Source organism: Pseudophryne corroboree, chromosome 8 (genome assembly GCF_028390025.1).
Source record: "Pseudophryne corroboree isolate aPseCor3 chromosome 8, aPseCor3.hap2, whole genome shotgun sequence".
Taxonomy (NCBI): domain Eukaryota; kingdom Metazoa; phylum Chordata; class Amphibia; order Anura; family Myobatrachidae; genus Pseudophryne; species Pseudophryne corroboree.
The window spans coordinates 226,841,736-226,985,914 of NC_086451.1; the positions used below are offsets into that span (position 1 = coordinate 226,841,736).

The 144,179-nt window shown below is 45.0% G+C and overlaps 1 protein-coding gene across 1 annotated transcript; it reads right to left on the reverse strand.

Annotated features, from left to right (window-relative positions):
- Positions 1–12,268: 12,268 nt before the first annotated feature.
- Positions 12,269–115,381, reverse strand: EFNB1 (ephrin B1). The gene is made up of 5 exons (XM_063937088.1): positions 114,868–115,381; positions 37,081–37,358; positions 21,458–21,550; positions 19,865–19,993; positions 12,269–18,470 (listed from the first exon to the last, which is right to left on the reverse strand). Exons 1-5 carry the CDS (start codon positions 114,972–114,974, stop codon positions 18,079–18,081), a joined length of 999 nt encoding a protein of 332 aa, XP_063793158.1. The 5' UTR covers positions 114,975–115,381; the 3' UTR covers positions 12,269–18,078.
- Between the last annotated feature and the right edge of the window lie 28,798 nt (positions 115,382–144,179).

Below are 144,179 nucleotides of genomic sequence, written 5' to 3' on the forward strand. Positions count from 1 at the left end.
GCTGTATGCTGCAGCTTTTTCCCTCTACTTCTGCCTCTGGCAGAAAGGACGCGCCTTTAACCCGCTTGCCCCTATTGGGCCGAAAGGTCTGTACCTGATAATACGGTGCTTTCTTTGGTTGTGAGGGAACATGGGGTAAAAATGTAGACTTCCCAGCTGTTGCTGTGGAAACGAGGTCCGAGAGACCATCCCCGAACAACTCCTCACCCTTATAAGGCAGAACTTCCATGTGTCGTTTGGAATCTGCATCTCCTGTCCACTGCCGAGTCCATAACCCTCTCCTGGCAGAAATGGACATTGCACTAATATTGGATGCCAGCCGGCAAATATCCCTCTGTGCATCCCTCATGTATAAAAAGTGCGTCTTTTATATGCTCTACGTTTAGCAATATAGTGTCCCTGTCTAGGGTATCTATATTTTCTGACAGGGAATCTGACCACGCAGCAGCAGCAGCACTGCACATCCAGGCTGAAGCAATAGCTGGTCTCAGTATAACACCTGTGTGTGTGTGTATATATAGATTTCAGGATAGCCTCCTGCTTTCTATCAGCAGATTCCTTCAGGGCGGCCGTATCCGGAGACGGTAGTGCCACCTTCTTTGACAAGCGTGTGAGCGCTTTATCCACCCTAGGGGATGTTTCCCAGCGTGACCTATCCTCTGGCGGGAAAGGGTACGCCATTAGTAACCTCTTAGAAATTACCAGCTTCTTATCAGGGGAAGCCCACGCTTCTTCACACACTTCATTTAACTCTTCAGATGGAGGAAAAGCTACTGGTAGTTTTTTCTCTCCAAACATAATACCCTTTTTTGTGGTACCGGGGTTAACATCAGAAATGTGCAACACATTTTTCATTGCCTCTATCATATAACGTGTGGCCCTACTGGAAGTTACATTAGTCTCATCGTCGTCGACACTGGAGTCAGTATCCGTGTCGACATCTGTGTCTGCCATCTGAGGTAGCGGGCGTTTTAGAGCCCCTGATGGCTTTTGAGACGCCTGGGCAGGCACAGGCTGAGAAGCCGGCTGTCCCACAATAGGTATGTCGTCAAACCTTTTATGCAAGGAGTCGACACTGTCGCGTAAGTCCTTCCACAGCACCATCCACTCCGGTGTCGACCCCGCAGGGGGTGACATCACATTTACAGGCATTTGCTCCGCCTCCACATAAGCCTCCTCATCAAACATGTCGACACAGCCGTACCGACACACCGCAAAAACACAGGGAATGCTCTGACAGAGGACAGGACCCCACAAAGCCCTTTGGGGAGACAGAGAGAGAGAGTATGCCAGCACACACCAGAGCGCCATATAACACAGGGATCCCACTATAAATGAGTGTTTTCCCTTATAGCTGCTTTTTTATATATATCATATATATATTATCTATACTGCGCCTAAATTTAGTGCCCCCCCTCTCTTTTTTACCCTTCTGTAGACTGCAGGGGAGAGCCAGGGAGCTTCCTTCCAGCGGAACTGTGAGGGAAAAATGGCGCCAGTGTGCTGAGGGAGATGGCCCCGCCCCTTTTTCGGCTGACTTTCTCCCGCTTTTTCTGGAATACTGGCAGGGGTAATTTTACATCTATATAGCCTCTAGGACTATATATGATGTAGATTTGCCAGCCAAGGTGTCATATATTGCCCTCAGGGCGCCCCCCCCTAGTGCCCTGCACCCATCAGTGACCGGAGTGTGAGGTGTACATGAGGAGCAATGGCGCACAGCTGCAGTGCTGTGCGCTACCTTGGTGAAGACCGAAGTCTTCTGCCGCCGATTTTCCGGACCTCTTCGTTGCTTCTGGCTCTGTAAGGGGGACGGCGGCGCGGCTCCGGGAACGAACACCAAGGTCGGGTCCTGCGGTCGATCCCTCTGGAGCTAATGGTGTCCAGTAGCCTAAGAAGCCCAAACTACCACCTGTTAGGTAGGTTCGCTTCTTCTCCCCTTAGTCCCTCGCTGCAGTGAGTCTGTTGCCAGCAGATCTCACTGTAAAATAAAAAACCTAAATATACTTTCTTTCTAGGTGCTCAGGAGAGCCCCTAGTGTGCATCCAGCTCAGCCGGGCACAAGAATCTAACTGAAGTCTGGAGGAGGGTCTTAGTGGGAGGAGCCAGTGCACACCAGTAGTCTAAAAGCTTTCTTTATAGTTGTGCCCAGTCTCCTGCAGAGCCGCTAATCCCCATGGTCCTTACGGAGTCCCAGCATCCACTTAGGACGTTAGAGAAATAAAGTATGTGGATATATATATATATATATAATATACATATACAGCAATTTTTTTTCTAAAACTGATGTTACTAAAGCTTCATTATTACATCTTCAATACACTGCACATGCCCAATCTCTTCAGTTCCTGGCAGCTAAGCAGTGTTGGGTATGGTTAGTTTGGATGGGAGACCATCTGGGAATTACAAGGTGTTGTAGGTTTAGTGCATTGAGACGAACTATGATGAACAGTCTTGGAAGAGAACATGTCAAGACTCTATATACAGATATATAATAGCTGTATGTTTTCTCATAGAATGTGTTGGAATTACAGCTCTGTGGTGCATTTATGGGCAGATCTACATAGAAGGAGTAGTCTGCTTTCTTTGCTTATGAAAGTTCCCTGCTGTTTGGTAGCAGGCTGAAAGTTACCTCAGGATAGAAGTAGGTATCCTATCTATGCCATCTTCTATGAATCAATTTTTTTTTCCCCAGCCAGACGTTTTGTGCCAGCATGGTACTACGGTGGTAGATATTCTACAGGAATAGTGAGGCAAGTCCTTTTACCAAACCTTCAGAAGAGGCAGTCGATGATAACTACTATGGGTCCCCTGCATCTGTGCCAATAGGGGGCAGTCTTCTGAAATTTGTCAGGCATTGGCAGGAATCTGTGCAGAAAAGAGGAGTTCAGGATGTAGTATCTCAAAGGTATTGGATGGAATTGCTGGGGTTCTAAGAAGGAATCATTTTTCTGAAAACTGAGGTTACAGTTGTGAATTTGAAAGTCACTGTGCTATGACAGTATACAGAATTTAGCTCAAAAGCTGTGGAGATTTTGTCAGGTCATCCAAAATAAATAAACATTTTTACACTCATATTTCTTTTTAGAAAAGTATACAGGGGGTTCAGAACTAATCTGTATCTCAAGACAGCTTGGTGAAGAGAAGGTTTCCTATGCAAACACTGAAATCTATTTGGACTGTTAAGAAGTTTACTGAGGATGTCAAATCTAAAATTAAAGTACCAATTCCCTTTACTATTGTTTGTTATAAATGTGGTACAAGTCACTTTGTTCACAATAAAATGATATATATTTGGGATCATTTATGATGGGGTGGATATTACCCATCAAGTAATTTACCAAAAGGAGCATTCTATAGTATCAATACATCTAAGAGATGCCTATTCTCATGTTCTGGTATGCAGGGAATATCAAAAATCTCAGATTCTGCATCCAAGGCAAAACATCTTCAGTCCACAGGTCTTCCCTTTGGATTGACAACATCCCCAAGAACATTTACAAAGCTCCTTTGTGTCACTTAATGCTTAGAAGAACAAAAGGATTAGAGGTTTAACAGTATTTGAACAACTTACTATGTTGCTGAAAATCAAAATAAAGAATGAATGATGCTGTGTACAGAACTTTACAGATCCCTCAGTATTACAGTAGGATGATAAACTGGGAGAGAATTCAGCTAAAGCCACTTCGACAAATACAGTTCTTGAGGGTACAAGTGGATACTACAGTATGTAGTCCCTCTGTAACAAGAGAGATGTGGAAAGAACTGGCCACATTGGTACAAGCATGTGACATTACATACTGGACTATGTTTGCTGGGAATAATATCCTCATAGACATATCCTTTGAGCAAGATGGAGGACGAGAAAGTTACAATAGAACTTGCTGAAGAACAGCCAAGAAGGAACCTTCCTGAATTACTAGTTAAAGCTATGTCAAGCTACAAGAGACTTTGGCCCTCATTCCGAGTCGTTCGCTCGGTATTTTTCATCGCATCGCAGTGAAATTCCGCTTAGTGCGCATGCACAATATTCGCACTGCGACTGCGCCAAGTATCTTTGCTATGAAGATAGTATTTTTACTCACGGCTTTTTCATCGCTCCGGCGATCGTAATGTGATTGACAGGAAATGGGTGTTACTGGGCGGAAACACTGCGTTTTATGGGCGTGTGGCTGAAAACGCTACCGTTTCCGGAAAAAACGCAGGAGTGGTTGGGCGAACGCTGGGTGTGTTTGTGACGTCAAACCAGGAACGACAAGCACTGAACTGATCGCACAGGCAGAGTAAGTGTGGAGCTACTCTAAAACTGCTAAGTAGTTTGTGATCGCAATATTGCGAATACATCGGTCGCAATTTTAAGATGCTAAGATACACTCCCAGTAGGCGGCGGCTTAGCGTGTGTAACTCTGCTAAATTCGCCTTGCGACCGATCAACTCGGAATGAGGGCCTTTGTCTTGATAAACAGGTCCGGATCTAATTATAGAACTTCCTTGACAGAAAACCACTGCTTGGTATTTACAATCGATGTAAGTGCAACAGGTTTGGTAGTGCGTCTATTGCAATAAGGTTGTCAGGGTTTCTGGACTTGTCAGGAGAAGATGAGTACTTCAAACCAGCGAGAAATAAGGGCAATTTGGAACGCTAAAGCTGTCTACAAGTATTCTCGGACAACGTGGCAGTGGTACCATGTTTAAATCGACAAGGTGGCACCAAGAGTCGAATGCTGTTAGAAGTGATAAGAATTTTTAGACTTGGCAGAGTGTCATCTCAGTTCTCTGTAAGCTCTGTATGTACCAAGAAAAGACAACTTTGTTGAAGACTTTCTCAGCAGACACGAGGTGTTGCCAGGATAATAGGAGGCGGACGCAAAGATATTTCAAGAGATTGGTCGCAGGTATATCTAATGGACGCTCATCCAAAAAAAAAAACCCTCTTCTTTTCTAGGTACCACCTGCTGTTAACAGGCGGATCAGACATGTTCTCCCTAACAGGGAATGTCACAATGGAATATATGTTCCCTCCTTTATTCCTACTATTGCTTGTGTCATTAAAAAAAAAAAAAAAAACCCTGAAAAGAGCAAGTAGAAGTGATAATTCTTCCTTACCAGCCAAGGAGAGTGTGGCTCCCAACAGTGGAGAGTATGGCAGCAGAGAGTCCATGAATGTTACCACTCACACCAGGTCTATTATACCCGGGTCCAGTCTATCTAAACTTGAAAAAATTTCATTTGATGATATGGAAATTGAATGTGAATTATTAAGAAAAAGAATTGTCTGAACAAGTTATTCAGTTTCAAGCAAGAAAGAAGTTATCCTCTAATTTATTATAGGATCTGGAATATCTTTATCTCATGGGCCGAATCTGAATTTGACGTCAGAAGAGTTGAAACACCCCAAATATTGCAGTTTCTCTATGATGGGTTAAGAAGGGTCTGACTGTATCAACCATTAAGGTACAGATAGCAGCCTTCAGCATGTTGCTGGATAGGAAACTGTCTGAAGTCAATTCTGTCAAAGGTTTCTGTCAAGCTACAGTATGAATGGTCCTAGCCCCTAGGATCTGAATCTGATACTGAACTGCAGTCAGAAGGGTCAGTGAATTACAAGTGTTATAGGCCTTTCTGTCCATATCTTATTATTTGCCAGATAAAGATGTGCAAAGAACAAATACAGATTCTTTACTAAAGATGGTGTCAGCGCTTCATTAAACCAGGAGGTTTTTTTTTGTCGTCCTCTTTCCCACAACCTAAAAGTGAGAAGGAAGAAAGGTTGCATATGCTGAACTTATGACAAGCACTTTTTGTCTATTTGGATAGGAGTGAAAAACTTTTGGAAAACATAGTATTTGTTTTACATGTAGGCATAAAGAAAGGTGGAGCACCCATGAAGCAACCTTTCGCCAGGTGGATCAGGGAGCTAATTATTCTGGTGTATGAAGAAAGTAGTCATAAAATTTCATAAAATCTGAAGGCACACTCAACCAGTGTTGTTGCAATTTCCTGGGTTAAGGATGCTTTGGTATCAATGAAAGACATGTACAGTAGCCAACTGGCCGTCTGTTCAGACTTTCTCTAGTCACTATGCTCTGGATTTGGCTGGCGCCCACTTTGACAGTGATGTCCTTGAAGGGGCATTGCGATGAATGAATAAAATGGGGTAATTAAGCATGAATTTCTGTTTGCTGGACTATTTGTTACCCTCCCTATATTATGCTTTGGTATATCCCAGAGTAATGGCTGCCATGAAGTAGTGCAGAAGAAAATAGCAAATTATATTTACCGATAATTTCATTTCTTCAAGATACTTCATGGCAGCCTATAATATACCCTCCCTTTTTTAGTGTGTTTTTCCACAGGAACCGAATGTGAGGAGACACTCAAAAGACTGAGGAGGAGTAGCTCTATATACCCTAAGTGGGCGGTCCCTGAAGTGTGAAACAACTCCCTGTCTAGAACTAAGTGAATGGGATGCAATCCCAGAGTAATGGCTGCCATGAAGTATCTTGAAGAAATGAAATTATCGGTAAATATAATTTGCTATTATCTCTGGTGTTCTTGTGTGTGATGCCTAACTTGTTTTGTTCTAACCTGTAGTTGATTTAATACTGTACTGCTGAATGGATTATTCTGCTTCATGAATGTGTCAAGCCCTTGTACACCTTGTCCTACTGCACATCTTTAGTTCTGTTTACCCCTCCCTCTTTACTGCTTACAATTCTAAGATTTAAAAAAAAAAAGAAATATATAATCTAGTAATAAATAATTTGCAGAATCATGAGCATGTGTTTACTGAAGATGGATAAAGTATCCATCACGAGCAAAGGATTGAACACCTATCCATGTGTGGCCCCACAGGGTTTGTTAAACAAAGCATGCCTAGTAAATTTGCTGAAGAAAGACACTGCGGTTTGGAGATGCTCACTTACAGAGTAGTCATCCTTGCAGAAGATTTTTTTAGTAAATAATTGGTCATCTTGCTTTAGCATACATACTCTGCTCATCAGGATTGTCAATTTCTTAACAATCAGGAAACAGTCTGTGAAAGCAGGGGATATCACTTCGAGTGTGTGTATGTATGACTAGTACGGGTGCTCCTCAGGGGTGCATACTATCCCCTATGCTTTTCTCACTGTATACTAACAACTGTGTCGCTGGTGAGTCATCTACGAAATTTGCGGATTACATAATTGTCATTGGCCTTATCAAGGATGGGGACGAGTCAGAATATCGGAGAGAGGTGGACAAGTTGGCCCTGTGGTGTTGTAAAAACAAATCTAGAGCTTAATCCACTAAAAACAGTAGAGATGGTTGTGGATTTCAGGAGGGGTTCAGTCACTGTGCCCCCCACTTACAACAGCTGGAAATATGGTGGGCTTCTTTAAGTTATTGGGGTCAATAATCTCACAGGACCTTAAGTGGGGGGTTAATATTGATGCAATTGTCAAAAAAGCACAGCAAAGACTGTTCTTTTTACAGCAGCGGAAAAAATGTAGCCTCCCATGTGAGTTGCCGATTCTGTTCTATTCGGCCATAATCGAGTTTGTGCTATGCTCGTTGGTTGTGGTATGGTTTGGTACAGCAACTGAACGTGATAGGCTTAGGCTCCAAAGAATTGTGAGAACTGCAGAAAGGGTAATTGGAGTGGGTCTGCCTTCTGTTCAGGAATTTGTATTTATCAAGGGTAGAGAAACGAGCTAGCTATATTGTAATGGATGAGACACATCTGGGCTGGTCTCTTTCAGTTGCTTCCATCAGGTAGGTGCTATAGAGTGCATACCATAAAAACGGTCAGACACAAAAACAGCTTTTTCCCTCAGGCAATCTGTTTGTTAAATAATTGTTCAATTATGTAAATCTTTTTCTAAAACATTGCTGGTTTAGCTCTGTTGGTTTTAATGATTGTATGTTGACCGTTTTTTATTTTATGTTTGTATGTTGAATATTTGTGGTGTGCAGTTGACTGGAAACAAATTCCAGGTGTACTGTTTTGCTGGTCAATAAATTTGATTCCGAGTTGATAAAACGGTGACTTGTTGGGAAAGGTAAAAAAGTTGTCCATGACTAAATAGCAAACATTGTAAATATATGTCAACAGTGCATAACGTTTGACCATAGCTTTTAAAGAGAATAAATGTAAAGGGCAGGTTGGGGTCTTTTGGTGCCAGTACATTTCTATGGACAAGTACCCAATTACCCTTTGAGGATCTTGTAAAGACTTCAGTCAGTCAATGTTGCTTGACAACCAATCTAGTGCATTACACAGGGCTTTGCTAGGTTCATGACATTGTAGTAGTATAATTACTGCTCCAACATTTTAATTAAGTTTATGAGGTGGCATTTCTCCAAGAGTAAGCCTTAAATTGGGTCCTTTTTTCACTCAGAATTTGCACTGTCCTCTAGGACGCAATCTTTCTGGGTTGTAGTGAAAGTACCTTCTTATTTAGGACCTGTCTTTTTATTTTTACTCTATTTCCTTTACAGTCTCTTTCTACTGAGTTTTTTACCGCTCCTTAAATCCACCATGTTATTTGTTTTTGTCTCTGTTTAACTTTGTGAAAGCGCTTTCTGCTTTAGTATGCTTTTAGTGTTATACTATCATTTCAGTCTGGTTTTCTTTTAGTTTTTCTTCAGTTTAGTTTGTGCTATACCCACCCATCCTGCTTCAAACAGGTTGGGGGTTCTTCCTTTATGGCTCCTTTACAGTTTAACTTTCTATTCTTTACAGTGCTTTTTTCCTTTAGTATTGGTCTTTCTGTTTCTTTTCAATCTTTTAGTTGTGCTGAAGTTGTATTTTTTTTTTTTTTTTTATGTCCATCTGAGAGCAGCTACACCAGGGGTGGTTTAAGAGAGGCGAGAGCCCATATGCAGAATCCATGAGGGACCCCTCCTCTCTGACAGCACCATAGATTCTGAATTTGTGCCAGAGTCCACTATGCATTTGCAGGGAAAAAGGCACCTTATTTCTGAGTAACTGTGTAAATCACCAGGAAAATGGCAACGGCACCATTTTCCCTGTGATTTCTGCAGCTCTGGGCCACCAGCCAACGCAGAACTCTGGAGATGAGGGGGGATACGTATACAAGTAAGTATATACGAGTGCAGGGTCCGGCGTGGACCACACTCCTTGCACCAATTATAGATACACCATTTGGCTATGCACATACCTTGTCATTGTAGACGTTGCTGGCACTTGCTTCAAGAATAAAGCGTCAAAATAGTTGTTTGCGGCAAACTATTGAGTAAGGTGGATAAGTAGCTGTCCCAGAGTGGTGATACATATATTTTCATTGCATGAAAGTTAATGGATGATCAGAGCAATCACTTTTGGGTTAGTCACTATGTTAACAATTAAGTGGCCATAGGGTTTCATGAAACATTTTGGAAAAAGGCTGCCGTCATCTTGACAATGTCTGTAGATTGGTGCTAATTAAGAGGTCGAATGAAAATCTAAAAGGAGCTATTAAGAATAGAGCATTTTTTTCAACAGTCACCTTAAAGTTACTGACTTTCAGCCTGCCCTCTGACCCCTTCCACAAGAAAGTCAGTGACTTCATTACCTGAGAGTTCAAACACCTGCTGAGCCAGTCAGAAAGATATTTAGTAGGATTACATATAATTTCTTTTAGCCAACATCCCACAAACAAAGGTCTATGACGCAGTAATTATGCAGTGACTGGTCTATTACACAGAAGCTTCAAATCTGGATCTCTTTGTAAGTTGAATACAAGTAATGGCAAATCTGACAGGTCTGGTCATCCGGTGCTTAGGTACAGGGCTGGATCCGACAGCAGACCTGTAGCCCAGCTGGATGAAGATTACATGTCACCTGTGATACTTATTCTAAACAGATTCGACATTCGGATGAGCCTTTACACTGTAATCCTTATTTTGGCTAATTAGGTCTAAAATGGCCTAGTCGGTTACCAAAGTCTGAGTGTGTATAGGTTCCCAAGTTAAACTTATTTAACTTTGAATGGTCTTAAAATGGAAACAGATCTACATCATATGCCCATAAGTGCTCTTCCAGTTTCTAAATCTGGCCTATTGTATTCAGGATCACAATCGATGCTGCTGTGTGGTTTGTTATACCAATCAGGCTTTGTAGTGTATGTGTACAGAGTGTTATTAATTTAATAATGTTTATAGTGAAGAACCCCCCCCCCCCCCCATACACACACACACAAAACAGGTAATTTATGTGCATGAGATACATTGCAGAGAATCAACATACTGGCCATAAAAGGCCATTGTAGTCTCTGTATAGTTAATATGGGGGGAGATGTACCAAAGCTTGGAGAGAGAATGTACCAGCCAATCAGCATCTGTCATTTTACAGACTCTTTAAAAAAAATGGCAGTTAGGAGTAGATTTTGATGCTCTTCTCTCCAAGCTCTGATACAGTCTCATATGAGCAGTGAGCTGTACTACAGCTTCCATTCACGTGACCAGCCAGTAAGTTCTGTTGGTACAGTAACATTCTCACGTGTTACTGGAAAGGAGATTAAACAGACATAGGGTTTATTTACTTTATTTGCCCTGCTCTGATTTTTACTGTAATCATTCTACAGTATACCTCATCTCATCCCTGCTAAATGGACCTAATCTGAGGCACACCAGTGCGTCACGTCAGTAGCACTCAGACATGGGCAAGAGATTAATTCAGTTGCTGCGTTATACAGTACAGCAGTACAATCTGGACTTAATACTTCCCGTTTAACTCTGCAAACCTATAAAGATGAAGTCAGAGTTTAATTTCCATTGTTGAACACAGTATAGAGAAGACACATCTATAATTACACAAAAACGTTCCTACACATGCTGTGCCCATGTAAAAAGCATTGACCCGAGTGCACTTTAGTAAGAATGTGAAAACAAATGCTGTCAGGTTTTTCTGAAGTGCTCACATACATACAATATATACATACACATGTACATACACATACACATACACACACACACACAACAAATAATTATTCGGATGTTAAAAACAAAAATAGTCGAAGTGGATCTGTGATTAGGACATAACCTCTTTAAATCTAGCCTTATCTACAAACCAGTTATTGCTGGCATTAATAACCTTTTTCTCACCAACCTTTTTTGCATCTGTCATTTTATGCAAATTGCATTTTTCTAAGCAGCAACTGTATGAGGATGCTAAAGGTTTCTTAAATATGTTTGACCAGTCTTTAGCATATTTGGCTAAAGATTAATAACCATGTCTATCAAACTGCTCTCAAAAACACCTCAATTTACACAGAAGTTTTTTGGCCATGCTGCAGACCCCCATTTTAAACTCTTTAGTATCCACTACAGACTGTGTACTCCTACATTATTGCCACAGTCGTGCCAAACAGCTTTTCTCAAGACGCCAAGTCCTGTGCGACTGCTTGCGCCAAGCATCTTTTTAGCCTGAATGTGTGTCTTAATTGCACAAATTACATCTGAAAAAAAAAAAACTGCTCAAAGACTGCACAGATTCATTTGATATGTGACACTTGTACATCTGTGTGGAGTCTGAATCTGTATAAGAAGTGCTACGATGCAGAGGCCACTGGGATAATTTTTTAATTACAAGTTCTGCTATACTTCAGCTGTAACTTGGTACAGATAAATAATCTCTGTGCAGTACACATTGAGTGGTGTTTTGCTGGGTCTGCCCTGCAAATTTAAAGAAAAAGTTGCTACACGCACCGGGTGTCTCGTGACGTATGGTGTATTGAGGCTCCGTGTATGAGGACACCTGTAATATGGAGAATCTACCTCAAATAATAAAGGGAAAACTTCCTAGCCTTCAATTTAGGAAATTGTATTGATCTGTTACTTCTTTGCACTTCCATCTCCCCATAGTTTTGGGCAGGTATACATCTGTGTGTTTAAATCACAGCCATTACTAAAATCAAGACGTTATACGTACTGTAAATGGCTAGAGTGCACTTAAATAGCCAAATTGGCATGGGGTTCCATAATACAGTACTCTATAAAAAGGTGATTGAAATTATCCAGCATATACACATAAATGCAAGTGGAAGATGACCACTACTGAACTGTGGTTTGGACGTGTGTACAAGATTAGTTCAGGTTTGGCAAAATTCAACTGTTAAATATAAAGCTGTCTGACTGTACACACAAACTCATACTGCCAGCAGACTGTAGCCCAAAACATGAAAATATAACCTGTAAGTAGTCAGGTTTGGAAACGCTTTCTAGAATATTCTTAGAAACTGGATTAACACTTTTCACTTTATTCAATTTAAAAAACACAAGATCATTTCCATAGGAAAAAAACTTTATTTAACAATATATCAGGATTCCAACATAGCTCCAGGTAACTGGAGTTCCAGGCATTAAACATGGACATGGGGTGAAGTTTAAACTGCAGAGCTGTAGGTAAAATGTATTCAAACAGGAAACAAAGAAAATAAGTAATAAGTCTCAAGTGAAGCATGAAGAAAAATAAAATAGAAATAAAATACAGAGTGCCTGAGGAATGATGAGAGAACAGTAGTGTTATCTGAGTATGCAGTTTACACTGAAAACTGAATATGTGCACGGAAATCTCTTCCCTAAAAGTGATGGAGTCAAACCCCGCCTCCCGCACCAGGCGATATGAGTCAAGCGTCCTGGCTGAGGGGCCTCGGACATGAAATGGCGTGCATAGCAGGTTGGAGCCAGAAGCTCCGTCCGAGAATTCAGGGTCTAAAAGGCACAGTTCAAAAAGTAAACGTAAAAACAAAAAATAAAATCTATCATATATATATATATAAAAGTGTTTTTCCTACCATTTTTTAAACTGCGTCCTAATCTGTAACTGGTGACATTGCAAAGCTGAAAGGGGTACAGGAGGTGACAGCAAAGATATTTCAGGATGTGGGATGTTGCCCGCTCTCCATGGTCAGAGATGCAGCAAATATGGTGGCTATATTGAAAATCTTATCCTAATGATAACCCTTTATCGCAACACGCATATAAAAAGGAAACGTGGGGGACAGAATGGATTGTGCCGCAGCCTGTATTACTCAGGAGAAACAAGATTACATATCAGCCCCTTAGTACAAAGCATTGCAGACTTCAGAAGGACAAGTTGTGGTTTAAGATAATGATTAGAAGATTTATGCATTTGGGATTTCAGATTTTGTTACATAAAACGGTCAAATTGATAGCTACTACATAGAATACATTTGTTATTAACCACTTTAGTTGCCAGACCAACAATATATTGCAGTCCAGCAAACGTAAAACTTATCTATTTTACCACAATCTTCTCACAGTTGTGTTTTATCAAATATCTTCTAGCCTGCAGCGTGCCCAGGCTGCAACTGAGCACAGGGCAAGATTAATGCTCAGAAGAAACAAACTATTTGCGTTACCGCTGAGAATGACCCACTGAATTATCCATTGGCTCTTTGTCACACAGTAGACAGGCAATGGGGTCCTTTAGAACTTCACAGAAGACTTTCCATTTTTAGTAATGTTGTGCTGCCTTTGCTTGCTGTAACTGCCTTGGTTTGTGAGCAAAGCTGGGACCTTTTGTGAAGCACAGGATCATGGGTGGATCTAGACTTTCTGTATGTACAGTGACAGATGCAACCATACGTCGAGTGCAACACACAAACAAAATGTTACATTTGAGATACTTAAAAGAGCTACATTATAATGGATGAAAACAGCTTAGAAATGTTCCTTATTTTCACACGAACAAAGGGCCTTTCTTTACCACCACTACTTTCTGCTGGCAATAACTAACATTTTTAATGGTGTTTGCGCTTCCTAGGTACACAAAAGCACTGGATGACCAATGGTTTGAGAATTTAATTGCTGCCCTTGTTGTGCGTCTAATATACCCTTAAGTTCATAGCTAGGGCTACACACATTTGCCCAGTGATTACCTACCCTACCTTAATCTCATTAGTGATATTGTACAGCCAAAATATTTTGGAACCGCTCTTCTATTATAACTAATGCGACTCTTACTGAAGCCTGCTTCATATCCTGTGAATACATTTTAAAGGTGATTGATGATTTCGGGGTGTATTCAATACCTGTCAAAGGACCAGACAGGTCAGTATTCAATGGGGCGGCCAAATCCAACTGTCTGATTTGGCCGCTCCCGACAACTGTTAGTACGTGGTGAGGCAGAGACGCCGCTGCTGTGTCCCCCAGCGGCCGGGTCTGCTGAGCCGGCGGTGTCCGTCCCTGCTGCTGCCACTGCCGTGCTGCTGGGAGGCTGCCACTACTCACCTGTCCCCACACCCCCATCTCATCTCCCCAGTTCCGACAAAGTCGAATTGACATTGTCGGAACAGGGGCCAAAACTTGTCGGATTTGGCCGCGAACACGTGGATCCGCGGCTAATCCGACAATACACGCGTTCTCTGACAAGTTGGGAATTCCCGACTTGTCGGAAAAAAAAAAAATCAGCCGGCACTGAATAGGTCGGAACCCCTTCCGACCGAAACTTGTCGGAAACTGCCATCTTTCCGACAAGACGGCAGCTTCCGACAGCTATTGAATACACCCCTTCATCTATGAATAAGTAAGGGGTGCTTAAACAAAAAAAAAAAAAAAAAAAAAAAAACTACCTTGATAAAGGAAACAAAATTAAAATAAATTTGGAGTTTATACAAAAACAGCTTTACAGTATTCTTTAAAAAAAACACATTTACAAAATATATCAAAGTTAATCTCTTAAAGGTACAGAAAAAAAATTAAATTTGAAATATGAAAAAGGTGCTAATAAGTTTAAATTTCACCTTTTATTTTCACATATGTACATGGCGCTTGGTGCCTGACAAAGATCCTTGGGGCTCAATTAAAATATTTAAAAACCTAAAATAAAAAAGAAACCATTGCTGTAGTGAGTTTTGTGCAGCTAAAACAAAGCCCAGCCACCAAAGCATGAGAACATCCGAAAATGGAGAGACTGGCAAGACCATATTGTACGTAATGTATATTATAAATATATATTATATGATCCTGACTGCTCTTAACCTACACAACGTATTGAAACACTATTAAAAATGAATGAAACGGGTTTGCGGTCTATAATTTAATGAATGCAACTAGAGACTTTAAAACAAGGTAAGAGAGTGCTGAACCTTTATAGGTATAATGGTTTCTGTCATGTGCTTAAAAACATTTTGCCCGTCCGGCCTGCTCCGAATAACTCAGCCGCTACCATTCTGAAAAATTCCAAAAATCAACTTTAGCATAGACCAGTGCTGAATGAGAACATGAGGTGGAGGGTGGAGTGTGGTGCTTTTTAAATTCTATATTAAGGCCTTTTTCCTTCTCACAAGAGACTAAAAGTCTCATAGCCCCTCTACAGCAGACAGACAGCTGCTGCCTTAGAGCACACAAGCCCTTAATCTGCCTCAGTACAAAAATGACACCAGATCCAACTCTGCATAGAAAGTAAAACAGGGCACAGGAGCTGCCAAGGGGGAAAGTAAAGGGAGGTGCGCTGAAGGTGCCTCTAGCAAGGCAGGTAGTATCGGTGAGAATTACACAGCAACCCCGCACATGTGTATTGTCAGTCATGGCCTTAGTAGGTGTGAAAGATTAGTACCAAAAAGCAAAGAACAAATCCAGTGATGCACAGGTGACACGAGACCGTGACACAACCTTCAAAAAGCCCAGGTAGCTGAGCTGTACCTATTCAGAGTGAATGAATGAATGTACTGATGAAGCACATGAGTAAAACGCCATCTGTGTGTGAGTTCTAAGGTGGTCACATCCATAATGTCACAGTGGAGCAGAGTGAAGACAGACTAGCAGCACATGTCCCAGCTCGGCTGTTGTGCTCAGACAAGCATATAGGAACACTTCAACAGGATTTACAACAGGGTGGGTTAAGTGTAGAGGAGGGAACTAACACACGTGTCTGTATAGAACACTCCAGTCATAAGTGTACAAACAGCCTGTAAATAGAAGAACCAACAAGGCAGGCATGGAGTTTGCAGTAGCATTCTTCTCTTAACGTTGCCCAAATGAACTCCCAGGACTGGACATATGTCCTTGTTTATGGAGCCAAAGGTGGAGAAACATACAAGGAAAGGGGAGGGGGAGGGGGGGGGGGGTTAGTTGGTGATGGTAGTTATGTTCAGGGACAGTGTTGGTGGTGTGAGCCGAGGAAAGGAATTATGCATTCTGTGGATAGTGATGTGGGGGATGTTGAACAGCCGAAAGGTATAGAAACGTTGTGCTGGAAAAGATGCAGCCACACTGACTGGGTCTAAGTGATGTATTGGTCTCTACTATGGACAGATAGTGTATGCATCATTCAGGCAAAGAATTAAGAGTGTGTGTGGAGGATGTATGCAGGTGTTTGGTGGTCCCCGAGCTAAGTAGTCTGAAAGGGTTCACTCACTTCTATACTGCAGGACAGGGCATTTTTTAAAAGCAACCTTGCAGAGTGCAAACTATAGGACTTCCCTGGATGCTCATTGCACATGCTGAAGGAAATAGTGGGTCAATGTAACAAACTTTCTATTGTTGATCAAACACAATGCAGTGGGCACAATGAAAGTGCACTACAAAAGGTCAGTTTATGAATGGTTTGTAACTATGCATCTTAAATCTTTACCCAGCACTGTGCCAATTGTTTCCACTAAGTTGGCACAGTCACTGAGCAAATTGCTGCACACGGTTATGTGATTAACTAAATTTACTGAGGCAGCTTTTAACCTGTAAATTATTTTCACATGAAGTATAAATCTGGCTCCATGTAGGCTTGCTCTGTAAGTGGTAAGAGACGTTGTCTCTGAGACAGCAATGTAGCGTTAGTTAGATTAGATTGCCGTCAACACACAAGGTCCCCATCTTATCAGTAACAAGATGCTCTGAATACTGAGTCACTGCACGGGGCACGTTCCTAAGAGAACAGAAGGACGATGCTCTATTTCTGCAGATTGCCAATAAGTTGCCTTTCAAAAACTATGCTGGATAAACTATGAAAAGTCACCAGTGATAAAATCGCAAATGATAACGTGGAAATATTACTGTAATGATTCAGAACAAAATCCCACATCATTAGTCATTGTTGCCCACCTCAATATAGAACTTTGCAAGGGTCACATTTAAACTCTTACTTCTCACCAAAATAACCCTTCCCAAAGAAGAGTACCAGCACAGGCTATGCTCAGTACAGCCCACGCGGGGCATGGCTCCGGTGTATAGGTCACAGCGATTATGAAGAATCCTGAATACCTGTTGGGCAGTGTACGCTGATTGCCTCCAACAGGATTCAGGACATATACAATTCTGACACAACTGTGTGATACTTTCAACACTCATGATGTCCATCAACTCCACTAACTTCATCATAATGGAACCAATGGGCAGGATTTGGGAGATGCAGCCTACTGGAAGGAGTGTGCAATTAAGTGCATATGCGTACACAGGTAGCATGTGTGCTATGTACCAGTGCACAGGTAGTGTGCATGAGTGGATGAACGCATATAGCGCACTGGCTCTTTGTCTACAGCTGTTCAGAAACGCATTAAGATACCACAAGACCTTCATGGAGCCAAGGTGGGTTTTCATTGGTCAAACATGGCGCCACCCAGAAGCCAAACACAGAAGGTAGGATCTGTGTTCTCTACGTGCCCTATAACCCATCAGCACAAGCTCATGACAGGGTCACTGATATTCTGGCACAACGCATACAAAATCAGGGCATCCATCCCAACATAGGCTGCTGAACCTATGCCTGCCACTCTGCCAACATAGTACTGGACATCGCTTTGCTGAAGAATTATATCACAGCCATCGACACTGCTTGCATCATTGCGCCTCCACAAGATGAATCGTGGAAGACCGTTCAGACTGCCCTCACATATCTTGTAAGGGATGACTACTGCATGTGTGCAAAGTGCATACAGGAGCAGATCCAAACCACCCTCCCCTGGACAGGAAAGAGCAGAATAATGGGGCAAACTATATAAAAATACCTAACATAGGGAAAGTTAGTCTTATTGCTCCGTCTCCCAGAGTCCCTTAATGCAGAGTGACCTTTGGCCTGTGCTCCTGGTGCTTGATAAGCCATCCCACTGATAGGGAGCAAGGTAAGTTGTGATGGTTTCAGACCTTGTAGTAAATGTTGGCAGGGCTCTGAGGTGGCATCTCTTGCACAATGTACACAGGGTGTCCATAGTCACCGCTCACCTTCTCGTAGTGAGGGCAGTAATTGTTCTCTGTAGTCCGCAGCGGGATGATGATGTCACTTGGCTCAGTGCCAGCATTTCCACTGCACTTGGGACTGGCCAAGGTGCTGAGGGACAGCGCCGTTGCCCGTTGCTGTGTGTGCTTGCGGTGGCGTTTTCGGATCTTGATAAGCAAGACAATCAGGAAGATTATGATGAGAATAAAGATGACACATCCAGCACCAATTGCTGCAAAAACAGCAACCTTCGAGCTGAAGAAACTGTCAACCCCCCCTCCAGGGGAGGGTTTATCCGCCTGGTTCACAGTATCTGAAACATAAAGAGGATATCAGATACAGTACAGCAGTCCTTCATGAGAGCAAAATAAACTAAGCAAACATTATGCAATAATAATTAAACTGAGCTACAATACTGGGCATTCAGTTATCACTATTATCCTTGTAGGAATGGTCATTACATGGGTGATTAGCAGGCTATTGCCAGCACACAGATGCCCAAGGGGTGTTTAGGTCACATACATAAACATATTTCTACTGGAGATGCAGCTTGTTACATGGTGCTCTCCGGAAGACCACCACAAGGTCACTGACACGGTATAGGTGGCACGCTTTTGCGTTAAGACTGAACTGGAAGTTCTGACAGAATCACAATATTATGGAACAATTGTGAGGTGCATTATGCTCAGTCATTTACAGACATTTCAAATACACTACATTCCACCAATAGAGGCAGCATAGAATAAACAAATTAACTAAATGTAGGAGCAACCAATTTGCAGATATTTTACTACTTAACAAATACAAATAAATCTGGACAACCACAACATGCATCATAGATTAAAATAAATAACCCAAAAGAAAATAGGGTAAGATGCAGCATGACCACACTGTACAACGTATTCTTTTTTGACCTGAACCAACACAAATAAGGGACATTTTAGAGGTCCAGGAGATGATACTTAGCGAAAGGGAACATTGTTTTAATGATGTTCACATAACTTAATGTGATATACTGTAGGGAGGTGAAGCGAAAGTAAAATTGCACTTTACTCCTAGTAATGTGCACTTTTACTATTACCTGTTAAAGTTATGGGTACTTGTGTACTTTACGGACTCACTGCAGAGACATGAGTTTTTCACATTTGATTTAAATTTTTTTTTAACTTTTTCATACTTTATGATCCACGTGGACTATGATTGGGAATAGTAACCTGTGCCATGCGCAGCGGTAGTGGAGCGAGGCTCCTTGCCCGAAGCCATGCGAGGGGATACTGTGCACTAATTGGGGTTCCCGGTCACTTTACGAAGATAACGACACCAAAAAAATTCATGTGGAGGACTAGCCTAAATAACAGTGATCCTTGCGAACTGATTTGAGAAGATATTTCCAGTTTTTGGCTACCGAAAGTTCTATATAATAAGGTAATGAGTCGGTAAAGTGCACATGTGCCAAGTTATGAATCATTTCCAATTATTTTCTACAAGCATACATTATCAAGGCAGGTGAAGGCAGAAGCTGCTCTGGCAGCCTGGGACAGGGGCAACGGGAAACTGTTCAGAAACAGTTATCAGACATGTATAAAACTTTAGAACATATGTAGTAACGCTGTACATTTGTGATGCTTCATAGGAGTTGGGACAAAGGCCCTGTCATTCCAATTCTTTCACTACTACATAACGAACAGAGGTAGTTCTAGAGCTCACCTGGCTTTCCATGGTCTTCTCCTTCCCCAAAATTGTGCCATGTTCCAACTGTTGCTAGTTTTCCAGTATTATCAGCATCTTTACTCGGCCGACTAGTAGTAACATGTTCTGGTACTACTGCATTAGGGTCTGTTAAGAAGAAGGGAGATGGTTACAGTTCATGAATACAAAGAGTTACCAATTATATTCATAAATTCTCATTCCGGTCCACGAACACTACAGTCCAACCAGTATAGTGAAATGCCAACTGAACACATTCCCAGTAATGAATGTATGATTGTAACCATACTAGTGAAAGGATGAAGGGAGGTTTAGCCCAAGGGCAGATCAGGAGACATTTTGCCTGAACTGAAACTTCTGAAGAGCCAAAAACAAAGATTTCACTGGCCCCAGAAAACTCCACACTGATAAGTATTTGATAACTTGATGAATAAGAATTGGTTGAAAATCAATGATAAGGTTTTATTTTTAGCTGTCATCTTTACTCATGTATGCAACTGATCTTATATGCAGAAGTCTGATACCAGGTTAATTTAGCATGTGAATAACTTGTGTTGCAGTGGGAGTAAAGGCCAGTACTCACTGGCCGATGGCAGAGAGATGTGTGCTGAGCGAACCGCTCAGCACACATCTCTCCCGGCGCTCAGCACAGCGCGATCTGTGCTGAGCGGGCGGGGGGAGACGGGGAGGCCGCTCACTTCACCCAGCGGGTGAAGTGAGCGACCCGCTAGATTGGCCTGCATGCAGGCCAATCTAGCAGCAGCGATAGCGATGCGCGGGGCTGCGCATCGCTATCGCTAAGGGGGCTACACACGGAGCGATCGTGCTTAAAATCTAAGCAATCTAGTCAGATTGCTTAGATTTTAAGCAGCGATCGCTCCGTGAGTACCCCCCTTTACTCACTATTGTGTTAGTTAAATTTACAAACAGCTCAAAGTAACCGCATTGTAAATGCAACAAGAGATTGGGAAGTGTTCAGATAGGAATACTACATGCACTTTGTGTGGACAACACGAACACTGACGCACGATTAAATACATATTAAACATGTGCAGTGACATTTTTAAGTACTTACTTGTATTTTAAAATGCAGTTGAAACAAAAAATAAAGCAGTGCCATCAATAATATGAATAGAAGCTTAACGGGATTTGTACCTTGTAATAATTCCTGCCCAGGTTGGAAATACATATTACACAACACTGAACTGTGAGCCTGATTCAGAGATGGACGGAAATGCATAGCCACGTGCAAGCAGCTTTATATTTCCATCTGATTATAAGGAGGGACATGCAGGAGATGTCTCAGTAAAAGACGCCTCCTGTATGTAGCGGTGATCCCAGCACTGCAATAGATATTCCACACAGAGGGACCCTGTTTCTGGGAATGCAGCGTCCCCCTCCCTCCCCTCAATGTGCTGATTGTTAATCAGACAGCGGAAGAGGGGAACTGCGGGTGACAACGCAAAGCCCGTTTCGCGCATGCGCAAAATGGAACTTACACTGCCGCAGATTGCAGATAAATCGGGAATCTGCGTGGGGCACAGTACCAGCATACTCTGAACTAGGCCCTGTAACTAGTGCTCACTTACGCACCTTGTTCGACCTTCATGATTATCTTCATAGATCGTGTCTGACATACTCCTCCTTCTCTGTTCTCAAGACCCTGTAGGGTCCCATTGGATGTAGCTAGAAAAAATAAAAAAAGAAATTAAGTTGCATAAGAAAACCCTCAGACTTTACAAGCAAACCTAAATAGAGTGGTCTAAACATTTAATCCAACAGTTATTTATATAGCGTACACATACCTCAGCATTTTACAGAGAATATTTGGCCATTCAGAGCAATCTATGTTCCCCATCACTTGTATACACACCAACTAGGGACAATATTTTGTCAGAATCCAGTGGCCCTACACTTATATTTTTGAATTATGGAAGGAAACCCACACAAACATGGAGAGACCAACTGAACACAAATTGGGCTATGGAGGGAATTGAACCCAAGGCCTCAGTGCTGTGAGGTCACAAGATGCCAACCTGTCTGACAAAATTGTTTATGGGAGATCTATACATAAGAATATATGAGACCACATATCCATATTGTGAATTACATAACCTTTTACCAAGTGGTAACCCACATCCAAACTGTATTACTGCTAACACAGATATAACTGCCTGTAAGAGTACATACATTACAGAATGTAGCCACCAGTGCAACAGATACATAACTACATTAATTATGACATTGTGGACAGTGTTTGAACTTGTTATTGGATTAGAACTAGGAAGAAGTCATCTACCCAGAATGAGAGCCGCCCTTTCAGTGCCTGCAGGCCTGGGAAGAGCAGAGATTTTTCAAATAATGAGAGGAGCCTGCTCATTCAGATCAAAAGGGATATTAAAGCCAGCATCTAAACTGCTCCTACAATAAATACGGCTATGTACCCTGTGTTTGTTTTCATTTCTTGTGCATTTTTATAGAGCGATAAAACACATTGTAATATTCAACTGCATTTTCCTCCCATTAAGGTTTCTTTTAAGCCATGTGTTCTATAAAAAAAAAAGCAGACTCCTAGAAGAAAGACCAAGCATATGCTCTTACGATAAGGACAGTGCAAGCACCACGTACAGGACATGCCTCACAGCAGCTGTGGCGAGCCATGGCTAACCGTAGCAGCAAGTCTCCTGGCACCAGCACACCACAAATCTATGCACTTTTACTGCACCAACTCACACAGGCATATGTAGCTGGATCTGTAGAGCATGCATGACAGGGTTATGGATTCCCATTTGTGTGAATCGTCTGCTAATATGGGCTTCAGCAAAGGGAGCCCCTCAAAAATTCTGCATGTAAACAGTTCTTTACCATAATCCAGTGTGAAAGAATTCAACATTCTGCCTAGCTACTAGGGAGGCCAATCGCGGGATCCCGGGATTTGGGCCCAAAAATGCCGGGATTTGAATCCTGGGATTAGAGCATCCAATCCCGGGATTCACAGGATTATACTGCGCATGCGCGGCGGCGGGAGGGTGGGTGTGTAAGTAATATTACTTACTCATTTAGGCGGGCAGCAGCCATGAACAAGTTGAACGCGCGCGGCACTTCAAATGTAGCGCCGGCCGCCAGCCAATCAGAGCTGGCGGACCGGCAGCCAATCAGGGAAGCTGCAGCGGCAGCCAATCAGGAGCGACTGCTTCCCTGATTGGCTGCCGGTCCGCCAGCTCTGGTTGGCTGGCGGCCGGCGCTTCATTTGAAATGTCGCCGCGTTCAGTGTTTTAATGGTTGCCTTGCCGCCCGTCTAATAGCAAGTACTATTAATTACACACATGATCCTCTCTCCCTCCGTGCAGCCTTCCTCCCTCCCTGCCGCGACCTACACCCTCTGTCCCGAGTCCCGCACCGCTACCTACACCCTCCCTACCTCCCGCACCGCTACCTACACCCTCCCTACCTCCCGCACCGCTACCTACACACTCCCTACCTCCCGCACCGCTACCTACACACTCCCTACCTCCCGCACCGCTACCTACACACTCCCTACCTCCCGCACCGCTACCTACACACTCCCTACCTCCCGCACCGCTACCTACACACTCCCTACCTCCCGCACCGCTACCTACACACTCCCTACCTCCCGCACCGCTACCTACACACTCCCTACCTCCCGCACCGCTACCTACACACTCCCTACCTCCCGCACCGCTATCTACACCCTCCCTCCAGCGCTGCTCCCTACAATTTTCTCTAATCCCTACTGCAATCCCGGGATTGACCGTTTTTCAATCCCGAATCCCGGGATTGAAAAAACGGCCCGGGATTGGCCTCCCTACTAGCTACTCCCATTGTTCCAAATGCTCAATACGTGAAATTCAGATCTGATAAATTTAGTACATCAGCCCCCCCCCCCTCCCCACACACAAAAAAACCCTAAACAAAACACAATTTGTGCTTTGACCAAATGACCAGGAGCAATGGTAGAAGCATTGGTTTTATTCAGCAGTGGTGATCTTAAAGCATTTGTTTGCCAGCAATTGAGGTAGCTCAAAACGGCTGACACATTTGTTTCTACTTTATACACTTCAGTAGTCTGTCCTTACTGAGAGACATGGAGCAGGCATACCGCAGAAAAATTAGTCAATAGGTGGTTTAACGCTTCAGTAGATGCCCAGCTGGAAAACCCCTTTTCCCTACAGCTTAAGGGGATGACAGTAACAGAGGGGCAGATTTATTAAGCCTGGTGAAATGATAAAGTGGAAGGTGATAACGCAGCAGCCAGTCAGCTCCTAACTGTCATTTTTCAAACCCAGCCTATAACATGGAAGTTAGGAGCTGATTAAATGGTGCTTTATCACTTTCTACTTTATCACTTCTCCAGGCTTAATAAATCTGCCCTATAGTACGTTCTCTTGCATTGTTTCATACTATATTAAATACAGTCAACTCCTTCATTCATACATAGTTGGACAGTAACCAGTGTTTAAGCACACCTGGAAAGCAGAATAAATGTCAAGGAAATGGGAAGAAAAAGCTCAGGTGTGATGGTTTGGCTTCATGCGTATGTGTGCGCACACTGTAATAAGTGGAAAAGGTCATAGAGCAGGGGCGAGTTATGCACCTTGTGGTGGCAGCGTACAATGGCCACTAATGGGATGGTGAAGAACAACCCTCTTCCCAGCACACCTGAAGTTTAGTCTAGTACAGGCCTGAACATGGCTAAAGGAATAGAACTTGCACTTACAGTACCTTAACATAGGCAAGTTAGGCTGCTAAATGAGCAACGACTAATAGAACGGGAAACTGACAAATCCAGATGCGTAATGCACGATGCACAACAAAACCTGGCTACAAAAAGCATTATGGTAATCAGTGAGGCTAGTATATTACTGACATTTTCAATAGTAATAGAATAGTAATTGCAAGTTAACTTGATCCTCATGTCTCATTATTCGGCTTACACATGACATGCATTTTCAGTGAGAGGAGATTGTACCCTAAAGTAGAGACTGCTGAGTGTAGTGTTAAACTGGCATTATACATGGCCACTCTGCAGATCTGAAAGTGCTTTTTAATCGCCACAAAGAGCATTAGAGACATCCAAGCCAAGGGAGGGTTAAATTATAATGTCTCCTCCCAATCTCTGCAGGATTCCTCCACACAGGAAATTAAACCTCTGTCCCAGTCTGGGAAGGAGGATCATGGGGTTTGAAGGAAAAGAAATAAAGCAATGGAAGGCTCCAGGCAAAACCAGCAAGGCTGTGGAAGGAGGATTATTAGCGGCAGGAGTGGAATAAGAAGGGAACCGCACTAAAACCAAACGCTTCTGTTTTCATTCTATAGGCTTGTTCTTCCATGTGCGACTAGAAAACATTACCATGTGTGAGGACCAAGAGCAAACAAATGTGAGAGTCTATAGAAAACGTTCACAATTATTCCTACTTTATCCCTTAGGTGCAGGAACCATGCCATGTCCCTCACACAGAGCACATAAACTAAGGAAACAAGACTGAGGAAATTACAGCTTTATCCATGGACACCAATACATAAAGCAAAGCATTCTGGGACAGCCTTAGCTCCAGTAGCTGTACAAGTACAAATGGCATCAATAATATTGGTTTGTACTCACAACTCACTGGAATACAGTTTATAAAGACTGCCTTTGGCACAAGTATTCTATTTAGTATTCAATTATTTTTACTTTGTTTACCTTGTGTTATGTATTAATCTCTGATACAATAGCTGAAACTTGTTCTCTCAAGCATGCAAACCACATATGTAACATGTACACCATATGCAGTGTCACTCCGCATTCTCAGGGGTAGATAGAAGTGGTCTTTTAATAGCAGCCTCCTACTGCCATGCCCACAAGGGGTACTTTATCACGGTTCCGGTATGAATGGTCGACCATGTTATGGTCGACAGTCATTAGGTCGACCACTATTGGTCGACATTGGCATGGTCGACATCGACACATGAAAATGGTCGACACATGAAAGGTCGACATGAAAAGGTCGACATGAGTTTAAAAAAAAATGTGTCGTTTTTTGCGTAAAGTGACTGGGAACCCCAATTAGTGCACCGCGTTCGCTCGCCATGCTTCGGGCATGGTGCCTTCGCTCCGCTACCGCTTCGCTCGGCACAGATTACCGTTCCAATCGTAGTCCACGTGGATCGTAAAGTATGGATAATGTTCTCCAAAAGAAAAAGAAAAAAGTTAAAAAACTCATGTCGACCTTTTCATGTGTCGACCATGTGTCCGTGTCGACCATGTCAATGTCGACCAATAGTGGTCGACCTAATGACTGTCGACAATAACATGGTCGACCATGTGAACGGATACCCTTTATCACACAGCAATACTCATATGTCACATGTCTCTATACCTTAAATATGTTTTACCATTGTCATTTAATAAATATTCTTTAAATGCCTTTTAAAGAGGATGTTTACTTGTGATTTATTATGACCCCTAAAATGCTTATACAGGTACACCACCGAAAATCCGTCACCGTTGGTTCCAGCACTGTTCCGGATTAGGAATTTTTCCGGATTATCGGTGGTACATACAGCAGCATCCCAACGGTTTACCCTCCCGTCCCTTAACGCCTAATCTCAAGCCTCCTGCAGTCCGAGTCCCTCCCACACCCTAACAGAGCCCTCCCACAAATATAAACTCCACTGATACTCGCTCCTATTATTTGTGAAAACATGGTTTGTGTAGTTTCCTGTAGTAATCAGTTTCACTTAGAAAAAACAGAACACAGAAAACATCTGCGTTACAGAAACGTGACATAGATTAGATTCAAACTCTGTACCTGGACTAGCTAATGCAGATTGCTCAACAAGACAGGTCTATAAAGTTTAACCAAGGAATAGAAGTTCCTCCCAAAATGACTCAACACAATATTTATGGGCAGTACGGATGGTGTAATGGTTATCATTACTGCCTCACAGCACTGAGGCCAGGTGTTTGATTCCCACCATAGCCCTGACTGTGTGGAGTTTGTATATTCTCCCCGTACTTGCGTGGGTTTCCTCCCACAATCCAAAAATATACTGGCACTGTAGGTCAATTGGATCTCAACAAAATTAACCCTAGAGTGAATGTGTGTGCGTGTACAGGTGATCGGGACCATAGATTGTATGCTCCACTGGGGTAGGGACTGGTGTGAAGGGCCAAATATTCTCTGTAAAGCGCTGCGGAATATGTGTGCGCTATATAAATAACTGGTAATCAATAATAAATAAATATAATAATAGAGCTGCCAAAGTCCTTTATGCCATTTATTTCTTGTACAGAGAAACCCAATTGCCTGCTCAGACTTCAGTCTATTGGGCCCATTCAGTGGGATGTGACACTGGACATCACTGCTATTCAGCTGAGCACATATCTGCCACATGTGGTACCCTCATCACTATTTTCCTGCACTCCTTTATATGGTACAAGGAAAATCTCCTTTTCTGCAGCGGGGTACACTGGTATTCCACAGGGAATTACATTGGGGATGTCCTAAAGCAGTACCTCATGGAAGGGGACACTGTAGCGGGCACAAGAACCCGGCGTCCAAAGGAAGCATCCTGGGAGGCGGAAGTATCAAAGGCATAGTACCTGATGAACGTGTTCACCGAGGACCATGTAGCTGCCTTGCACAATTGTTCAAGGTCCGTGCCACGACAGGCCGCCCAAGAAGATTCAACAGACCGAGTAGAATGGGGCTTGATCGTAGCAGGATCTGGAAGTCCAGCCTGTACATAAGTTTGTGCAATCACCATTCTAATCCATCTGGCCAAGGTCTGCTTATTAGCAGGCCAGCCACATTTGTGAAAACCAAAAAGAACAAAGAATCAGATCTCCTAAGTGAAGCTGTTCTCTTCACATAAATACGGAGAGCCCGTACCACATCCAAAGACCGCTCTTTGGAGGATAAACCTGGAGAGGTAAAGGCCGGAACCACAATCTCTTGGTTAAGGTGGAAAGACGGACACCACCTTAGGCAGATAACCAGGGCGAGTTCTAAGAACCGCCCGGTCACAGTGAAAAATCAGAAAAAGTTGACCGACAGGACAAGGCACCCAAGTCTGAAACCTGTTTAGCAGAGGCGATAGCCAGCAAAAACAAGACCTTAAGAGTAAGCCATTTAAGGTCCACAGACTCAAGAGGTTCAAATATAGACTCTTGTAAGGCGTCCAGAACAGACAAATCCCAAGAAGCCACAGGAGGAACATAGGGAGGTTGAATCCATAAAACACCCTGAGTGAATGTATGAACATCAGGCAGAATCGCAATTTTTCTCTGAAACCATATCGACAAGGCAGAAATATGAACCTTGAGGGAGGCCAGACGAAGTCCTAAGTCCAGGCCCTGTTGTAGGAAAGCCAAAAGATTGGCAGTACTGAACTTGTATGCATCATAATTCTTAGCAGCACACCATGTGAAGTAAGAATTCCAGACCGTATAATAAATCCGAGCAGAAGCCGGTTTACGGGCCTTCAACATAGTTTGAATGACAGCCTCAGAAAACCCTTTGGCCCTCAGTACTGAAGCTTCAAGAGCCACGCCGTCAAAGTCAGCCGGGACAAATCCTGGTAGACACAAGGGCCCTGAACGAGGAGGTCTGGGCGCTGTGGAAGTAGAAGAGGACGCTCTATCGAGAGACCCTGCAGGTCTGAGAACCAACGCCATCTGGGCCACGCCGGAGCGATTAGAAGTAGTATTCCTCCTTCTTGCTTGAACTTCCGTATTACCCTGGGCAGAAGTGACACCGGAGGAAACATGTACCGAAGCCGAAAGTTCCATGGAATTGCCAGTGCATCCACGAACGCTGCTTGAGGATCCCTTGTCCTTGCTCCGAAGACCGGAACCTTATGATTGTGTCGAGACGCTATCAGGTCTACGTCTGGTAGGCCCCACTTGTCCACTAGGAGTTGAAAGACTTCCGGATGAAGGCTCCACTCTCCGGCATGTACGTCCTGACGACTGAGGAAGTCTGCTTCCCAGTTGAGGACTCCCGGAATGAACACTGCCGATATGGCTGGCAGATGACGTTCCGCCCATTGAAGGATCCTTGACACTTCCATCATTGCCATGCGGCTTCGAGTGCTGCCTTGATGATTTATGTATGCCACCGTGGTGGCGTCGTCTGACTGTACTTGAACGGGCCTGTTCTATACCAGATGCAGGGCTAGTGTCAACGCATTGAACACTGCCCACAATTCCAGAATGTTTATCGGGAGGAGAGATTCCTCCCTGGTCCACCGACCCTGAAGAGAGAGAGAGAGTTGCTCCAACACTGCACCTCAACCCCGCAGACTGGCATCCGTCGTCCAAAGGACCCAGTTGGAGATCCAGAAGGAACGACCCCTGCTCAATTGCTGGTCCTGTAGCCACCAGGTCAGTGACAGGCGAACCTCCGGAGTTAAGGAGATCATGCGAGTCCTGATCCGGTGAGGCAGGCTGTCCCATTTGTAAAGAATTAACCTCTGGAGAGAGCGGGAGTGAAATTGAGCGTACTCCTCCATGTCAAAAGCAGACACCATGAGGCCCAGTACTTGCATCGCTGAGTTAGACACACGTGGGCGGGATAGGAAGCATCTTATCTTGTCCTGAAGTTTGAGGACCTTCTCTGGAGACAAATGCCCCCAGGTGCACCATGCTCTGAGCAGGGACCAGGGAGAATTTCTTCCAGTTGATTAGCCACCCCAGTGGGCCTGTAGGAATTGGACCGTCAGTTCCAGATGACGAAGGAGAACCTCTGGTGAGTTCGCCAGGATTAACAAGTCGTCCAGATAGGGCAGGATCCTGATGCCCTGATGGCGGAGCAGAGCCATCATGATCTCCATGACCTTGGTGAAAATTCGTGGAGCTGTGGTCAGACCAAAAGGTAAGGCCTGGAATTGAAAATGTAGGTTGCCAATAGCAATCCACAGGTATTGCTGATGCGACACGGCAATAGATATATGCAGGTAAGCATCCAGGGATACCATATAGTCCTTGGGCTTCAAAGCCAGAAAAATAGAGCAAAGAGTTTCCATACGGAATTTGGAAACTCTCACACATCTGTTCAAAGACTTGAGGTTGAGAATGGGCCGATTGAACCCATTCGGTTTTGAAACTAGGAACAGCGTTGAATAGTACCCCCAGCCTCTCTGAGCCAGAGGCACCGGCACTATCACTCCTGTATCCAGGAGAGACTGTACCACCAAATGCAGAGTTTTTGCTTTTACCTGATCCGAAGGGATGTTTGTTAAGCAAAACTGGCGAGGGGGACGCATCTTAAAAGAGATGGCGTATACGCGAGTGACTACTTCCCTTACCCAGGCATCCGAAGTGGTCTGTAACCATACCTGGGCAAACCATAGAAGTCGGCCTCCCACCCTGGGATCCCCCAGGGGGAGGCCCACCCAGTCATGCAGCAGGCTTGTCTGTTTTGGAAGCAGGCTGACGGACATCCCAGGCACGTTTAGGTTTGGGCTTAGTGGATTTGGAAGTGTGAGCCTGTTTCGGGTACGCCTGAACCTTCGCTTTACCTTGAGGTCGAAAGGAACGAAAGGAAGTACTCTTAGCCTTCGGAGCCAAAGGAGTAGTACTAGGCAGACATGCAGTCTTAGCGGATGCTAAGTCAGCAACAATCTTGTTGAGATCTTCCCCATAAAGTATGTTTCCCTTAAAAGGAATCACCTCTAAAGGTCTTTTTAGAGTCCAGATCTACAGACCAGGACTGCAACCAGAGAATCCGGCGAGCCAGAATGGACGTAGTAAACGCTTTGTCCGCCAGGACACCTGCATCAGATGCCGCCTCCTGAATATAATGAGATGCTGTAATAATATATGAAAGACACTGTCTGGCATTATCAGGAAAATCAGACGGTAGCTCAGCTTCAACTTCCTGAACCCAGACTTCAATAGCTTTTGCAGCCCAAGAAGCCGCAATAGTGGGCCTATGCACAGCTCCTGCAAGAGTGTAGATGGACTTCAAGCAACCCTCCACATGCTTATCCGTCGGTTCCTTCAGAGAGGCGACAGTAGTGACAGGCAGAGAAGATGTCACCACCGCGACTTGTGAGTCCACCGGCAGCGGTGTTCCCCAATTTTTACTTAACTCTGCAGCGAGGGGATAACGAGCTAGCATCTTCTTAAGACAGGGAGAATTTCTTTCCTGGATATTCCCAGGATTCCTGACGTATGTCAACTAAGTGGTCAGAATGGGGTAAAACTAATTTAGTAACCTTCTGACACTTGAATTTATTATTATTTTCTTAGAGGTACTGTAGCTGGAGGTTCTTTGTCATCATCAATTTGAAAAATCAGCCTGATAGCCTCCAAGAGGTCAGGAACATCCACTTGTGTCAGATTCCCTATCAGAAGCATCTGCATCAGTGTCTGAAGGGTCAGTATATGCGCCATCTTCATCGGATGAAGTATCCGAAACATGTGTGGATTGTGAGGAAGTAATGGCCCGCTTAGATGACTCCTTGGTCCTAGGCGGGCGAGGGTTAGGATTTTGCTTAGCCAAAGATTGATTTAATTGCTGTAACTAAAAGGACAGAGTAACCGCCCACGGCAGATTAACTGCAGGGACAATATGTGGCTGTAATGGCACAGGAGGTCCCATAGGGGGCGCAAGTCTAGTTACTAACGTAGTCAGTAAATTAGAGAAAGCAGCCCACGGTGGGTCTTGATGTGCCCCCGTTGCTGCAGACTGACTGGGGGTTATAGAACACCCAGTGCCTGAACCCTCAGCTGCTATGTTTTCCTGCGAGCAATCCGTGGCATCAGCACAGCGTGGTGCAGGATCAGCCATGGATCTATCGCCCTGTTTAGCAGACATTATATGAAAGCGTAACCTTAGGGCGTAATAGTACAATATAAGCAGACAAATTACCTGACCAAAAAAAAAAAAAACCCTGTATAGTGCGACTGCAAGCAGAGCACAAAGAGGGTTTAAGAGGTATATGGTGACTGTAACGCACAGAGAAAAATACCAAAGCAGTATATCCTGTGAAACACTATACAGGTTGAGTATCCCATATCCAAATATCCGAAATACGGACTTTTTTGAGGGAGAGTGAGATAGTGAAACTTGTTTTTTGATGGCTCAATGTACACAAACCTTGTTTAATGCACAAAGTTATAAAAAATATTGGCTAAAATGACATTCAGGCTGTGTGTATAAGGTGTATATAAAACAAATGCATTCTGTGCTTAGACTTGGGTCCCATCACCATGATCTCATTATAGTATGCAATTATTCCAAAATACGGAAAAATCCCATATCCAAAATACCTCTGGTCCCAAGCATTTTGGATAAGGGATACTCAACCTGTATTATATGAGAACCCTGAAGCACTTAGCCCCCCTCAGGGTACAGAATATAGGGATAGCAATATGTGTGAGATACACGGAGATACGGGTGTGGATCATTAGATCGACAGTGTCTAGGTCGACAATGTTTAGGTCGACAGGGTTTCTAGGTCGACATGTGCTAGGTTGACATGTCAAAAGGTCGACACGAGTTGTTTTTTTTTGTGTCGTTTTCTTCGTAGAGTGACCGGGAACCCCAATTAGTGCACTGTGTCCCCTCACATGGCTCGCTTCGTTCGCCATGCTTCGGGCAAGGCTCCAATTACCGTTTCATCCGTAGTCCACGTGGATCGTTAAGTATGAAAAAGTTCAAAAAAAAAAGTGAAAAACTCATGTCGACCTTTTGACCTGTCGACCTTGCACATGTCGACCTAGAAACCCTGTCGACTTAAACATTGTCGATCTTCAGACCGGATCCCCAGAGATACACAGCAGCTATAAGCACAGTCACATGTACAATGCAGAAATTATTACAAACAATAAAACTGCACTGGACTAGCAATACTAAGTAACTGGACTACCAAGTAAAGCTAGGTAGGTATATAGATATAACAATGCACAGTAAATGACTGGATGCATATCACAGGATACTTGTACTAAATATCCCTGTAGTAATGCACTTGTTCTTAACCAACACTGTCTCAATGACATGTAGAATACTTAAGTGTCCTGTATATGCACAGCGCTTATGATGCAGGTGGCTTTACAGAGGAGACATTACCCAGCAGTCTCAGAATCAGCTCAGCATGTGTGTAATGGCGCCCAAACGCTGACAGGGAGTGAGGGAGACAGATGTATCTCCAGGGCGGAAACATTTGCAGTAAATGGCGCCTGGGGCTGGGGGAGGGGTTACAGGTCAGAGCCTTATCCCCTTGCTGGACTTCACCACTGGGTACTGCGGGGCCTATTGAAACGGGATTTTTATGTAATCCGACCTGTGTCCCTTGCCCTGGTGGTCTAGTGGGGTCCCTGTACGGCCTCCGTGTCCACGTCAGCGCACGCGGTCCGTCTCCTGGAGTCCGCGCCGGATCGCGATTTTCAGCGGGTCACGCCTGGGGGACCCTCTTACCTCCTCCCTATGATGTGGCCATGCGATCCTGGAGAGCAGCGGCGAGTGTGTGCCTTGGAGACCGGAGCCCTCCGCTGTAAGTACCCGGCAACCAGGGCGTGGGAGTATACAGCGCCGCTGGGGTAGGTGACGGAGCCACAGCACGATATGTCAGCATGGCATATAGCACTTCTAAGTGCCTGTGCTGCGGCCCTTGAAATCTTCTCTCCTCTTGAAAGCTCTTTTCAGGGCTGCCTAGCACAGCCCTCCGTGTTAGCTGCCTGCACTGCAGGCACCAACTTACAAACTGAGCTCCAGTGCCTGGAGGCGGGGATATAGAGGAGGCAGCAATATGAATCCTGGGAACAGTCAAAGTTTTTAGCCTGTTGGTGCCTCGGATCAAGATCCAACTCTACACCCCGATGTAATTCCCTGTGGAATCAGTGTACCCCACTGCAGAAACTAGCAATGCTGCTGGGCACAGGTGCTGTTTCGGAAGGACACAACAAACTGGATTGCCCCCTATAACTGTTCCCCACACAGCACTATGGACACACATGGCAATTCTCTCCTGCCACCAAATATGGCAATGGTATTAAAGTTACTGTCCCTTCTTCCACAGAAACCCACAATGTGAGCTCAGGCCAGAAAGATGTTTAGAAGAGCTATGAATATATCAGGCTCCACAGATACTAGAAAGTGACAAGGAAGCAGGCCAGTGATCAGGAACAGATGGAGAGGTATAAGCAGAACACCAATATCTTCAACTGGTCTACTGACCTGTTCTGCTTAAAGCATCACTGTACCAAGTGTCTGGCCCTGGGAGCGTTATGCAGCATTTTGCTTTATAGATCTGCAATCAGAAGTGTATGGAGAGTTTGTATTGATGAGCGATTCCACAGCTAGTAAGAGTAACAGATGCTATGGCCATGCAGCGTCTTCGCCACTTCCTGTGCGCACACAGCAAATGCCACTCTGCAGGTCATTGCTTCATTTCACAGGGGCTTAAACATCGTACCAAAGGCTTCAGCTGCTGAGCACAGCTGTGCTCTCTTGTGGAAGGAATCAAGAGAGAAGTTTGTGGCTTCAGTTAAAGGTGATCAGCAGCAATGCACATGAAAATTCTACAGGGAGCACAAAGTTTGGGTATACAAGAACATTGATTCAAAGGGGAAAAAAAAAAAAAAAAAAAAAATCATAAATGTTCACACGTACTGACCATTCTGAAGCTGCACATATATTCTGTGACTGCATCTGTGCAAACGTTCCACCAGATGCAGGCCGACCATCGTGAGAGCTTGTTTGGCTATAGCTGAATATCTGGAGGCTCCCCATCTGTGACTTATACCATGTGAACATATGATGCCACACTGTAGTGGCATAGTGTCTTGTGTATACAGGAAGCTTAGTTTTAGAGTGTTCCCCAACTTTAACCCTTAACCCAATAACAGGGATGACCAACCTGTGGCTCTCCAGCTGTTGAGCAACTACACATCCCAGCATGCCCTGCCACAGTGTGTTATAAGCAATACCTTAAAATAATACTATGGCAGGGCATATTGGGATTTGTACTGGAGAGTCACAGGTTGGTCAGGCCTGCCCTATAGGAGGAGCCCGGCACACTGTAAAGCTGTACTAAACAAACATTTATGATACAACTGGTTATATGGACCACTGAGGGAAGTGAAGTGTTAACAGAAATGTGACCCAAACACATCCAAGTTTGTGTGCTAGAAAGGCTGTCTGGCCCCAAATAACAAAAGAGAACATAGTGGTGTTCTATTATGGAACACGTGTGGTCCAGACCTGCACCACTCACACCCTCCTGGCCCAGATCAGCGAGTTCCAGCAGTATGACCAAAACAAAGGATAAAAGCCAAAGATTTATTTATTATTTATTTGGCTATATTAAGGATCGGCTTTAATATAGCCAAATGCAAGACTCAAAAGGAAAAAATGGAAGGAGAGAGAGAAATCGCTAACGGTTGAGGGAAACTAGAGAAAGGCCAGAAAAAGACTTCTAAGAGCTAGTGTGGAGGAGAAGGCAAGAAAGAGTGAGAAACTGGCAAGCATAAGAGTGCTAAGGAGGGAGAGATACCCACAGGATCTGCTGGACACCCCGCCTGCCAGCTGAAGACAGAACACTTCCAGATGTGTACTGCTGTGAAAGATCTCTCCCATACACTCACAGCCAACCAGTGCCAGGGGCTAGGGCTGGAGAGAGAATAACCGACAAAGAAATACAAGGAGAGAAAAAAGGGAAGGGGGGGGGGGGGGGGTGGAGAGGAGGGAGGCCATGTCTGGAAAGAGCAATTATATAGAGGAAAGCTGGATGTGTCTAGAAAGTAGGATGACTACATTTGATGAAGCCAATAGCCGAGGAGCTTTTGCCTCCACCCATTCGACACAGCACTGCAAATGCTGAGGGGAGAAAAATAAAATAATATCTTCAGCAATACTGCTCATCCTTTACTTCTACTGAAGCCAGAACCAGAGCTCTCTCTATGCATGGCTCTGCTCTGTCATTTCACTCTGAGATCTCTGAATCCCAGCAATAAGACCAGCATACTTCCAGTCACGAGCAGAGCTGCTTTACTCACTTCATCTTCCCAAATACAGACAATTTATGGGTCACTTGATTGTTCAGCAGGCAAACCCACTGGTGTCTAGAAGTGCTCTTTCCTGTTTTTCCTGCAGATAGGCCAGAGAACAGGAATCACTGGCAGGAGAACTGGAATAGTAGACAGCATGGTATAATATTATATATGAGGAGACATATGCACAAACAGGGAAAAAGTAAGGGGGTCCGGGACACAAAGTATGTATGTATGTATGTATGTATGTATGTATGTATGTATGTATGTATGTATGTATGTATGTATGTATGTATGTATGTATGTATGTATGCACAGTGATAAGGACAAGAGTTTCATTAAGAACAGTTTAATGCATTAACTGAATAATGCAAACATGAACATGTGACAATGCCCATACAAGAACCTACTAGACCCAGGCAATGCCACAGTAGCTTCTTCGGAGCAGTCTTGGGAAGACCAGGTGAGACGTTAACTATTACACAGACCAAAGAAAACAGTATTATGAAAGTGCATCACTACCAAGAAACAGCCATACTGGTGATCACAGTGTTAATATGGAGAACATTTCATATGAGATCCAACACCATCTCTTGTGTAAAAGACAAAGTGATACCACAAATAGTCCAAGATGGCTGAGAGGAATTTATCTCATGAATAAATTCACTTTTCATACAGTTCCCACAGTCCAAGGAATACAATCATCACTACTGCAGGAGGAGGGGGAGCGTACATTTATTGCACTGCCCTGGGCTGCAATAAACCTTAGTATGACCCTAAACTGCAGAAACCCTTCTACTTAACAAGCCACAAGTTCCACTAAAGGGAATGCTTGAGATATGCTCTGCGCTGCTGTGTGCGCACATTTCACATAAAAGCTGGTGAAAAATGGGGACACTTTAATTATATGGAAGGACTTAATAGAGAGGAGAATGCTTGCCTGCTTCGGACCTCTATTTAGAGACCATTATCCTTAATACATGAAGGGCAATAGAGAATTCCATGGTGATCTGCTCAAAATAGCTTACCAAGTGTTCATTTAAATCTACGTAGCTAGGCACCATTAGTAACCCAAAACAGCCGATAACTTAAATAACAAAATAAATAGCTAGAGCTCTGCGGTCTGCTTAGCTGTTCTCAAATGAGCAGAGCCACATGATCGTGTTGGTGGCTCTGCTATGCTGCCATTTCACGACCGCCCAGAAGTCACACTTACATGTAATGTAATAGTCCTGTTTCTTTTTGAACTCAAGGCCCATATAGTTTGGGCTGAACTCCTGGAACTTTATGGTGAAGCGAAATTCTTTGTCTGGCTGGTTGCAGGTCACCAAGACGTTGGGGTCCATAACTGTACTGCAGAACTCTGCCTGATCCCTGCGCACCATGTACAGCTTGTAATACTCATAAGGCCGCGATGGCTCCCCCCTGGGGCAGATAATGTCCAAACGATCTCCTATTTCCGGGTATATAACCAAGCCCTTTCCAGATAGAAATCTGCAAATAAGACAAAAAGAACATTAAAATATGTCTTGGTTTAATGTGATGGCTAAACCGTTAAATACCCACACTACTATCCCAGCTTCAGCAATCACCTTGTGGGCTCCATTTGTAACCATATGCTCGCACCTTTTGACATTTCCCACATTCCACCACACTTCATGCAATTCCAATACACACATTTCACCACACGATCTTCACATCCTCTAACACAATGTGCTCTTATTCACACAGATATAAAATAAGTGGAAGGGAAGGGACAGAAAGGCGAAAGAGCTGAGAAATGAAATGAGTAAATCGGATCATCAAGTGCCTGCAGCCAGGAAGTAGGAACAGACAGCCCAGAAACCTAGCTACTGCTGTAGGCATTCTCAATGGGGCTTGGCATTTGGATAGCAACCAACATGAACAAAACCTGTAGGCAGATGGGGTGTGTCTGCCGCAGCCTCTACGGGCAGCTGGCATACAATACAAAGTGGGAGTGAGACATTACATTGCTCCAAGTAGGTCAGGTAAGAGGGGCAGGAAGATAAAACATAATGGGTATGCAAGCTGTTCATCTCTCCATACCGCAAAGGGAAAAAAAAAAAAAAAAAAACACAAGGACTTGAAAATGTTCTAGTGAGACAAAGCTGCCCCTACGGTGGATGTATGCTGAATCCATCAGTATATGGCATAGTAGCATTTTGGCAAAGAAAAGAGAAGTGATGTCAAGTCTGTCAGCCCAGAATATAGGTGTGTGCAGACATGCAGAGGTGTGAATCACTAGTACCTGTCTGAACCCCCGGGCTGCATTCATGCTAGAGATAACAGCCCAATCCAGCAATTTGCTTCCGTTGGGAAAGCTCAAGTTTGCAGCATTATGGGTGGGGGAAGGGGGACTGTCACCTACTGTGAACAAAAAAAGTATGAAGATGACTGAGAAGTTTTCATTTAGATAGGACAAGACAGAAGGGCACACTACATGTATGAAAAAATAAAATTAACAATACACCAAACGGCAAATAAAACCAAAACAATACTTAAAGGATTTGTTGCAAGACTCAAAACACTTGAATAAACTCCATTTTACCAGAATGATAAAAGCCAAAACTACAAATAAAAAAACAGAAGAAGCCACATTATGCAGCGCTAAAGCAATGTAATACTCTAGTTAATGGATTTTTAAAACAGAGTTCATTGATGCTGTCTCCACCTCCCGAGCAAGCATGAGTCAGTCTCTGCAGCCAGCAATCGGCATCTGCTTATATAGTGTACACTCAAATTTCCTGGGTAGCAATAGCTGTAGCAGACTTTTCTGTTTAGGACATACAATGTGTACAAGACACTTTTAAAGAGACAAATCGATAGGACGATATAAAAAAAATACAATCATTTTATAATGTATCTCCAAAGGATTTTATAGAAAGTGAACACTTTATTTCAAGCGTCAACGCCAATGAAAACAAACAGCAAAGATAACTATAAAAATACACTTTCAGGTTCATTTAGAGGAGCAGATTCTTATGTCCGGTATACTGTGCTGCTATGATTATGAACAATGTGAGCAGAATGCTATAAATGGCAAGAGATCTCCAAATGGCCCTATTTCTGTCTTGTTGTGTTGCATATTGAAAGCAATGAAAAATCTCTTGCCTGGATGAGCTGGAAGCGAGGTAACAAAGCTTTAAATGTCCACATCACCAGACTTGGGACACGTCTAAGTACAAGGCTTCCCAAAACCGCCCTCTCCTAAAATAAACATCTTTGCAAATTTCATGCTCACTAGCAGTCATAGGTGGGCATCACACTAGGGCCAATATTTACTAAAAATCCGAGTTTGTCCGATTTGTGTTGTTTTTTTTTCTAAGTCCCAACATGGGAATTCACTAAGCACAAATCTCGGCAGTGTTTGGGCTATTCGTAATGGTTTGATTGGCAAAGTTCAGAAATCCGAATGAATAAACCATCGGTCAAACGTGGCTGTAATTTGATACAACACGGGTATTCACTATTCATTCGTATTTGGGTGTTGACCGCGAGTAACCTCAACCGCTGACCGCAAAGTTCCCACCATTGGATACAATGGAGCGCCTATGCGCTACATTGTATCTTCAGTGTGCAGCCTCAATCACACTACAGGAGCGCACAGCCAATCAGGAGAGTGCCACGACGTGGCGCTCCCTGATTGGCTGAAGGGACCCTCTTTGACAGGAGTCAGGGGGGGTCCCAGCAGTCGGGGAAAGGGGTTCCATGTGTAAACATGGGACCCCTTTCAGTGCGTGGTTCGGCTTTTTCAGTTTGTTTTTTTGCCAAGTACGTGGATTGCAAAGAGGACAGAAGCTACCCTGGATTATGCGAGTATCATTTTTTTCTCAGGTACCCCGTGGAGTCTACATGGAGAAGTGGACCGAGCCTCGTGTGAACATAGGTATGTATGTATGTAGGTAGGTAGGTATGTATGTATGTAATAAAGTTTTACTGTCACGGTGTGTGTGTGTGTGTCCTGTTTTTTGTTGGGTATTTTTTTTGTATTAGTACTACAGGTACCAGCGAACCCGTTTCCCCCCCGCACGCTGGTACTTGTGGTTCTCCAAGTACCAGCTTGCGGGGGAGGCTTGCTGGGACTTTTAGTACTGCTACAAAAAACAATATTCAATTTTTTTCACAAGGCTATCAGCCCCCCATCCGCCGCCCTAGGATTGGGGAGGGGAGGGGGGGGGGGGGGGGGGGGGGGGGACAGGGGACAGCCTCGGGATTTACCCCTGGTCCTTGGATAGCTGGAGGGGGGGGACCCCTTGATTTAAGGGGTTCCCACTCCAGGGTACCCCGGCCAGGGATGACTAGTTAGTGATTTAATGCCAGGGCCGCAGGGACCAAGATAAAAGTGTCCCCTGGCTGTGGCATTATCTCTGACTAGTGGAGCCCGGTGCTGGTTCCAAAAATATGGGGGACCCCTACGCTTTTTGTCCCCCGTATTTTTGGCACCAGGACCAGGCGCAGAGCCCGGTGCTGATTGATCAAATATGGGGGGAACCCCTGTCATTTTTCCCCCCATATTTCAAAGAGCCTGAGGCTGGTTGTGCTTAGGAGGGGGGACCCCACGCAATTTTTTTTCAGATTTTAAAACAATTTAAACACCTTTTTAAAGGTACACAATGAAGCCCTGCACGGATCTCACAGATCCGGCCGGGATTCCTTGTGTTTGGTCAGGCAGTGTTTTACTCATCACTCCCGTAAAACACTGCCTGACATTACGAATCGCATAGACATCGGAAAATACGAATTTGGAAAAGTCTGCAGCTTAGTGAATGACCGTATCAGGATTCAAAAAGTTGCAGTAAAATGCACCCGATACCATTCGAGATCAAACACCCTTAAAAACGGCAAAAACACAAATCTTTGTAAATATACCCCTAGGTCTTGCAGTTCGGACAGTGCCAAAATTGGCCACGTCTTATTAAACTGGTATAGTTGGGGGTAGATAATCTCCTTTATTTATAGGGTGCCAAAGTTTGTGCAGCACCTTATAGAGTGCAAACAAATAGGATATAAGGCGCATAACATTAGGATACAAAGTTAGATGAGTAATGACTGTGCATATGCAGACATATTAATAATAAAGTTAGAAAGCCATTAATAAGAATTTGTAACCAGGTACACATTAACTACAATTATAAAACATATAACCCATATGCTTTATGTACACACTAGCATCAAATGTGCATTTAAGATACTTACAGCGTGCACAGATTTGCATGAACACAAGTCACTGTTGATGTGACTGTACATTTCCATTTTTAATGCATTTAACTAGAACAGTGTGATGCGTGGTTTGGAACAGTATGCAGTTAGCATACAGCTCATCGGGATCCCGGCTGTCACAATACCGATGGTGGCATCATACCACCGCTATACCGGCAAGGTAGGAGAGTCCCCCTCGGTGGGTGCCCATAAAGGGAGACTAGAACCTGTGGAGATTGTAGCTTGCCAGCGAGCCTTCCAGGTGCTTCGTTGCGCTCGGCACCTGTCGGCATTCTACCGCTCGGGATGCCAATATTGGTAATACAGACATTCCGCATTCTGTGCCGTGGTATAACATACCAAACCAGTTTGGAACGAGTCTTGTACCATATCAGTACGTTTCACACACAGTTGAAAGCATTAAATGAATGGTAGAGCATTATTAACAGATTGAGATGGCGCTTTAAGTGTTCACAGGCTTGAGTAATTTTCACTTCTCATATGAAGATTAAAAAAAAAAAAAAAAAAAAAAAAAAAAAAAAGTTACACCAGTAAAAATCTCAGTTTAAACCAGTGGTTCTCAAACTGTGTGCCGTGGCACCCTAGGGTGCCTCGGGACACCTGCAGTGGTTACCTGGGTTGGTGGTCCAGTACCAATTCAAATTATTTACACTCAATCTAATATACAAAACCAGTGATGGTGGCTTCCAATCATAAAATTTGTGGACAAACAGAACTTAATCTGGTCTCTTACCACGTAAGAGAACCAAAGGATGACTTCTAAACAATTTACGTAATTTAATATTTTTTATCTAAATTTCCAAGTAAGAAATTTTTGGCCTAGAGGTGTTATGAAAAAAATTCTGATACTCTATGGCGCCGTGACTCAAAAAAGTTTAGGAACTGCTGGTTTAAACAGCAAAATCCATACTCTGCAGTAGTTTTACTGGCTATTAGGAGAATGTTGCCAGGGCAGGATGCGGTTATGTGACCGGCGGCACAATACCGGCACCGGCATCCTGAACTCTGACTAGCCCGCCGGTCAGCATACCGACCAACAGGGACAATTCCCACTCATGGGTGTCCACGACACCAACAGAGTGGTAACATAACCTGTGGCGAGCGCTGTGAGCTCGCTGCGTGGCAATCTGACAGACGGTATCCAGCGTTCTCCCGACCGCCGGTCACCAGATACCCACCCACCAGGGCAGTGTTTGCCACCCTATTTCCTCAAGGCAAAATAGTCCAGGTTTTGAGTAGTGTTCACCAGGGGTGTATTTAGGGGTCCGAGCGCCCCTGGCAAAGTAAAGGACTGGTGCCCGCCCCATATTTGAAATAGGGAAGGCATGTGTGCCAAAAAGGGGCGTGGCCACTCAATAGTACCCCAATTCAAATTACACCACAATAGTGTACCTTACTCATATTACACAGCACAGTAATGTACAGTACATTATTCACGTTATGCTACACAGTAGTACCAGGGGCATCTCTGGAGAGGAGGGGACCCTCGTGCAGACTCCATGTTTGGGCCCCCTCCTCTCTCGTAGCTGTCACCGCTGCTGCTAGCAGTCTGAGTGTCAGAGTCTATAGCGCATGCGCAGGACTCAGAAAAATGGCCACCACGCCATTTTTTCGAACTCCTACGCATGTGCTGTAGACTCTGGCACTGTGCCAGAGTCTCTAGTGTTCAGTTCGCTAGCAGCGGCGGTGACGGCTACAGAAGAGGAGGGGGCCCACACACAGTCAGCGATGTACTCTGGGTAGGCAAGTATTGGAGAAATGGGTGCTGTGTGTGCGCTGTGGCCCCCCATGGACTCAGGAGCCTGTGCGCACCGCACACACTGCACCCATTATAGATATGCCACTGAGTACTACCCCTTATACACATTATGCCACACAGTAGTGCCCATACTGTATATATGGGAAGGCGTGCACGCGCCTGGGAAAGTGGGCATGGCCTCACAATTTTATATTAGGATATCAAACTATAAATATCTAATCACATCCCCTACACATGCACACACACAATTAGCAGCCTTACACACAATACCCATAGTAGTTCTCCTTAGATATAATGCCTCAGAGGATAGTGCCAAATACACATATGCCCCCACAGTGCCAGATACACATACAGTATCCTCCCACAGTGCCAGACACACGTATGCCCCCACAGTGCCAAGCACACGTACTGTATTCCCCCATGTTGATTTTACTATTAAAGGCAGCACTTTTAGGTACTGTAGATTCACTTTTAGAGGCGGCAGCTATCCCCCCACCCCCATGTAGTTCCTCAACAGCAGGGATGCCCATCAATGATCAAAGAATGCAGCAACAGCCACTGCAATTGGCGTCGGGGTCCAGCACCACACCACAATACAGACAGGAAACTATGTACTGTAAACTACACCTCAAAGCAGAATTTGCTGCATGCTGTGATCGTTACTGAGCATCCATGCTGGTGAGGAACTACACGGGTGTTGCGGGGATAGCTGCTGCCTCTAAAAGTGAATCTACAGTACCTACTGCCTGCGGGTGGCACCTCTGGATGGCGCTCCTCGACTGGCGCCCCTGGCGAGTGCCATCCTGGCCAATAGGAAGATACACCCCTGGTGTTCACGCTACGCTGTTTTAGCAGGGTGCCGCACTCTGCCTGATTTTTAAAGTGGCAAAATGCATCTTGCCCTAATTGCAGTGCACGGCTAAAGCACCCTGGCAGGTGTCGTCCCCACCTGCAGGCTGCAGTGTCCCATGGTGAGAAGTTGCTGTGCAGAGATCACTATCGGTGAATAGATGCTAAGGCATGTGCACGGCATCTAGTCACATAGAAGGCAGAGCTTGGTGGAAGCCCAGCAACTCCGTAAGGGCTGGGCAAGCCCCAAAGGGTGACGCTGAACGGGCCATGTCCCCTCCCCGTTCACACACCCTTTTCAAAAGAACGCAGCAATCCTGTGCCCGCACCTCAGCACCCTATTCGCATCTTATTAGGAACACTATTTAAGGATAGCTGGAGTTGAGCACAAGTGACTTAATTATTGCCTTATTTATTGTGATTTGACCATCTGTGCTCAAGTATGGATAGCCTTAAAAACTGGACTGTGAAACCTTTTTCAGGCATGTGACCCGGGAATTTGCCGGGTCTAGCAAGCCGGCAAATTCCTGGGTCTCGGCTCCATGACCCGGGTCTTTCGCATTCATACAGACAGAAATCCCGGGTTGATGCAAATGAGGAAATCCCCTCAGCTGTGTGGCGCCAGGGGCCCAGGACACTGCCACCACCGCACGTGGGGGCAGGAGGGGGGGAGGGGACGCAGAGGCACACAGGAGGGGGGGAGGGAGGCAGAGAGGCACACAGGAGGGGGGGAGGGAGGCAGAGAGGCACACAGGAGGGGGGAAGGGAGGCAGAGAGGCACAGAGTGGGGGGGAGGCAGAGAGGCACAGAGTGGGGGGGCAGAGAGGCACAGAGTGGGGGGGCAGAGAGGCACAGAGTGGGGGGGCAGGGGGGAGGCACAGAGTGGGGGGGCAGGGGGGAGGCAGAGAGGCACAGAGTGGGGGGGGGGAGGCAGAGAGGCACAGAGTGGGGGGGGAGGCAGAGAGGCACAGAGTGGGGGGGGGAGGCAGAGAGGCACAGAGTGGGGGGGGAAGGCAGAGAGTGGGGGGGGAAGGCAGAGAGTGGGGGGGGAAGGCAGAGAGTGGGGGGGGAAGGCAGAGAGTGGGGGGGGAAGGCAGAGAGTGGGGGGGGGGAAGGCAGAGAGGCACAGAGTGGGGGGGGAAGGCAGAGAGGCACAGAGTGGGGGGGAAGGCAGAGAGGCACAGAGTGGGGGGGAAGGCAGAGAGGCACAGAGTGGGGGGGGAAGGCAGAGAGTGGGGGGAAGGCAGAGAGTGGGGGGGGAAGGCAGAGAGTGGGGGGGGAAGGCAGAGAGTGGGGGGGGAAGGCAGAGAGTGGGGGGGGAAGGCAGAGAGTGGGGGGGGAAGGCAGAGAGGCACAGAGTGGGGGGGGGAAGGCAGAGAGGCACAGAGTGGGGGGGGGAAGGCAGAGAGGCACAGAGTGGGGGGGGGAGGCAGAGAGGCACAGAGTGGGGGGGGGAAGGCAGAGAGGCACAGAGTGGGGGGGGGGAGGCAGAGAGGCACAGAGTGGGGGGGAAGGCAGAGAGTGGGGGGGAAGGCAGAGAGTGGGGGGGAAGGCAGAGAGTGGGGGGGAAGGCAGAGAGTGGGGGGGGGGGAGGCAGAGAGGCACAGAGTGGGGGGGGAAGGCAGAGAGTGGGGGGGAAGGCAGAGAGTGGGGGGGAAGGCAGAGAGTGGGGGGGAAGGCAGAGAGTGGGGGGGAAGGCAGAGAGTGGGGGGGAAGGCAGAGAGTGGGGGGGAAGGCAGAGAGTGGGGGGGAAGGCAGAGAGTGGGGGGGAAGGCAGAGAGTGGGGGGGGAAGGCAGAGAGTGGGGGGGGAAGGCAGAGAGTGGGGGGGGGAAGGCAGAGAGTGGGGGGGGGAAGGCAGAGAGTGGGGGGGGGAAGGCAGAGAGGCACAGAGTGGGGGGGGGAAAGGCAGAGAGGCACAGAGTGGGGGGGGGAAAGGCAGAGAGGCACAGAGTGGGGGGGGGAAGGCAGAGAGGCACAGAGTGGGGGGGGGAAGGCAGAGAGGCACAGAGTGGGGGGGGGAAGGCAGAGAGGCACAGAGTGGGGGGGGGAAGGCAGAGAGGCACAGAGTGGGGGGGGAAGGCAGAGAGTGGGGGGGAAGGCAGAGAGTGGGGGGGAAGGCAGAGAGTGGGGGGGAAGGCAGAGAGTGGGGGGGAAGGCACAGAGTGGGGGGGAAGGCACAGAGTGGGGGGGAAGGCACAGAGTGGGGGGGAAGGCACAGAGTGGGGGGGGAAGGCAGAGAGGCACAGAGTGGGGGGGGGAGGCAGAGAGGCAGAGAGTGGGGGGGAGGCAGAGAGTGGGGGGGAAGGCAGAGAGTGGGGGGGAAGGCAGAGAGTGGGGGGGAAGGCAGAGAGTGGGGGGGAAGGCAGAGAGTGGGGGGGAAGGCAGAGAGTGGGGGGGAAGGCAGAGAGTGGGGGGGGAAGGCAGAGAGTGGGGGGGGAAGGCAGAGAGTGGGGGGGGAGGCAGAGAGTGGGGGGGGAGGCAGAGAGTGGGGGGGGGAAGGCAGAGAGTGGGGGGGGGAAGGCAGAGAGGCACAGAGTGGGGGGGGGAAAGGCAGAGAGGCACAGAGTGGGGGGGGGGAAGGCAGAGAGGCACAGAGTGGGGGGGGAGGCAGAGAGGCACAGAGTGGGGGGGGAGGCAGAGAGGCACAGAGTGGGGGGGAAGGCAGAGAGGCACAGAGTGGGGGGGGAAGGCAGAGAGGCACAGAGTGGGGGGGGGGAAGGCAGGGAGGCACAGAGTGGGGGGGGAAGGCAGAGAGGCACAGAGTGGGGGGGAAGGCAGAGAGGCACAGAGTGGGGGGGGGGAGGCAGAGAGGCACAGAGTGGGGGAGAAGGCAGAGAGGCACAGAGTGGGGGAGAAGGCAGAGAGGCACAGAGTGGGGGGGGAAGGCAGAGAGTGGGGGGGGAGGCAGAGAGTGGGGGGGAGGCAGAGAGGCACAGAGTAGGGGGGGAAGGCAGAGAGGCACAGAGTAGGGGGGGAAGGCAGAGAGGCACAGAGTGGGGGGGGCAGAGAGGCACAGAGTGGGGGGGGGGCAGAGAGACACAGAGTGGGGGGGGCAGAGAGGCACAGAGTGGGGGAAGGCAGAGAGGCACAGAGTGAGGGGGAAGGCAGAGAGGCACAGAGTGGGGGGGGGGAAGGCAGAGAGGCACAGAGTGGGGGGGGAAGGCAGAGAGGCACAGAGTAGGGGGGAGGCAGAGAGGCACAGAGTGGGGGGGGGCAGAGAGGCACAGGGTGGGGGAAGGCAGAGAGGCACAGTGTGGGGGGGGAGGCAGAGAGGCACAGAGTGTGGGGGGGGAGGCAGAGAGGCACAGAGTGTGTGGGGGGGAAGGCAGAGAGGCACAGAGTGTGTGGGGGGGGGGAAGGCAGAGAGGCACAGAGTGTGTGGGGGGGGGAAGGCAGAGAGGCAGAGTGGGGGGGAGGCAGAGAGGCAGAGTGGGGGGGAGGCAGAGAGGCACAGAGTGGGGGGGGGAAGGTAGAGAGGCACAGAGTGGGGGGGGGAGGCAGAGAGGCACAGAGTGGGGGGGGAAGGCAGAGAGGCGCAGAGTGGGGGGGGGAGGCAGAGAGGCACAGAGTGTGGGGGGGAGGCAGAGAGGCACAGAGTGTGTGGGGGGGGAAGGCAGAGAGGCACAGAGTGTGTGGGGGGGGGAAGGCAGAGAGGCACAGGGGAGGGAGTTCTGGAATGACAGGAGACCGTATGGACACAAGCGTCGTCTATTTTCACTTAGTGGAAAGGACCCAGATGCTACCTTGACACAAGGGCAGAAGGCTGGAAAGGTAGGGAGCTGGAGAGACAAGAGGTTGGAGTAGATTCAGGGGGCAGGAAGTGACGCAGGGAGCACGAGTCTGGGTGAACCTTTGTTTGATGATGCATTGGTTATATTCCTTCACAAACAGGCAGCTTCTGTCCAGGTGATCTCCTACATGAATAGTGGATACCGACTGAAGATACTGTCTGTCCAGGGAGGATCCATTTCTTCAGAGGTTCCCCATTGCACTGAAACTACCATGTAGGTAAGGTGAAATTGGAATAGAAGAGAGAGAAATACTCCCAGAGTGACGAGAAATGGACAGCATATGCTGGCACACTCCCGTTTCGAGTGGCCACGTCCCTAAGACCTAAGCACCACTGCCCACAACATCTGCATAGACCTGTCCGCACACACTACACACTGTCACCTACCAGACCTTACCACCTACCGCCACTTATTGAGAGGCCACACCCACTTTTCAAAAAACGTGCGCGCCACAAGAGACGACTCCTTTTCTGGTGCCCACTATTAAACCCAGTAGCTGCTTTCTACCCCTACCCACTCCCTAACCCCAACACTGCCTGCAGATAGCCCCTTTCTTGTCACCAGTACTGCCACAATTGCCATCTACCCTTACCCTCTCCCTACCCACAGTGTTCGCCCCTATAACACCCCTTGCCATCCAGTACTGCCCCAGCTGCTATTTACCCTTTCCCTCTACCTACACACTGCGCTGCTTGACACTAGCCCCCTCCTCCCCAGCACTGTCCCAACTGCTTTCTACACTTACCCCCAGCACTGCCTGCCCTTACCCCCCTTTATCCCAACTTCTACCTGCCTCTACCCCCAGTTCTACACCAGCTGCTGCTTGCCCTTAAACCTCTTTATCCCAAATACTACTTGCCCCCACTGCTGCCTGCCCTCATCCCCCATAATTTGTGATGGGACCCAAAAATTGTGGAACAGGACCCCAATTTTTTAAAGTAATGGGTCCCTGGGACACAAATTTTTCGATCACTGAGAGGTTGTGAAACTGTACAATGGCTTAGTTTAATATACATAGATATTACTGTAGCATATATAAACACCAAATAGAATGCACTATGCACTGCACACAAACTACACCTTGCAATTGTATAATCAAAATAAAAGAGGAAAAGAAGCCCCTGATGGGTTGTAAAGGCAAGCAGTCACACATTTACAGTATTACAACACTAACACTACATAATATGTATGAAAATAAAAATAAATCCTGTCAATTAGATATGCTCACTGTCTTCTAGTTATGGAAGGGAAAAAAAAATATATATATATTTTTCTGTCTGGAACTTTTTATTGAACCGTAACCATGTTTGTTTGGATGATGTACATAGATTTACAGTACAATATAGACATGTCTACCATGGAAATTACCCAGTTGAATACTTAACCATTTGATTGCCGCCATGTACAGTAAATCCAGTAATTGCCCTGTGTGAGAAAATGCAGATATTTTCCAGTCAGACCGACTGCAGAAAGAACAGCAATACCACCTCTTTATAGTAGAACCCTGACAAATCCAGGAGGTAAGTACAGGGGTTGGGGTTCGTGGTTCTCAAAAATCAGGGGTGTATCTACCTATTGGCCAGGATGGCACTCGCCAGGGGCGCCAGGCAAGGAGGGGGCGCCGCCTGGCTGTGCCACCCACGGCCAAAGGGTAGAAAAGCAGTACTGTCAGACTGTACCTAGTGAGAGTTTGTTACTGCTGGAGCGGTGCTGGTGTCCAGTAGCACCGCACTTGTAATCAGACTCAAAATAAACTACAGCTCCCAGCAGCCCTTGTTGCTGGGAGCTACCAGCAGCAAAGGCTGCTGGGAACTGTAGTTTATTGTGAGTCTGATTACAAGTGCGGTGCTGCCGGACACTAGTCTGATCACTAGTGCAGTGTGGTGCTGACGGACACCGGCGCCGCGCCGGCAGTAACAGACTCTCACCAGATACACAACAATTGTTATATAGCACAGTGCTATAGATCTATTTGTTGTTGAATATAATAAAAAAGTGGCAGTGTTTGGGAGAAGGGACTGTAGTACCTGGAAAACTACACGATTTTCATGTATGTTAGATGTAAGTAAGTAATAAGTAAGCGAAAACTTTAACTTGCCGAGTGTAATAAAGAAAATACATATCTTACCTATTTCAAGGCCATGTTCAAGGAAATGTATATCCGTTAATTGTATAATTGATCAATTTATCTTGGAAGCGATGGCACCCTGATGTTTCTTCTAACAGGAAGCACTTCTACCATCCAACTAATGGTGTTTGGTTAATGGCTGGGGCCATTTGAGGCTCATCTCACAGCATCTCATTAGCATTTCATTCAGGATGCAGTCAAGATGCTGGTGTTTGGCATCCCGGCGGTCGGAAAGCTGATGCCAGCATCCCGAAACTGCTCGGAATGCTGATGCTGGCATCCCAACACAGATAGCGATGCAGAATGCCAAAATCCGGATCGAGTTGGTGCCAAAGTCTCCACTGGCAAGCCACGTGGGAGGGTTAGGGTTAGGCTGCGAGGGCGGGAGGGTTAGGGTTAGGCTGCGAGGGTGGGAGGGTTAGGGTTAGGAAGGGTGGGTTAGGGTTAAGCACCACTGAAGAGGCTTTTGGAGGGGGGGGGGGGCGGGTTAAGGTCAGGCTGTGGGAAAGGTGGGTTAGGGGGGAGGGATGGTGTAACGTGAATATGAGACACTACTGTGCGGTGTAATGTGAATGAGGGACACTACTGTGTGGCATAATTTGAATTGAAAGTACGATTGTGTCCACGCCCTTCCACCACAAGACCATGCCCCATTTCCAATACTCACACCTTATTCCAAGTGTGTGTGTGTGTGTGTGTGTGTGTGTGTGTGTGTGTGTGTGTGTGTGTGTGTGTGTGTGTGTGTGTGTGTGGAGGGGGGGGCAGCCCATTACTTTGCCAGGGGCGCTCAGACCCCTAGATACACCCCTGCTCAAAATGTGCGCCTAGGTCAGGATACTTGCAGGGATGACTGTTTGGTGGGCTAGGACCAGTTCAAATTATTTACAGTCAGTCAATGTAGTAGACAAAACCAGTGCTTATGGCTTATGGGGGTTTATTCATGAAGCAGTGAAAAGAGTGGAGAAGTGAGCCTGTGGAGAAGTTGCCCATGTCAACCAATCAGCTGCTCCGTACAATTGTATATTATGCAAATTATAAATGTTACTTCAATGCTGATTGGTTGCCATGGGTAACTTCTCCACTGGCTCACTTCTCCACACTTTTCACTGCTTCATGATTAAGAGCCGTTAATCACTAGCTATTTGGACAAACAAGCAAGCTCACAACACAATTGAACCTAAAAAGGTGCATACACAGATTTATCCTTGCGATTTTGAATATATAGTCAAAATTGCAAGGAAAGTTAGTGCAAATTGCAAGGTTTTAGCCACCTTGCGATACCGATGCACGGCCCCGCAAGGTTAGATACTGTGCAGGCAAGTCAATTTGGACTATCTAGTACTAAAGTATAGTCAAAATCGCACATAGCCACTATTGCAAACACAGTCAGTATCGCATAGCCAAAATCTCACCATGTGTATGCACCTTAAGGATGACATATAAACACAATTTATTCAATTTTTTTTCTACGTTTCTCAATAAGAAACTTTTGGCCTAAGGGTGCCATGAAAAAAATTCTGATACTCTGGGCAGGTATTCCCAACCCAGGTCCTCAAGGCACACTAACAGTCCAGGTTTTAGCGCTATCCATGTATGAGTTCAGGTGACTTAATTTTAGTGCTCCGTTATTTTGATTTAACCATCTGTGCTGAAGCCTGGATATCACTAAAACCTGCACTGTTAGTGTGCCTTGAGGTCCGAGGTTAGGAATGCCTGCTCTAGGGATTCAAAAAAGTTTGGGAACCACTGACTTAGCAGGATGTGTCGGGATTCTGGCAGTCAGGATTCCACTGTCTGTCTTCCTACTGTTGGGATTTTACACCCATCCCCTTTACAACATGGACGTTTCAGGCATTTGGGATTGGTCTAGTCCCTTAGATAAGCTTACACAAGTTCACATACAACTAACAAGAGCATTTGCAGATATGGTAAAGGAGACTAAGTCGGGGAGTTAATGCTTCAAAATCTGCAACACGTTATAAAAGCATTTAAAAAAATGTATTACTGATACTCAAGTTGTATGGAGGTTGATAAAAATGGAAGTTTAGTCACTATAACTTTACTATATTTGTTTTTTTTTCCCTACTAAAAATAACCATTTATTGTAACATTCGCCCAGATTTATCAAGCCTTGTAGAGTGATAAATTGCATGGTGATAAAGTACCAACCAATCAGCTCCTAACTGCAACGTTACAGGATGTGTTTCAAAAATATCAGTTAGGAGCTATTTGACTGGTACTTTATCACCGTGCAACTTATCACTCTCCAAGGCTTGATAAATCTGGGCCATTATACACACGGACAGGGTAATAGTTAGCATTACTGCCTCACAGCACTGAGGTCATGGGTTCGATTCCCACCATGGCCCTAACTGCATACCTCCCAACATTACCCTCTCCAGGAGGGACACGATGCTCTGCTTCTGGACTTTTTTCCTAATGTATGATTGCCGGCACCTGTGTTGAACAGGTTAATGGATATGAAAGGTGTTTCACTACAGGTGATGGCAACCATAATTTAAGAGGGAAGTCCAGAAGCAGAGCATTGTGTCCCTCCTGGAGAGGGTCATGTTGGGAGGTATGCCTAACTGTGTGGAGTTTGTATATTCTCCCCATGCTTGCGTGGGATTCCTCTGGGTACTCCAGTTTCCTCCCACGATCCCAAAAAAATATAGCGGTAGGTTTATTGGCTTAAAACAAAATTAACTCTACTGTAAATTTGTGCGCCTGTACATGTGGTAGGGAATATAGATTATAAGCTCCACTGGGGCAGGGACTGATCTGAAAGGGCAAAATATTATCTGTAAAGCACTGTGTAATGTGTGCGCTATATTAATAACTGGTAATAAATAAATATTAGATATATCCTCATTCTACGTATGCACACACAAGATTACCAAATCAAAATGACTCCCATCCCCTCAAACTGGCAATCTAAACCAGTATGTAAAGTCAGTGTTGCCAACTCTGAAATGAAAAACAAGCCCAAAATAAGCCCAAACCAATCCTAAAAAGCCCAAAAAAAAGCCCAACTCAAGTTTGTTTGTTTTTTATATATAAAAACAAACATTATTGTTTGTCTTATTAAAATACATATAATTGTTTATATAATCTGCCTTTAAGGTCTTTACAATGATATTTATCAGCACAAAACTGGCTTTTAAAGAATACTGGAATTTGTATAAATATTATAGTTAGAGTTGTGAATTTAAGATACTATACTTTCATGTTTCCTCTAAAGAAAAATCTCAAGTGAAAATTGCCAACTGTATATGCTGTATCTGTGGTCATTTGTATTCACTGTGAAATATTTATTCGATGCAAAGATAAAACAAATAATCTTACAACATCCAACTTTGTACTTCTATTAAATAAATAAAGAGGCCAAATCAAGGTAACAAAACAAAAGATTATTAAGACAATTCAAAATAATAAATGCATATATAAATATTAAATAGTAACTCAATACAATAAATAACAAAGGAATTACTGAGAGGTAAAGTGCATTGCAGATGGCATACTATGTGAGGTAAAGTGCATGGCACACTGTGTGAAGTATAGTGCATTGCAGATAGCACACTGGGGGTCATTCCGAGTTGTTCGCTCGTTGCAGATTTTCGCAACGGAGCGATTAAGGCAAAAATGCGCATGCGCTAAGTAATTTAGCACACAACTTAGTAGATTTACTCACGTCCGAACGAAGAATTTTCATCGTTGAAGTGATCGGAGTGTGATTGAAAGGAAGTGAGTGTTTCTGGGCGGAAACTGACCGTTTTCTGGGAGTGTGCGGAAAAACGCAGGCGTGCCAGGATAAAACGCAGGAGTGTCTGGAGAAACGGGGGAGTGGCTGGCCGAACGCAGGGCGTGTTTGTGACGTCAAACCAGGAACGAAACGGGCTGAGCTGATCGCAGTGTAGGAGTAAGTCTTGAGCTACTCAGAAACTGCTAAGAATTATTTATTCGCAATTCTGCTAATCTTTCATTCGCAATTCTGCTAAGCAAAGATACACTCCCAGAGGGCGGCGGCCTAGCGTGTGCAATGCTGCTAAAAGCAGCTAGCGAGCGAACAACTCTGAATGACCCCCACTGTGTGAGGTAAAGTGCATGGCACACGGTGTGAAGTAAAGTGCATTGCAGATGGCATACTCTGAGGTAAAGTACATAGCACACTGAATTTCAAAGGTTTTATGTAAAATGGATATAAGCAAATTCATCTGAGCTGTCTCCATCGTCTATAGAAGCTTCCATGTTATACATTTCTGAGTTGAAGCGCTGAAGCATATTGGTAGTTGGTTTAAAATCCTTGCAACAAATACCCAAGCGTCTTAAACCATATCTGACAAAGAATACCACATAAAGTGGTCCTAAATTGCTTCACTGTTGTGTGTCTGGTCAGTGTCTTTGTTGTTGTCATTGTTAAAAACAAATTAGCCCTACTGATACACACAACCGGCAGTCGGCAACAATAGACATAATGAATGACTCATCATCATTTCTTTAAGACTCTATTCATCCACAACGTCTCACCTACAGTATGTCTGTGTGAGGATCTGTGTTATATGGATGAATGACTAATTATCTCTGAAAGTCTGTGTCAGTGATACCCTAAAAATAAAAGAAGCCCAAAAACAAGCAGCAAAAAAAAATTATAAGCCCAAAAACAAGCAACAAGCAACCACCCAAAAAAATAAGCAACCAGAAAAAAAAACAAGCCCAATTCCGCTTGTTATAAGCTGAATTGGCAACTATGAAAGTCAAGTAGTTTTGTATATACTACAGTGTAACCATTAAAGAAGAGTAAGGCAGCTGAATGGCCAGGCTTGGACGCCAGTTAAACTAATCACTGGGCAAGGCTTCAGTAATTTCCAGTCTCCTCTTAACACATAAGAAACATGTGATAACCTATTACTGTTTTATACTGATTAAAGACTCCACAGCAGCATGTAAGACTATGATTAATGTTAATGGGAAACGCTCCCTGTTGTAGGATTAATCACTGCACACAAGCCATTTTCTTATGTCAGACAGAAACCACATCACATTATAAAAAGGGGGTTAACAGGATGGAACCCTAAACGGTTGTTTTGCAGCACTTGTACCTTATGCATTCCTGTAAATTAGGCGCTCGCTACAACTATCTGCTCTATGTGCAAGGTAAACAGACTGACATGATTGCGGAGACCTTGAATAAGCAGGCACTACAAAAGAAAAGACAACCGTATCACAAAACCTTACTCCCTCTTTCCTAAGAATCTAGGGATCATTAGGGGTTCACTACGATATGCCGGCGGTCGGGCTCCCGGCGCCCAGCATACCGGCGCCGGGAGCCCGACCGCCAGCTTACCGACAGTGTGGCGAGCGCAAATGAGCCCCTTGCGGGCTCGCCACGCGCGCCACACTATTTTATTCTCCCTCCAGGGGGGTCGTGGACCCCCACGAGGGAGAATAAGTGTCGGTATGCCGGTTGTCAGGATCACGGCGCCGGTATACTGTGCGCCGGGATCCAGACAGCCGGCATACTGAAGTCCACCCCATTTTAGGACCACATTTTTCCGCTCTGTCCGACAAAGCCATAAAATTGTGACGGCCTTGCAGGAGTTTGACCATTTTACACTATGTGAAATTTGGAAATTAAACCAAATGGAATTTAAAGAGTCAATCTGTGCGTTTTACATCCTAAGCATATATATTTTGTCAGTTCTAAGTTTGGAAACTTACAGATGTGTCCACTTACATCAAGCCTCCCTGCATGTTAAATAGCCCTTTTAGTCATGCCACTCAGTAGCGCCGGGCATATTTATGTGTGACTTTTTCCATTAAAATGGGTCTTATTCGCAAAATGATACAAATACTACACACAAGCAGATGATTACGATATGCAGCATGCCTATATACTGTGTGCAACCGTGGCTGTATCTGCATATGAAATGGTACGTTGGTGTTTTCTAGGAAAAACACTTTCATATGCAGATACAGCCACAGAGAATATAGGCATGCTGCATATCATTTAATCAGCATAAGCTGCTTGTGTGTCCTACTTGCATTGCCCGATGCTAACAGAGTTGCAGAGGACCTGTCCGCTCACTCACGCCAGGCATTTCCTGCTGCGTGGCGTACTAAGGAAAGCGGTATTCACAGATGTGTCCTCCATACATGCACATTTTATAGAGCCTTAAAGTACTCCTTTACATGAGAGCAACTCAGACTTCCACCAACTTTATTTTAACACGCATCCTATGTAAAGTATTCTTGCAAATCTTCCAGGAAAAGCTGGCACGCCCAGCATAAACCAGGTTATTTTAATAAAAGGAAATTAACTGAACAGTACAAGACTTTAAATTCAAGCAGCGCTGGTCACAGAAGAGTCTAATCTACTGTAACCTAAAGTGATAGAAAATCCTGTCAGATTAGAGGCTGCAGACATTCAGGAGGGCAAACGGCCCAAGAGCGACCATCCATCACTTTCCAAAAATGTGCTGATAAAGAAACATTGATAAAAGAACAGTCCAAGGTGTCCTTTATTGTAACAGTCAGTTTGCCACACGAGCACGCCTTGTGGACTTTCCCATCATGGACTGTGTTGGGGCAGCCAGGAACGAGCAAATACAAGGACACAACCTCATGTTACATTATCTATCTATCCTGGGATGCAACCTGGATGTAAACATATACTATTAACAAATGGATACTTTACAGATAAATGCTTATTTTGAATGTCTGAATATGGTTGCAAAATCCATTTACACAAAGCACTGTAAAACTACATGATTTCCGCAAAATGACACTTAAGCCTCTGAACTCTTGCTGCGCCCTACCAGCCATGCTGGAAGTTATAGTATACAACCGCAAGCTGTCTGGCTCTAGAGCAGAGGTTCCCAAATTCAGTCCTCAAGAAGCACTGAGGCTGGGTACACACCTGACAGATGTCGTGGACCAGACGCTGTACTAACCGAGCGTCCGATCAAGGCAAGTGTACACACTTACCGATTGGCCGCTCGATAGGTCTGTACCTTTCATGCAGCTGAGTGGGCATTTGAATTTGCCCGCCCAGCTGAGACATATGGGACTGCAGCAACTGTATAGGCAATTGGCAAGCCGCCTGTATACACTGCACAATGCACTTATATATCTGCAGATATATCACTCATCGCCTGTGCTGCAGGCTGACGCAATATGTCTGACCAACGTCATTCAGACATATCACTGGTACACACCCACAATATATCACCCATTCAATGGGGTATTTTCAATTCAGCGCGCTGTTAACAGCCCAGAGTAGGAGGTTCCCGAGTAGTGCAATTCATTGCGCTGTTAAGTCAGACTACAGGATTTCTGCTCACACCCCTCCTGAGGTGCAAGTAGAAATCTGACAAAAGTAGTGTCACAATGCTGTGTGGTGCCTTAGCGTGGCGCAGATAGCATCGCAGTGGGGCACTTAAGTCGGAGAACGACCATCCAATGATATATTGGCCAGTGTGTACCCAGCATGAGTCCAGGTTTTCCAGGTCACCCAGCAGGTGCACTGTGCACATTTTAAAAATCCACAGGTGACCTGGAAAATAGAGTTTGGGACCACTTCCCTAGAGTGCTTGTGCCGTGGTTAGCTAGGGTAAAACGAGGCAGGATGCATTTCTTTCCACAAGTGATGTGATCTGACTGTGCAAGGAATGGTTTGATTGAAGAGGAGGTTTGAGCATGTTAGGCTACACTGCACTGGTGACTCACTATTCGGACATAAGGCGCAGTCAAAGTGGTTGTTTTCAGGGGTGAGAAGTAGTTAATGTTTTACTTGGTCAGCAGACAGAGAAAGTCGCAGGCCTTTCTGGGTTAAAAGATATATTTCTACACACACACACACATATATATTGCAGTCTCCAGGGAAAGGCATAAAGCCTCGGCAGGGCGTCCACTAGCAGATTCAGACACAGAACACAAAGGCTGTCTCACAGGAGCCGGTTAGCTCTGTACATTCCTCTCTCCCTGGTTCCTTGGGAGAGCTATCAGGTGGCAGGCCCCAATTTTCTTATTGTTCAGGGAGGTGTTTTCTGATGGGAAAGGTGAAGAGGGGATTTGTGAGGTCTGAAAAATGATCCCTCAGAGTTGGGTAAACAAGAAATGCTTTGTTGCTGGGCCGGATTCACAAGCTGTGTGATAAATGTGTTTATTTAATGTATGTGTGTTGACATGCGTAGACCTGCGTGTAAACCAGAGAAAGTCTAAAAAACCCACTGACAGCTTCTCTGATGAAGAGGACGACTGAGGCGCTGTTGCTTATGCTGTCTATGGGTCACTGTTCTACTATGTACAGCAAATACCTCAGTAGATTTTCTCTAGTTCAGGTTGTTATTTAAGTTTCATAATGGTGCCAATGGGGTTGGAGTCTTAAAAAGATAGTAGTAAACTTGCCAGACAAGAACCTCCGCCTGACAAGTTCATGAATATTAAAACAGCAAATCTGAATATCCTTAGGGCTTTTGGCTCCACTGGGGGTGGGAAAAATCTGTTGTGTGTGCACTGGGAGGGGGAGAACAAGGGTCCCCCCAGTCTCTGCCTGACAAATCCCTTTCACGTCCTGGTTTGGCTTTTGTTTTAGGATTTCCACGATTGTGCTGGGGTCTCTAAAGCCGTGTTATCTCATTACGTTCCACAGCTCTCAATACCCTACATTTGCATATGAGAGAGTCTAAACAAGCTCTCCCTCTACTCCCCACAACTCCCCTTATCCTCATGAAGTGGGGAAGTTAACGATCAAAGCTGTGTAATGCGGCTTACATTCCTTGCCCATTCAGCCGCATAAAGACTGGCACAGAGGGGGTGGGACGGAGAAGCCAGTTGGCAACAGGGCAAGAAAAGATAGAACAAAGACCCACTAAAACCTCGAAGAATTACTAGAGAGGGATCATTCTCCACCTGACAGCTTTATCAGGCAACATCAACCATTCGGGAGAACATTAACTGTATCAAGGAGTAACCCAGCAATCAACAAATATATAATCACCACTACTTAACTACAGACATCACTGGACGACAAAACATAATTTCATAGCTTTACGCCATGCTAGAGACTTACTGGAGGGAAAATACCACATTAAAGCTCAGCTACCAGCTATCCAGTATGAGAAGATATATTAAACACATACCAGTACAAAAACCACCTTCCAAGTGTTTGGTTGGAGTGTAGTTCGCCTCTCTCATTGGTGGCCTGTGCTTCACTTTTACATGTCTGCTGGATAAGCCCAGGAGCACCCCCATAAATGAATGTCTTACTATGCCAGTAGAAGAGTCATCCAGGCATATATCATGCATTATTTGGAACTACCAGCTCCCATGACAGCCTGTGCATCCTAAACAATGATACCCCACACAGAAAGCAGATGGATGGGATATTATCCATCCATCTTACCGATTCAGGCCAATTTAAAGGTAAATGACCTTTGTGATAATAAACCAGTCAATAATAAGGGTTAAGGACAAGAGGAGATGTACTAAGCCTTGGAGAGTGATCAAGTGGAGAGAGATAAAGTGCCAGCCAACCAGCTCCTAACTGCCATGTTACAAGCTGTGTTAGAAAAATGACAGTTTGGAGTGGATTGGCTGGTGCTTCATCTCTCTCCACTGCTTTGTATATCTGTCCCTAAAGGTGGCTACACACTATTAGATATATCTGCAGATCAATTGATCTGCAGATATATCTATGTACGGATCGGGCAGTGTGCTGTGCATACACACAGCCCGATCCGTCGGGGGACGGACGTCATGAACTGGGCGGGCGCTCGCGCCCGCCCAGTTCACCTGTCAATCACCGCCGGCCGCCGCAGCATGTGTACGGGGGTCGGATGACCGCCCCGTACACACACAGCGACGCGCCAATATATCGTTAGATATATTGGCTGTCGGCTGTGCTGCGCGGCCGACGCGATACGTCTGTGAACGACGGAGTTCACAGACGTATCGCCCGTACACACTGGCCGACGGTCCCGCGATGTATCGGCCGTTCAAGAGAACGGCCGATACATCGACCAGTGTGTACGGGCCTTAAGTCTAAAGGCCCATACACACTGGGTGATTTGAAGCTGAAAGCAGCTCACTTTTGGTGTGTTGAGTTGCTTTCAGCTCAAATCCGCCCAGTGTGTATGGACAAGCGATAATGCGCGCTCCCGCTTCATCGCTGGCAGCCGCCGTTCATCTACTAGTATTAGCAGTAGATGAACGGCGGGGTGAGCGGCTTTCCATAGCGTCCCGCTATGGAAAGCCGCTCACCCCCGCTGACATCGCTGGGCAGAGGGGAAAAGCGCTCAGTGTGTATGCACTGAGCGCTTTTCAGCCCAGCGATGATCGCTATGCACACACGCTGAGCAAAAACGGGTTCACTACGGATGGCCGGCTGTCGGGCTCCCGGCGACCAGCATCCCGGCGCCGGGAGCCTGACCGCCGGCTTACCGACAGCATGGCGAGCGCAAATGAGCCCCTTGCGGGCTCGCTCGCCACGCTACGGGCACGACGCGCGCCACACTATTTTATTCTCCCTCTATGGGGGTCGTGGACCCCCACGAGGGAAAATAAGTGTCGGTATGCCGGCTGTCGGGCTCCCGGCACCGGTATACAGAGCGCCGGGAGCCCGACCGCCGGCATACAGAAGACCACCCGGCAAAAACACCCAGTGTGTATGCACCTTTATATGCTCAGGGAAAAGATTTTCCTATTGAAACCCAGTTTTAGCTCACGTCATCACTTGTATGCACAGAAACTATTAGAGGGCTTCAAACCTTCTAAAGAGGGCAAATGGAGAAGTCCACAATGGCATAGCTTTTAGCTTTCATTTATCAAATAGATTCTATAAAATGACCACTCGCTAGAAGGCAGCTGGTTGCAATGGGAAACTTCTCTAGCTATTCTCTTTAGAAGGTTTGATACATAGAAAGAGAGAATGTGACAGCAGATGAGAACCACGTGGCCCATCTAGTCTGCCTTACACACATACCTGCCCCACACACCTGCCCTACACACTCGTACATGCACACTTACACATTAGGGTTCATTTTTCTGTCGAAAGCCAATTATACTACTAGTATATTTCTGGATTGTAGAGGGAAACCAGAGCAACTGTAGTAAACACACAAGCACTGAGAGAATATACAAACTCCACACAGTTATGGCCATGCCTATATAATGTAGCTTGCTCTGTATTTTCGTTTTAGTTAACCATAAATAAGTGAAATACAGTTGTACCAAGGGCCAGATCTAAAACACAGCCCTCCCAGGGCCGCCGCCCCCCCCCCCCCCCCTCCCTGTAACTACTATGGTCGCTAACTCATTGTATACAGGGAGTTATCGCAATCAGCTTGGTACAACATCCACATAGTCTATATGAAGCCCAACTCTATTCGAACACCAGACCAAGACTATTACAAGCATTGGGTTGATATCACCCGTTCAGCATAGCTTATAATAGGAGTGGGGTGGTAAATATACAACTATGGAGGATGCAGGATACAAATTTGAAGCCAAGGCAAAAAATGCATCTACTGACATCAACAGGGATGACTCTAGTCCATAACCAGCAGTATATGTACTGGTGGCATACTGCTTCTGTACCCATAGTATTTTCCCTGCCCTGGTATAAGACTGCACCAGACTAGCATATACACAAACATGGTTTAACATGCTGCTAATGCACTCTTTACTAATTGCTCTGCATTACACCGTCCCGTCCCCTCCCCAAGAATTTAGTGTCATCATTGAAACCATTTAATGGGCTTTGTGGGGGACAGGACACAGCCTGTGCAAGGTGTGCCAAGCACTGCACGGCTTCCACCTCCTAAGTAGGTAAAAAACTGAAACATGATGATAATGATAATATTTCCATATTATATGTGCACGGGTCTAAATTATTCACTGAATCTTATTCGCACACATGCTACTGAAATATATATAAAAAAAAATCTTTAGTGATGTGTTTTTCGACAAATGTTCTACGAATTGCCAGTTGAACACATGAGAAGTCGGCATAGAGTGATTTAGAAATGTATTTGATCTATGTCTATCATGTTTATTACCATGTTGAGAGGTAAGAAAATAAGGATAACGCTACAAAAAAATAAAAAAGTTTCATACCACTTACTAAGTCACTGACTTGAATCAATAAGCTAGTGACATAAGTTGGTGAATCAATTAATGAAAAATAGGCGAGAAGGAAAGGTCAGATTTTATTTGCACTATGCACAGATAACGGCAGGCCGCTGTCCTTCAAGCCAGAAATTATATTGGTGCCTATAACGGGTATGGATCATAGGGTCAACCACACTTAGGTCGACAGTGTCTAGGTCGATTACTAATGGTTGACAGTAAGTAGGTCGACAGGGTTTCTAGGTCAACATGAACAAGGTCGACATGACAGAAGGTCGGCACAAGTTTTTTTATTGTGTCGTTTTCTCCGTAGTGTGACCGGGAACCCCAATTAGTGCACCGCTTGGCTCGCCATGCTTCGGGCAAGGTTTTTCGCTCCACTACCACTGCGCTCGGCACAGGTTACCGTTCCCAATTGTTGTCCACGTGGATCGTCAAGTATGAAAATGTAAAAAATAGGATTTTAATTACCTACCGGTAAATCCTTTTCTCGTAGTACGTAGAGGATGCTGGGGTCCACATTAGTACCATGGGTATAGACGGGTCCACTAGGAGCCATGGGCACTTTAAGAGAATAATAGTGTGGGCTGGCTCCTCCCTCTATGCCCCTCCTACCAGACTCAGTCAAGAAACTGTGCATGAGGAGAAGGACATACTTCGAGAGAAGGAAATACACAGTGGTGAGATTCACACCAGCTCACATGTACAACAAAAGGAAAGCCAAGCTAACCAACTAGGAACAATTCAGCAACAGCTGAACTAACAAACTGAACCAAGGAACAATGCAGGAACATGTAGCACTGGGCGGGCGCCCAGCATCCTCTACGGACTACGAGAAAAGGATTTACCGGTAAGTAATTAAAATCCTATTTTCTCTTACGTCCTAGAGGATGCTGGGGTCCACATTGGTACCATGTGGATGTACCAAAGCTCCCAGTATGGGAGGGAGAGTGCTGAGGTTCCTGCAGAACAGATTGACCAAACTTTAGGTCCTTGGAGGCCAAAGTATCGAACTTTTAGAACTTGGCAAACGTGTTCGACCCAGACCAAGTAGCGGCTTGGAAAAGCTGTAAAACCGAGACACCCCGGGCAGCCGCCCAGGAAGAACCCACTTTACGAGTAGAGTGGGCCTTAACAGATTTTGGACACTGCAAGTCTGTTGTAGAATAAGCATGCTGGATATTGAACCTGATCCAGCGAGAAATTGTCTGATTAGAAGCAGGACACCCAACCTTATTGGGATCATAAAAGAAACCGTGCGTCGAACTTCCTGTGACGAGAAGTTCTCTTCACATATTTTCAAAGCCCTCACAACATCCAAGGACTCTGAGGCAATTGAGGGGTCAGTAGCCACTGGCACCACAATAGGTTGATTGATATGAAAGGCTAACACAACCTTTGGAAGAAATTGCTGACGCGTTCTGAGCTCAGCTCCATCCTCATGGAAAATCAGATAGGGGCTCCTGCATGACAAAGCCCCCAATTCTGACACACGTCGAGTGGACGCCAATGCCAACAGAGTGACCGCCTTCCAAGTAAGAAACTTGACGTCCACGTCCTGTAAAGGCTCAAACCAATCCAATTGAAAGAACTGCAGCACCACATTAAGATCTCAAGGTGCCGAAGGAGGCACAAAGGGTGGTTGAATATGCAGAACCCCTTTCAAGAATGTCGGAACCTCAGGAAGAGCCGCCAACTGTTTCTGGAAGAAAATGGACAAGGCCAAAATCTGGACTTTTATGGAGCCCAAGCGTAGGCCTACATCCACACCTGCTTGCAGAAAGAGGAGAAACCGCCCAAGTTGAAACTCCAACGCAGGAAACTTCTTGGATTCACACCAAGACACATACTTTTTCCGAATCCAATGGTAATGCTTTGACGTTACTCCCTTCCTAGCCTGTATCAGGGTAGGAATGACCTTTTTCGGAATGCCTTTCAGAGCCAAAATCTGGCGTTCAACCTCCATGTCGTCAAACGTAGCTGCGGTAAGTCTTGATAGGCGAACGGCCCCTGTTGGAGAAGGTCCTCGCAAAGAGGAAGAGGCCTTGGATCCTCCAGCAGTAATTCCGGAAGATCCGCGTATCAAGCCCATCTTGGCCAATCCAGAGCAACGAGGATCACCTGAACTCTTGTTCTTTTTATGAGCTTGAGAACCTTTGGGATGAGCGGAAATGGAGGGAACACATACACCGACTGGAATGTCCATGGAGTGACTAGTGCATCCACTGCGCGCGGGTCTCTCGGCCTGGAACAGTACCTCCAAAGCTTCTTTTTGAGGCGAGAGGTCATCATGTCTATCAGAGGTACCCCCCATCGGCTTGTCACCTCTGCGAACACCTCTGGATGGAGGCCCCACTCTCCTGGATGGAGATCGTGTCTGCTGAGGAAGTCTGCTTCCCAGTTGTCCACTCACGGAACGAAGACTGCCGACAGCGCCACTGTGTGCTTTTCTGCCCAGAGGAGGACTCTTGTTACCTCTGACATCGCAGCTCTACTCTTCGTTCCGCCCTGTCTGTTTACATAGGACACCGCTGTGACGTTGTCCGACTGAACCTAAATGGTTTCATTTTGCAGAAGATGTGCTGCTTGTAGAAGGCCCTCAGTACCAGAACGTTTATTGGAAGGAGAGATTCCCGACTGGACCACCTTCCTTGGAAGTTTTCCCCTTAGGTGACTACTCCCCAGCCTCGGAGGCTTGCATCCGTGGTTAGAAGGATCCAATTCAGAATCCCGAACCTGCGGCCTTCGAGCAGGCGAGACGTTTGTAGCCACCAGAGGAGCGAAATTCTGGCTTTTGGCGACAGGCGTATCCGCTGGTGCATGTGAAAGTGTGATCCCGACGATTTGTCCTGGAGATCCAGTTGGAAGAACCTTGCTCTTCAGTACGGAAGGTTCCATGCCTCGTAGGAGGCAACCATCTTCCCCAGAAGAGGAATGCACTGATGAACCGATACCCTGGCCAGCTTCAGGAGTTCCCGGACCATTGATTGGATCACCAACGCTTTCTCCACAGGTAGAAACACCCTTTGTACTTCCGTATCGAGTATCATTCCCAGGAAGGGCAGTCTCCTTGTCGGCTCCAAATGTGACTTTGGAAGATTCAGGATCCACCCATGATCCTGGAGTAGGCGAGTTGAGAGAGCAATACTCTGCAACAACTTCTCCTTGGAAGACGCTTTTATCAGCAGATTGTCCAAATATGGAATTATGTTCACACCCTGTTTTCGAAGGAGTAGCATCATCTCTGTCATGTCCTTGGTGAATACCCTCAGTGCTGTGGAGAGAGGCCAGATGGCAGTGCTTGGAACTGATATTGACAGTCCAGCAGCGCAAATTTGAGATAAGCCTGGTGAGGCGGCCAGATCGGAATGTGAAGGTACGCATCCTTGATATCCAGGGATACCAAGAAATCCCCCTCCTCCAGACCCGAGATCACCACTCTGAGACTCCATCTTGAATTTGAATTCCCGCAAGTAGGGATTCAATGACTTTAGGTTTAATATTGGCCTTACCGAACAGTCAGGTTTCGGTACCAGAAACAGTTTTGAGTAATAACCCTTGTGTTGTAGGTGGAGTGGAACAGGAACAATGACATTTGTTTGAACCAATTTTTGAATGGCTTCCTGTAGGATAGCGCTGTGTCAGCGAAACTGGTAAGCCCGATTTGAAAAATCTGTGAGGTGCGAGTTGTAGAAACTCCAGTCTGTATCCCTGGGCCACAATATCCTTTACCCAGGGTACTAGGCATGATGATGCCCAAACATGACTTAAAGCTTTTAGTCTTGCTCCCACCTGCCCGACCTCCAGGCTGGGAGGTCCACAGTCATGCTGCAGATTTTGAGGAAGCAGAATCTGGTTTCTGTTCCTGGGAACCTGATGGTGCAGGTTTTTTGGATTTTCCCCGACCTCCTCTAAAGAATGTGGGAGGGGGTTTGGATTTCTTTAATTTTGCAGTCCGAAAGGACTGCAGTGTAGGCAAAGGATAAGACTTCCTAGCCGGTGGTGTTGCTGAGGGAAGAAAAGTTGACTTTCCCGCAGTTGCCGTGGAGATCCACACATCCAATGCATCCCCAACAGAGCCTGATCTGTGAAGGGTAGGTTCTCCACACTTCTCTTGGATTCCACATCCGCAGTCCATTGGCAGAGCCAGAGTCCTCTGCGCGCCGAGACCAACATAGCAGTAGCCCGTGCATTCAGCTGGCCAAGGTCCTTCATGGCCTCCACCATGATCCCTGCAGAATCCTGTATGTGAAGTAAGAACAAATTAATGTCACTTCTATCCACAGTATCTAAGTCCTATAGCAATGTGCCTGACCGCTTTACTGTGGCTTTAGAAATCCACGCACAAGCAATAGTGGGCCTAAAGGGACACCATTAGCTGTGTATAGTGATTTGAGTGTAGTCTCAATCTTGTGGTCAGCCAGTTCTTTTAAAGCAATTGAACCAGGAACAGGTAAAACCACCTTTTTTGACAAACCTAGATACAGATGCGTCAACTACAGGTGGGTTTTCCCACTTTTTTCTATACTCTTCAGGAAAAGGGAAAGCAATGAGAACCCTTTTTGGGATCAGGAATTTTTTCTCTGGGTTTTCCCAGGATTTTTCAAACAGAGTTTAACTCCTTGGAAGCTAGAAAGGTAAGCAAGGATTTCTTACTTTCTGTAAAATAAGATTCCGCCACCTGTTCAGGTACGTTTTCAGAAATGTGTAAAACATCCCTAATGGCTTCAATCATTAGTTGCACCCCTTTTGCAAGGGATGCATCCCCTCCCTGCATATTCCCATCACTGTCCCCTGTAATCGGTATCAGTGTCCGCTTGCATTATCTGGGCAAGTGTACACTTTTGTGGATATGTACTGTAGGTGGGGAATTTTATGAAGTAGTGGGGGCCAAAAACTAACCCCTCCACAGATTTCCTCAAAAACTGCACCCCCTTCTCAGTATGTGACATCCTTGTAGAAATCTGGGATATCATTCCCCTTAAAGAAATCACCCATGGGGGTTCGGATTCAGAAGGCCGAGACAATATATTGCAGTCCTGAGTACATGTAATCGACTCCTCAGGAGAAGATAAACACTCTGCAGCACAAGACACAGAGTCCTTAGACATGGTAATGTGGGATATACACACCGGAAAATGTCAGATACAGTTTCCCCCAGAGTACCTTCAGAGAGTCACAGAGTCTAAGGAGCCAGCTACACAGCGCCCTTGTGAGCAATTATGATAAAAACCCGGCGCAGAGTAACCAACCTTAATAGTTTGATTAACACCAACACTTCACTCCCCCGTCTATAACACCCTGGTACCGCAGTAACTGGAGTTATGTGGAGGGTCAGCGTTCCCTGTCAGCGTTTCTTCTGTCTGCAGGGAGGAAAAATAAGATTTTACTTACCGGTAAATCTATTTCTCGTAGTCCATAGAGGATGCTGGGACTCCGTAAGGACCATGGGGAATAGACGGGCTCCGCAGGAGATAGGGCACTTTAAGAAAGCTTTGGACTCTGGGTGTGCATTGGCTCCTCCCTCTATGCCCCTCCTCCAGACCTCAGTTAGGGAAACTGTGCACAGAGGAGATGGACAGTACGAGGAAATATTTTTGTAAATCTAAGGGCGAGATCCATACCAGCCACACCGTATAACTTGTGATAAACTACCCAGTTAACAGTATGAACTACATAGCCACGGTTCAACCGATAAACTATAACATAACCCTTATGTAAGCAATAACTATATACAAGTCTTGCAGAAGAAGTCCGCACTTGGGACGGGTGCCCAGCATCCTCTACGGACTACGAGAAATAGATTTACTGGTAAGTAAAATCTTATTTTCTCTAACGTCCTTGAGGATGCTGGGACTCCGTAAGGACCATGGGGATTATACCAAAGCTCCCAAACGGGCGGAAAAGTGCGGATGACTCTGCAGCACCGATTGAGCAAACAGGAGGTCCTCCTCAGCCAGGGTATCAAACTTCTAGAACTTTGCAAAGGTGTTAGACCCCGACCAAGTAGCTGCTCGGCACAACTGTAATGCAGAGAACCCTCGGGCAGCCACCCAAGAAGAGCCCACTTTCCTAGTGGAATGGGCCTTAACAGATATCGGAAACTGCAATCCTGCCGTAGAATGCGCCTGCTGAATCGTGTTACAGATCCAGCGAGCAATAGACTGCTTTGAAGCAGAAGCGCCAACCTTGTTGGCCGCACACAGAACAAAGAGCTTCAGTCTTCCTGATTCTAGCCGTTCTGGTCACATAAATCTTCAAAGCCCTGACCACATCCAGGGACTCTGAATCCTCCAAGTCCCGTGTAGCCACAGGCACGACAATAGGTTGGGTCATATGAAAAGAGGAGACCACCTTTGGCAGAAATTGAGGACGAGTCCTCAACTCTGCCCTATCCACGTGAAAAACCAAGTACGGGCTTTTATGTGATAAAGCCGCCAATTCTGAAACACGTCTAGCTGAAGCTAATGCCAACAACATGACCACTTTCCACGTGAGGTATTTCAACTCCACAGTTTTGAGTGGTTCAAACCAAGGTGACTTGAGGAAACGTAACACCACGTTAAGATCCCAAGGCGCCACCGGAGGCACAAAGGGAGGCTGAATATGCAGCACCCCCTTCACAAAAGTCTGTACTTCAGGAAAAAAGAGGCCAATTCTCTTAGAAAAAAAAAAAATGGATAAGGCGAAATTTGGACCTTTAGGGACCCTAATTTTAGGCCCAAAGTCACTCCTGTTTGAAGGAAGTGAAGCAGATGGCCCAAATGGAACTCCTCCGTAGGAGCAGCTCTGGCCTCACACCAAGAAACATATGTCTGCCATATACGGTGATAATGTTTTAACGTCACGTCTTTCCTAGCCTTGATCAGGGTAGGAATGACTTCCTCCGGAATTCCTTTTTCCGCTAGGATCCGGCGTTCAACCGCCATGCCGTCAAACGCAGCCGCGGTAAGTCTTGAAACAGACAGGGCCCCTGCCGTAGCAGGTCCTGCCTTAGAGGAAGAGACCACGGATCTTCTGTGAGCAACTCTTGCAGCTCCGGATACCAAGTCCTCCGTGGCCAATCTGGAACAATGAGGATTGTTCCGACCCTGCTCATTCTTATTATTCTCAACACTTTGGGTAGGAGGGGGAAGAGGAGGAAATACATAGACCGATCTGAACACCCAAGGTGTCACCAGAGCGTCTACCGCTACCGCCTGAGGGTCCCTTGACCTGGCACAATACCGCTTTAGCTTTTTGTTGAGACGGGATGCCATCATGTCGATTTGAGGCAGTCCCCATCGATCTGTGATCTGTGCGAAGACTTCTTGATGAAATCCCCACTCTCCCAAAGTCAGGTCGTGCCTGCTGAGGAAGTCCGCCTCCCAGTTGTCCACCCCCGGGATGAACACTGCTGATAGCGCGCTTACATGGCCTTCGGCCCAGCGTAGAATCCTGGTCGCTTCTGCCATGGCCACTCTGTTCCTTGTTCCGCCTTGCCGGTTTATATGAGCCACTGCTGTCCGACTGAATCAGAACCGGTTTTCTCCGAAGCAATTCCTCCGCTTGACGCAGGGCGTTGTATATGGCCCTCAACTCCAGGACGTTGATGCGGAGACAAGTCTCTAGGTTTGACCAGAGACCTTGGAAATTTCTTCCCAGTGTTACTGCTCCCCAGCCTCGGAGGCTTGCGTCCGTGGTCACCAGGACCCAGTCCTGAATGCCGAACCTGCGACCCTCTAGCAGGTGAGCACTGTTCAGCCACCACAGAAGAGATACCCTGGTCCTGGGAGACAGGGTGATCCTTTGATGCATTCGTAAATGGGACCCGGACCACTTGTCCAAGAGGTCCCATTGAAAGGTCCTCGCATGGAACCTGCCGAAAGGGATGGCCTCGTATGAAGCCACCATCTTCCCCAGGACCCGCGTGCAATGATGCACTGAAACCTTTTTTGGTTTTAATAGGTTCCTGACCATGGCTATGAGCTCCTGAACCTTTTCGATAGAAAGAAAAACCTTTTTCTGGTCTGTGTCTAGAATCAGGCCCAAAAAGGTCAGACGCGTTGTAAGGACTAGCTGGGACTTCGGTATATTGAGAATCCAGGTGTGTATCTGCAACGTCTTCCTGGACAGAGACACGCTGTCCAGCAACTTCTCCCGAGATCTCGCCTTTATGAGGAGATCGTCCAAGTATGGGATAATTGTGACACCCTGCCTGCGCAGGAGCACCATCATTTCCGCCATTACCTTGGTGAATATCCTCGGGGCCGTGGAAAGCCCAAACTGCAACGTCTGAAATTGGTAGTGATCGTCCTGCACTGCAAATCTCAGGAACGCCTGATGAGGGGGGAATATCGGAACATGAAGGTATGCATCCTTTATGTCCAGGGACACCATCCAATCCCCCCCTCCAGGCTGGCGATGACCGTCCTGAGTGATTCCATCTTGAACTTGAACCTCTTCAAGTACAGGTTCAGAGATTTTAGGTTTAAAATGGGTCTGACCGAACCGTCCGGTTTCGGAACCACAAACAGGGTTGAGTAATATCCCTCTCCTTGCTGGAGATGAGGAACTGTGACAATCACCTGTTGAATATACAATTTTTGTATTGCCGCCAACACTAGCTCCCTCTCTGACGGGGAAGCCGGCAGAGCAGATTTTAAAAACCGGCGAGGAGGCAAGTCTTCGAATTCCAGCCTGTATCCCTGAGAAACAATCTCTAATGCCCAGGGATCCACCTGCGAGTGAACCCAGAGGTGGCTGAAAAACCGAAGACGAGCCCCCACTAGATCTGCCTCCCCCGGGGAAGCCCCAGCGTCATGCGGTGGACTTTGCAGAGGCAGGCGATGACTTTTGCTCTTGGGAACTAGCTGTGTGCAGCTTCTTTCCCCTGCCTTTCCCTCTGGCAACAAAGGACAATCCCCGTACCTTTTTGTTTTTATTGGAACGAAAGGACTGCATTTGATAATGAGGTGCCTTTTTTGTATGCTGCGGGGGGACATAAGGTAAGAAAGTCGACTTACCAGCCGTAGCGACAAGGTCCGAGAGGCCGTCTCCAAACAACTCCTCCCCTTTGTAAGGCAAGGACTCCATATGCCGCTTTGAATCGGCATCTCCCGTCCACTGTCGGGTCCACAAGAGCCGCCTAGCAGAAATAGACATAGCATTTATTCTGGAGCTTAATAAACAAATGTCTCTCTGAGCATCTCTCATATACAAGGCAGCATCTGATATGCTCTATGGTCATTTGAATAGCATCCCTATCTAAGGTGTCAATCTCCATAGATAAGGAATCTGCCCATGCCACAACCGCACTACAAACCCAGGCAGACGCCATAGCCGGTCTAGCAATAGTACCTGAATGAGTGTAAATGTGCTTCAAGGTAATATCCTGCCTGCGATCAGCAGGTTCCTTGAGGGAAGCCGTATCCTGAGAAGGCAGTGCCACCTTTTTGGACAAGCGTGTCAGCGCCTTGTCTACTTTAGGCGAAGATTCCCAGCGTATCCTATCAGTTTGTGGAAAAGGATACGCCATAAGAATCCTTTTGGGAACTTGTGGTCTCCTATCCGGAGATTCCCAAGCCTTTTTCGCACAATTCACTTAGTTCAAATGAGGATGGAAAGGTGACTTCAGGCTTTTTCCCTTTATACATGTGTACCCTCGTGTCAGGGACTGGGGGGTTCCTCAGTAATATGCAAAACCTCTTTAATGGCAATAATCATGTACCGAATAGCTTTTGCCACCTTCGGCAGTAATTTTGCATCTTCATAGTCGACACTAGTCAGTATCTGTGTCATCGATCTGGGATATGGTGCGCTACTGAGACCTCGAAGGGACTGGCGCCACAGGGACAGGCATGGACTGGTTACCTGACTGATCCCTAGCTTCTGCCTGGTCTAACCTTTTATGCAATAGATTGACATTTGCATTCAAAACATTCAGCATATCCACCCATTCCGGTGTCGGCGTTGCCGACGGCAACATGACATTCAAGCACTCCCCCTCCACATTAAGCGAGCCTTCCTCGTCAAACATGTCGACACACGCGTCCCGACACTTCACACACACACAGGGAACCCCTTTCCTGAAGACAGTATCCCTGTCAAGGCCCTTTGGAGAGACAGAGAGAGTATGCCAGCACACACCCCAGCACAATGATCCTGGAGACCTGTTTTTCCCCAGCAGCGCTGTATAATATGTTATCCGCCAATTATGTGCCCCCCCCCCCCCTCCCCTCTCTCTTTTAAACACCCCTTCACCATGTGTAAGCAGGGGAGAGTCCGGGGAGCTTCCTCAGCGGTGCTGTGGAGAAAATGGCGCTGGTGAGTGCTGAGGGAGAAGCCCCGCCCCCTCGGCGGCAGGCTTCTGTCCCGCTCAAACTTAAGAATATGGCGGGGGCTCTTTTATATACATATACAGTGCCCACCTGTACATGTATATTGTCTTTTGCCATAAGAGGTGTTTATATTGCTGCCCAGGCCACCGCCACCCCCCCCCCCCCCCCCCCCTGCGCCCTGCACCCTTACAGTTGCCGGAGTGTGTGAGGTGTATGGGAGCAATGACGCACAGCTGCAGTGCTGTGCATTACCTCCGTGAAGCTGAAGGCTTCTGCCGCCTGACGACTTCCGTCTTCTGTTCTTCTAGCTCTGTGAGGAGAACGGCGGCGCGGCTCCGGGGGTGGACGCCCAGTAAGAACCTGCGTTCACCCCCTCTGGAGCTAATGGTGTCCAGTAGCCGAGGAAGCAGAGCCTATCTTAGACAAGAAGGTCTGCTCCTCTCTCCTCAGTCCCTCGATGCAGGGAGCCTGTTGCCAGCAGAAGCGCCCTGTGAAAAAAGTAGAGAAAAAAATTCAAACAAAAATGCTTCTAGGCAGAGAACTCAGGAGAGCTCCCTGCAGTGCACCCATTCTGCTCTGGGCACTGTGTAAAACTGAGGTCTGGAGGAGGGGCATAGAGGGAGGAGCCAGTGCACACCCAGAGTCCAAAGCTTTCTTAAAGTGCCCTCTCTCCTGCGGAGCCAGTCTATTCCCCATGGTCCTTACGGAGTCCCAGCATCCTCAAGGACGTTAGAGAAATGGCGCTGGTGAGTGCTGGATACGCTCTGAGAAGAAGCCCAGTCCCCTGCAATGGCGCGTGGCTTCCAGCACAAATATGATTATACTGGCTTATACAGCGGGTGACCGCACTGGCCCAGGACGCCCCTCCAAGTGCCTACACTAAGTGTTGCTGAGCCTTCCTGGAGCGCAGCCTGTCAGAGCTACACTCCCACCCTTGTGCCGCCATACCCGCCAGCGACCCGCTAACCAGGACGCTGGCGCTGTACTCACCACTCTTCTTACTTCTGGCTCTGTTAGGGGGTGGCGGCCGTGAGCGGTCGCCTCGTGGGCTTGCGATCATCACCCTCAGAAGCTCAGTGTCCTGTCAGCAGAGCTAGAGATCCATTAACTTCTAGAGTTGGTTCCTACTCCTCCTCCCTCCCCCCCCCACACCACCAAAGTCCCACGAAGCAGGAAGACTTGCCAGCAGCCTTCCTGTACCTAATGATCTAATAAAATAAATAAAAAAACTAAGAGAACTCCTAAAAACTCCCCTAGCTGTGACCGGCTCCTCCGGGCACATTTTCTAAATGGAGTCTGTTAGGAGGGGCATAGACGGAGGAGCCAGCCCACACTATTAATCTCTTAAAGTGCCCATGGCTCCTAGTGGACCCGTCTATACCCATGGTACCAATGTGGACCCCAGCATCCTCTACTAAGAAAAAAAATAAATTTGAAAAAAAAAAAAAAAAAAAAAAGTGAAAACTCATGTCGACCTAGAGACCCTGTCGATCTACGGACTGTCGACCAATAGTGGTCGACCTAGAGACCGGATACCGCATATAACACTATTATATCACTCAGAACTGTAAAGATACCATCAGACAATTTCACACTTAACATAGAATGTATACTGGGAGTTGGGCAATAAATTAGTCTACGGCAGGACTCATTAATTCACTGACCCAGGTAGTAACTCATTGGAGGTGGTTTCTACAGTTGGGCTAATTGATGTAACTCATCAGTGGGTTGTTAAAACAAAAAAGTTACATTAATTTTTAAATAGTTTAGCCTGAATGCAGAATAGTTCAGCCTGTGCTCATTGTTACTCAGTAAGAGGTGCCCACAGATGCCAATTCACCATGGACACATTATGAATAATTTGCTTTAGTACTTAACATGCCCCTAGACTTGTCTGGCCCAACTCCTGAAGTCTACAGCATTCTGTCCACATCAGAACAAACTATGCCTGAGGCAAATACATTGATGAAGGTAGTGTGAGTCTTTGGTTACTAGTTACCTACTGCGTTCAATGCAGTTGAGGGTCATCCAGCTGGGGACTCTTACAATGATAAACCTGTATCTTAGCCGAGAACCACTTGCATGCTGTAGATTCTATGGTATGGTATAAAATGAATCATACCTCTAGTATTGGAGGGGTTAAACAGTGCAGAAAACACCAATAAGGAGCTAAAAATAGCCGCTCTGTATCATTATGCTGCACTGATCATGTTCAAGGAGTGACCTGCTAAAATAAAGAGCTCCACTATAGAATAGACAGCTATCTCCCTGCCACAGACTCTGTAGATCCAGTGTCGGCTCGTACTAGATCTTTTATGCCAAAGAGGTACACAACTGGGGTGGAGTATCTTTACTGTGAGAACCAAACCCCATCCCTGCCAATTAAAAATAACCCCACCCAGAGGCCAGGATGGGGAGAAAAAAACGAGCTAATATACTTGAGACAAGTATAGCTCTATTGTCTGGGGTTAAAGGGTGACTCTTAATGGACTGTCCAAGACAAGGGACAGCCAGAGCTCTCTTTGTGCCTCTGCTCCCTGAGCTTATTCACGGGGCTCCCCCCTTACAGACACACTTAAGCTCTCTTCTTTCACACACCGGCCTCTATTGATGTGCTCCCTACACACCCACTTTCTGGTTTTTAAATGGATTTACAAGATGCACCAGTGAGGCAGAAACAGGTTTCCATAGTAACCTTTGCTCCCTTTCACCCTTTACTAACCTAATTCTTCCCCCATTCCCCAACATCTTCACATGTCCTCCTGACCAGCAGCTTCTCACCTCAGACTTGAGGAGGATGAGAAATAAAAACATTCCCCCATGGTAAACTCCTTCAGTTTCTAAATCAGAGCAGAGTGCAGAACAGCTGCAACATTTCTTCCCACCAGCCAGGGTGGAATGAGTATCCAGAGAGGTCTACTGACCCAGCACAGGTGTCAGGGCAGCGTACCCACAGAAGACCAGGAAACAATGGTACGCTATATGAACAGACCAAAGGACAGTGAACATAAGTTGTCAGGGCCAACTTCATCTTCAGATAATTACAGAAAGAGCAGCAGTTACATTTGTTCATATAGTAATGCACACAAACTGTGATTGCACTACTGTAATACAGGAAACCACATTTGCTTTGAAATTTTCTTTTTCCTAAGGCCGGGTACACACCACACAGACATTTTGGTGGACCTGTCAACACAGCAAACAATCCAGGTAACTATACACACTGACCGATGTGTTGTCAGGACACCCAGCTGGATGGGTATATCAATTTGCTCACCCACTTATGACGTCATCCCCTGCAGCAAGCGTATGGGTGGTCGGCGGACCGCCAGTACACAGCCAGATGCGCCAATATATCTTTAAATATATCTTCCATTGACTGTGCTACACAGCTGTTGTGATATAGCTGAACGACGACGTTCAGCTATATCGGGTGTACACCTGCCGATGGCTTGCAATAAATCGGCCATTAGCTCAAACGGTAGATATATCAACTAGGGTGTAACCAGTTTAAGGGTCTATGTACTAAGACTTGGAGAGAAATAAATTCAACGGAGATAAAGCACCAACCAGCTCCTTATGTAATTTTTCATACACAGCCTGTAACATAGTAGTTAGGAGCTCATTGATTGATACTCTGTCCACTTTATCTTTATCTCACCAAAGCTTAGTGCATAGACCCCTAGGTCTTAAATTTCCAGTTTCAATAAAACACTCAGACTTCTACAATGTCCCATTTTGTATCTTACTGCCAGACAAAAATGGCCCCACAGATCTAGCTGAGGGCAGCATTACGGGCTGCAGTACCTGAGGGGCTCACACCACTGCAGTGCACATCATGCTTTCCACAAGGTGTCCGAAGTAACTAGGACACTGAAGGGGTTAAGGGCCTCCAGGCCCCATTCTTTTTTCAGGATCTCCTGTATGCACCAGACAACAAAACTTGAGGTTCATTGTCTCCTTTCCAGTACCAATTAAAAGCCAGGCCTGTCAGTCGTTTTTGTTCCTTTACTATCATTTCCTGTCAAAAACCTTCCGTCTCCCTCCCTCTATGCAATGAGAAGAAAAGAACTAGTGACCCACCCCTCTTACCTCATCCCCTGTATGGGATCCGAATCCCTGCAGTGAGTGGGAGTGCGGGGCTCCTGGATGGAAAGGGGATGCGTGTGAACGCATTAATAGGTCAAAAACAGTTAAACCTGCAACGGGAAGTACTACCAGGCACACCGTTCTATATTGGCATATAAGCGGTCCAAGAAGCCAGTCTTAAGACATGATTTACAGACATAAGGGAAGGTGGACTAAAGACAGCAGGCCATGTTGAAACCTACAATCAGTTTACTAGATCCAAGAAAACTGCTTCACATGTTGGTAAAGCCCTCTTTCCCCACAGAAGAGCAAATGCATACAAGTACTGGAAAACCAAGGCTCACAAGAATGCCATCATGTTCTGCTTAGCACATACTACTAACGTTTATCCCCTCAACTTCTGCAAGCATCTCCCCACGCGGAACAGGTTTTAAGTGTTATGGGGCAGGGACCACTTTCACAGAACTGCGTTTATGTAATGAACTTGTAAAAATGGACTTGAATACCTGGCTGGCCCTATTAAATACCAATATAAGCCACAGGCTGTGTAAAAAAAAAAAAAAAAAAAAAACCCTTTAGTCAAGCAATGAATATACAGCAAAATAGCCCTATATTTAATGCAGTGATGAAATTAAACCTTTAGTAGAAGATACATAACACTACTGCACCTTTTAGTAGAAAAAAAAATCCCTTAGAATAGTCAACAAGGGGTCAGAATACACTGCAACCTGTACCTCTACTATATGGCTCTTATGTTGCTGAAGGTAGGAAGCGTCGAGGTCTGGCAAAGAAGAGGTTTAATAATGTGTGTTTAGTGATGTATTGCACAAGAAGCTTCCTCACCAGCCTTTGTAACCTCTTACTTCCATAGGGACCATGAACATATTGCTCAGCTGTTACCCAGGCTACACAGTTTTCTGCACAAATTGCTTTTTCCTACTGCATTATGAAAGTCGCAGTTAGACCTCAAACCGTTATCATTGCACCCAAGTGATTCGCATCATATATCAGATTTTTTAAAATAGAAAATCTTGAGTGCCAGGGCTCCAATAGAACGACATGTACAGTATTTCAAAACGTACAAAAAATTACCAAGACACCACATTCAATTGGGATGCTATCAAGTGTGTTTTCTTTACCAGATGTACAGAAGAAAGGAGCGGAAAGTGTATGGAGGTCAAAGGATCAATTTATAGCAATTGTTAAAACTTGATCTAATATGCACTATATGGACAAAAGTATTCAGACAGCTGATCATGACACCAATAGGGACTGTAATGACATTGTATATGGAGTTGGTCCCCCTTTTGCAGCTATAACAGCTTCCACTTCTTGTAAGGCTTTCCATAAGATTTTGGAGTGTTTGTGGGAATTTATGCCCATTAATCCTGTAGAGCATTTATGACGTCAGGCACCGATGTTGAACAAGAAGGCCTGGCTTGCAATCTCCGATCCAGTTCATCCCAAAGGTGCTTGATGGGGTTGAGGTCAGTGCTCTGTGCGGGTCCAATCAAGTTCTTCCATATCAAACTCATCAAACAGTGTCTTTATAGTCCCCAAACCGTTGCCAAAGTTGGAAGCATAGCATTGTCTAAAATGTCTTGGTATGTTGAAGCATTAAGATTGCCCATCACTGGAGATAGGGGGCCTAGCCCAAACCATTATCCCTCCTCCACCAAACTTCACAGTTGGCATAATGCGGTCAGGAAGGTAATGTTTTCCAGGAATAACCCAGACCCGCCCATCTGACTACCAAACAGAGAAACATGATTTGTCACTATACATATAACACATTTCCACTGCTCCCCAGTCCAGTGCTTTACATCACTTCATTAGACACTTGGCATTGGACTTTGTAATGCAAGGCTTGCATGCAGCTGCTCAGACATGGAAACCCATTACATTAAGCTCCTGAAGCACCGTTTTTGTGCTTACATTAATGCCATTGGAAGTTTGGAACTCTTAAGCTATGGAATAAGCACAGCGTTGGTGACTTTTACGCATAAAGCACCTTAGCAGCCTTTTTACCCTGCTCTGTGATTTTATGTGGTCTTCAGCTTCGTGGCTGAGTTGCTGTTATTCCTAAAACACTTCCGCTTTCTAATAATATCACTTACAGTTGAGCATGGAATATCCAGCAGGGATAAAATGTAATGAATCGTCTTATTGCAAAGGTGGCATCTTATCACAGTACCATGCTTGAAGTCACTGAGCTCTTTAGAATGACCCATTTTGTATCACAAATGTTTATAAATGGAGACTGCATGGCTAAAAGCTTGATGTTATACACCTGTGGTCTGATTGAAAACAACTGAATTCAATAATTAACAGATGAGGCCAAATATTTCATCCATATAGTGTATCTTAGACCTCACTGAAACGTAGGGTTGGTCTACAATAGCTGTTCCCAACCTTGGTCCCCAAGGACCCCCAACAGTTTGTGTTCCAGATTATCTTGCAGGTGCACAGGTGTATTCATGACCCACTGTCTCTTCTGTGAGACCTGAAAAGTGTGAACTGTTGTGGGTCGTTGTAGACTGTCTACAGTAAAGAACTTAGAAGACCATCATGGATGTATAAGCAGTACAAAATGAAGAGGTCACACAAGGTGGGAATATGCAGGTGTCCTCGTACATCTAGCCACAACACGCCACGTGGTGTGAGATGCCTGGCACAAGTGAGCCACCAGGTCCTGCACAACTCTGATAGAGTAGGGAGTCGTATTTGCTTAAAATGCGTCTCAGTATTGTGTGTGACAGGGTCTGTATATGGAGAACAGCAGAACTGTATTGGTGAAGCTGTGGCAGCTACATTGTAGTACTTCGTATATAGATTTAAGCTGGGTACACACTAGAGGATGTGTACCCAGCGAAATCTCGGCAGCGACGGACCGACCATCAGCAACAAAGCGATGGACAGGGGAAGGGGGGGGGGGGGGGCTTGTTGCATTTCGCAGCATGGCCCTTGCCGGCGATGTCTACCTTCGGACCTGCATGCAGACAGAGGATGTCGCTGACAACGTACATGGGGGCGCGCAACGGCATTCCACAGTGTGTAGACACAGGCTGATTTTAAACTATATGTCGTTCCGATGCATTGAAATCTTCCATATAGCTTAAAATAGTCTAGAATGTATGCACCCTTAAGGGTGTATGCACAGCAATGATCGCTGATATCGCTGGGCTCAAAATCGCTCAGTGCATACACACTGTGCGATTTTCCCCCCTGCCAAGCGATGTCAGCGGGGGTGAACAGCTTTCCATAGCAGGACGCCATGGAAAGACATACACCCCGACGTTCATTTAGTGGGCGTACGCATCAGCGCTCATCGCCGGGGCATACAAACTGGGCGGTTTTGAGCTGAAAGCAGCTCAAAACACCAAAAGTGAGCTGCGTTCAGCTCCAAATCACCCAGTGTGTATGGGCCTTTACAGACAGTCACACACAGATATACAAGTGTTTCATATCAATTTAATCAGTACAGTCGCCTGGTGCATCCTAGCCACATCACGTTGCAACTTTGATAGATTAACCAGCAAAAAAAAAAAAAAAAAGATGCCCAATGCTAGCAGTCTCATGGAACCTGGCATGGAGAGAGGGGCAGTTTGGCGTGACTGCAGCAATGATGAATGAGGACACATCTGTATGCTGCTTTTTTGTGCATAATACTTTAAATAGGGCCCAGAATAGACAAATTCGCTGCCATCAGCATTTGTGAGAAAAGAACTTTAGAAGTACCACAAATAAGAGTAAATGCAGTGTATTCTGTTCCAAAACCATAATACCACATTCAAAATTTAGTAAACCTCTAAAGCGCAAATTAGTTTTAAACCATTTTCCTGTGCATGTGTGTTTGAGCTCACAAAGGGAGTGCAGACCTTTCCTAAAAGCAGTACACTCCATGTGTGTGTGTACAGAAGGACAAGCAGGAGGGATTAGAACAGTGCACCACCTGCTTATTCTTATAGAACATTGCGTCTTACTGTACAAAATAGGTAAAAGTTTGAAGTTTCACAGGTCATGAAAGCAATCATGAGGAAATTAGCTGCTAGGAAGGGGGCAAGATGATCACTGGTAGGGTTACATTTTTGCACTGCAACACTTACATGGCTTGCACTTCCACAGATCAGTATAGAGCACATAAACCTACAAGTAAACAAAAACGGGAGGCTCTCAGATCAAGGGCGGGATGTACTAAAGAAGAAATGCGGTAAAAACCCTGTTCTTGCGATTTAAAAAACATTTCCAAATGTACTAAAGCCCTGATGCTGGAGTGGAATGCCAGATAAAGCTGGCGTTACCCTATAGAAGTCGGTGGGCTTCTTTCAGTGTCGCGATGTGCGAGAGATCCAATCAGATACCTTCCAGCATGCCCCACGGCCGCAAGGTTAGTACATCCTGCCCCAAGAGTCAATCATTCCTAAATCTTGTGAACAGCTTCACTGCTTGTCCATGGTTCAGGGAAAGGTTACTCCGAAATGGTTATGAAATCTTTCTAGACTGGAACAAGAATAAGTGCAGATCATAGAAGTGTTGATGTGTGCGATAACGGCGCTCCACTCAACATTACCCAATCAGTTTCAGTGTGTCTCATACACCTTACATCGAGAAAAAAAAAAAGAAGGAAATCAAGTATTACGGCCATGTGGACCTGTGTTTAACAGACTGGCACAGCAGCGGCAAAATAAATCCAAACCTGACTCACTAGCATCTTTGTCCAAAAGATGTAACTTGCAGAAATAGATCACACTGTAGTGATACGGACTCCTTAGCAGCGCGTTATGTTACCCACCAAGGCAGGTTAACACTATGCTCACCAACTTTTGGAAGCAAACCATTTGACTGTGGTATAGCCTGGAAATATCTAATTTATGTATAGATCAGCGTCCTAAGTAAACCATTATAAAATGCCCATGCTACAGTATAACACAAAGGGGGAATTCAATTTCTGGCGAATCTGTGCGCAAAAGTGTTTGCTGCCCCATAGAGTAGTGAGCATTTTTGTGTGAATCGAGCATTCGGCCAGCCAGGCGAAGGGGTGCCATTGCCAGCGTTTAAAAATGCATCATCAACAGCAATTGGCACCCTTCCCCTGAAACCGAATTACTCCAATGTATTGTTGTGACGTGCTGGGACCTCCAAACTATAGCTACAGTACAGAACAGGTAATGTTTTCAGTTACGTGCCAAATAGAAAAGTCTGCACGTTAGGTATTTAACCCTTTAAACACACAAAAAAAAAAAAAGAAGTCTTCAGTGCTCATAAAAAGTACTTTTTTTTTTCTAACAAACAATAAAAGGATTAAAATCCAAATGAATGCTTGCCCCACCCCTCTCTTCAAGTTCTCCTTTCTAATTCCTGCCATCTTAATTATACCCTCGCCTCCTGTCCCCCCAAAGGAATTCCAGGCAGCCTCGGGCTCCCTCTGTATAATTTGCATCCAATTACTGCGGATTTCTATTCAGAAACTCACTGAGAGTGAGAGGACTCTGAACAAGAGTGACAGGGGGAGGGAGTTAGGCATTATCCACCCCCCCGGTTCCCTTCCAATTTCTTTATTTCAAGAAGATGGATAAAGCGCAGGGACCATGACAAATTTGACAAAGCCCCCACCTTTTCCACTGAGCTACAAAAAAGAAGAACAAGACAGGCTCGATGAAAGGGATCAGGGAAGGGAGGTGCTGGATTTTGGGCAGCTAAGCCATGTATGGGGTAGTTACCCTGCTGCTGGGGTGTACGAGAAAAAGGCAAAAAATACCTTATGGGAGAAAAATACCTAGGGCATAAAGTTAACGAGAAAACATGCAATTCAGGATTTGGCCACATTTGAATTATTATTTATTATTATTATTATTATTATTATTATTATTATTATTATTATTATTATTATTATTATGTAACAGTCTTGAAAGGGTTAAACCAACAAGTGTACAGTAAGGAGTCTTGTATTTTGCATTGCTCCTAGTTACCCATATTAGAGATTAGATAGAAATGCAAAACTAAGAACTAGAGAGGTCAGCAACAGAACTATTTTATGGCAGCAGGGAATAGCTGGCAGGAAGCTGGCCTGTACTGTGCTCTCAACAGCTGACAGGTTTAATGTGTGTGACAAGCAGAGACCAAAGGGGTCAGCAAGCCCAGCACAATAGGGAGAAGCTGCATTAAAGACACCTTTCCCTTGAAATCAAATAGCTCTGGAATCTCCCTAAAATAGGAATCCTGACGGGGCAGTTAACCCCTCCCTTAATTGCAGATCACACACAGACTGGCAAAAGTACAGCATAAAAAAGCAAATATACGTACACACAATATTAAAGCATATAGTCCATTGCACATGTACCACGTTCATTTATTGCTGAACTTTTCATATTTCAAAGGGATTACTAAGCAAACCAATTAGCTTTGGACTGGTTACCCATCACATTATTATGAGAAGCAGTAAGGTCATGGGAATCTTCGCTTTGCTATAAAGCAATCTATTAGCTGGAATACAGCATTTCCAAACGCACCAATACAGGGAGTAGTACCAGGTGTTTAACAATTGTTGACCATAAGAAGAAACGAACAGATTTCAATTGCTTGTGTCAGGTAACTCACAAATACCCTTGTTTGCTAGTATAAAACTCCACACCAACTATGACATGTTCTCCCAGGAAGAGGCAAAAGGAGCCACAACTCGATTTTTAAGGTTCCAGGTTTTTAAACTATATTTCGTATTCTAAACATTAAGACAATAGTAGATTACAGAACTACTAATGATATCTCATTGTAGAAAAACTAATTTGCATTGCATGTTGGCACATTAGGAGGGGTGTGGTATGTTAGGTAGATTAGATTTAGATTGACAGTGTCTAGGTCAACCACTATTGGTCGACAGTAAGTAGGTCGACATGGTTTCTAGGACGACAGGTACTAGGTGGACATGAGGGTTTCTTCTTTTTTTAAGAGTTATGGTCGACACACTGAAATGGTCGCCGCATGAAAAAGGTCGACATGCGTTTTTTTTTTACTTTTTTTGGTGTCGTTTTCTGCGTAAAAGTGACGGGGAAGTCCAATTTGTGCACCGCTTCACTCGCCATGCTTTGGGCAAGGTGCCTCACTCTGCTACCACTGCGCTCGGCACAGATTACCGTTCCCAATCGTAGTCCACGTGGATTGTAAAGTATGGAAAAGTTCCCCAAAAGAAAAAAAAGAAAGTGAAAAATGCATGTCGACCTTTTCATGTGTCGGTCATTTTCATGTCGACCATGTCAACCAACAGTGGTCGACCTAATGACTGTCTACCATAACATGGTCAACCATCCAAAAACGGATACCGTGACTGGGAACCCCAATTAGTGCACCGTGTCACCTTGCTTCGGGCAAGGTTACCGTTCCCAATTGTAGTCCATGTGGATCGTAAAGTATGAAAAAGTAAAAATAAAAATTCGATTTTAAAACATTTGATTTAAAAAAAATGGACAAAAAAAAAAAAAAAAAAAAAAAAAAAAAACTCATGTCGACCTAGAACATGTCGACCAATAGTGGTCTATCTAGACAGTGTCGACCTACTGTCAACCTTAAGACCGGATCCCATTAGGAGACCATTAATGCAGCAAATTAAATTTGATTGAAAACCAAATGTAACGTATTATCTAGTAGGTCTGTGTGCGGTGAGGTGGCAGTTTGTAATGCTGCACAAGACACTAAGGGGGAATTCGTTTGAGAAGTCAATTGAGTGTTTTTTTTCTGGTCTATTACATAGGGAAAAAAACACCCAACTAACTTTTCAAACAATTGAATACCCCCCCCTAAGAATACTTATACAGCACAGATCGTAAAATGGAGAAAACACAATCTGCCCGAATATCGAATGACCGTGTATGAGCTGCGCTCACATTGCACAAGCGCAACTGCGATTTATTCTGCGTACACCTTGTGCTTCAATGCAATCACATTTTGATTGACAGGAAGCCAGCATTTAGGGGAGAAAACATGGCGTTTTATGGGTGTGTGAAAACCAAGGCGTTTTCGGGTGGGTCTCTGATATCAGTGATGACCACTTCAAGCCTGTTGCGTTAGCAGAATTGTGGATGACTTTGCCTGGCACAGATGGAAAATTCTTTGATGTTCAGGTATTTGTGAATGGTTATGCCATCATAATGCAAGCAATGGGAGTTTTTTCTTTCTTTCTGGTCAGATTTGCAATCCGTACTGAATAAGGTCCTAGTCAGTAAATCACAAGAGTACAGTGAATGCTGTTCCTCTGTCGTACCATAGTACAGCTGTAGTGTGACCAGAACAGTGCATCTCTCCCCCCTTTTAATATATGCAAACCGATCACACGTTCTCTTTAGAGCACTGGAATTCACTGGCCAGGAAATCCCATATTCTGAAGCACAGACTGTGCCCTTACAGTGCGATTGCTTATAGAAGTATAAGGGGTTAATGATTTGATATATCCTCAGTATGGCTGGTATGAATAAAAGGGGGATCGGGAATTGGGGTATCAGTCCAGTATATAAAAATTAGCATTTAAAGCCACAGAACCGTTCATCTTTACCGATCCTCATGGCGGTTTGCCACCTCAATTCTTTACATGACTGCAGGTTTTCTGGAGAAGCATATGCCATGACAGATCTGCCGCCATTGTGAAAGGATGTAAGCGTTTCCAATCCACTTAGTGCCTGTCTGTGTGCTGGGAGGTGCTCCGAGTGGATGCCAGGGATATGGAAAGGAGCAGTGACATGAGATTATGGCATGAGGAGGGACATATAGGCAGGGCACATCTTCACTAGCCCCCTTGTTATATAAGGGAGGATATCAAAAGCCGAACCACAGAGCTTTCCTGCTGCTTGGGCAGAAAGGGATCTGCATGAACAAAGACTGAAAGTCACTGGGAGAAGGGTCTATAAATCGCAAAGCAAAGTCAGAAAAACTGAATTTATAACCTTCCCTTTTCTCTTGCAGGGGCCTTTCAAGTCCTCCCTAGACAAAAGTGAGCGGATGATGCCTTGGGTAAAATCTTAGACCAGGATCTAGTGTGCAGTACACAAACACGGTAACTGTAAACAGACCTAATAGATGTCCGTCCCTAAGGCAGGCATAATCTTCAAAATACAGTACCAACAAAATACACTGAAGTAAAAAATGGCGTTTTGTTACTGTAGTAATTACACTAGAAGGTGATTCTCAGGCCCCAAGACAAGCTTTACATGTGCATACGGAGTGACACCTGTCATTTAACCCTTTGTGTATTTTATGCACCTGTCTCAATGCCCAGGGGGTGGACAGCAGCTGTTCCTGCTTTAATTGGCAGAAATGTAATTGGTTATTTCCGTAACCATGCCTTTAGACCCAGTCTTCTAACTTTAAGCAGTTCACACCAGGAAAATCCCTCTGGCATTTCCATCACTAATTGGAAAATTACTTTATTCAACATTACAGAAAGAGTTGGTGATTAAATAGTAAACATACTGGGTGGAATTCAATTGTTTGAAAAAGTCAGTTGGGTGTCTGTTTTTTCCTATCTAATAGACAGGGAAAAACAAACACCCAACCGACTTTCCAAACAATTGAATACGTGTGTGTGTGTGTGTGTGTGTGTGTGTGTGTGTGTGTGTGTGTGTGTGTGTGTGTGTGTGTGTGTGTGTGTGTGTGTGTGTGTGTGTGTGTGTATGTATATATATATATATATATATATATATATATATATATATATATATATATATATATATTTTTTTTTTTTTTTTTTTTTTTTTTACTCTACAAAAGGTGAAACCCAAGCAAAACTGGGGAGATTTCTGAAAAACGATTCTGCCATATATAGCAGGAGTAGTGAAAATCAAGGCTAAATCACAGACTTAAACTAAGTGATGTGTGCCTGAGAACAGATTTCCCACTTTATGGAGTGTTGACTGGTAACAGACAGGCATGACCACTCCTTTCCCAGCTCCAGGTGAATAAACAAATCTGTGTTAATCACATGCCAAAGACAATGCTGTCATAGGGTGTAAGAAGCTATAGTGCTGAGTGGACCTCTGTTGAGCTGACACTTTTCTCAAGCTTATACATACAGTTAGTAATAGACCAATAAAATTACTGACAGGGCATCAATGAAAAAAAATGCTCAAGCATTAAGACTCAAAGTTAGAATGTAAAAGTTGACAGTTCAGTTACACCTATTATGGGGTATACTCAATTGACATCGGATCCAGATCAGACAAAGGCTATTCAATGCCCATCTAAATTAGACTTTAAAAAAGTTGAATTGAGATGAGGGACCAGAGAGGAGGAGAGCCGCGGGCAGACGGGGGACAGCAGCGCTGCAGGAGGATGTGGCACAGCCACCAGACCTCACGGCAGCGTCCACCCGGCTCCAGCAAGCGGGACCTCACTTGCTGGAGCCGGATGGACGCTGCCGTGAGTGGCGGCTATGACACATCCTCCTGCAGTGCTGTGGCGCTGCTGTCCCCCATCTGCCTGCGGCTCTCCCCCCTCTCCTCCGCTCAGGTCCCTCATCTCAGTTCGACTTTTTTTTTTTTTACGTTGAACTGAGATGATCGGAAACGGGGCCAAAACCTGTCGAATTTGGCCCCGTTTCCCTCAGAAGCACGTGAAATCGGCAGCTATACCGCCAATTCATGTACTATTTGACAAGCCGAATTCCCCAACTTGTCAAATAAAAATGCTGGGGACTGAATAGATCGGAACCCCTTCCACCTGAAAAAGTCGAAAACTGCCATCTTTTCGACAAGACGGCAGTTTCGACCTTCATTGAATATACCCCTATATGTTCCAAGGGGTTTGCAGAATTCCATGTCAGTTGCATGTGAGAAAATGATCTGCTGTATAGGCTCGCTCCTTTAGCTCATTAGCAGTCATTGTGCAGCCAGCAGGGTCAACGTTCCCTGCTCTACCCCAACACACACATTCTATGTCTTTGATCCCTGTGATGAATGGGGAGTTGCTGGTGTGTTTCTGGGGAGTCCTCGTCACTCAACAGCCCCCACCTGTGTTGATACAGGAGCAAGGCTAGCGCCAAGGTCGGAGTGTAAAGGTTGACACTAAAGATCTAAGCTTGTGAGCAGGGCCTTCCTACCTCTATGTCTGTCTGTTTTCACCCAGTTTTGCTCTATTACTGTTGTTCAAATTGTAAAGCGCAACGGAATATGCTGCGCTATATAAGAAACTGTTAATAAATAAACAAATAATAATCTTACAAGACCTAGCTCAGATTACAAATCCTCAACCACCAGGGCCTGTATAAAGGACCACAAGGCACATCACTTAAAATAAAGTTGTTTATTCTAACTGTGAATTAAAACATACAAATATTTTTCTCTACAAGTTAAAATGTCTTTTTGGTTCAGACACTATTATCCCCCATCCCTCTTTATAAAGGCAGCAGCTGTCATCCCATGTACAGGAAAAGGGGCTTGCTGCTTAATGAGAGGTCAAAAGGATGAAAAACAGCAACAAAACACAACTTTTTAGGTTGTACAGGCTTTTCTTTGCTGCTTTTCAGAAGTACACAACCAAAGATGCTACTTTTCAAGTTGTACTGAAAACTTCTTTTATAAAAAAGTTACAAGTTGGGTAAAGATCATTGATTAGTCTGCACTTGGATACAACTCACTTAAGCTGGCACTTCTAATGTCTAGCTATAATGCCCAGCATCAAGTTGTACATGTGTTGTGGGCAGAGCGAAAACACCCATCACGTTGAATTAAGAATTGAACAAGAGAGATGCATTATTTAATCAACTAACAACTTGAATGTGTGGCAAAGCTAGACAAAACTCTAGATGTTATGTGCTCAAGCCTCAACACTAGAATTGCTTGTGTGTGGGTGGCATGCAATAAACTGGCAGAGGAATCCCCTTCACCCTCGTGGTTACTTCTATGGTCACTGTTATTTTATTTTTATTGTTTACTTTGTGGTGCCATATAAATAATCGCAGCACCTAACAAAATACATAAGCAAATGGGAAAGACAAGAAAACAATGACTTACAGTACAAGACAATGTACAGGCTATATAAATATTGATTATTCTAGTATTTATTATTAATTCACAATTGGTGTATACATGTTTTGCATCACAATTAAATCAAAACCATTTTAAAAAAACACTACATCTCTGCATTCATAATATCTATACAAGGCATTTCCTTTTCACACCACTAGAAAGAAAGAAAAGAAAAAAAGAAAGAAAGAAAAAGGGCTACCGTTTCTGGGGATTATTAAAAAAAAACAAAACCCAAACACTTCCATTTAGATTTTTCATAAAATACAAATTTTATCAATCTCAGAAGTATAACTTTGGAAACACATTGATGCCCCCGATTATTCAGTTTCTATCCTACAGCAAAACCCTGTCCAACATGTTGGGTTCACCTTTAGCTCTGTAACATGTGCTACTTTGTAGTGCAGATCGGTCCCCCATGTAGGTATCCTGGCACAGCACAATGGCAGCTCATCAGTAGTATAGATTTATAAGTAAACACGCTACACATTCCTGAAACAGCGGGTAGGAAAGTTCATTTTGGGTGCTCAGTATCGTCTCCCCCTCAATCCAACAAAACTTCTCAGCTGTTGAGTCAAGCGGAGGAACAAAGAACTGGAGGCAAAAGTGCGAAAGGAGAGGAGGCTCAGCAGGCCAGATTCCACACAGCAGCCCAGCTGGGATAGATTACCAGACACATAAAACAAGGCCAAAAAGAATCCTGGGAAGACCAAACACTCCCATACCCAGAGGGAGATTTCCTTCATAGCTGAACCAAAGTGAGGCCAAACCTGTACTGGGGAGACTGAGGAGGAACAGACAGTGCTGCAAAATATCTTTCAGGGGAAAAGTGCAGTCTGTCACCATTTTAAGCTTATGTGGTTTAGCTTTAAATGTAAATCAACATCAAGAAACCCTCCAATTAATATTTAGCATAGAGGTTTCCAAATGTGGCACATAAATGGTCTAGGTTTAAAGAATAACCAAGCTTGGGCACAGGTGACTTAACTAGTACCTCAATCAATTTGATTTCATCATTTGTGCTCAGCCATGGATATCCTTAATACCTGGACTGTTAGGGTGCCTTGAGGAACACATTTGGGAACCTCTGGTTTAGCAGGATTCTCTATGGGAAGCCTCCTAATACACAGGAGATGACACCTCCAAACGTCTGCCCATCTCTCTTTTATAGCATCATTATATGTACAACAGAAGACATTAGGCCAGGGACAAAAAGAAAATGGCGGCACTATTTGTGGCCCATCTCCCTCTATTCAGGAAGCAGCCAAACAACCCTTTTGCGAAAAGGCTAGGTTCTCATCCTGTGGTACTTCAGACTCTGCTAAATAACAGACCTCCTCAAAAAAAAAAAAAAATGTCATTAGTAAATGAAATAAATCAAAGCAAGTAATATTAAATAAAAAATAGATTTACTTTGAGGGGTAAAGATGCTTTTTATGGGGGTGTTAGTTGCCACTTCTGTTTTTCAGACCACCCATACTTAAAAGTTTATGCTTTTCCATCACTATACTTTTGCTGGGTAATGTTAAAGCAGCAATCCTATGATTATTTTATTTTAAACATAGATCTCTGTGGCAGCCTTAAAAATAAAGTAGGCTAGTTTAATCATTGCTTCTAATACTTAATAGTCGCATGACATACTATAATCAATCACAGTTCAGGTGCATACACAGATTTTAACTAAGATTTTGACTGAGCATTTTCCCTTGAACTGGCAGTAAGATTTTGACTAACTTTTACAGCGATTTAGACAGAGGGGTCTATTCATGAAGCAGTGAAAAGAGTGAAGTAGTAAGCCTGTGGAGAAGTTACCCACGGCAACCAATCAGCTGCTCCGTACAACTGTATAGTATACAAATTATAAATGTTAAGTCACTGCTGATTGGTTGCCATGGGCAACTTCTCCACTGGCTCATGTCTCCACACTTTTCACTGCTTCGTGAATAGACCGCTAAGTGTGCAAGCTATTTTGGCTATGGGCGATTTTGGCCACTTCATTTAAGAAAGGGGATGCTTTTTCTTTTCCAGCGACCTAGCCAAAATTGACTTGCCTGCACAGTCTATTTTTAGCAGTGATAGCGACCTGGCGGGGACGCGCATCACTATCGCTCGCTGTGTACGCACAGAGCGATATGCACTAACTTTATGAGCGATTTTGACTATATAGTCAAAATCGCTCAGCTATATCGCTCCGTGTGTATGGACCTTTACATGGCATGATGCAGTGAGCAGAGATGCTTTGTACACTATAGTCCTCCCCTACTCCACATGACAAGGCGAGATCTGGCTGCCATATCTCTTACAACCTTCAGAGAGATTATGAAAAGGAGATCATGCAGAAAAATACTTTTTTTTTTTTAAAGATACTTATCAAAAACAAACAAACAAACCATGCAAAAGGAGTGCAGCTTTAAGAAAGCTGGTATAAGGGTTGTTTTGTGGAGTACAGGTCATATGGACAAAAAGCAAAGAATTCTGTGTTTTGTAGTGAAGGACCACACCAGAAATCTCCAAGTAGGCCCAGAATGCTATGCTTCGGCTAAAGATGCGGAAAAGAAAACAAATTCTTGACTTTCGTCAACGGTGCTATATTTCCAAGCTCTAACTCAGTCATTGTTGCTGGAGGAAAGTACAGCAATAGGGGTCATAAAAAGGAAAAAAGTGAGCCTGAACAAAATTTAAAAAAGTAAATGAGCGCAATGGGATAGAAAAGCATGGAGGGGAAGCAGTAAGGAGGGTGGTAATGAGTTTAACAGGCAGAGCAAGCCCATTAGGGAACATGAAAGGAGTCTGTCTGTAACACAATCATAACATGCAGTCACTTCCCTGGATCCTCTCCCAGGGATGGATGCTATGTTACAAGACAAATGGATCAGAGGAGGGAGGAGGAATTTATAATTAAGTGCACAGTGAAGAGTGTAGGTGAATGAAGAGATGAAAAAACAAAAGCTTTTATTCTAACACAGGTAAAACTAAAAGTGCTCCCTCTAGTGGGTAAATCATTCAGTAAAAATGCCTCACTGTTGGGGGAAGGATTTGCCACAAAACTACAGGCACTGCTTAATCACAACAGTAGCAGCTTTCTGAAAACAATCTTTATTCAGCAGTCTCAACAATAAAACAATAAAAAAAAGTCTACAGCCTATCACTTTATGAAGTCTGTCGTTTTGAGCGGACTACTTCAGACATCAAGGATTGAGGGGTCTACTTACAAAGCTTTGGAAAGAAATAGTACCAACCAACCAGCTCCTGACATTTTTCAAAAACAGCCTGTAACATGGCAATTAGAAGCCGATTGGCCGATACTCTTTCCACGGCTTAGTAAATAGACCCCTATGACACTGAAATTGTGAATGGGTGTGAAGAGCATCTCATTGCATCGGTTTCTTTAGAGGCCCTGCGTCAACATGAATAGGGCACAAGAAGCATACTGCAGACGCAAGTGTCCCTACAGATGAAAATATAGGAAGATTTGGTGTAGACGTTCAGTGCACAATGAAAAACGCACAAGAGAAAAACAATCCCCCACCACATTTGATAAATTCAAAAAAAGCCTTCAAATTAAGTTTAACAAAAAAATAAAAATAAAATAAAACAATGTAAATATATATTACACATTAATTATCATATAATACTTTTTTTTATATGTTAATATAGCTCAGTTCTGCAATCAAAAGAAAACTGATCACTCAAGTCTTTTGTATGTTGGCTTTATAATCTCATGAACGAGTGTCTGGACAGCCCTCTGCTGGAGAAAGTCTTCAGGAGAAAAATTGTAAAACTATCCATTGTGAGACAGTCAATCTCAGATGCTACAGAAAAACAACAACATTTCAGCTGTATTGGTGACAAAATATAAATATATTTGGTTTGTTCTAGAATACACATAATCAACAAAACCCTCCTCTTAATCAGAAGTAAAACTTAAATGTCTATAACTTGGATCCGGCTTACATTGCAGATTCACTCTAGGATTTGTTTAGACTAATAACTAACCCAGTGATTTCCAAACTTTTTTGAATCACGGCGCCCTAGAATATCAGAATTTTCTTCACGGCACCCCTAGGCCAAAAATTTCTTATTGAGAAACTTAGAAAGAAATATTACATTAAGTAGATCGCGTTTATATGTCATCCTTAGGGTCAGTTGTGTGGTGAGGGACAAGATTTGCTTCTGTTTGGCCACATATTATATGACTGGCAGCCACCAGCACTGGTTTTGCCTATTATATTGACCATGAATAATTTGAATTGGTCCTGGACCACAAACCCAGGGCACCCCTGCAAGTGTCCCGAGGCACCCCAGGGAGCCACGGCACACAGTTTGGGAGCCTCTGAACTAACCCTTTCATTGATTGTACACTGTAAGGAGGTCACGGCTTGCAAATGTTGTATCGGCATTTGCTAAGCGAGTCACAAATTAATGTAGCAAACTATTAACACAAAAAAATAAACATACATCAAGGTGAAATAAAAGGATAAGGCTAAGGTTTATATGTGGTTTTGAACGGTAAAAAGAAAAATTGAAAAAAAAAAAAAAAAGTGTTCTTTAACTCAGTAAGGTAGTACATGTTGAGAAACGTATTCTTTAGTTTACATATTAAGTGCCCAGACAGGCTCACCCACACTAGAGAGCACTGACATTAGACATCTGTGTGTGTTGGTTGAACAGGGTTTGTTATGACACACAAAGTAGGTGATTGAATTGTCTGCCATCGTTCACTAGCCTGGATTTGGTGCAACAGTCTCTGAACTTTGTGTCAGATGGTGTGTGTCATTTTCAGCGTTCATAACACATGTCCTTTAGGTTCAAATTAATTACTTTTAGGAAGTGTAAACCAAGATCAAGTTACTGACGATGGAAACATAATTCTTTCTATGTGTGTTGCAACTCTAATCTGCTATTTGCACACAAAACAAGACATGCAAGTCACATTACATCAGTGATTCCCAAACTTTCTTGAATCACAGTGCCGAATAGTATTAGCATTTTTTTTTGCTCAGCGCCCCTAGGCCTAAAGCTGGCTATCACATGAACCATTAATAATAATAAAAAAAATAAAAAGAAGGATTTGGTCCTTGACCACGTTGCAAGTGCCCCAGGGGATCCCAGTTTGGAAACCACTACAATGCATGATTGCTTTCCATGCTCAAGACGGACGTAAGGAACTGTACAAAACAATGGCACAAAACAGCTAATTCAGTATCGCCACCAGCAGTTCTCATTCCAAAGTGCTGGTGTATTGCAGAGCAAAATTCTCATACTGCACAAGGGCCCATATTTATCAAGCATTGGAGAGTGATAAATAGCACGGTAATAAAGCACCACCCAACCAGCCCCTAACTGACATGTTACAGGCTGTGGAACATATTGTATTAAGCCTGGAGAAGTATAAAGAAGTGATAAAGTGGTGATAATGCACCAGCCAATCAGCTCCAATATATAAATTGACAGTTATAAGCTGATTGGCTGGTGCATTATCACTTTGCACTTATCACCACTTTATCACTTCTTCATGCCTTCTCCAGGCTTAATACATCTGTACCTGTAAAAAATGACAGGAGCTGGTTGGCTCGTACTTTATCACCGTGCTATTTATCACTCTACAAGGCTTGATCTGGGTAAAATTGTTTCATTGAAGGCGGCTGTCATCTTTCTTAGTCAGTATTTTCAAGCAAATAAAAAATAAAAATTATAATAGGATTTTGGTACCTACCGGTAAATCCTTTTCTTAGTCCGTAGAGGATGCTGGGGACTCCAAAAAACCATGGGGTATAGACGGATCTGCAGGAGCCTGGGCACACTAAAAAGACTTGAACTGGGTGTGAACTGGCTCCTCCCTCTATGCCCCTCCTTCAGACCTCAGTTAGAAAACTGTGCCCAGGAGAGATGGACATTTCGAGGAAAGAATTTATTGTTATAACACGGTGAGTGTCATACCAGCTCACACCTCAAACACACCGTAGAACGTGGCATTCGGTAGAATACTAGTCAACGGCATGAACCAACACAGCCAGATGCTGAGAAAATATGCAACACAAACCATGTGTTCACCGAAGCAAAAATAAGACCCCGCATGCCATGGCATGAACAACGGTAACCACCGCCTGACAGAAAACACACCACTAGGGTGTAACCAGAAATAAAATCTGCAGACAGTACGCACAGGGACGGGCGCCCAGCATCCTCTACGGACTAAGAGAAAAGGATTTACCGGTAGGTACCAAAATCCTATTTTCTCATACGTCCCAGAGGATGCTGGGGACTCCAAAAGGACCATGGGGTTTATACCAAAGCTCCAAAACGGGCGGGAGACTGCGGATGACTCTGCAGCACCGACTGAGCAAACAGATCCCCAAAAATCAGGATATCAAACTTGTAGAACAGAGCAACAGGGTTTGATCCTGACCCAGAATCCTCTCGGCAAACGTCCCAGAAAAGCCCATCTTCCCAAAAGAATGGACCTCCACCGACTTCGGTGACGGCCATCCAGCCGTAGAACGCACGTGCCCAACTGTATCACAGATACTGCGCATAACAGACTGTATATCAGTCTCCCCAGCCATGCTGGGAACATACTAGACAAACATAGCCTCTGTTTCTCCAAACTGGTGACCCCTATACTCAAAACCCTGGCTAGATCGAGGGAATTTGAATCCGCTAATGCCTAAATAACCACCGGCATCAAAATAGGCCGATTTCTGCGAAACACAGAAACCAAGCTTGGTAAAACTACCAACCAAGTACTCGATTCCTCTCTAGCCACCGGAAAGATCAAACAAGGCTACTGTGAGACACCACCACGGCCAACACCCGCCTTGCGGACGTCGCAGCCAATAGCTTGACCACTTTCCAAGAGAGAAATTTTGTACAGAAACTTAGTAAGATTGCATCCACATCGGCCTGTAAAGATGGATAAGCCCGACCTAGCTGAAAATCTTCCATAAGAGTCTTCGCGGATACACACCGAGACACAATCACTCCAACTACAGTGGTAACGCTGTGCCGTTAGTCCTCTCCCAGCCTGAAGAATTAAGGAGACCGACTTCACTAGGAACACCCTTCCGGGGTATGATATGGCATTCACCGCTCCGCCATCAGACGCAGCCATGGTAAGTCATGAAACACGCCCTGATCCTGTTATAACCTAACTTCACGTAGAGGAAGAAGGCAGCAATCTATTATGAGTAACCATGAAAACTGGATAGCCAACCCTCGCCTGCTAGACCGGATTCAAGAGGATCACCGGAATCTTTGATCATCCCACGCTTACCACCGCCAGAAAAGTGAAAACGGAGAGGCCACATAGACCTACTAGAAACACCAACGATGTTACGAGGATGTCCACTGCTATGTCGAGTGTCCCTTGACCTGGAATCACCTCCCAGAGATCACTCCTTGAGGCGAGACGCCCACATGTCCAATGTCGACACTCCACCTAGACTTGTCACTTCTGAGAAAGCTTCTCGATGACTGAATTTTTTTTTCTTTTCTTTTTCCGGCTGGATATCGTGTCAGCAGATGAACTCTATTTCTTCGTCGTTCACCTCCGGAACGAAGCCCGCTAAAACAGCGTTTACCATACTTCCCAGTCAACTACAAACTGTGTATCTTCTGCCATTGGCGCTTTTCCGTAGTGGGACCTGAATATAGGCCTTCCTGGTTGGGTGTATGGTGGATCATTGTGCTGAGCCACACGGTCTCATTCTCCATGTTCCGCCATAGCGGCTTACTTACGCCACTGCTGACAAGTCCTCTGGCAGAACTAAAATAGCAGAACCCAAAGATTACCATCGTCAAGAAAACTTACCGCAGACAAGTTTTCCAACTTGACCTTATCCTCTTGAAATACGTCCCTTGCAAAGGACTGTTCCCCAGCTTCGGAGATCTGTAAGCACGGACACAGGATCTAAACCTGAATCCTGAACCTTCATTCCTCTAGAAGGAAAGAACTGAGCAGACACCACGGGAGCGATGTCATGTCCGCTTGGATAATATTCCAGTGCATGTGCAGGTGAAACCCGAACCACATTTCCAACTGGTCCCATGAAAACCACCCTGGTATTAGACCTGCTGACCAAAAAAAAAAAAAAAGAACCTCTTAGGCCGCTCCCCTCTGTCTTATTAACAGAACATATCAATGAGGTTTCATCTCAAAACCGATCCAACTCTGTACCCTCCGACATCTTTCCACAGTAAAAGCCTAACCTTAAACGGTCAGTATCTACTCCGAAACCCACTTTTGACATCTGCGTCGTTGGGAACAGTCAATCCCTTTGTCAAAGAACAGTCAGGGAGAAAAACAGACTTGCACCTTTATACAGGGCAACCAGGCCCTGTCCTGAACCTGATGCACCTCTGTATGTCGTCGGGTACTACCTCCCCTTCCAGAGGGGAACGGCAAGGTCTATAAGAAAAGACAGTAAGGGGAAACAACCGCAACTCAGAACGTCCTCCAATGGCTACTATCCATAACCCACAGGTCGTAGTCTATTCCTGTACTAACGGAAAATTAGTAGACAAGTGGTTACCGGAGTAGGAACCAGCCAGAAAGACTCAGACAAGTGGTGGATGTAGTGAAACCAGAAACGACATCCCCTTCTGCGAACCCAACAAGGCTGCAGAACTCTTACCTTTTCACCTTCCACTGTCTGTACAGAAAAATAAAAAGAACGGTGTCGAACCAGTTAATACTACTGCATCCCACCAAAGAATGCGTCACCAACCGTTGTGAAGGAGGCTAACTCATGAAGTTAGACTTACCAGTGGAAACCGTCAATATCGGTTGAACCGAGGCTACACCAACAGCTGTATACCTCCCACCAGCAACTCCCGGAAACATCCCCCGCATTTTCTGGTCACATCTCCTGCTGTCACGTGGCAGCCTGCTGTAATGTTAGAAGGTAGAATACACATAGGCAAGCCTACCCACACTGGGTAGGATCCTACCCGAATACAACACTCCTTCAAGCGCATACAGCGCAAAAAAAGACAAAGTATAGAAATAAAGGTTCACTTAGCTGCCTGTGTATGATCCTTTGCGACCGGCTCTGCGTCGACCAGGAGTTGACTATCATAACCCTCTTACCGCGTTGTGAAGAGAATAATATTCGGACTCCTTGAGAGGATCGAAACCAACTCGTCACGGTCATCTAGAGCTTAATCAACAGAGCGACTAGCACATAAGAATAGCATTATTTCAGCATTCATGGATAAACCTCCTGCAATACACAAACACATATATCCTACCCTCGCATATAGAACCTATATCTACATATATACACACATAGACATATCCATACGCAAGTGGATTGTCCAGACCTATCAGGTCCCTAGTGACAGTAATGTGTTGTGAATGTGTATGACCATGTACTGACATGTCCCCTATATAGGTCTACCAGGAACGTTATGGTTGACAGACCTTAGCCAATGTCGCCAGCAAGGAATATTAAGCGGCAAATAATCACGGAACCCCGGGTGGTCTGAGGGAAGCATACAAATATAATTTTGATAACACTCTATATACATACACACACACACACACACACACACACGTACCATGCAACAACCGCCTGATAATATCCTTACCCAGGAAATACCGTTGATGCCGACAGAGCATCGACAAACAACCGTCTCCAGCCTATCGTGTATACTGTTTTAAGCACACAACACCAATTTGTTAATACTTAATTTTCCAAATCAAGTACCGCCAAGCGCCGGGGATACCGACCGTTAATCCCACAGTATCTTGTGACAAAAACACACCTGTCGACCAAGCAATAGTGGGTACAAACCGGGAAACAGTGTAAGGATTGTGCGACTCTGATCCACATAATGCTAAAGGACACCCATATAGCATTAAAAAACAAACCACTGTGCACCCCCACCTTCCTACTATACAGTAAGGCTTGCCGGGTACCGGAGGCAAATGGCGCCGACTCCTTCATGCGGGCGAAGCTCCGCCCCTTCCCGTCGCGCTTAAGCCCTCACATAGTATTATAAAATACGCTAAACGGTCTGTCACCATATATAGTGTAAATACAGTGTATACTAAAAGGAATAATGCCGCACAGGGCTCTCCCCCCCTGTGCGCCCTGCATCCAACAGACCCTCAGCGTGTGGGAGCCCCGGCTCTTGACGCGCCCCTGTTACTAAATGGCGGGGTTTTCATCTGGGACGCCCTGGATCTATACATAGAAGCTGCCCAGGGCGCCTCCCCCCCCCCCCCCGGCGCCCTGCACCCATGGAAGCCGGCGGCGGGGAGAAATGGCGCGCATCGCGCTAAAGCTGCTGGCGGCGGTCTGGGATTCGGAGCCCCGGCCCTGCCAGATTAATCACACACAACGTAGTATGTTGCCCAGGGCGCTGCCCCCCTCCCCAGCTCCCTGCACCCGCGGGAGCCTGGCGGCAGTGAACAGGCGCGCAGTGCGCTATACATGGCGGCGTGGGCCCGGGCCACGGAGCCCCGGCACTGCCAGTGTGAACCTGCACAGTCCCCACATCAAACAGTAAAACGCTGCCCAGGGCGCTCTTCCCCCCAGCACCCTGCACCTGTGGAAGCCGGTGGGGGAACAATGGCGCGCAGCACGCTGTGAAATGCTGGCGGGGGTCTGAAATACAGTGCCCCGGCACTGAAAACACTTATGCCAGCCTGACTAAGAAAACAGTAATAGGCTGCCCAGGACGCTTCCCCCCCCCCCCCCCAGTGTCCTGCACCCTGTTAGTGCGTTGGTGTGTGGGAGCATGGAGTGTAGCACGATCTGTTACCTCCATTACTGAAGTCTTCTGCCGTCACTGAAGTCTTCTTTTCTTCTCATACTCGCCCGGCTTCTTTCTTCTGGCTTCTGTGAGGGGATTGACGGCGTGGCTCCGGGAACAAGCAGCTAGGCGCACCAAGTGATCGAACCCTCTGGAGCTAATGGTGTCCAGTAGCCGAGAAGCAGAGCCTTGAAACTCACAGAAGTAGGTCCTGCTTCTCTCCCCTCACTCCCACACTGCAGGGAGCCTGTAGCCAGCAGGTCTCCCTGAAAATAAAAAACCTAACAAAAAGTCTTTCAGAGAAACTCAGGAGAGCTCCTAGTGTGCATCCAGTCACTCCTGGGCACAAAGTCTAACTGAGGTCTGGAGGAGGGGCATAGAGGGAGGAGCCAGTTCACACCCAGTTCAAGTCTTTTTAGTGTGCCCAGGCTCCTGCGGATTCGTCTATACCCCATGGTCCTTTTGGAGTCCCCAGCATCCTCTAGGACGTATGAGAAATATATTTGTACCAGCAAGCTCAACATATATGTCAGAATGCCTCTACAGACACCACACCCTTGAACCTGTACTATATTGTCAGGGAACATGGGTAAGACCATTTTGGTTACAGGAGGGGATCTGAATATTTAGTGGTTACTGGAAAATTAAAACCCTTAGGCAATACTTATTGTAGATAGATGGCATGCAGATTGCTCTGCTTGCCATTCAGAGCTGAAAGGGTTAGATGAAAGCTGTGATCTTTGATGGAACACTATTGTCCCAGGCAGAGTCTTCCCGTGCGTCGCCTCCCATCCTGTGTTAGTACTTGAAACACAAGGGTGGCTTCATGTCGCTCTTCCTGTCGTGTGTTGGCGTCAGCTGTAAGGATTTGTAGACCTTATTTTACTACAGCAGGCGCATAGCTCATGGTTTGGAATCAGAATGCTGAATTGCCATTTGAATTAACAGGCTGCAAGTTACAAAACATGAAAACCAACCTGTTTATAGGGTCTTAACATTTTCTCCATAATGCAGTAAGGATATTTTCAATTTATATAATGGAAGATAATCCAAAACAATCAGATTGAAAACGGAAGTGCGCATCACAGCGTGACAAATAAACGTGGGGACTGTATTTCATTTAAGTTTCTGTATTTATTAAAAGGAGTTATTCATATGCAATTTACTACAACTCACCTACAGCTAGTCACAGCATTTTCCAGAAATTAGGATGGCCATAAACAATACTTCCCTGCCAGAATCAGATAATGAGCAACCAGCAATGAAACAATAGACTAGGCGAGATTATGCTTCTGTGCCACGGAATAAGAATAAGTCTAACAGTGATGTAATCAGGCGTGAACATTCAGATCGTGATGTTACATTTCTGCTGTCTCATAAGCACAGATACATCCTACCTATGCAGTTAATCAGGGCAATTAGAGGGGGAAAAGACAGTAAATCAATTAAACCCCACACAGAATGTGTATGCGGTGAAGGGGCAGAGATGCTTCGTAATGAAGTCACTATAAAGATGCACAGAAAACTCTGATCGCAGACAATACTGTATGCACAAGATGATACAGCACAAACACGACTACACAAAACACTTACACTTCTAGTCAGTGGAAGATCAGACAGCACAGGAGATCTGTTCTAGATTTATAAAGCGAGCGTCCATTACTCCTGCCCTCACCCAGCAGAAAGCAACAAAAAAATCCCTCTATTGGGCACCCAAACTGCCGTTTCAGCAGTGCACCCATTAGTTTAGCTGCACCTGGTTCTTTTGGGCACGAAAAGTACTTATGTAATGGGCACGCAATTGGAGCAATAATTTAATAGCTCTGTCAGGCACCCCCATTACTTAGATCACCCCCCCCTTCCCACAAAAAACAACTGAATCAAGAATAATCCTAAATGGTGGCATAACAAACTGGTTCTGTGAAGACTGAGGAGATGTATCAGACCTGAGAGAGAAAATGTGGAGAAGTTGCCCACAGCTTCTAGCTATCATTAGTCTAGAACAGTCTATAAAAGGACATCTGATTCGTTGCTACTGGCAACTTCTCCACTTACTCTCTAATGTTTGATATGCCTCCCCCTGTAGCATTATTTTTTTTGCTGTACGCCCTTTAAGCTAAGTGCAGCTGACTGCAATAAATGTAGAACTATCATTTACGTTTTTGGATGTCTTATAAAAGCAAGTGGATAGCGGAGTGTACCGCTTCCACTACATACACAATACTAATGACGGCAGCCCTAGAACATTGTTATCATGCTCACATCATCTGTTTAGCCAATCACACCCACTGATGTGTAGAAATAAGTCCACAGATACAGACCTTTAAGAAACTGGTTGACCAATCAGACCTGACCATTGGTGGTGAGTAAGCAAAGACATTGTAAACTATAAAGCTAAATTCTTTTAGACTCCGCTGTAGTGTACATGATTTTGTAAAACGTTGAGTTATCAAATTGGACGAACAAGGAGTACAATAAATTAGATAAAGGAATTCATACCTTTAAAGACAATATATAAATATACATACACACTATATAAACAGTGTATGAAGCACGCCCGTAGATACAGTATAAACAGCACTGGAAATAGAACGCCAAAGTGCTTTCAATTACACATAGAAAGATTGATTAATTAGATCATTGGACTGTACATTACATGTTTGCAGACAGAACATGTGCACAGGTTCTGTTTTGAAGCGTAAATAATTCAGAGATGTGAGGTGAAGATTAAGAGGTCATTTTCAGCTCCGATCATCAGATCAGTTTCCACCTTTAAGCAGGGGATTTTCCCTGACATCTGCAGAGTCTTGGGGAGGATTAAACCCAGGAGCAGCAGAACAAGAGAAATATCCCATGTCCGTTCTTTTACCATTACAACACTGACCCCAATTTAAAAAACATGCAATATATTAAAAGAAGCAGCAGCCAACATGTGCCAAGCCAGCTGTTGCTGGTCTACCTGTACCTAGCAGAGGATGGCAGGAGTTATAGCTGAATTGCCTTATTGAAAAGTAAGTCATTCATATGTCAGTCGTAAGTCCAGTATTCACAGGCCGATGTGGGAGAGATGTGCGTTGAGCGAGCCACTCAGCATACATCTCTCCCACCGCTCAGCACAGTGCGATGTGTGCTGAGCGTGCGGGGGAAGACGCGCGGGGAGGGGGGGTGGGCGGGGGAAAGACTCGCGGGGAGGGGGAAGGGGGGGTGGGCGGGGGAAGACGCGTGGGGAGGGGGGGGGGGGGGAGAGCGCTCACCCAGCGGGTGAAATGAGCGCCCTGCTAGATTGGCCTAGCACCAGCGATAGCGATGCGCGGGGCTGAGCATCGCTATCGCTCTGGGGGGTACACACGGAGCGATCATGCTTAAAATCTAAGCAATCTAGTCAGATTGCTTAGATTTTAAGCAGCGATTGCTTGATGAGTACCCCCCTTTAAGCTGGGTAAACACCTAAAGATGCATCTGATGGGAACAAACTGGTAATGTATGGGAGCAAATAACAATCACTGGCAATGGACAAACGATTGTTCGGATAAATCTGTTAAATCAAACAGATTTAACCAATTTGTCTGAATGAACATTGTGTGTACCCAGCGTAACCCAAGATCCTTTTATACCGACTTGCTAGAACAAGATAGAGGCGACCCACAGTCCCACACAAGGTTTAGGTAATGCAGCCAGTCACCTCTCCAAAACATATGGAATATTTAATTTCTGCCAAGTTGGGCACATTCCCCCTAATTCAGCGATTTTAACAGAAGTAGGTGGACACTGACACAGCCATTCCTCCCCCCCCACATCATCATCATCGCTGCGGCCCTCATCTTACCTGCTCTGTTCCCGATCACAATACCACTGCTCCAGTCACTGCTGTTTTCTCATCCCACATCTCAGCTGGCTTCAGGACAAAGGCAGCTTCTTTTGGAATCAAAGATGGGTGAAGTAAAAGTTGCAATCTAAATAGAGCAATTTCACATCAGCCATTTTGGATTCAAAACGAGGCTGCTTCTGTCTGGCCGGGATCTAGAGGAGTGCGAGGCAGGAGCAGCAGTGACTGGGTCTCCACAAAGCAGGTAGGTTACCAGCCCCTCCCCCCCATGTGCTAGTTTTGTCTTGTAGACTCCGTCAGGGCAACAAACAATAAAAAGATAAAATAAAGTGAGCTGAAGGAAAACTTAGGTTTTAAAGTGCGTTTTCATTTATATTTTTCTTTAGCAAACTACAGGTGCCAGTTGGAGCTGTTGCCAGGGCAAGCTGAAACTCGTGGTTCTTCAAATACTAGTGTCTGACAGGCTATGCTAGTACCTGTAGTTCAAAGGCCAAATGGATTCTTTTAATATTAACCTCTTATTACCCACATTCCCACCACACTGGGGTACATGGGATGAGACCTGGTGCAAATGGAACCAAGCTAGTAATACCAAGGAGAGGGCATACAATTTTTAGCCCTGGCCTGTGGCTGTCTGGAATCATAGTAGGGGGCAGATTGACTGACATGCTGTGGGGATCCCATCTGTGGTTCAAGCAGCCCAGAAAGGCAATACCCAGTGCTGGTTACCTTAAAATCAGGGGACCCCATGCAGTTTCCTCCCTTGTCTTTGTTGTAACCAGCAGTGGACTTAAAGCACCAGCACTAGGTCCAAATTGAGGGAACACCCACACTTTGATATTTGTAAAAAAATAAATTAGTCTACTTCTGTTACAGCAGAGTTGGAGAGAAGTTAGCTGGTCTGATAAAAAGTTGTTTTAGTTGGACAGACAATTATGTTGTTATAGGCCTTCCACACTACACTATAACACTGAAAGATATGAACGATCTCGTTCATTAATGAACGAGATATCGTTCATATCTATCAGTGTGTATGCACCAACGATGAATGATGCGCGGCCCCGTGCTCGTTCATCGTTGGTGCCGGATCGCTTATACATGCATGCCAATATGGACAATCTCATCCATATTAGCATGCAGGGCTATGGGGTCAGGTGACGAAGGGAGTGAAGAAACTGGGACGCCCACCGGCCGTATCGGCAGTGAGGCACCTCGCCAGCCAATCGCCAGGTGTGTAGGGCCCATTAGATGATTGAAAATGGTTTTATGGTCTTTCCTTTTTAAGTAAAGGGGTGATAAAATATAATTTCTGCAAATTGTCAATTATTACTATGGATTGTAGAATACCTTTCTCCAGTAGAAATCTTGTAACTCAATATTGCACAAATACAAAACAGAATCCCTTTCTAATTAAGTGACAAATATGGGAGATCACAGTTAGTGGGTACACAAAAAAGAGCCCATTAGTAGTAGTCTGCTGACCATGCCTAATAATATGATCAACTGTGGTCATAATTTCAGGGCCACCAAAAAGCCCATATATGACCCTAACATGTTAGTGCATAGCCAAAAAAATGGAAGGGATGTTATGTACAGCCGAGTAATATAACATACAGGATTTATGATGCAATTATACTCTTAACCATATATAGTTTTCTCAATAGAGAACTGCACAGATGGAGCGAGATGGATGTATGGGGGGGTGGTATCCAACCACCCCTATCCAATTAAGTCATACGAAATACACCCGTTTTTCATATGAAAATACATAGGTCCCGCAAAAAGACGTGGATCTACGTATTTCCACGGCATGTATCTCGGGTCTAAGGGGCACTTTTCACGCTTTGCGTGCATAAATGCCGGCATCGGGGATAAGCGCCATCTCATCGAGGCCGATTGGAGAGCCCCCAGTGAGACAATTACCCGCGGTAATTGACAGCGGGTAATTGATACCGCCCTACATCCCTAACATGTAACATCCAATGGGAGAGGCATCTAAAACACAGCAGCTAAATGCAAAATGTACACTATCCAATAACAAATAAACTACCCCGGTTAACACATTATAAACTACAAATAAACTACACCCATTAGTCCTGATTTCAAGTCATTTTCAACTAAAAAGAAGATTACTGGAACAAAAACAGGATATTTAGCCAAATTTACTGAAGGTAGATGGGCGATACCCAACATTATCTATGAAAAACTGATTTTAGTGTTAAAGGTAACCAGACGAGGGAAAATATCCCCACATGTCATGCCAGCTTTCACAATCAAACAAATACTGAAGAAATAGTAAAATAAAATCACAACCAAAAGGAACAAAACTTAAGAAAAAGATGGAGAGACTTAAGATATAGGAGCAAATGCCATCTGTAACATCTAAATCAATTTCAGCTAGACACAAAAACCTTGTTAAACAAGAGTGCTGTACTGACGTCGTCAATACAGCCCAACATACATGCTGCACATTGCAGAGTAAAAGAACTGGTTAAGAAATTTGCAGCTAAAAGTAGCAGCCACTTTCCTACTGCAAACCTCAGTTAAGTTCAGGTTACCAGACACGTTTCATATACTTAGATGAATTTAATGCTACTAGCTTCCAGTAACAATAGGTTAGAAACATTCACTGCTTCACAGTATACGTAGTCCGTGACAAGCCAGAAAATACAAAATGTCCATTTGGCTCCTTCTACAGCAAAGGGATTAAGTGTACAATCCCCAACCACAGATAGATGAGGTTTTAACAGGCTTACCATAGGCCGCACATCTACAACAAAATTACCATGAACAATCAAGGACATTTAGGAAAGCAAATCTAAATCCTGCTATAGAAACATTGCAGATATTCTATCCTAAATCGCAGACCAAGAAACTCTCCCCTCATTAAGCACCATTCAGCAGGATAATGTCAGAAGTAAAGATGAACAGGGACTACAAAACTTTTGCACTCAAGTTATTGTTGGCACAATTTACCGCTATCACCTACAGTATCTGACTATACCTGCTGGGAGATGTAGTTCATGAACATCTAAAAGCCAATGTACTTGCATAAATATAACAGAAGCTCCACCAAGTGCAGGAAAGACAGAAAGCAGGCAAATACTACAAGCGGCTTCTTAAAAATGCCTGGGCAGATAATCCCCCTCTTCAGTTTTAGCTTTATAAAGACAGATTTGTAACCTTACAAACAAACATCAGTAAGAAAGCAGCAAAGGAGCTAGACAGTGACTTAACCATTAGTCTACTGGATGCTTCTCTGTTTGGGTCAGAACATATATAGGGATCATATAATGCCATTAGGTTAATCATTTACTTATTGTACATACAGTAACTTTCTACTTGTAACATACATATGGGGGAATTCAATTAGCCGTGCTAACCTGTTTTCGCTGTTAAAATGGGGCTTTTATTGCGATCCGTGATAAGCCACTATTCAATTGTCCGCAATAAATTTTCACCGATAATTCTCCATAGGTTTACCGCAAATTTAATTTCATCACCTCTGAGCTGGTGACATGCTTAGAGAAAATCCCCATTTTAAAAAAGGTAAAAATGTTGGGATTTGGTTCAGAACCCCTTGGAAACCCTCCTGAATGACTAATTAAGCACTTATAAGTTTTAAATAATTTTAATTGAGCAATAATGACATTTGGAGGTCAAAAAAATGGAAAGTAATACAACTTGGGTACAAGGTATGGAACTGGTATCCTGGGGTGCTTTATGAGTGGGACAAGTGTTTTTAGGCTTGTAGGTCGGAGTAATTGTTTTCTTTGGAAGTTTTTTTTTTTTTTTTTTTTTTTTAAAGTGGCTTAAAATTACCCAAATATATAACTATATCCATTTTTACGTACCCCCAATTTAACTTGAGCACTTATTTTGCTGAAAAACACTTGCATTTTATCATTTTTTACTTTTTTTTTTTAAATGCATATAGCATCCGTTTGACAATTTAAGGGGTCAATTCTATTCGGCAACCAAAGAATAGCGCCGGGAATTAGCTCCCGACGCTATTCAATTCTGCTACTAGTTGCCCGCAATTGTCGGGAATTCTTCTCTCATCCCCGGGGGATGAGAGAAGAAACCCGACAAAAGTGCTGCCTCGCGGCCGGCGCGAGGCTGATTCTGTCGGGAATCAGCCTCGCGCCGGGTAGTTAAGTCGGAGAATGCCCGTTCTCCCGACAAAACTACCTGTTAAGTCGGCGAGAACGGGACATCGCCGACTTAACTTTAGCTGAATTGAATAGCGTCGGGAGCTAATTCCCGGCGCTATTCTTTAGTTGCCGAACAGAATTGACCCCTAAGTACCCCACATCTTTTTATGACACTAACAGACTTCTATACTGTTTTCCTATAATAGTTTGGCTTTTTTTGGGGGTGCACATGCAGATTTCCCCATTTTCTCCTATACTTTTTACTGGTTTTGGCGGGAAGAGTTTTCAAGTATCCAGTTCTCACGAATTTGCAATTGAATAGGGCAAATCTTTTTGTGACTATATTGGTGATGTCCGCAAAAAACCCAATTGCGGTAAATTACTGCATTCTCTCAGATAATTGAAATTTCCCCCATAATCTGGTGCATAACTTGATGACTGGGAAAGTCCTTTCTGTTCGCTCATACTGGATATGAATGTTATGCATTAAATATTTGTTTTCATCTGGTGGAAAAATATTTAGGGGGACCACAAAAGTTTACAAAGAATATAATCCAACTTAATTTGAAGAAACATTAGAACCTAAGCCAAGAAGGGTGGGGATTTGGACACAAGGCAGAATCATAGATTTTTTTTGTCCCAATGTAAGAAGCTTTGACAAACTATTGAAGATAAATGCCAATACTAAAACAATGTAAATGACAATATCTGCATGCAGACAAGCATCAGACAGACCTTGAAGGCTTATTGTGAGAAGACCGCTCGTGAATCCTTGAATATTCAAACATTAACCAATTGCCTACATGCTTTATAAACATATCTTCTTAAATTACTGTGAAGACTAAGCTTTAAAGATTTTGTAGTTTTTGTCAAACAAACGAGGAAAAAAAAAAAAAAAAAAAAAAAAAAAAAAGGCATTTGAGGGCAAAGCCAATTCCATTCATGTGGTTAATACTTTGCTGTGACAAATACTGTATTGCGAGACAGCTCTTGTCCCGCGGGCTTCAAGGATAAACAAATGCACTTAAAGTGTTGGTTGCCTTACGAAAAAAGCAATTTAACCATTTCCGACCAGTTTCCAGTGTGAAGCACACTCTTCAGGAAAGTTCATTATCTGCCATGGTGCAGCTTGCTGGGTCCCTAGACTAATTAACACGTTTACAAGTCAGTGCTTTGTTTTATTGTTTTCTTTCTTGGCAGAAGCTCTGTCTTCCTAATGGATTTTCCAAATGGCATTTAGGGCTTCCAGGCAGTGTCACTACAAGTCAGGTGAGGAAGCTCCAGCAGGGACACTATAATAACAATCTGTGGCAGAGAGGAACTCCTCAGTTTTGCTAGCACACACAGCAGTATGGAGCAAATACACAGAACTCACTGCTCTCCAATTTACAGGACCAAATTGCAAAAATCGGTTTTTGGGGGGTGGGACATGGGGGGGTGGGGGGGTCAGTAAAGCGGTGTACAGTTAGTTTGTTTTTAGATGGTGTTTGCATCAATATGGCAGCACTAATCTAAACTATTCTAGGTAGGGGTAAAAGACATGAGGGCATAAAAGAATCACGTTAATTAAATAGTTCTGGGGTTACAGACCGCAGAGATGTATGCGGAGACTTGTGGCAGACTGATAGTCCAGATGCATTGATTTTAATGTGTACATTATTCCAGATAAGAGATTGTGTTGGAAAAGCAGTCAAACATTCTCCCCAGTCTATAACCAGGACAAGCGTACCAGTGTTTGGTCACACACTTCACAGCTGATAAAGCTGTTATTTTTAAAAGATAAATTACAGTTTAAAAGTTACTATCGCATTAGGTTAACAAGGGTTAAACTGCCCCAAACAATCCAGCCACAAAAATCTTAACTTTTAGAAGGACATTAAAGCAGACTAGTATACAAAATAAGGTAAGTCTTGGGACAGAGAAAACAGACTATTCTAGAAATAGAAATGATCACAAAAGAGCAGGATTACAAGTACACAGCAAGCCTGAAAGACCTCCTTAATTTTCTTAGCAGTTTATTCTTGTTGCGAACATTTTAAAAATTATGCAACATGCCCCAGTACTACAGGACTGCAAGGGTTAATGGACATGCAGTACAATAGGAGCGCACAAAACCAGGAGAGCAATTTGCTTCTGCGTAATGTCAGGCCCGCATGCACACTCACATCCCCAGAGCAGTGCCCACATAAGAGCCAGTTACTTGCGCTTCACTGGAAACTCATACAAAGCGGCCTGGAAAATGGCTACCAAGGAATGGCTTGGCAAAGAGATTCCCAGAAACTTGCCATAGGGGATTTTAAAGCAGTTTAGTGCACAAGATGAAATGTAAAAGCAGTGCTGTATCTTGCAGAGGCAGGGTTATATTCAGGAGTGTACAGAACAGAGCATTATTGCACACACTTATAAACTTGTGGCTGGAGATTGGGGATTCACAGGACCCAGCAACGTGTACGTCAGAAATGCACATTAATTACAGGTAAGCACAGTCATTTCTAAAGGGGAGGCTCTCCAGTCTGGAGTGACTGCTACTGCACAGCTTGTATGGGCTCTGCTGCATTAATAGAATGTGCTTCAAACATTCACATTTAGGTTCTCCAGTCACCCTGGCATGCAAGGAATAACACAGAAGGAAAACAAAGTGAAAGACAAGTACCAAATAATGTACAATGCCAGTAGTAGGATTACCTGCTTAGCAGAGCAGAAAGGAAAAAAAACAGATTGTATGAAGGAGAAGCAAAAAATAAATAAAAAGAATTTATGAAGAAATCGCCCTACAAGTAGACAATTAGTGACAGGCCATAAACCAAACCTAGCAACTATACTATTAGCACAGATAAGAACATTAAGCATTTGAGAAAATGTCTGGAAAAAAAAAAAAAAAAAAAAAAAAAAAAAGCAAAAAAAAAAATGGTACATGCACTATATAGCACAAGGAATTGCTTTTACCACCGCTTCAGTATTCGTCCCCATTAAACAGAAGTCACAAGTGGCGCACACAATATTGCGCACCCCTCCTGAGCATCTGGTGAACAGCGTCTGCTTGGTAGAACTTGTCACATTCTTTCAGTGAAGAACGCCTTATTGCATTTCAGATCTAAAGCCAAGTGGGAATTGTACGGAGCAAGCTACCTGTAACAATGACATGCTGAATATTAATCTGTCAGTCCCGTGCGCAGTAGAAATTTAGTTGCTATGCAGAAGCATTTGGAAGAACAGACAACACAAAATAAGCCTGTATTGTAAATGAGTGATGGAGCCATTAAATCCAGGTGCTGCAGAGTGAAATATGGGTGGAGGGAAGTGAATTGTCACGGCTGCAAATGAGAGCTTGTTAGGAAAACAATCTACTCATCTTGCAATCCTTCTACCACACATTGCTAACGCAGCGCAGGGCAATTACCAGACGACCATTGTCTTATTTACCGCAAGTGTAGCAGCCATTGAAGCAGCAGAAATGTCATCACTTCCTAAAACCACATGCTCCATATCGAACCTTCTTTATGGCTGTCAACCAATTACGGCATTCAAAGACAAATGAGTGCCATAGCCTGCAGGGAGCAAAGGGTTAAAGTGCCACGCCTAAAGTTTTGGAAAAAGCCCAGAGGATATATAATGTCTCAAAATAAAAGTATTCTTTCTACTTAACTGCGCTTTAAAACCACACATTAAGCTTTCAGAAACATACCGAAAAGCCATTACTTCAAAACGCAGAACAGAGCAATTTCCATTCTAAACCAGCTGCAACTCGACAGTAACAATTCCACAAGCTTTGGTGGAGACTCACAGGCCACAGACATACAAAACATTTTACTGTTGGAGGAAGATGGAAAGAAAAATCAAAACAAATGGTGTGATTAAAACACTTAATTCCCTATATGGATAACGGCATTAAAACTATACAATTATTAATTTATCCTGTTAAGAGCAGACTTAGATCAGTGATTGGTACATTTTGGGGACCACCTTCAAAAAGGACATTACTCTTCACCTTGGTATTAAGCAAAATATCTATCCATCTATCTCTCAATGACAGACCCCAATCTATAATAACATATCAGCAGGCATTCGTTACAAGGCGACAGAAAAAAATAAAATTAGAGAACAAAGCAGTAGCTAGTTGGTGGCTACCAGTGAAGGCCCGAGGACCGCCTGTTGACCACCACAGACTTAGAACTAAAACATTGTCAAATTAAAGTCGGGCAGGACAGCAAGTCACTAAAACATTACAATTTATTCTAAGTCTGTTGAACTAAAAGTAATTTTTTATCTTGAAAAGTAATGAAATAACTTCTCATGAAATAAGGTTTTTGCACGGTTTCTAAATATATTAAATATTAATGTGTATGGCAAAATTCAGTAAGATTATTTGTACCTACAATTATGATGTACCAATTTAAAGTGGATTAAACACAAACTCAAGACGTATAGTCAAAGTTACTTACAGAAAAGTGTTCGGGTACAGCCATTATTTTATTTGAATGCTATAAACTACGTACAAACTAACATTAATATCCGATGCCAATTAAGCACAACTAATGATCTGTAACTTTTATATTTAAAATTGTAAATCATAAAGATAAAGCCAAATTCTCTTGGTCTGAAAAGGGAGTCCAGCTTTCCAAAGGACCAGTAAAGTAATTATTGCATATTCTCTGCCTGTCAGGGCCCTTCACTTTAATTAGGTATAATGAAACTTCCTTGCATAGATTAAAAGAACCATATATGCACACACATTACTACTTTATTATTTATTTTTATTACTACTGCCTTATTGTTCTTACCAAACACTATAGACTTCATAAACAAGACTACAGGGTTGACCTATTGTTAATATTTCATGTTCTGAAAGGTAGATCTAGCCTTACATTTTTTTGGTAAGAGATTATGTCACAGTTTGAGGCAATTTTGTTTTATCCTCTAGAAGATCCCCCCCACCACACCCCCAGCATCTTAGACCCACAATGCAAGTAATGAGTAGCTGATAAATGGTGCAAATTACACAACGGTCTGTGTTTGATGTGAAAGTGTTCAAATGGGAGAAGGCCAGTAATCAGATTCAACACAGAGTGGACACCTAAACTTGGCAAAGTGTGAACACGTGTGAAAGCGTTAAAGATATTGGAATTAGGTAAAGACGAGTTCGGCCATGACGCCTTACAGCTGTTCTCTGAATGTACCAGTTCTGGCAAAAAAGGGAAAAAGTGCATGCTATCCTTTCATAACTGTACAAATGGAACAAACCATAATTCCTTTATGTCCAGTAATTAAACAAACATTTAACAACTTACTGTACAAGTATAATAATTTTCAGTTAACCGAGGAAAAGATACTGGGTATTTACCCGCCTACTGTAGAATATAGTGATATTATACGTCACATAAGAGTTCTGGGACAAGAGCCCCAGGAAGAGTGGTTTTTATGCAGTTCACATGATCTCTGAGGTAACTTACAATATCCATTATAGTTAACAGCAGGAAGCATGTTATTCCTAATAAACAATGAAGTGATGACCTCAAGACTATCTGTTTAGACAGATATATAAAAATGTATTTATTACACAAATTAGACTCATTTGTGCATTATATTTAAAATGTATAGTAATGGGCTATTAATCTTGCCGCGCCATGAAGATTACCAGTTATCAGAATTGCATAGTCCCAGAACAATGCACAGCAGGATTGGGCCCTATGCAGCACACATAGTTTTACTATTTCCCACCATCAGATTGCAACGCCATTGCCAAAAATTCGGGTGACAATGGTTACTAGAAGTAAAGCAAGAAACCCATTTGTACAGGCTTTTGCTGTGAGAAGTGATCCTCATCAATCGATGCTGAGAAAGGAGATATACTTTATTAGCATTTTCACACAAAAATAAAATAAAAAAGATATATATATATATATCATACTTTGTACCCAGACTGAACATAAGCTACCCTGGGTAGCGCATAAACCTGGACTTAAATACAATGGCTGTGCTTTGCAAAATTATTGAATGCATTATTCATTAACATTTTGACTACTTAAAAGTGTCCTCCAAAAAAAGACTAATATCATGTGTTAATATGGCATGCTGTCAGAGGGCTAAGAATGGCACCTTTGCAGCTCTGCAGAGCTACCACTGGCAGGCCACAGTTTTATTTTCAAAATGTGTTATTTACAAAGACCCTTCCAGGGAGAAGCCCCAGCCGCACCCAATATGTTTACACAGAGTGGCATTTTAGCAAGGACTTCGTAATATATTGTAAAAATACATATATTGGTTTTTCAGTCCTTCATAATGGGAGCCATCATCATCTCATAAGTCTCACAAACTACTGTATGTATGAAGCTTGTTGCTGGTATCCAGAGACTGTGGGGAGGACTTGTAAAAACGATCTGAATTGCACAATGCAACAACCAATGCATGAGCGCCTACATAAAAACTAAAAGAGCCAAAAAGGTAGATTAATAATAACTACAAAATGAACAATAGCCTACTATAGTAGGTTCAGGATTCATGTTGCCTTTGCTATCCCTGAGACAGGCAGGAAATGTGTGATACAGTAAGACCACTGCCATATTGCTATGGTCGGCACAGCAGGGCGCACTGGTGGAAAGTATAAAACTCTTAACCTTACTGTATGATATTTTAAAACATCTCAATACAAAAGCAGTCTCATTAACCTCAAATTAACACTAAACCTGCACAGAAGGGGTTATCCAGTTTACAATATGGCACAATTGTATAGAGGTGTACCCCATGCTGCAGACCTAAAGTGTTATTATAGTGTTTAACAAAACTATTAAATAGTTATTTACATTTTTCTGACTACCTACCAATTTAACTCTGTAAGTCCAAGTGGCGCTTTTAAAATAGGCCTTACATGAATAGAAGAAAGCTATACTCAATATCAGCTATTACATCCACATTACAGCTACAAAGTAAACCCAGTAAAAGTTTGCCTGTGGTATAAAAGGATAATTCTGATAGGACTAGCTTAGATCCACATATTGCATCGCTCTTTATATTCACTTCTCAGCACAGCCCAATATTGCAGCTGCCTTTCCCCTAACCACGTCTCATTAAATCCTCACAAATGTAGCACTTATTTTATTCACATTGACTTTACACTCCTCTTCACGACCATAAGAAGGCTGAATGCCTGGGTTTGCTTATCACCAGAAAATTAAGATTAGGTTATGAATGTTGATAAGAAATTAACACACAAGGAGAGTTACAAACAATAAATAATTTCTATGTTCTAGATTATAGGTCATAAAATGGGGAAATAGTTTATTGTAAGGCTTTAAATTGTTCCCTGAACTTGTGCATACGCGGATCACACACGAACTTCATTAGGAAGATGATGATTTTTCCCAGTAGTATAGACTGGTGGTGACAGAGGCCTGGCTGCAGAAAGGTAGAAGGGGTCTATGCGGGACAGGGCTGCTAGCGAGGGGTCAGCACCAAGCACAGCCTATATACTGCCTCACTGCACCTTTCCTGGAAAATGCAGACAGATCATTAGTGACTGAACACATAATAATGTGCGATCCAGGACTCCAGCCCTGCACAGGGCAGCGGTATACAGCTCAGACTCGGGCAGGACATGGCATGCCTATCCCTATTAAATGCTCACACAGGACAGATCTCACACTCACATCAATATATAGATGTATTCCCAGACACCTGTACTGTCAGAGTGCGGGCATCACTCCGGCCATCCCGCACTGACCCTACCACACAGTCACCTATAGATTATTACATATCAGCCCATGCACCAGCACCATGCCTGTAGGTGCGGGACTGGGATGCCTGGGTGCCTCCTCTGCACGCTGGTGCCCGCCGCACAGTGACACCCTGCAGGGCAGGTGGCTGGGCACAGAAGCGGGCAGGCTGGCGGTGCTGTACCCGGAGAGCGGCACAGCGCCAGGGGCCACGAAGCGGGATCTGGGCACCCGAGTAGCAGCCTTACCGCGGGTTCTGCGAGTTCCAGGTCACCGGCTCCATGATCTTGCTGAGCACCGCAGACACCCGGCACAGGGCGAGCAGGAGCCCGAGCCACCGCCGGACACCCTCCATACCAATCCCCGCCGGGTTACCGAGCCTGTCCCGGAGTATCCGAACTTTTCCCGTCCAAGCACCGAACCCGCCCAAAGCTCCGTCAGGTATCCGCCAGGATTCCCATCCCTTAGGTCCGCAGCGATGCTTGTAATCCCCCCTTGACTCCGCTGATCCCGGGGACTCCTCACGGCTCCATGTAGGGTCCGTTTTATAACTGTCCTCCCCCAGTCAGGATATCCCGTAGCGACCACTGCCCGGGCTCTCCCCGGTCCTCCGCGATGCCGCGTCCGCACAACAGGGGCGCCGGGTACACTCTCCGCTCCAGTGACAGATCTGCAGCCGACCTCTCTCCTCCGGCCGCCCGGCTCAGACTGATGCACACAGGGAGCCCACCGCTCGCATCACCCCCGCCCCCGCGGGTGTGGCCTACATAATCACGGCGTCCGCCAATCACAGTGCGCCGATGGATGTCCGGAACAAACCACACCCCCTGCGTCTCGGGAAAGCTTGGCGTTTATGGAAAGACCCGCCCCCTGGAGAGGCTGAGATCCCGTGTGCTGGTGAGAGCAGCGGGTCCACGCTCAGTGTATGATAATGCGCTGCACAGTGCGGGATGTCACTCAGCTGCTGCAACAGTCACCCAGGAGCAGCTCTCATTAAACACTCATTATCAGGCACTCCATCTAATTGGGCTGCAGTAATGTGTTTCAGCAGGAAGATGTGTCTCAGACCGACTGTCTCACAGTGTCACTTGCAGGCTTTGGATGTCTCTTGTAGTGCACACTCTAACCCTGCCTGTCTCACTCTGAGGTTATACTCTGCCATCTCTCACAGGACTGCTCCCTCTATGCCGGACACATCAAATGCCCATGGCAGTCAATCTGATTTACTGACTGTTTTTACCTCTCTCCTGTGGCTGGGGAAGTGCTGGGGCTGTGGCACTGCTGGGGGGAGTAGTCTATTTCCACTGGAACTTCATTATTTCAGCCATTTCCCCCCTCACAGAGGTCCCAGTGTGAATGACACAATGGACAGGTCATCTCCTGACTTCTGCACATTGTCCCCTCCCCTCTGTCTCTCTTCTTTTCTGCTCCCTGCACAATGAGAAAGCTCTTTTCAGCTCTGTGTAAACTTGTTAGTTTAGCTTCTTGTTATTCTACACCCTAAATAGGCAACCGGTGATCTCTCTCCTTTCAGTTCCCAGGAAACCAGAATTCTCACATTTTATTACAACAGTCTTACTGGCTGTCTTTCTTGTATTGCAGTTAGGTGGACGCTTAGGAGGTGTTCTCAGCAACAGCCAGCTTCCCTCATGCTATGTACATTTATATCTTTTATATATAGTATTCCCACAGGAGTTATACAGTATTCATTTTTTTCCGTATGCAGTTTTCTCAAAACACACACAAAAAGTAACCCATAACACAGTATTAACAGATAGAACCAGCCTAAGAATTGACACATGGCCTTCAAAAAGTGGGACATTAGCTGACTGGTCTAATTAAGAACCTGCACATCAATAATCGTGACAGTCAACATTCCCAAAATGCATTTAAATTGGCCATACAGATTAACATGTGATTTTATGATCAGTAGATAGACTTTTTTATGAGAATGTAAGAATGGAAATGTATGTGTGTGACAATGGATTAAATGCAAGCAGAGGTCAATGTTTATAGTGGAAATGAATGACCCATTTACTTTCAAATGTCTGGACTGAAGTTGCAACAAAAGTCTACCCCTGGAATCATCGGATTATAATCCTTTTGACAGAAACATTGTTGCATCTATGATTAATCAACTTTAGAGTGCAATAGCTACATAATAAAGATATGTAGCTTTTGCAATATATATATATATATATATATATATATATATACATATACATATATATATATATATATATATATATGGGCGTGGTTTGGCACTCAGATTAAAGTAGTAAAATATACATACATACATATTAGTGTATATACCATAAAAGCTTGAGATGGTGCATATTAGCAATACATGATACATATTGTAGGGCATCAATAGAATTTTATGACAGTGTTATGTCTTCCATGTTTTATCTTAGTTATTGAAGGAAAATAACTATTTCAGCAGTCATTAAAAAGAATTCATTAGTCTCTTAATATTTAGCGTAAGAACCTCACAAAATGTGATCTAAGAAAACAATGTATTTTTGGAGTTTCTGAAACTCGTAGAATCTGCAGTAACACGTTTGAAACAAGGTGAGGTCTGAGTTTCATTGGTTTATAATGACAAGTTTATGGGCATATTAAAAGCTTCCTTTATTTTTAGGTCATATTAGGGGGATTAAAAGATGCCAGCGTGACTGTTTCATGTCTCTGATTCATAAATTGAAATCCAGGTGGCTGAATGTTCCTGGGATTTTGTGTGGTTTTGTTTGAGTGAAAGTATTTTTATTACAAACAGACAATTCTGCTTTTCTTCCCCTATCCCAAAACATTGTGGAGTATTTTACTTTAATATTACAGTATTTTAAATACATTTTAAAACATTATAATACAGAGTTAAACACTTGCTACACAGTTTTGCTCAAATACAGTATTTAAAAGTAAGTACAAAATATTGTTAAAAAAAAGTAATAAGCAGTTTACTTGTTGATTGCATATTATATATTACATTAGTTTATAACTACTTTTCTCATTAATTAAATCAGTATACTCCTTATCTGTGGTCGTTGTCTGGCACCTGGGAAAGAAAATAAATTGGTTATTTTATTGTGCTAGCTAATTAAAAACAATTTGTACCTAAATAAGGTGACAATTGGACACAGGTCTTTGTAGGCCTAAATATTTGGGTTGAAATGACAGTAGGGAATGTAAATGAAATGTGAGTTTAGTTGTGTTTATTTGTCAGTTATTGAGAGTAGCCAATACATGAGGTGTCCTCAATCAGGTTCCTAATGCACTCAGCCTTCCTGTGGAGGGAGAGTAAGAATGTAAGAAAGTGCGAAAACGTTTGAATAAACAGATTAGCAGGCAGTTGTGATTTGCGGAGTCACCTCTGGCAATGGGCAGAGAAGGGGGATATCTGCAGGCTGAGGGAAGTCCTTTCTGTTATCTGATTGACAAGCTATCTCTTGGTTAGTGGTCTTAGATACGGATCTCACACGCTGTTGTGAGGTGTTAAAGTAACAGCTTAATAAAAGACCAGCTTTTTAAGGTAATATGAGGATTAGAACCTCTAATCTTCGGCATATGGAGTAAAAAGATTACAGACCAGTGATGAAGCGTTAACCAGTTCAAGACTATTATTTGTGTGTATTCACTAAAAGATCTGAAGCAACACCTCTTTGTATGCTTATATCACAAGCCATGATACTAATAAACAGTGTAAATAAGCACATGCATTGTATATATTCACATGGAGAGGAAGAGAGCACTAGGCTGATGCATTATGGGACTAGGAGATATGTGTGTACATATTACATTGATAGGATAGTTCTGCCTAGTAGGTTGCCTCTATACAAATAGAAAACGAAGATGATATCATAATTATAATTATTATTTAATAAAATGTATAATATAACATTTAAAATAATAATAGAGTGTATGTATATATATATATATATATATATATATATATATATATATATATATATATATAACTATGGTTGTTTCTCTGTGCTATCAGCACTTCTGCTCCTACACCATAAACTGCATCTCCAGGACCAAAAGACCTTTCAGTGCATTTTTGTGGTTTGTAAAAAAAAGTGTGTTTGATATGTGCAGAATTTGAGAAAAATCGTCTATGAGATACTTTATGCTTAGATCCCAGATCTCCTCACAAGTACTGTGCAGAGAACTTGTATTATTATTATTATTATTATTATTATTATTTTTCATGAAATTAAAAAAAATCCTAAAAACAGAAGAAAGGAAACTTCATATACTTGTTTCATACCTTGAGCTCAGAGCTTCTCTCCCATAGGGCAACAGAACTAGAGTATGCTGAGAAAGGGGCTTATCTACACTAGTGAGGAAGTATACTGTACTCAGACAGCGCGACATGAGGAAAAGGAATATTGGCTATACACCTCATTCACTTTTGTATAGGCTGAATTCACTTCTCCAATTGTAACCCCCTCCATGCCTAGAGCCTGTGATTGCTTCACTTAATTGAATTCTTCATAAACATTGAATGAGCCTGCTGTTCATAGGTGTGTGGGAATGAGACGTACTGTTTAGAAAAACAATTAATGTACAGTGTCTGCATGTATTTATTGCAGTGCAGTCATGCACTACAAACTTGCTGTGGGACACCCATTCCACGTACGCTTTTTCTCTGTCACTTTAAACTGCTCAGGAGAGGTTTTCTTCGTTTTCTCACTAATGGAACAACAGCATCCCCTACTGGTGACTGTACAAACTGCAGAGGCTTGATCATACAGAAAAGTAGATATAATGGCCTCGAGACTCCTCTTCTGTTCTTTGATGATTGAAAGCAGACGTAGCATTGCTCGCTAGACTCCATTTACCTTCCCTCTCTGTGTATTAGTGTATTGCCGCATATCTGTGTTAACTATAACAAGCCCACAGGCTACCCTGAAGAAATGTTATCAAATATACCAGTGGTCCTCAACTCCAGTCCTCAAGTACTACCAACACAGGTCATGTTTTGTGGATTTCTTTAATCATGCAAAGGTAGGGTAAGCTATGAGGCAGGGTCACTCCACCTGCTTCCATTGACAGAAATCCTCAAAACATTGGGGGTAATTCTGAGTTGATCGCAGCAGCAAGTTTGTTAGCAATTGGGCAAAAACCATGTGCACTGCAGGGGGGGCAGATGTAACATGTGCAGAGAGAGTTAGATTTGGGCGGGGTATATTGTTTCTGTGCAAGGTAAATACTGGCTGCTTTATTTTTACACTGCAATTTATATTTCAGTTTCAACACACCACACCCAAATTTAACTCTCTCTGCACATGTTATATCTGCCCCTCCTGCAGTGCACATAGGGGGTCATTCCGAGTTGTTCGCTCGGTAAATTTCTTCGCATCGCAGCGATTTTCCGCTTAGTGCGCATGCGCAATGTCCGCACTGCGACTGCGCCAAGTAAATTTGCTATGCAGTTAGGAATTTTACTCATGGTTTTTTCTTCGTTCTGGTGATCGTAATGTGATTGACAGGAAGTGGGTGTTTCTGGGCAGAAACTGGCCGTTTTATGGGTGTGTGTGAAAAAAACGCTACCGTTTCTGGGAAAAACGCGGGAGTGGCTGGAGAAACGGAGGAGTGTCTGGGCGAACGCTGGGTGTGTTTGTGACGTCAAACCAGGAACGACAAGCACTGAACTGATCGCAGATGCCGAGTAAGTCTCGAGTTACTCAGAAACTGCACAGAGATGTCTTATCGCAATATTGCGAATTTTTCGTTCGCAATTTTAAGAAGCTAAGATTCACTCCGAGTAGGCGGCGGCTTAGCGTGTATAAAGCTACTAAATGCAGCTTGCGAGCGAACAACTCGGAATGACCCCCATGGTTTTGCCCAATTGCTAACAAACTTGCTGCTGCGATCAACTCAGAATTAGGCCCATTGTCTGTTGGGGATAAGTGAGCGTTGTGAGGTTGAGAACCAATTAAATATATGATTCACAGCAAAACCAAATGCTAATTGTGAAGTTACACTGTGAGTCTGTGACTGGATGAGAAAACAACTCCTACGTGAATACTCTGCATGGCACATAGCTGGCCTCTCAGCCGGAGAAGGAATGCAGCACCCCCGGGATTGTGGGATGTACAGGAGATCAGGTGTGGGCAGGACACAACAAGATACACAGGCAGTCATCCCAGCATCAGACATTCACAGCAAGAAGCAGAACACATTATTATGCAGTACAATTACTGGGAGAATTAGCGGTTTAAACAAATAGAAGTAACTCACATAACTATTTTTTTTAGCTATTCAGACACTTGTTAACCATTACCCTCACCCCCAATCACATCAAATAGTGTGACATTCAACCTATAAATTTATATGGAAGTATCAAGTGGAATGGGATGATCCAGGATCTTCCCATACGGTGTAACACGAAATGGGGAAACCATAAAGTGAATAGTATTAATCTCAGTTGAGAGGAAATAATGGCCATGACACACATATATACTTATTCTGAAAATGGAGGAAATCACATACGGCATCAGGATGTTATTATGTTTTAGGACACCATGATTTTTTTTTTCTTGTACGCCTTTTAGAGCATAACTTGTTTGGCAATACATTTCTAATGAAAGAGCCAGGTACCAGGGATGTATCTAGGGTTCTAAGCACCCCTGGCAAAGTAAAGGACTGGTACACCCACCCCCGTATTTTAAATAGGTACAGTGTGCGGCCAAGGTGCGCACTTTGGAAAAGGGGCGTGGTCTAGTGGGAATGGGGCGTGGTCACACAAGAGTAACCTCAATTCAAATTAAGCAACACAGTAGTGCCCCTGACCACATAGTAGTGTTCCTTATTCTCATTACACCACACAGTAGTCCCCTTATTCTTATAACACCACACAGTAGTACCCCTTATACCCATTATGCCACACACTAGTAGTAACTCTTATGCACATGCTACACAGTAGTGCCCCTTACACATTATGCCACACAGTAGTAGTGCATCTTACACATTATGCCACAGTAGTAATGCCCCTTTTCTCTATAGTGCCACCCCCCATAAGTTCCTTATAGTGCCACACATTATCCCATAAGTACCTTACAGTGCCCCCCATATGTTCCTTATAATGCCACACATCCCCCCATTTGCTCTTTATAGTGACACAACTCCCCCATCCTTGGTCGTATGTTCCTTTGTTTCTTTAAAGTGCTCTATGTCCATCCGTCCCCTTTCCAGTGGAAGTTTACCCAGTGGATAACTTACCAAACAGACTGTGTAGTATTATATAATTTAACATTACCCAGAAAAGCAAGCTTTCCTTTATTGGAGTCCCTGCGGTCACCATCCCTATGTAACAGCCCCTGTAGTAGTGTGACTGGATGCTACTTCCAGTAAGTAGAGTCTAGTCTACCACCCCCTCCTCAGACTAGCCTAGTCTCCTTTACGTGTAGCTGCCAGCATAGCCCACTCCTCACTGTACTGCTGCCGCCCCTGACCCCACTCTGCACCCTGTCCCCTTAGTACCCACCATGTCCCCTTAGTGTGGGGCTGGTCACCTATATATCCTTATACTATTATTATGTGTCATCCTACCCTTCTCTACCTGCACACTCTCCACGCTCCAAGCAGCAGCGGTATATGCAGTGCCCCCTCCCTACTTCCTCCTGTCCCTCCCACTGTTGCTGGCAGCCTCAAAACTCCCCCCCCCCCATTTTTCGCCTGCTCCGCTCCTGCCAACAACAATGAGTTTGACTGACTTCTTCTCTCTCTGCCCCTGATCACTCAGCCCCATCCACAGCAGCTTTAACCTCTCGTTCCACACAGTCATCAATATTATATAATAATATAGAATTTCTACCCCCTGGCCGCAGGAGGAAATTATCCACATTTACTAAAGCAGTTACCATAGAAAAAATCACTTATTTCTCTGGCCTTTGCATACATGTAGCAATATCACCATCACCATCCTGTTGTATGGGGATGGTATTGGGGTAGTTAAACAAAGTCTGTTGACAGATGTCTGTTCATTGGGCAACACAGTTGGCATAGCGGTAAGCATTTCTGCATCATGGTACTAAGATTGTCGGATTGATTCCCACAACGGCTCGAACTGTGTGTAGATTTCCTCCTGGTACACTGGTCTCCTCTCACGATACATAATAATCTGGTAGGATAAATGCAGACAAAAAATAACCCTAATGTGTATGTGTGTACATGTGGGAGGGAATATAGGGGGTTATTCAGAGTTGGTCGCAGATTTTACTATTTTAGCAATATCTGCGACCACTAAAATAAAATGCTGAGGACCGTCCAGCACAGGGCAAGGCCGCCCAACATGTGTGGTGCCAACCTGTGATGTAACATGTTTCCGATCTCAGGAAATGCAGGTGATGTCATTGGCCAGCCCCGAAAACGGCCATGTCACACCTGCGCTTCCTGGTCCACTCTCCCCCAACTCCATGTTTCCGCACCCGCACACCCATCAACTGTTAATAATAATGCAAATGCATCCTTCCAGGATGCAATCACATCACGATAGCCCATGCATGCGCACTGCAGCAGCTACGTGTGTGCGGTGTTCCAAATATCACCCATTTGCGATTTTCAGAACACTGCATCCATTTCCGAATAGCCCCCATTGATTATAAGCTTCACTGGGGCAGGGAGTTATGTGAATGGCCGAATGTTCTATGTAAAGCACTGCGGAATATGTAAGTGGTAAATATATACATAAGTTATTGATTTTTTTATTTTTGAAATTTAAGCTGCATACACACGGTGCGATGTGTGCTTACGATTTTGACTATATAGTCAAAATCATAAGAAAAGTTAGCACATATCGCACGTGTGTATATAGCTTGCAATACCGATGCGAGCTCCTGTGGGGTCGGTATCGCAAGAAAAATTAGACTGTGCAGGCATGGTAAGTCTGACTATATTGTGTACAATCTAGTTTCTAGCATAGTCTAAATTGTATATAGTCAAAACTGCACAGTCAAAATCACAAGTAAATGTAGTCAAAATTTGTGGTTCTGGGTTCTGGGGGAGTTATAGGGAAATCGCATAGTCAAAATTGGCACTTAGTCAAAATCTTACAGTGCACGTGTGTATACAGCACCTTACTGTGCACGTGTGTATACAGCACCTTACTGTGCACGTGTGTATATGCACCTTAAGATTCCTCCTTCCACCAAATGGTACAAGATTTGTACACAGGCCCCATTTATATTGATCGCCGAGGTTACATGTCATTGCTTTAATTAAATCTCTTCCAATTTAATACATTTACCAATATAGGGGGTAATTCAGAGTTGATCGCAGCAGCAAATTTGTAAGCAGTTGGGCAAAACCATGTGCACTGTAGGGGGGGGGGGGGGGGCAGATATAACATTTGCAGAGAGAGTTAGATTTGGGTGGATTATTTTTTTTCTGTGCAGAGTAAATACTGGCTGCTTTATTTTTACACTGCAATTTAGATTTCAGTTTGAACACACCCCACCCAATCAAACTCTGTCTGCACATGTCATATCTGCCCCCACTGCAGTGCGCATGGGGGGTCATTCCGACCCGATCGCACACTGCGCTTCGTCGCAGCCGTGCGATCAGGTCGGAACTGCGCATGCGCTGTGGCCACAATGCGCAGGCGCGTCGTTGCCCAGCGATGGCCTTGCTGGGCAGCGACGCTGCTAGCGAAGAAAGCGGTCGTAGCGACGGCCGCAAGAAGATTAACAGGAGTAAGGCGGAACCGGGTGGCAACTCACTGTTTTTTGGGCGTGGAGATCCAAACGCAGGCGTGTCGAGGCGTTTGGAGGACGGATGTCTGACGTCAATTCCGGGACCTGCAATGCTGGATTCATCGCACAGGGTAAGTAACTCTTACGCTGGTCTTGTGTTACACAAAACTTTTTTTGGATAGTAGGGCTGCACAAGCGATCGCAGCCTTGCTATGAAAAAAAAAACAATCCCCCATAGGCAGCGTCTAGTTGATCGCACGGGCTGCAAAAAGTTGCAGCGTGCGATCAACTCGGAATGACCCCCCATGGTTTTGCCCAACTGCTAACAAATTTGCTGCTGTGATCAACTCTGAATTAGGCCCATAGCTGCTTGCTTCGTAACAAAATGCTGGAAAGCAGGAGCTGTGTTACCAGAATAATCTGTGCTGGTTTAATAAATCTGCCCCATATGTTACCAACAGTGTCGGACTGGGGCATGTAGGGCCCACCGGGGGGATGCAGTGGTAGGGGCCATGTTTAGAAGTGTGGCCAGTCTGCAGAGGGGGTGTGGCCTGCCAACTCATTGGTTTGAGTAACCATTAGAGAATGCAACGTCTGGACCCCTTCATAAATATATACAGTAAATTCAATTGCTGCATGCATGATAATGTACCAGATTAATAACAGATTAATAACAGCAATGCACTGTAGAAAATACACCATAGTACAGTATAAGGTAACATGTATGATGTATAATTCAAGTGCACAGTCTGGCACCTGATCCTTATACCAGGAGGTGGGTCCACAGGCAGTGGGGCCCACCGGTGGTTTCCCCCGTACCCCTGTGAGCCAGTCCAAGCCTGGTTACCAATCAAAACTGAACTTTTTGTTTTTCAAATACCATGTGTATTCATTGGAGGAAATTGGATCCAGTGTAAAGCTGGGTACACATTAGACATTTTTTTCTTTAATGATTTGCCCGATTCCAACGGAACGGAACAACAAAATGTTAAATTTGTCCAGTGTGTACCCACTATGGGCCTAATTCAGACCTGATCGCTAGGCTGTGTTTTCGTACAGCCTGCAATAAGGTCTAAACTGCGCATGCATATGCACCGCAATGCGCAGGTGCATCGCACGGGTACTAAGCGGATCGCCGCTCAGCGATGGGTTTGTGCAAAGAATCCATCTGCATGGGCGTTCGCAAGGAGACTGACAGGAAGAAGCCGTTTGTGGGTGTCAACTGTTTTCTGGGAGTAGTTGGAAAAAATGCAGGCGTGTCCATGCGTTTGCAGGGACGGATCATGACGTCAATTCCGGTCCCGGACTGGCTGAAGTGTTCGCAGCAGCTGAGTAAGTCCTGGGCTGCGCAGAGACTGCACAAGATCTGTTTGTACAGCTCTGCTACACATGCGTTCACACCCTTGCAGAGCGAAAAATACACTCCCCTATGGGCGGCGACTATGCGAACGCAGGACTGCAAAAAAAACCCTAGCGAGTGAACAGGTCTGAATTAGGCCCTATGTCAGTAATGATGCGCGCTCCTGCACATTGTCAGTGACGTTGCCCATCGGCCCTGCATGCAGCTCAGTCTTGCGATACTGCCAGTGAGGGCAATGCTACTGAAAGTAGCATGGCACCTCTCCCTTCCCCCCACAGCCGGCATTGGCAAGTATGTATGCACTTGCCGATGCTGGTTCCCCCGCGGGGTCCCTTTGCCCACATTGTCATGTTGGGTACACATAGTCTAATGTGTACCCAGTTTTACTCTAAACGTTAGGAGTTCCTGGCACATTACCCCACAGCTTTTCTAGCTAGGGTTAGTACAAATGAAATTTGTGAACCAACATACTGTATGTCAGCGGCGGGACGCGCCGGCTCCCGGCCATTGCTAGGCAACGGGGCCAGAGCGTCACTTCCGTCTCTGGCTCCCCGGCTGGTTGCATGGCAACCAGGGACGCCAAGCGGCCGCCCTGCACAGCGGTCCCGGCGGTTGCTAAGCAGCCGGGATGCAGGCTGCCTGATTGGTCTGTAGGGCTTTTTAATGGAGCCAGACCAAGGCAACCCCGCCGGTGATAGCTTCTTGTGGAGCTGCTTCCTGCCCTTGGAGTGTTCCTGTCCTGTGATCCTGAGTCCTGAGTCCTGGTGTCCAGAGCCTGTTCTTTGGAATCTGTCCAGCCTTGCAGTCCTTTGACCCAGTATCTGCAGCCTTGGGGTTCCTGTTCATCTGCGTGCACCTTTACCGGTGTCGTGAGTAGCGGCTCTACCGCACCTTACGGCCTTGGCTGTATTATTCCCACTTTCTTGCTTTGGTGTTTTCTATGGAGGTTTCCGCCATTGCTGTCCTCGCCGAAATATGATGGTGTCGTGTTTGGCATTTGGGCAGCGTTGCTTTTGTTACGGTTTTTCTTGGCAGCCGCGCCGCACATACATTTGTTGTAGTGTTCAGTAGTTTCCCCTTTCTTTGTGTTTCTATCTTAGTTATGGTTTCCCCTTGTTCTCTTTCTGTCTCGGTTTATGCCTTGTCACCTACTAAGACCGAAGGGCATTGGAGTCGGGCAGACCTAAACCGCCCGTCAAACGCGGCTGCCATGGGCCCAAGAAACAAAAGTCTCACAGGCGTAGACCGACCACTTGGGGGAGACAACGGAGTCAGGGTTTCCATAGGGGTTGCTGCTGAACTCAGCTCAAACTGCAGCATCACGTTCCTGTACTCGGAGCTCATCCACCCTGTCTCTTGGGTACCAATTACAGTGAACGTAACACTGTATCATTTAAAAGATGTGAACAAGTAATGAAGGTAAACACTAACTGATCACCATATAATACTTTTGTCCTGTTGACCCCATGCTACTGTACTTCTGAGCAATGCTGACCACTACCTGGACCCAGGGATGGACTGGGGGTCTCAAAAAGCCCCAGCATTCTAGCATGCATGCATGACAAAGTGCAGGGTCATGGCTCACAGGGGAGTGGCCTAACGTCACGCCCCATTTTTCTATATGTCGGGCAGCCAAAAATAGTATCGGGAGGTGGAGCTGCTTGGCCAACCCTTGGCTTTTTGTTCAGCTGAACAGGGCTGCTCTGCTAGGTAGTTATGCTGAATTGGCCCTTCGTGGACAACCACAAGTGGGAATTGGCCCTGTTAGTCTGCATGACGACTGTCGGGACTGCAAGGGAGCGGAATTCCAGCATGTAACTACCTCCCTGCCGACAGTATCCTCGGTGCAGAGTTGCTGGAGGAGTCGGTACCGCTGACTGTGTCGGCAGTGTAGGGTTTCCAGGTTTGTCCTCATTTCAGGGGTGCCGACAGTGTTGGCTGTGTCCTCAGTGCAGGGTTGCCAGTGGTGTCAGTACTGCTGGGGTGCTGGCGGTGTCGACAGTGCAGGAGTGTCAGCTGTGTCCTCAGTGCATGGGGTGTCGACATCGTCGGCAATGCAGGAGTGCCAGCGGTGTCCTCAGTGCTGGAGTGTGTCAGTGATGTCGGCAGTGTGGGGGTGCCGGCTGAGTCAGCAGTACGGGGTTAACGGTTGTAGTGGCAGTGCAGGATTGCCAGCAATGTCTTAGTGCGGGGTGTCGGTATCCTTAATGGGGGGGTGCCAGCAGTGTGGGGGTGTCGGTAGTGCAGACAGCGATGGCGGCAGTGTCAGCGTGGTGCACGCCGATATCTAGTCCCATTAAAGTCTATGGGGACTCGCTGATTGGCTGAGAGCCATGACAGACGGCTCTATCGGCCAATCAGCGGTCAGCCTATTGACTTAATGGGACTTTTGAAATTGGCGCCCCGAGCCAAAACCTCAGGTCAGGATCCGAGGCAGCTGGGGCAGATTTGAGCCCCGCTTTGACTGCCTGGGATTCCGTAAGTTCAGAGCGGTTCGGATTTCTTAAAATCCGAACCACTCATCTCTAATAGACTGTAAGCTCCACTGGGGCAGGGACTGATGTGAATGGCCAAATAGTGTAAAGTGCTGCGGAATATGTGTGCGCTATATAAATAACTGGTAATAAATAATAATACATTTAAAAATTGTTTAAATGCAGCAGCCTACCCGAGTATTGTTGCTGACCATGTGCACCTGCTTTTGATCACAATCTACCCATATTGCCACTAATCATTTTTTTTTCTTCATTAAATTATGATTTTCATGCATGCGCTGATCCTACAATATCACTAGACAGTGTCTAAAAACAGAGCTCACCTTCAGTCAGCGTCTAAAAACAGAGGACATCTTCAGACTGTGTCTGAAAGCAGAGCTCACTTTCAGTATGGGGCCCATTTACCAATGATCGCATTTGCAATGCAATCCTGGGCGCTAATATCGCGCCAAGATCACATTGCATAATGTGATCACATCGGGTGCAGTTATCACCTGGCACACACACACACACATACATACATACATACATACATACATATACAGTGGGGCAAAAAAGTATTTGGACAGCCACCGATTGTGCAAGTTGACCCACTTAAAAAGATGAGAGATGTCTGTAATTTCCATCATAGGTACACCTCAACTGTGAGAGACAGAATCTGGGGGGGAAAAAACTAGGAAATCACATTGTATGATTTTTAAACAATTTATTTGTATATTCTTGTGGAAAATAAATATTTGGACAATCAAAAAGTTTAACTCAATACTTTGTAATATAACCTCGGTTGGCAATTACAGAGGTCAAACGTTTCCTGTAGTTCTTGACCAGGTGTGCACACACTGTAGCAGGTATTTTGGCCAACTCTTCCATGCAGATCTTCTCTAGATCTGTCATGTTTTGCGGCTGTCGCAACATGGGTTGAGTTCTGGAGACTGGCTAGGCCACTCCAGGACCTTGAAATGCTTCTTACGGAGCCACTCCTTAGTTGCCCGGGCGATGTGTTTGGGGTCATTATCATGCTGGAAGACCCAGCCACGTTCCATCTTCAATGCTCTTACTGAGGGAAGGAGGTTTTTGCCCAAAATCTCACGATACATGGACCCATTCATCCTCTCCTTAATACGGATCAGTCGTCCTGCCCCCTTTGCAGAAAAGCAGCCCCAAAGCATGATGTTTCCACCCCCATGCTTCACAGTGGGTATGGTGTACTTGGGATGCCATTCATCATTCTTCTCCCTCCAAACACGGTGAGTGGAGTTTATACCAAAAAGTTCGATTTTGCTCTCATCTGACCACATTACATTCTCCCAATCCTCCTCTGGATCATCCAGATGGTCACTGGCAAACTTTAGACGGGCCTGGACATGTGCTGGCTTAAGCAGGGGGACCTTTCGGGCGCTGCAGGATTTCAATCCATGATGACATAGTGTGTTACTAATGGTAACCTTTGTGAATGTGGTCCCAGCTCTCCTGAGGTCAATGACCAGGTCCCCCCGTGTAGTTCTGGTCTGATTCCTCACCGTTCTCAAGATCATTGATACCCCACGAGGTGAGATCTTGCATGGAGCCCCAGGTCGAGGGAGATTGTCAGTGATCTTGTATTTCTTCCATTTTTTAATAATTGCGCCAACAGTTGATCTCTACTCACCAAGCTGTTTGCCTATTGTGTCGAGTAGCTCATCCCAGCCTTGTGCAGCTTTACAATTTTGTCCCTGGTGTCCTTAGACAGCTCTCTGGTCTTGGCCATGGTGGAGAGGTAGCAGTCTGACTGTTTGAGGGTGTGGACATGTGTCTTTTATACAGATAACCAGTTCAAACAGGTGCCATTAATACAGGTAACGAGCGGAGGATAGAAGAGCTTCTTAAAGAAGAAGTAACAGGTCTGTGAGAGCCAGAAGTCTTGCTGCTTGGTAGGTGTTCAAATATTTATTTTCCACAAGAATATACAAGTAAATTGTTTAAAAATCATACAATGTGATTTCCTTTTTTTTTTTTTTTTTTCAGATTCTGTCTCTCACAGTTGAAGTGTACCTATGATGGAAATTACACACCTCTCTCATCTTTTTAAGTGGGTAAACTTGCACAATCGGTGGCTGTCCAAATACTTTTTTGCCCCACTGTATATGTACGGAGGCAGGACGGCACTCATAGAGACTGGTAAACCATAGAAAATCAGCACAGGATGCTGTAGCTGTTTGTCAACGCTTCAGAGTTAGACTCTTTTAAACAAGTCTAACTCTCAAACATTGAAAAGCAGCCGCAGCGTCCTGTGCTGATTTTTTAGGGTTTACCAGTCTCTATGAGTGCCATCCTGCCTCCGTACACATTATCTGATTCTGACGGACACAGAAGCATGTTGTGCGATACTGGTAAGGAGTGCCATTCATCATTTGCAGCTAAATATATATATATATATATATATATATATATATATATACACACACACACACACACACACACACACACACACACAAACAAACAAATATAAAACCACAGCACTCGCCACCCCAGAAGCAGGGTGCAATGTCTGCACTCACCACTCATAGGGTGGGGTGCACGTAGCCCATGGCCACCTACTTAAATATATACAAACAGAAAATTCAGCACTCACCATAGCAAGCTCACTTATCCTCACAACATCAATAAATAAAATGTATTGATGCTGTGAGGATAAGTGAGCTTACTATGGTGAGTGCTGAATTTTCTGTTTGTTTGTATATATATATATATATATATATATATATCTATTTTAGAGATGAGCGGGTTCGGTTCGTTGAGATCCGAACCCCCCCGAACTTCACCTATTTTACACGGGTCCGAGGCAGCCTCGGATCTTCCCGCCTTGCTCGGTTAACCCGAACGAGGCCGAACGTCATCATCCCGCTGTCGGATTCTCGCGAGATTCGTATTCCATATAAAGAGCCGCGCGTCGCCGCCATTTTCACTCGTGCATTGGAGATAGAACGGAGAGGACATGGCTACGTTCTCTCCCTGAAAAGCTCCATATCTGTGCTCAGTGTGCTGAAAATATCTCTGCTCAGTGTGCTGCAAATATCTGTGCTCAGTGTGCTGCAAATATCTACGTTCTCTGCCTGAAAACGCTCCATATCTGTGCTCAGTGTGCTGCAAATATTTACGTTCTCTGCCTGAAAAGCTCCATATCTGTGCTCAGTGTGCTGCATTGTGGGGACCACCAGCATATAATTATAGTACAGTACAGTAGGCCATTGCTGTATCTTGCAGCTCAGTGTCAGACTCAGTTCTAGACAGTATCCTGTTCATCAGTGCTCAATATCTGCTGCATTGTTGTGTGACCAGTATATATTATATATAGTAGTACAGTGCAGCATTTTGGTGACTAACAGTATATATTTGTACAGTACAGTAGTCCATTGATGTATCTTGCAGCTCCGTGTCACTGCAAGTATCCATCCATATCTTTGCTGCATTGTTGTGAGCAGTATATATAGTAGTACAGTGCAGCATTTTGGTGACCAACAGTATATCGTTGTACAGTACAGTAGTCCATTGCTGTATCTTGCAGCTCCATGTCACTGCAAGTATCCATCCATATCTTTGCTGCATTGTTGTGAGCAGTATATATAGTAGTACAGTGCAGCATTTTGGTGACCAACAGTATATCGTTGTACAGTACAGTAGTCCATTGCTGTATCTTGCAGCTCCATGTCACTGCAAGTATCCATCCATATCTTTGCTGCATTGTTGTGAGCAGTATATATAGTAGTACAGTGCAGCATTTTGGTGACCAACAGTATATGGTTGTACAGTACAGTAGTCCATTGCTGTATCTTGCAGCTCCGTGTCACTGCAAGTATCCATCCATATCTTTGCTGCATTGTTGTGAGCAGTATATATAGTAGTACAGTGCAGCATTTTGGTGACCAACAGTATATAGTTGTACAGTACAGTAGTCCATTGCTGTATCTTCCAGCTCCATGTCACTGCAAATATCCATCCATATCTTTGCTGCATTGTTGTGAGCAGTATATATAGTAGTACAGTGCAGCATTTTGGTGACCAACAGTATATAGTTGTACAGTACAGTAGTCCATTGCTGTATCTTGCAGCTCCGTGTCACTTCAAGTATCCTGAACAGTGCTCAGTATCACTGGTCAGTGTCATGTCAGAACAAAATGTTTTGGAGGTTGTGGAGGTGTCTTCCTCTGAGGAGTCTGTACCAGGTACTCAGGATTGCATTGAGTGGTTTCATCCCATTAGGATGGAGACAGAATGGCTGGATAGCCTAGGACATAAGATTCCTCAGAGTTCATTAGGGTATACTCTATTAATTTGCTGGAAAAAAGCTACGAAGAATGCTCTAGATATGGATCAGTCCATTTCATCCAGGACCCCCTCAGCTCCTGATACACAGGTCTTGCAGGCCAACGCTGACATTTATGCCGACACAGGGATCGACACAGAAGTTAGAGGGGGGCACTATGATAGATTGGAATATAAAATTCATCAATTTATCAATGCCATTAGGGATGTGTTAGAAATACCTATACAAATAGAGGAAAATTCTTGTATGCTAACTGCAAAATCATTAGTGACATTCCCGGTTTCGGAAGAGTTGAATACCCTATTTGAAAGATCCTGGTTAAACCAGGAAGAGGTTTTTCACATCCCCAATTAAGTACTTAAGACATATCCCTTTCCTGAGGAGGATAGAAGGAGATGGGAGATTCCTCCCATAATGGACATTTCGTGTCCAGACCATCAGGGGTAATTACATTACCTGTACCAGACTCGGCCTCGTTAAAGGAGCCGACTGACCGCAAGATAGAGACAACGCTAAAATCCATTTACACGGCTACTGGAGCTGCCCTTAGGCCCACTATTGCATGCACTTGGGTAGCTAGGGCTATGTTAAAATGGTCAGACAATTTAATAGAAGACCTTGATACAATCCATAGGGACAATGTTGTCTTGATTCTAGGTCACATAAAGGATTCTGCTAAATTCGTGGTGAAAGCCATGAGGGACATTGGGCTGATGAATTCTAGAGCATCCTCCATGGCTGTAGCGGCTCGCAGAGGTCTCTGGATGTGCCAATGGAACGCAGACGCCGAATCCAAGAGGTACCTCCCCTTCGCAGGTGAGACACCGCTTGGGACACTCTGAATACAAATCCTTCCGCAACACCACCTGTGAGAAGATGTAACTCTGCTTCTCTGATGCAGTCCCCTTGGGCTGCCAGATCGAGAAAATTATAATTATATCCCGGGTAATAAAAATTATTACCCAGGGTTACAAACTGGATTTTCAGGAGTTCCCCCTGGCTGTTTGTTTAATCAGCCCTGCCAATTGTTAGGACAGTGGGTTTGTCCCTGTAATATAAAAAAATAAGTTTTTTTTAAAGTGCCATCCTGTCTGACACTGCAGTGCCACTCCTAGATGGGCCAGGTGTTTGTGCCGGCCACTTGGGTCGCTTAGCTTAGTCATCCAGCGACCTCAGTGCAAATTTTAGGACTAACAATAATATTGTGAGGTGTGAGGTGTTCAGAATAGACTGGAAATGACTGGAAATTATGGATATTGAGGATAATAATACTATGGGATCAAAATTTCCCCCAAATTCTATGATTTAAGCTGTTTTTGAGGGTTTTTTGAAAAAAAACACCCAAATCCAAAACACACTCGAATCCGACAAAAATTTTTAAGGGAGGTTTTGCCAAAACGCGTCCGAATCCAAAACACGGCCGTGGAACCGAATCCAAAACCAAAACACAAAACCCGAAAAATCTCCGGTGCACATCTCTATATATACTAGAGATGAGCGCCTGAAATTTTTCGGGTTTTGTGTTTTGGTTTTGGGTTCGGTTCCGCGGCCGTGTTTTGGGTTCGAACGCGTTTTGGCAAAACCTCACCGAATTTTTTTTGTCGGATTCGGGTGTGTTTTGGATTCGGGTGTTTTTTTCCAAAAACACTAAAAAACAGCTTAAATCATAGAATTTGGGGGTCATTTTGATCCCAAAGTATTATTAACCTCAAAAACCATAATTTACACTCATTTTCAGTCTATTCTGAATACCTCACACCTCACAATATTATTTTTAGTCCTAAAATTTGCACCGAGGTCGCTGTGTGAGTAAGATAAGCGACCCTAGTGGCCGACACAAACACCGGGCCCATCTAGGAGTGGCCCTGCAGTGTCACGCAGGATGTCCCTTCCAAAAAACCCTCCCCAAACAGCACATGACGCAAAGAAAAAAAGAGGCGCAATGAGGTAGCTGTGTGAGTAAGATTAGCGACCCTAGTGGCCGACACAAACACCGGGCCCATCTAGGAGTGGCACTGCAGTGTCACGCAGGATGGCCCTTCCAAAAAACCCTCCCCAAACAGCACATGACGCAAAGAAAAAAAGAGGCGCAATGAGGTAGCTGTGTGAGTAAGATTAGCGACCCTAGTGGCCGACACAAACACCAGGCCCATCTAGGAGTGGCACTGCAGTGTCACGCAGGATGGCCCTTCCAAAAAACCCTCCCCAAACAGCACATGACGCAAAGAAAAAAAGAGGCGCAATGAGGTAGCTGACTGTGTGAGTAAGATTAGCGACCCTAGTGGCCGACACAAACACCGGGCCCATCTAGGAGTGGCACTGCAGTGTCACGCAGGATGTCCCTTCCAAAAAACCCTCCCCAAACAGCACATGACGCAAAGAAAAAAAGAGGCGCAATGAGGTAGCTGTGTGAGTAAGATTAGCGACCCTAGTGGCCGACACAAACACCGGGCCCATCTAGGAGTGGCACTGCAGTGTCACGCAGGATGTCCCTTCCAAAAAACCCTCCCCAAACAGCACATGACGCAAAGAAAAAAAGAGGCGCAATGAGGTAGCTGACTGTGTGAGTAAGATTAGCGACCCTAGTGGCCGACACAAACACCGGGCCCATCTAGGAGTGGCACTGCAGTGTCACGCAGGATGTCCCTTCCAAAAAACCCTCCCCAAACAGCACATGACGCAAAGAAAAAAAGAGGCGCAATGAGGTAGCTGACTGTGTGAGTAAGATTAGCGACCCTAGTGGCCGACACAAACACCGGGCCCATCTAGGAGTGGCACTGCAGTGTCACGCAGGATGTCCCTTCCAAAAAACCCTCCCCAATCAGCACATGATGCAAAGAAAAAGAAAAGAAAAAAGAGGTGCAAGATGGAATTGTCCTTGGGCCCTCCCACCCACCCTTATGTTGTATAAACAAAACAGGACATGCACACTTTAACCAACCCATCATTTCAGTGACAGGGTCTGCCACACGACTGTGACTGATATGACGGGTTGGTTTGGACCCCCCCCAAAAAAGAAGCAATTAATCTCTCCTTGCACAAACTGGCTCTACAGAGGCAAGATGTCCACCTCATCTTCACCCTCCGATATATCACCGTGTACATCCCCCTCCTCACAGATTATCAATTCGTCCCCACTGGAATCCACCATCTCAGCTCCCTGTGTACTTTGTGGAGGCAATTGCTGCTGGTCAATGTCTCCGCGGAGGAATTGATTATAATTCATTTTAATGAACATCATCTTCTCCACATTTTCTGGATGTAACCTCGTACGCCGATTGCTGACAAGGTGAGCGGCGGCACTAAACACTCTTTCGGAGTACACACTTGTGGGAGGGCAACTTAGGTAGAATAAAGCCAGTTTGTGCAAGGGCCTCCAAATTGCCTCTTTTTCCTGCCAGTATAAGTACGGACTGTGTGACGTGCCTACTTGGATGCGGTCACTCATATAATCCTCCACCATTCTATCAATGTTGAGAGAATCATATGCAGTGACAGTAGACGACATGTCCGTAATCGTTGTCAGGTCCTTCAGTCCGGACCAGATGTCAGCATCAGCAGTCGCTCCAGACTGCCCTGCATCACCGCCAGCGGGTGGGCTCGGAATTCTGAGCCTTTTCCTCGCACCCCCAGTTGCGGGAGAATGTGAAGGAGGAGATGTTGACAGGTCGCGTTCCGCTTGACTTGACAATTTTGTCACCAGCAGGTCTTTCAACCCCAGCAGACCTGTGTCTGCCGGAAAGAGAGATCCAAGGTAGGCTTTAAATCTAGGATCGAGCACGGTGGCCAAAATGTAGTGCTCTGATTTCAACAGATTGACCACCCGTGAATCCTTGTTAAGCGAATTAAGGGCTGCATCCACAAGTCCCACATGCCTAGCGGAATCGCTCCCTTTTAGCTCCTTCTTCAATGCCTCCAGCTTCTTCTGCAAAAGCCTGATGAGGGGAATGACCTGACTCAGGCTGGCAGTGTCTGAACTGACTTCACGTGTGGCAAGTTCAAAGGGCATCAGAACCTTGCACAACGTTGAAATCATTCTCCACTGCACTTGAGACAGGTGCATTCCACCTACTATATCGTGCTCAATTATATAGGCTTGAATGGCCTTTTGCTGCTCCTCCAACCTCTGAAGCATATAGAGGGTTGAATTCCACCTCGTTACCACTTCTTGCTTCAGATGATGGCAGGGCAGGTTCAGTAGTTTTTGGTGGTGCTCCAGTCTTCTGTACGTGGTGCCTGTACGCCGAAAGTGTCCCGCAATTTTTCTGGCCACCGACAGCATCTCTTGCACGCCCCTGTCGTTTTTTAAAAAATTCTGCACCACCAAATTCAAGGTATGTGCAAAACATGGGACGTGCTGGAATTTGCCCATATTTAATGCACACACAATATTGCTGGCGTTGTCCGATGCCACAAATCCACAGGAGAGTCCAATTGGGGTAAGCCATTCCGCGATGATCTTCCTCAGTTGCCGTAAGAGGTTTTCAGCTGTGTGCGTATTCTGGAAAGCGGTGATACAAAGCGTAGCCTGCCTAGGAAAGAGTTGGCGTTTGCGAGATGCTGCTACTGGTGCCGCCGCTGCTGTTCTTGCGGCGGGAGTCCATACATCTACCCAGTGGGCTGTCACAGTCATATAGTCCTGACCCTGCCCTGCTCCACTTGTCCACATGTCCGTGGTTAAGTGGACATTGGGTACAACTGCATTTTTTAGGACACTGGTGAGTCTTTTTCTGACGTCCGTGTACATTCTCGGTATCGCCTGCCTAGAGAAGTGGAACCTAGATGGTATTTGGTAACGGGGGCACACTGCCTCAATAAATTGTCTAGTTCCCTGTGAACTAACGGCGGATACCGGACGCACGTCTAACACCAACATAGTTGTCAAGGACTCAGTTATCCGCTTTGCAGTAGGATGACTGCTGTGATATTTCATCTTCCTCGCAAAGGACTGTTGAACAGTCAATTGCTTACTGGAAGTAGTACAAGTGGGCTTACGACTTCCCCTCTGGGATGACCATCGACTCCCAGCGGCAACAACAGCAGCGCCAGCAGCAGTAGGCGTTACACGCAAGGATGCATCGGAGGAATCCCAGGCAGGAGAGGACTCGTCAGAATTGCCAGTGACATGGCCTGCAGGACTATTGGCATTCCTGGGGAAGGAGGAAATTGACACTGAGGGAGTTGGTGGGGTGGTTTGCGTGAGCTTGGTTACAAGAGGAAGGGATTTACTGGTCAGTGGACTGCTTCCGCTGTCACCCAAAGTTTTTGAACTTGTCACTGACTTATTATGAATGCGCTGCAGGTGACGTATAAGGGAGGATGTTCCGAGGTGGTTAACGTCCTTACCCCTACTTATTACAGCTTGACAAAGGGAACACACGGCTTGACACCTGTTGTCCGCATTTCTGGTGAAATACCTCCACACCGAAGAGCTGATTTTTTTGGTATTTTCACCTGGCATGTCAACGGCCATATTCCTCCCACGGACAACAGGTGTCTCCCCGGGTGCCTGACTTAAACAAACCACCTCACCATCAGAATCCTCCTGGTCAATTTCCTCCCCAGCGCCAGCAACACCCATATCCTCCTCATCCTGGTGTACTTCAACACTGACATCTTCAATCTGACTATCAGGAACTGGACTGCGGGTGCTCCTTCCAGCACTTGCAGGGGGCGTGCAAATGGTGGAAGGCGCATGCTCTTCACGTCCAGTGTTGGGAAGGTCAGGCATCGCAACCGACACAATTGGACTCTCCTTGTGGATTTGGGATTTCAAAGAACGCACAGTTCTTTGCGGTGCTTTTGCCAGCTTGAGTCTTTTCAGTTTTCTAGCGAGAGGCTGAGTGCTTCCATCCTCATGTGAAGCTGAACCACTAGCCATGAACATAGGCCAGGGCCTCAGCCGTTCCTTGCCACTCCGTGTGGTAAATGGCATATTGGCAAGTTTACGCTTCTCCTCCGACAATTTTATTTTAGGTTTTGGAGTCCTTTTTTTACTGATATTTGGTGTTTTGGTTTTGACATGCTCTGTACTATGCCATTGGGCATCGGCCTTGGCAGACGACGTTGCTGGCATTTCATCGTCTCGGCCATGACTAGTGGCAGCAGCTTCAGCACGAGGTGGAAGTGGATCTTGATCTTTCCCTAATTTTGGAACCTCAACATTTTTGTTCTCCATATTTTAATAGGCACAACTAAAAGGCACCTCAGGTAAACAATGGAGATGGATGGATTGGATACTAGTATACAATTATGGACGGGCTGCCGAGTGCCGACACAGAGGTAGCCACAGCCGTGAACTACCGCACTGTACTGTGTCTGCTGCTAATATATAGACTGGTTGATAAAGAGATAGTATACTCGTAACTAGTATGTATGTATAAAGAAAGAAAAAAAAACCACGGTTAGGTGGTATATACAATTATGGACGGGCTGCCGAGTGCCGACACAGAGGTAGCCACAGCCGTGAACTACCGCACTGTACTGTGTCTGCTGCTAATATATAGACTGGTTGATAAAGAGATAGTATACTCGTAACTAGTATGTATGTATAAAGAAAGAAAAAAAAACCACGGTTAGGTGGTATATACAATTATGGACGGGCTGCCGAGTGCCGACACAGAGGTAGCCACAGCCGTGAACTACCGCACTGTACTGTGTCTGCTGCTAATATATAGACTGGTTGATAAAGAGATAGTATACTCGTAACTAGTATGTATGTATAAAGAAAGAAAAAAAAACCACGGTTAGGTGGTATATACAATTATGGACGGGCTGCCGAGTGCCGACACAGAGGTAGCCACAGCCGTGAACTACCGCACTGTACTGTGTCTGCTGCTAATATATAGACTGGTTGATAAAGAGATAGTATACTCGTAACTAGTATGTATGTATAAAGAAAGAAAAAAAAACCACGGTTAGGTGGTATATACAATTATGGACGGGCTGCCGAGTGCCGACACAGAGGTAGCCACAGCCGTGAACTACCGCACTGTACTGTGTCTGCTGCTAATATATAGACTGGTTGATAAAGAGATAGTATACTCGTAACTAGTATGTATGTATAAAGAAAGAAAAAAAAACCACGGTTAGGTGGTATATACAATTATGGACGGGCTGCCGAGTGCCGACACAGAGGTAGCCACAGCCGTGAACTACCGCACTGTACTGTGTCTGCTGCTAATATATAGACTGGTTGATAAAGAGATAGTATACTCGTAACTAGTATGTATGTATAAAGAAAGAAAAAAAAACCACGGTTAGGTGGTATATACAATTATGGACGGGCTGCCGAGTGCCGACACAGAGGTAGCCACAGCCGTGAACTACCGCACTGTACTGTGTCTGCTGCTAATATATAGACTGGTTGATAAAGAGATAGTATACTCGTAACTAGTATGTATGTATAAAGAAAGAAAAAAAAAACACGGTTAGGTGGTATATACAATTATGGACGGGCTGCCGAGTGCCGACACAGAGGTAGCCACAGCCGTGAACTACCGCACTGTACTGTGTCTGCTGCTAATATATAGACTGGTTGATAAAGAGATAGTATACTCGTAACTAGTATGTATGTATAAAGAAAGAAAAAAAAACCACGGTTAGGTGGTATATACAATTATGGACGGGCTGCCGAGTGCCGACACAGAGGTAGCCACAGCCGTGAACTACCGCACTGTACTGTGTCTGCTGCTAATATATAGACTGGTTGATAAAGAGATAGTATACTCGTAACTAGTATGTATGTATAAAGAAAGAAAAAAAAACCACGGTTAGGTGGTATATACAATTATGGACGGGCTGCCGAGTGCCGACACAGAGGTAGCCACAGCCGTGAACTACCGCACTGTACTGTGTCTGCTGCTAATATATAGACTGGTTGATAAAGAGATAGTATACTCGTAACTAGTATGTATGTATAAAGAAAGAAAAAAAAACCACGGTTAGGTGGTATATACAATTATGGACGGGCTGCCGAGTGCCGACACAGAGGTAGCCACAGCCGTGAACTACCGCACTGTACTGTGTCTGCTGCTAATATATAGACTGGTTGATAAAGAGATAGTATACTCGTAACTAGTATGTATGTATAAAGAAAGAAAAAAAAACCACGGTTAGGTGGTATATACAATTATGGACGGGCTGCCGAGTTCCGACACAGAGGTAGCCACAGCCGTGAACTACCGCACTGTACTGTGTCTGCTGCTAATATATAGACTGGTTGATAAAGAGATAGTATACTCGTAACTAGTATGTATGTATAAAGAAAGAAAAAAAAACCACGGTTAGGTGGTATATACAATTATGGACGGGCTGCCGAGTGCCGACACAGAGGTAGCCACAGCCGTGAACTACCGCACTGTACTGTGTCTGCTGCTAATATATAGACTGGTTGATAAAGAGATAGTATACTCGTAACTAGTATGTATGTATAAAGAAAGAAAAAAAAACCACGGTTAGGTGGTATATACAATTATGGACGGGCTGCCGAGTGCCCGACACAGAGGTAGCCACAGCCGTGAACTACCGCACTGTACTGTGTCTGCTGCTAATATATAGACTGGTTGATAAAGAGATAGTATACTCGTAACTAGTATGTATGTATAAAGAAAGAAAAAAAAACCACGGTTAGGTGGTATATACAATTATGGACGGGCTGCCGAGTGCCGACACAGAGGTAGCCACAGCCGTGAACTACCGCACTGTACTGTGTCTGCTGCTAATATATAGACTGGTTGATAAAGAGATAGTATACTCGTAACTAGTATGTATGTATAAAGAAAGAAAAAAAAACCACGGTTAGGTGGTATATACAATTATGGACGGGCTGCCGAGTGCCGACACAGAGGTAGCCACAGCCGTGAACTACCGCACTGTACTGTGTCTGCTGCTAATATATAGACTGGTTGATAAAGAGATAGTATACTCGTAACTAGTATGTATGTATAAAGAAAGAAAAAAAAACCACGGTTAGGTGGTATATACAATTATGGACGGGCTGCCGAGTGCCGACACAGAGGTAGCCACAGCCGTGAACTACCGCACTGTACTGTGTCTGCTGCTAATATATAGACTGGTTGATAAAGAGATAGTATACTCGTAACTAGTATGTATGTATAAAGAAAGAAAAAAAAACCACGGTTAGGTGGTATATACAATTATGGACGGGCTGCCGAGTGCCGACACAGAGGTAGCCACAGCCGTGAACTACCGCACTGTACTGTGTCTGCTGCTAATATAGACTGGTTGATAAAGAGATAGTATACTACTAATATTATATACTGGTGGTCAGGTCACTGGTCACTAGTCACACTGGCAGTGGCACTCCTGCAGCAAAAGTGTGCACTGTTTAATTTTAATATAATATTATGTACTCCTGGCTCCTGCTATAACCTATAACTGGCACTGCAGTAGTGCTCCCCAGTCTCCCCCACAATTATAAGCTGTGTGAGCTGAGCAGTCAGACAGATATATAATATATATAGATGATGCAGCACACTGGCCTGAGCCTGAGCAGTGCACACAGATATGGTATGTGACTGACTGAGTCACTGTGTGTATCGCTTTTTTCAGGCAGAGAACGGATATATTAAATAAACTGCACTGTGTGTCTGGTGGTCACTCACTATATAATATATTATGTACTCCTGGCTCCTGCTATAACCTATAACTGGCACTGCAGTAGTGCTCCCCAGTCTCCCCCACAATTATAAGCTGTGTGAGCTGAGCAGTCAGACAGATATATATAATATTATATATAGATAATAGATGATGCAGCACACTGGCCTGAGCCTGAGCAGTGCACACAGATATGGTATGTGACTGAGTCACTGTGTGCTGTGTATCGCTTTTTTCAGGCAGAGAACGGATTATATTATGTACTCCTGGCTCCTGCTATAACCTATAACTGGCACTGCAGTAGTGCTCCCCAGTCTCCCCCACAATTATAAGCTGTGTGAGCTGAGCAGTCAGACAGATATATATAATATTATATATAGATAATAGATGATGCAGCACACTGGCCTGAGCCTGAGCAGTGCACACAGATATGGTATGTGACTGAGTCACTGTGTGCTGTGTATCGCTTTTTTCAGGCAGAGAACGGATTATAAATAAAAGTGGTGGTCACTGGTCACTATCAGCAAAACTCTGCACTGTACACTACTGAGTACTCCTAATGCTCCCCAAAATTAGTAAATCAAGTGTCTCTCTAATCTATTCTAATTCTAAACGGAGAGGACGCCAGCCACGTCCTCTCCCTATCAATCTCAATGCACGTGTGAAAATGGCGGCGACGCGCGGCTCCTGATATAGAATCCGAGTCTCGCGATAGAATCCGAGCCTCGCGAGAATCCGACAGCGTCATGATGACGTTCGGGCGCGCTCGGGTTAACCGAGCAAGGCGGGAAGATCCGAGTCGCTCGGACCCGTGAAAAAAAACATGAAGTTCTGGCGGGTTCGGATTCAGAGAAACCGAACCCGCTCATCTCTAATATATACACATGCATAAATACTTTATATACAGTGGTGTAACTCCCGGAGGCAATGGAAACTTTTGCCGCCAGGCATTAGCCATCAAGGGGACACAGAGGAGCAAGCAATGGGCGCCATTAGCCAGATTTAAATATATGTAAGGTTATTACCAGCTGCCGCGGTGCGGTCTGCCTAGTAGGGACTGAGAGCCAGGAGTAATAGTACTACTAGTTAGAACATCCCAAGCTCTGCCCCCTGACTCTAATTAATGAACCTGTCACTGGGTATATACATGCACAACGTGACATCATATTGTGCACGTTCTGTGTCTCCCCATCCGCAGCACTGCTGGTGTACAGTGTAGGCAGCTGTCGCATCCAGAGCTGTACTGGCTGGCGACAGCTGGGTCTGCACTGCAGCACCTTTGGTTAGCCTGGCCAGTCCCTTCAGTTGCTTTATCACCTTGCATTTTGGTTGGCGACAGTGCACCCGCTACTACTGCAGCTCCATTGGCGTTTCTATAATGGGTACTGCACACGGGCCCCAGGTACAAGGGGGCCCACCCCACACCCATTTGCTTAATACTTACCTCTCTGAAGTCCCTCGTCGAAGCCATCCCTTTTCGGCAGCACAATAGAGTTTGAACACTAGGAGGAGTTTGAACACTCTATTGCGCCTGCTGAAAAAAACTCCGGAAAGATGGCACGGCGGCCATTTTTCCGAAGTTTCGCGCATGCGCATTAGCAAAATCTTCGGGAAAATGGCAGCTGCGCCGTGTTCCCAGAGGTTTGCGCATGCGCAATAGGGTCTGTTCTCAGACTCTATTGCTGCTGCCGTGGAGAAGGATGGCATTGCCGGGAGACTCCGGAGAGGTAAGTATTAAATCCTGTGCACAGTCAGAGAGGAGGGGGCCCCTGAAGCAGAAGGCTGCACACGGGCCTCCTCCTCTCTTAAAACGCCCCTGTGCAGCTCATTAGTTGGATCGAAGAGGGACTGCTACAGTAATAGCCCCTACCCTACCCGTATTTGCCGCCGAGGTGCCCGACGGCCGACCCGGCGGCGAGGAAGGGGGTGACGGGGGGGGGGGGGAGTGAAGTTTCTTCACTCCCTTACGTCACTCGGCCCCATAGCCCTGCATGCTAATATGGACGATATTGCCCATATTGGCTTGCATGTATCAACGAGTCTGCACCAATGATGAACGAGCGCGGGGCCGCACATCGTTCATCGT

Coding starts and splice junctions, on each gene's coding strand:
- EFNB1 (XM_063937088.1), bottom strand. CDS start 114,974: ATGGAGGGTGTCCGGCGGTGGCTCGGGCTCCTGCTCGCCCTGTGCCGG. Junction 19,994..21,457: donor AATCATGAAGGTCGAACAAG/GTGCGTAAGTGA, acceptor TCTTCTTAACAG/ACCCTAATGCAGTAGTACCA. Junction 18,471..19,864: donor AGAAGACCATGGAAAGCCAG/GTGAGCTCTAGA, acceptor TTTATGTTTCAG/ATACTGTGAACCAGGCGGAT.